The sequence below is a fragment of the Trachurus trachurus genome (genome assembly GCF_905171665.1).
Source record: "Trachurus trachurus genome assembly, chromosome: 5".
Taxonomy (NCBI): domain Eukaryota; kingdom Metazoa; phylum Chordata; class Actinopteri; order Carangiformes; family Carangidae; genus Trachurus; species Trachurus trachurus.
This window is the reverse complement of record NC_139896.1, coordinates 16,464,822-16,580,987: the sequence shown is the minus strand read 5'-3', so window position 1 is coordinate 16,580,987 and position 116,166 is coordinate 16,464,822. Positions and strand designations below refer to the sequence as shown.

The window sequence follows — 116,166 nt, the reverse complement described above, 5'->3', positions numbered from 1 at the left end:
TGACGATGGAGGCAGATTGGAGTGGAGTAGGTGTGAGTGAGGGTCGTGTGCTCCTTCAGTGAGCAGTGGGAGTGTGGAGCTGGCGGCTGATGGATTACTCTGACATCTGCTTCATTCACTCCTCAGCAACGTTGCTACAACAACCACACTGTGCCCCCCAAAAATGCTCCTCGTCTCATCGAGAGGCCAGACTGCCCATTAAGAAAATGGTAACCATGCAAAGCCCAGATAAAATTTGGATGCTATTTATTTTGTGGTAATAGCAAATGAGAAAAAAGCGGGGTGGGTGGGTGGGTGGGTGGGTGTTGGGCGGGCGGGCGGGGCTTTACAATTGCAAGGGGATGATGTCAAGAAGGATTTCAATCCGAGCAATAGAAAAGGTCTTAACTCCTAGAATAATCAGCACAAAACATTCCTCAGCTAAACTTTGCCTCAATGGAGTGACGCTTTGAAAAGGCAGCTGGCCAAACAGCCTTCGTTAGAGTTACACCGAGACTGTCACTAAGAACTCAACAACATTATCTACACGGTGTCTCTGGGAGCTCTGCCCTGCTTTCTTTTTCGCATCTCAAATAATTCTGTCAACAACACAAAACACAGATGGAGAACTGACATACTGTCTATCTCGTATCCATGATCCATCCCTCCTTTTCACTTTCACCTCTATAATTCGTCCTGCATAATGATGTCAACCAAAGTCAACCATCATTACTCCATTTCATAGTCTTCTGAAGATACAATACCATGAAATAACTAAAATAACATTATGTGTTCAGTATTACTTTGAAAACTGGGCTCCCCTGGTTAGCCTGCGATGTTCAATAATATTACCTTTCCAAACTGTCATAACAACCCCATCCCCCATGTGTCACAGTATCTGTCCTGCCGTGGCCCCTCTGGTACCCCAGCACACAGAAATGATTTGGTATCTACAGGCACTTGCTGAAGCCCCATATTACCTATCAGCACTTCAACATGGAACCAGCATCAGTACTGTGGGTACTTGCCGGTGTTGCATGGTACCACCATGGTGCCACTATGCAAGGCAGAATTTCCCGTGTGTCTGTCTTCATCATTTATGCTTTGTGAAATGTAATCTTATGTTATCTAACTGTCTACATGGATGTCCATGCAAAAGAGACTCAAACTATTTTAACTGGCCCAACCTAACCTGAAAGTTGAATTAATTGATTAATTTTACGTGGTTGTTTTGACATTCCACACTGGATCGGTCACATTTCGTTTGGAAAGTAGCGGCAGAGCCTCTATCAACATTCGATTTCTACATTACTGGAAGAAGCCTTTTATTTCAAGCTGCAGAATCCTTTTGTGATGTGTTATTTAAAAGTCAAAAACCCAAATAGGCAGCAGACTGAGCCAAATACAACATCCAATGAGACATATTTAAATTGATTCTTCAATGGACAACAGTATATCAATAGGGCTACATATCACAACTTTTCATGTTTGGGTTCGATTTTTATTTTATAGTCAACATTATGTGTAATACATTTCCTCTCCTTTTTTTTTGAAGAAAACTATCATCAGCAGATGGCATTGATTTCTTGTCCAGGCGGGAAAACCTAAGTTTCATTCACATTTTGGCATTACTCTCCCTCTGACTGTGTCTCAGACTGACTCACACAGACACTGAGACAAAACAGAATTTAAAGTCAAAGAACATCTGACTCATCCCTCGCAGGCCTCTGTCAAAGAACAAGCCCCAAAACTACTAATGAACAACATGGTGTTTTTCCTATAAACATAAGTGTATCACTGCAAAGGTCCTCTGTGTTTAATGCCTCTGCTTGTTGGAGGGGGTTTGGAGCTGCCTGTGTTTGTGTGTGTGTGTGTAACTGTGTGTATGTGCGTGTGTGTGCAGTGCACCTGTGAACACCTGCACTGAAGTGGTGTTCTAGGATTTATGACTGCCATACCGCTCACTGCATGAGTCCACTGTTATTGCTGTGACAGCCCGTGAACTCTGCATCTGTTCCTGAGGCTCTGCTCATAAGTGTTGCCTCCAAACGGTAACCAACAGCAGATATTTCATTCTTTCATATAGAGCTTTTTCTGCTCTAATATCAGCATGAGAGAAAACTATTGGTGCTGCATTGGCAAACCTGCACGGGAAGTTGTCATGCTTGGCTTATGCTGTCTTTGTCAGAATGTTGATTGTTTAAGACAGGGACTGCTTAATAACTACAATTAAGGCAGCACCTTGAAAGCGAGGGCCAATCCAAAGTGTGCCAACTATGACATTGCAGCCCAGGAATGAGTCCGAAAAAAAAAAGGTACACCTACTCTGGAAAACCAAGGGGTGTTATGAGAAATTTAATTGAGGGACGCATAAATCAAACATTTTGTATCAGGTACTTTAAACGCTGAATCTACAATAAATCAGAGTTTGGCTCAGAAGTGATTGAATAAATGATGTGTTACTTGTTGTTCAAAATAGGCCACGGTTGAAGCATGTCAGATAATGATAAACCTATAGCCCAGAGCTAAACTTCTGCTGGCTGGTTGTGAAATGTTTGTGTTGAAACGACTGTACCAGTAAAGCAGATGTAAGATGTTTTTCGAGGTTTTACCAGCATTTTAAATTCATGCCATTCATAGAAAGCCCTTTCAATGATTTGTTGTAATTTGGTGAGGTATGCCTTTAAAGGAGCAGTAGGGGTGAAATTCAATTGGGCACATCACACTGGCGTTTACTTGTTGAGCTGTGGCAAAGCTATTTGAGTTTCTCAATCACTGCATTTATGTATGTTCATGTGGGAACGTCTATGTCTGAATCCCTTAGAACAACTGATGGAATTTATCTGCTCATTGTGATATAATGGAGACAGACAGAGGATCTGGAGGGAAACAAACCTGCAGTGTCTGCAAGTACTGAACTCAGTCCAAGTCTAAAATAACACACACACACACACACACACACACACACACACACACACACACACACACACACACACACACACACACACACACACACACACACACACACACACACACACACATACACACACAACCTACATACTTACTTCCCACACACAGAGTAGGCTATGTTGTTTAGAGAGCTAACATATTTAGCCTACTGAGCTAACATCTGTACTTTTAGCCACAATGGCTTTCTGCATGACAAGAAAGCTACTAAACTAAACTAAACCAAACCAAACCAGTGACCAGTCGATTCATTTTAACATTTGGGTTCCTTTACAATGTTTACCCTATTGACTATCTGAGTTTAACATTTAACATTTGACATGTGCTTTCCATGTTTCCTATTGATTATCACTAAATTGTGTACATTGAATAGAGACTAGCACAACTGTGTTCAGTTATAAACTGAAGAATATTATTTTAGTCTTTTGATGGCACTATGATAACCATGATAAGAGTGACAGGATCATAATCAAAGTACAATCCATGTCCAGCTCATGGTGGCAGTGGATGAAAGTTGGAGGATCACCTGCATCAGTGGCGTTCATCTTCTGGGTACCATGAGACACTTAACACCATAATATCATGCAAATCTATCCAGAGATTGTTGAGGTCTTCAAATGTGGACCAACTGATCGACAAACTAAATTATGGAACAACACTGAGCCCTGGTGCCACACCAGTTAGAAAGACTGGGACTGTACGACAGGCTAGCTTTTTGATCTGGTTAACTAAGACAACTGAGTCCTCATATTAGTTTTGGCTGCACCGTGGCATGCATTTCACACAGTGGATTTTGTCCATCTTCCACAGTGGAGTAGAGCTTGGGTGTTATTATTTTACAGCCAGTATGGACAGGAGGAAGGTCAGGGACTTTAACTCTTTCACTGTGCACGTGGAATGTGAATAATGTATGAGGACACATTTGAAAAAGCCCAACCCTATCTTCTGAGCTGCATCCACTTTCCACTGGCTATAATCTCCCCGCTAATCCGACCTAAGTGAAGGTGTCACGGCGTGGGCACAGTGTTCTCATGATGTTCGTGACAAAAACAAATTTTGTAAATAGTGCAGGGAACTCTGTATTTAAAGGATTAAATGGGGTTCTAATATTGCAGTCATGCCAACTACCTGCTTTTACCACCTCAGACCAAACAGAGATCAATGTGTGGAGCAGGTATAGAGATCAGCACTGAGGCGTCATGTAGTTGTACTGCGGTTACACACAAAGACATGAAGCCATGCTGGAGGTCCCAGTCCCCCTTTGTTTCCTCCAGTGATTGACAGGTGGCTTAATCCCAGAGAAGCCAAAGGAAATAACATCAAGATGCACTTAAATACACTTTTTTTTCCTCCTGCAGGCCTTTCTACCACATGTGTGGCATGTATCTGAAATTACACTCCACGTATGAAAAGGATTAGAAATGATTCTCGTGCTTGTGTTAGCTTGCAGCTCATACCAATTTGTGGAGTATATGGAAGAGTATCACGCTGTTATTAAAGCTTACAGTGTAGGGCGAACTAAATTATGAGTTGTTGCTACAAAGGTTTACATCAGACAGTAGACCCTCTGCTCCTTTGACTGTAAAAATGTGTGAAGAATGCGGTAATGACACATGCCGTGCACCGTATGAACCGCTTTACTGACAGGACATGGGAGGTATGTCCCTGTAGCCATGCTGACATGAAAACCAAATAAGCAAGCATCAGCTACACAAACCACTTCCTGCTTTACGCCCAGCAAGCTATAATTTCTCCCCAAATAAAAGGATGTTAAAAAAAAAGTTCTTGCAACATATTGAGCCATTAAATGATGAGAAAACTCTGCAGTCTGAGGCCTGAAGCTGAGTGTGGGTGGAAAGGTTGAATCAACAGCTAATACAAGCCCTATATCCTGTTTCAGTTCACTGCACGACCAGCTCTGATTCTTTACAAGGGGACAGCAGGTAGACTTAAGTGATGCATAAATTCCTGTGCAGAATTTGCTCATTCTTGATGGTTTCATCACCTCACACCTTTCAACAGTTGATTTAAGCTGAGGAATGCAGTGGATCATCCCGCAGCAGAGAGGGCAGCTGGAGGAACCTGAAAACAGTTGTGACAGTCATGCTAAAATAAGTTTGAGTAATGAACAGCTTGATGACAGACTAACACTACATCAATCTATCCAGAACTACTGTGCCCTCTTCAGATGCTTTGAATGATGAACAAACTTGTGTTCGCAGTCATCACACACAATCGTTGAGCTTGCATTAAAGCAATGGCCGATGATATCTTTTGTCAGTCCATGTCCATTATCCTGTTTGCTGTTTCTCATACTGATTAAACAGTTTGGTGTCTGCAAGAATATGTAGGAGGTGGTAAGCATTCTTAATGTAAATCAAATATACTGTATATAGGTAAGCCCAGGGATCGGACAATGGCTGTCGTGAATGAAACAAAAGGAGCTGCCTCTTTCTGAACACCTCCAGGACCAAGGAGTTCGTCACTGACTTTCAGAGCTCTAGGTCTACTCTTCTGCCAGTCATCTGACAGTAAACTGAGCATCAGCTTTGTTCCTCTGGAGGTTCAGGTCCTTTGACATCTGAAGTGAACTGCTACACATGTTGTATCAGTCAGTGGTGGCCAGTGCCACTGTCCTTTTCTATGCTGCAGTCTCCTGGGGCAGCAGTTTGTCTGACCTGAACACTGGACAAGACTGGACAAGCAGGTTGAAAAAGGTGGGACTGGGATGGACTGGCCGGGGTTTGGACTCACTAGGGGTGCCCCCCGAATAGTTGACGATTTGTTAATTCTTATTCTCTCTCTCTCTCTCTCTCTCTCTCTCTCTAGAGCAGGTTGTCCACCAACACAAAGGTTGGAGGTTCGATTCCCGGCTTCCCACACTTGTCCTCTGATGTATTATCGGTAAAGCGCTTTGAGTGGTCCAAGTAACTAGAAAAGCGCTTTATAAGTGCAAGTCCATTTACATACCATTTACTTCATGCTGTTTTCCTTAAATGGAGGGAAAATCGACTTTGGGCCAAAAGTTTTATTTACAGTACAAGATTAAAGTGAGTGATGCACGTATACCAACTACACACAAAAAACAGCTCTGTCCATGGTGCTGTGACATTTGACCCCCGAAGCAGCTATACAAGCACTGATGCACATATGATGCTCACTCAAATTTTTATTCGCCATACACACTCACTTCACAGCATGAAATCGCTACACCTTCCTCAAAAGAGAGACAGTGATACATGTTGTGCATGCAGGCCTAATGAGTGAGATAGGAAAAGGATGGATGGAGAATGTCCTATTATTGTTATCTTATGCCAACTGTTTATTTGGGTGTTTAAGCTCTTTTGTCTGTGGCAGAAAATACACAACATGATTTGGCAATTAAGGCAAAATCTGACGAGTTAGATTCGACTATAAAAAGTCTTGGTCAGGAACACCTCAACTTGGGATTGTTGTTGATAGACTATTAGACAGTACAACACCACAACCAAAGGAAAGTGACTCATGACCTGGACTATTGCCTGGACTGATCTATTATTAATTGTTCTTATTGTGGTCGTTATTACTAATGAGCTGTTGGATACATGATTCTCCCCCAGGCAATAAATAAATCATCTATCTGTCTGCTATTAATTATTAATTATTAGACATCAAACTTTACTCTGACAAGTTAAAACTGTTTGCATTTTAAAAACTGACTGCATCGCTGTTGTGCTTTTTTTTTTCCAACTCTGTAGCCCCAGTCAGATCTGTGAAAGGGTTTAGTGTCTTTTAGCTTGTTGTATTGGTCCTATCATCTTAATCATTGTGGGTCACTCTTATTGCTCTCACCAGTGCTGTTTCCAGCAGCAGTAGTCAATAGTTTTCAATGAAAATGCTCTAATAAAGCCACTGTGCACTGTGGCTGCCTGAGTCTCTACAGCCTCTGCACTCTCGGATTTGGGCGATTGATCCCTTTCTTGCTGGCAGATCTGCTCAGGTTTGGTCAGACTGGATGTGTCTATGAACTGAACCGCCATCCTCAGGTCTCTTCACGGGTGCTCTATGGGTTTTAAGTCTGGGCTTTGGCTGGGTCAAGAAGGACAGTCAGAGACTTGTCCAGAAGCCAATCCAGTGTCGCCTTGGCTGTCATTCAAAGGTGAACTGTCGTCTTCTTCAAGGACTTCTCTGTATTTGGCTGCATTTACCCCTCTTTCAATTCTAACCCATCTCCCTGTCCCTGCAGCTGGGGGAGCAGCTCCACTGAATGATGCTGCCACCACCATGCCTCACCATAGGGATGGTATTAGCAACCCTATCTCTTAGTGATGAGCAGTGCCTGCTGTGCAGATATAGCATTTGGAGTTCGGCCCAGACTTCAATTTTTGTCTCATCAGACCAGAGAATCTTTTTCCTCATGCTCTCAGGCTCCTTTAAATGTCATTTGGCAAACTCTGAGCGAGCTGTCATATGCCTTTCACTCAGCTTTCGTCTGGCTGCTCTGCCATAAAGACCTGATTGATGGAGCACTGCTGAGATGGTCGCGCTTCCAGCAGGTCCCTCCACCTCTGCAGAAGACTTCTGAAGCTCTGTTAGAGTGATCACATCTTGGTCGCCCCCCTGACCAAGCTTCTTGCCCAGTTATTCAGTTTCGCTGGTCAGCCAACTTCAGTGACTCCAGGTGGTTTCAAATTACGCCATTATTGATGCCGCTGAGCTCATGGGAACACTCAAAAGGTCTAGAAACTGTTTATACCTTTGTCCCGAACTATCTGAGTCTCAGAATAAACTACCTGTATACTTTTGTAAATAAGGATCTTTCACTTTTTGACTGTTGATAATTAGCCCTTTGCAAAAATGGTGAATAAATCCATTTAATTTAAATGCAACACGTTAAAATATACACTGACAGCTCAGACGTTTTAAAGCTTTGAGGCCATAATGGAGTCTTCTCTCTACCTCCCCCTCCTGAGAACCAGGAGCAGACAGGATGTCTGAACTTTGTTTTCCGCTCTGAGTTGAGAGTGTGCTTATACACTACCTGTGCAGGACCTCTCAACATGTTATCTTTACGTCCAGTCACCGGTCTGCATTGCTTTAGTTAGGAAACTATTCTGCTCACATTCATCCAGCACATATCTTTATGAGCTTCATGAGGAATTACTGAGATAAGACACGCTCATATTGTAAATGTGCATGACTCTGGAGTTTGCACCAAAACATGCTTCAACAGCCCCAGTGATAGAGCTCCCTTATCACTGCTGAGGGAAGTCATCTTTTCTGCCCAGATGTTGAATGCAGACACAAACTTTCTCTGCATTAAAAAACTGTCTCTTGATTTGTTAGTTTTGAGGTTCACAGTAAGGTCACTGCCATGGCACAGCCTTATAAACTGTGGAAACTAGGAGATTAGTATAATAATGATGAATGTCATTTGTGCTGGCAACATTAGCCTGGGCTTGGATCTGTGAGCTCTCTGCTGTTTTAAAACAACAAGTTTCAACAAGTGACAAGACATGGATTCTCCAGGGGAAAAAAAGATCTCAGCTTACTTTTGTGCCAAACGTCATGCCTTGGAAGCCGTATCCGCTGGTTGTCTGGTTACATTATGCAGATCCTCTGTTGGTTTATGTGACAAATTAAAAGTCAGATTGCATGTCAGCTGTTGGGGTAACGATACTGCAGAGAAAACAATAGCGACAACAACGGCACTGTTCCTGTGGTGACCTTTCATCTCGCTGCAGCCTCTGAAGTTCAGACAGAGTCTGGCAGAGCTAAAAAGAGAGACAGAGATCAAAACCCTCTGAAGATCTATAATGCAATTATACTCTGAACCTTTTTTTCCCCCCAAGTTGAAAGATTCCCTTGTAGTTTGTATGGGCCTCTGTACTTGAAACCTGCAGCTATGGTGGTACATATCCCCTGCTTGTTATTGTTTAAATAGCACTTAGAGAAAACTGTTAGGAAGTGCAGGACCAGAGTCACTCTCACTGCTCAACCCTCAACCCGCCAACTGGATCACGCAGCTCAGTGTCCCTAATAATTATGTCAATATTGAACAAGTCTGGACCTCCATTGTTCAGTTGCAGATGTAGCACGTTCTTCATGTAGCGCGGCGCAAGTCTGTTTATCCGCTGTGTCTGACTTTTGTGCAGGCGACCAAAGTTTTGTGTCCGGTCACAGAACTTTGACGCCAAAAAGACAAATGTGAACTTTTTGTCACCGCAGTGCATTGTGTGTCCATGCGCAGGTGTGCCTATCGCCCAGTCTTTTACAAAAGGGTTGCTGTTGTGGCATTTTAAATTCATCCATTTACTTTCATGCATGGAGGAAAAAATGGAGAAAAAGCTCCATGGCACTGCTACTGATCTGAAAACCCAGAGGGCACCTTCAAGTTTTGCTGAGTCACCTGATATCAATGTTACGTGCCTGGCAATACAATTAGGATTTATAGAAGGGAACAAGATATGTAATTAATAATTGAAACCAATAAATAAATGTTCTCACTTGTATTCAAAAGTGTTCATAAGGGATGCCACCATTAGCTAATTACTGAGACTCTCATAAGCCAGGTGTTGATTCACCTGCTGCATTGGCAGAATCACTCCTAAAAATGACTTTTGAGAATCTTCAAATGGAGAAAAACTGTTTCTTCCTAACCTCAACATCTGTCAACATCACATGGTGTCTACATTTGAATATAAGCTATGGTGGTGTGTAAATAGAGTGAAGCAGAGGGGCTCTGCACCTGGTGGCTGAAGACTTGAACAAACACATGTGGGATCTAAGTTCATATTTATCAGAATAGGAAAAATAAAGGCTATTTCTTCCTTTTGCTCCCTGAGATGTGCATTCTGCTTTCCCATGGCTGCCTCATGTTGCTTGTTGCTGTCCCCCCCTCCTTCATTGTTTTGACAGCTTGAGGCCTCCTCAAGAAGGGAAAGTTGATATTTATGTTTGAGACTGACCATAAGCAGAAGGGTTACATGCTGCCATTCCGACATGCTACCACTCCGACATATCGCCATTCCGACATTTTACTATTCAGACATGTCACCACTCAGACATACCACCATTCCGACATGCAAACGTCCTGCCATTCCGACAGTTTCGTCCCGCCATTCCGACAAGGCTTTAATTTCCATAAGGAAATGTGCCTTACTCCGTGCGGCGGTTAGGTGTATGTGTGTATGTTATTTTTTTTTTTTCATGTTTTAAGACATGTGTACAGATGTGATACAGTCAGTGGAAGCTTAATAAATAAACAAACACAAAGTCTCGCAATGTACAATCACACACTCCGATGTCAGTTTGTAACAATTTCCCTTACAATAAGGATATAAGAGGAACTGGCCCAACGCAGTCCTGCTGCAGGCGGATCTAGGCTCGCGCTACTGGTGCGTCCAGGGAAGCAATAATCAAAGTCGCTACTTAGTCTGAGTCTCTGTATTTCACTGAACTCAAAACACGCCCATCACAGGCGGCATATAATAAACAATTACACACAGATCAACAGAACCCGAAAGCCCTCCCCCCTCCCGCTGTCCATTACTGTAAGTCCGAGTGGGAATGAGTGTGTGTGAGGGTGCGCGAGCGCACTGTCACTGTCCGTGCCGGCGTGTATGTGTGTGTGCGGGGGTGCGCGAGCTCACAGTCAGTGTGTGTGTGTGTGTGTGTGTGTGTGTGTGTGTGTGTGTGTGTGTGTGTGTGTGTGTGTGTGTGTGTGTGTGCGCGCGCGCGCGTGTGTGTGCGTGTGTTGGTGCGTGGTGAGGGTGAGTGAGAGAGAGTTTGTTTGTCCTACTGTCCACACGGGAGAGACGCCGCGGCTCCGCCGAGGTGACCACCAGTCCTCTCCCTCGTCCCACTTGGCTGAAAACGGGCTGTGAGGTGTCCAAACGGGCCTTTATGATCCACAGGGTAATCCACCGGGGAAAATAATCCACTATGCCGCCTCTCCTCCCCTCTCACCACGTCGCTTCTCCATTTAAACCCTCGGTCCCACTAATGCACTTTTACGCATTACGCACACAACTTACAGCAAAAAAGAAACATTCATTCATTCATTCATTAAAGGTCCGCACGTCCAAGTGCGCAAACCACAAGGATAATTGATCATTTCCCTGGCCTAATACACAATGAAAAAAACCTGGGGAGCAAACCTGCAAATCAACTACCCCAGCTGGCCAGGCAAAACCCAGTGGATCACTACAAGTTGTTGCAACTTTTGGGAATTTACAGGGCGGCTCCATAATACGCACAAAAATACAAAGGAAACGAAAGGTAACTTTAAAAAAAAATAGCAACAGCACGAAGTAGTCAAAATATGTGTTTTACGCATGCCTCTGTGCGTCTGCAGATCAAATTGTCTATAATTAAACTTGGAGCCAGACCCGGCCAGGCTACAGGAGAGATCAAAAATATGCAGGGGTCCAGGACCCCCATGAGAACCACTGATCCTGTTGAACGTACTGTAACCACTGTGATACAATAAAAAACAACATCACTGATCTGATTCACCGGCGTAGCGGTCCCTCTCTCCATTAACTCTCTAGCTCTCTCGACCACAGCTGCAAACTAAGTAGCACAGCGCCAATAATAATAATAATAATAATAATAATAATAATAATGCATTTTATAATCGAGATGTGACAAGGGCGTTGACCAGAGTCAAAGTGCTGTTAGAGGAGAGAGATGGGCAGGCAGGGAGGCGGTGATCATTATTAACCTACACATTTAATAACCTTATGTCGGAATGGCGGGACGTTTCCAAAAAAGGAAAGTACCGCCATTCCGACAATGGAAACAAAAATTGTCGGAGTGGTGGGACGTTTTCAATTAATGGAAGTGCCGCCATTACGACAATTAGACGTCAATGTCGGAGTGGCGGTATGTCGGAATGACCCGCGGATACCAAGCAGAAGGAGCTTCAGCCAGGACCCAGGCAGCTTGCCACTGATACAAACTGTTCCTCATAGCTCTTTGGGAATAAGCAGACGGCCTTAGACTGTGGCCTTCACATGTAACAGGTGAAGCTTCCTCTGTGTCTTTTGTCTCCCATGAGCACCGGCGGGCTGCGTCACCGAACCCTCCACTAACACATATTTTCCATGCAGCTCCTCTGGATGCTCCTCTTTTTTTCCAATTGATCTGGAGAGATGTTCCATCTCCATTTAGCCCGTGAGTGTGTTCCGGCGATAGCTAACTGCAGGAGAGGACCTCTGCTGCCGCCTGATTGGCTGAGAGTCTAGTTCAGCATGAGGTCAGAGGTGTCCACTGGTGTCATCCTCTGCTCAGAAAAACACAGCTGGCCATAGCAGTGATGTCAGACTGTGGATGATAATTAAATAACTGATGCCGGCTCGGCTGATTGACATGGAGCTAATTTGATGTAAGGACACAGATAGTGAGCACGAAAAGAAGGTTCAGTAACTCTTCTGCAAAACGCTGTTAGCTCTGGCAGACTAACGCATTATTGATTATGTAAATGTGAATGTGGTCAACCTTTGGCCCGTTAAAGGCAACTTATGTCTTATTTTTTGTAGTTTTGGCTGAACAACGGATAAAACTACAAAGATCACTTACTTGTGATGATACCTGGGGTCGTCAGACTGCAAACAAACAAATTTACTTAAAAAAAAAAGTAACCATCTTATGTGGAAATCAAAAAAGAGGAACAACCAAAATTATTAATTACTGCCTGGTTTTTTTTCACCCCTGGACTTTTTTTTTTTTTTTTAACAATGTTGCTGTTTTCACATAACAATATAATGTTGAAGAGATGAGGGTCAGCAATACAAAATGTAAAATTTGTCTGATTTAGCCATTTTGACCTTCTTCTGGCTCCTTGAAAAATGCAAATGCTCTCTCAGCCTTAGCTGTCTTTAAAGATGTATATGATGTATATTATAACTCTGCCATCTAAACAGAGTTCGTAGTAATAATAATTTGGTCTGTAAACACGCTCCCATGGAATGAGGACTGTGGGAGATTTAAATTGCAGTGTGCAGATTTATAAAAGCAAACTGTTTTTGCTGTAAGAATGTACTCCCATTGGGTACCTTGGTTGAAAGAGAAAATCTGATCAAATCCAGCTATTTACAAACTCATCCTTAATTTCTAGGCCACATGATAGGCCGACCTAACAGCAGCACAATGGCCGTCGCTCCCCATGGAATACTGTAGCGCTCCTGAGGAATGCTTAGTAGGTTCCTGGAGGCCTTTCCCCATTCAGCAAACAATCACTGCCAGGTAATAAAAGAAGCGTTTGTGTGTTATGTCAGCAGTGTGTGCGAGGCTTAAAAGCAGAGAGATGATGTGGCAAGATTGCATTCACTTTTCCTCCCAGAGGGGAAAGCTATACTATTATTACCAGTAGCCACTGACACAGCTACAGTATTTCTCTGAAATAAAATGTGCCAAAGGCGCCGTCAGACGATACTTGTGCGATCACATCCACCATAAATTGCTGCTCCTGAGGTCCAACCATTCTCTGGTTACAGGTGCAGGTACGAGACTTGTCCCCCAGTCAAGATCCCTCAGGAAGAATGGAAAAAATATAGGCCTATGACAGAAGTCAGCAAGTTTGTCTGTTTCCATTGACCGGTAAGGGTGAATATAAGACTGCATCCTACACAGACTTTTGCTCTTGGGCTAGGCATTCGTTGCAAATGTGTTTCTCCATTGCTCTCTCTCCATAAATCACCTGTTAATCAGACTTTGCTGACATTTGTGTTGGGTTTTCTGTTGATATATTGAGTTTTTGTAGTTGCTGCCTGTTTACTAGCCCCGCTGACTATCAGTGTTTATGCTAATAAAAATGCGTCTCAAAAGATTTCGTCTGGAGAGGTGGCTGCTCTGATTTATTACTAAAGAAAACTGTAAAACTGACTGTAAAACTCTGACAACAATCTTTTAACTTCATCAGGTTGTGTGAAATCTTTTCGAAGCGCACCGACTTTAGATCCATCGGCAGTTTAAGGAGACCCAGCAGCCTGAGGGCCATAAAGCTAGTCTGTACATGTGTGTTTTCTACATGCTCTTTAAGACACATAGAAACACACATTTGTTTTGTCTCATCTGCCTGTGGTGTAACCGTGAGCTACAGACTTATTAAACCCATTCATCATTTCACCCATTGCCGACTGTCACAGCAGTGTGGTATCTGGAGGACGGCACCAACAAAGCTGTGGTTTGGAACAATCAACATCTGTTGATGTTTCCTTTTATTCGCTCTTGATTTGGTTGAACGCCTTTTATGTCATCATACTGACTTCTCTCTGTAAGCTGCTCTCATACTTGACCTTTTCCACACAGTCCACATTATCTTACTGTTGGGATGTATATTTTAATGTGTTACAATTTACAAGATAATAAAACACTTCAGCTACAGTAAAGATCCTTTGGTTTCAAGCTTTCTGATCAGGAAAATATAATATATAGTTTATATACATAGCTGTATTTAGAATTCCCACTCCTACATCTGGACCTTAAATAACTCCCAGTTAACTTATGACCTCATCATCCAGTCGGTACTATTATGCCCTTGGCAAATCAATGGGCATATGGTCACTGTCTGAATAACAAACTCATGCTTTTCTTTATAATTAAGTCAGACAAAGCTGGTGTCAGGCTCATACATTGATGTCAGCGGAACAACCATGCATTGGAGGTATAAATTATGAGCTGCAACCTATATAACGCACAGATGTTGAAATGTGCAGCAAATTAAGCATTTTATATCTAACATTGGTTAAAAAGTTTCAACCAAAGAGTTCATTAGTTGATTTTTGTTTGTTTGTTTTTCTCATGCAGTGATTTATGGTTAGAGGGTTCTATATGAATGAATGTGTGTGCCTGACCGCTGGATTGTTTAAGTTAATCCTCCTCCTTAGCTCCGACGCAACGTTAACCACCGACAATGAGGGTCCATAATGTGGCAATCAGGAGCAGTCTCATGGCTGTGGAGACGCTAAACAGCCTGGTGTGTTGGGTTAGGCCCCCGACAAGAAGAATAAGGCAATATTTTTCAAATTGTCTGGCTGTTGAGCAGTGATAGAGCTGCCTGTCACATTTTTCTCCTTGACTACAGGGATACCCTTTCAGAGGAGCTCACAGGCCCTCCGATGTGACACACAAGCACCCTTCCGGCCTTGTTTGCATTCAAATGTGATAAAACTAAGAGGTGACTTTCCCCCCACAGCTGGGCAGAAAACGGATTAGGTCAAAGTGACAGGCTTCCTGGAGATCCTGCCTCATCAGCTAGTCACACCGAGGAAGAAAAGAGGCCTCACTAAGCTTAGCTTTGGAAACCAATTGAGGGGCTTTGCTATCCCTTTCACACTCCCAGTGTTCCCAATGGCAGCTAGCCAGCATGGTGAGCAGCTCACAGACAAGGTTAGTCATTCAGCACAATCTCCTCCCAATGCCAGGGTGCAAACCCTCCCCATCTCTGAGATCTGACGGCAAGTGAGGTTTGACTTTTAGAAAATATATTACCACGGCGATTATTTGTTTCTTTGTTTGACCATGACTGTGTATTAAAGGGGTAAAGAATTTTGCACATGCTGATCTTGATTTTGTTGCTGTTTCAAATATTTTCAGCTATATGCAAAGAAAGGAACAGATGAGTTCATCTATAAAGCGCTTTATGTGTTGGCTCGGAACTCTTGAACTGCAAAGACGAAAACTTAAATTCCTTTACCTCGGGCTCCTGGTTCGAGACAGACTTTCTCCTATAAATGTCATCAACTCTTCACAAACTTTGGAACATAATATATTTGGATCACCGTGTACATTTTTGTTGGTTTTTATTCCACACTATTGTTCTCACATCATCACATGCCAGGATTGTTTAATGCCAACCCAGAAGGTGAAAAAAAAATCATTATTGAGATTACAAATTTCACAACATTTTCAAACTACTTTTTTTTTCTTTTTTTAATGCTACAGTTGTCTGGTTATTAATGACACATGCTTCAGTCAGATGTATGCCATGCTGCAGTCAAGTTATTTGTTTCCTAATAGACCCCTCCTCGGTGGTTGTTGGCCTCAGATTACAACCAGTTGACTGTCCCTAAAGCACAGTTTGTTTAAAGCTTAGGTCCCTGTTGACATTGGCTTAATCCACTGCAAGACACAGGATGCTTCTATTTGAAAACAAGCAAACACAGTTCCACTTACATGCTATGGGACAGAAGTTCACATCGCCACGTGATCGTTATCACTCTTTTTCTTTACCAAGTAAAATGTGATAAAACATTTATCTGAAGCAATTAACAAAAGTCGGAGTGTGAGTGTGGAAAGTACTTATGATGACAGTTTGTGCCAATGTAATCTTAGATGTTTAGATGGTGGCTATACATTGCCCATGTATGTTGATGTATACAACCACAACACTTGGGTTTACTAACAGGGAGCTCAGGAGCTGCAGTGCCATCTTCAGGCTCAAGTTGTCTGAAGGATAAATTCCATTATTCATGAAGCTCACTCATCAACACTTACATGCACTGATACATTACAATAAAACTTGTATCAGTAAAAGGTAGAAAGCAAAAAGAGTAATAAGTAAAATAAATGGTGCAAATGTTTATTTAGTGGCCTGATTCCATTTTGTGTAAGTTAATTTTAAAGGTTTAGTGTGAAATAATTAGCAAGAATTATTGGCAAAATCTGAATATACTACCCATGAATACAATGAATTAATTAATTTATATTTATTTACGTGTCGTGCACCAATTAAGGCGCCCAGCCTATAAGGGCTTACAAGACACATTATCATCATATTTAGACACCAAACAAAATAATCAGAGCACATACAAAACCAAACAAAAACAGAAACCACATGGAATTCACTTTTTCTTTTTGACCAGGCACTTTTTATGAAAGTAGCTATAGTAAAGACTTCTCTTCTGAAGAACCATTCCAACTTTACCTCATCATCAACCCAAAACAACTCTGGTTTCACATTTTGCATTTTCTGAAACAAAAACTGCCTGGCTTCGTCATATAACGGACAATGAAACACAAAATGCAGTTAATCCTCAATTACATTTAAATTACATAATGTGCATCTTTCATCCTCAGGTACTGAGTTAAACCTACCAACTTCTATTGCCAGAGGGAGAATCCCAGCCCTCAACTAGGCACATAAAGATCTCTTGGATCTATCCAATGGCAAAGTCACATAGGGTTCTGAACAATATACATTTTTCAATCGGCAATAGGTTCTGAGCTTTGGTTTAAACCAGATATCATTAGCCCATTTTTCTTTATACTCAAGAAATAACTTATGTTTCACAAAATTAACATTACAACGCAAACCATTAGTGAAAATATGTTGTTGATCAGCCTCGCTAAAAATAGCTTTCATGTCACAATACCAAGGAAAGTTAATACATTATATAAAATCAAATTTGTTTGGTTTTCGTAGCCTTATAATTGTTCTTTTATATATACATACAGCAAGGGTCTTGCTTTAGAGAATGTTGCTATCTTGCGCATGTTTGTACGGCAGCCCAAACGGAAAATCCAACCAGCCAGAGAGCACGTTTCGCAAGTTTTGCGTGCATAAATAAACCAACGAAGAAGAAGGCGGAAGGAAAGAAGAAAGAGTAGGAAACAGCAGACATATTGTAATATGGTTTAGATCTTCACCTCATCGCTCCATGCTCCAGAAATACTCCCTGTCATCCCAGTCGTGGAAGACAAGCTTTTTTGTCCTCGTGTATAGGTCTTCAGTGTTATTCAGTGTTTTTGTTCATCTTTGCTTCACAGTTGAAATTCTCTTTTTGAAGCTCACCTGTAGATCTCAGGATTTATGCACTACACTTCTGCCACATGATTGACTGATTGGAAAACGGTATCTAAGCAGGCTTATAGGTTTTCTTCATCATTTGTATTGTAGACACCAAATGATGTGCTTTTCTTACTTTAATTGTGTCTTGGTGTGCCACAATGCTAATCAATTTCAAATTAAAACTAACGTTATATCATGGTAAGTTGGTATGTTAATAGAGATGTCCATATTATGTTAAGATGACTCCTGTGTGGTTGGGTTTTGAGAGACACTTTTACAGTTGAATTTTTTGCAGAATGAAAACAAGACCAACTTTCCCTCACCTGCCATACACTGAGGATAGAAAGACCTCCCACATGTCATTTGCAATAAAACAAATTTTATGCCCCATCAGTTAAGACCTTCTTACATTCATGAGTAATGAAGCCAGTTTGAGTGGCCCTCCCTAATTGGCCTGCTGTTCTTCCTCTAGGCTCGTGTTGGTGATGACATCAGGGAAGTGACCGTAAAGTCACAAAGCCTGGGAAATACCCAAAGAATTTAAACCTCAGGGACAGTGTGTGGTCAACCTTTAGCTGCTCGGAATGGAGAACAAAACAGAGGACAAAAGCCATCTCTGCACAACAGAAAGAGACACACTCTGCTAAAGACATTTAATCTGTTTAATCTGTCCAAACAAACTGATTGTGCAAAGGACTATACAACTGAGATACTTGTAATACACGCATAGTATACATTATCTGAGGTTATGAGCTTCAATAAATACTGAAATGTGATAAACAAACAGAGATTAAAAAAGAAAAAAAGAAAAAAAAAGTGTTTGGTCAAATACAATATAATTGCATTGATGATTGCCATGGTGTTTCATTCATGCAGTGACAAAAGGAAAAGAGTTGTAAACACCACCAGAGATTTATACGTTTATTACCAATTATACACCTGCTAAAAGTGCAATCCATATTAAATTAATAGATTTATTAATTAACATAGATATAATCATATAGAAAAAGGACTGCAGTCTTCAAGTCATATCAATCACTCAAATTGCTTTACCCTACAAACTTTATCCACATATATGCAGTTCTTTTCTATCGCACACACTCACACATCAACAATACAGTACACCAGGGCCAATTTAAGATTCAGTATCTTACCCAAGGACACTATAACATGCAAACCGCAGAAGCCAGGAATTGAGCCACCAACCTCCCAATTAGTGGATGACCTGCTGTACCTCCTGAGTCACAACTGCCCAGTTTACTAGAAAATCCATGGAGGTACAGTAGTGTGAGGGTGGGCTGAAATAGAGGAGTCAGTCTCTGGCCAAGTGTTTGATCTCTCAGTTTTGGTGACTTCTGTGTCACAGCCACAGGCAGCTCAGAAGCAGCTCTTTTGAAAGAAAATGAGTGTGCGATGAATGTGAATGTTCAGCGCAGGGCTGGGTGTCACTTTACAACCCCAGAATACAAACAGCACAAATAACATCTCTGACTCAAGTCGACTTGGCAGTTGTTGAAGTTGGTAGAGGAATGTTATTAGAGATCAAGGTCACAGTTCACATCTGCACCTGGTGGCCCTTAATGACATAAATGATCTGAATTACAGGGCGACTGTTTTATCTGTTCTATCATCACCTGCATATAGCTGCACTTTGGGACTAAATTGTTGTCTTTATTATTGCATGTGCTGAGAGAAGGAACCTTGAAAGTGAACACACTTAAAAAGGAGTGATGCACCAAATAAAGTCGAATCGTATAATCTACAACAATGAGGTGTGCCTCCGCAGCTGTTGTTCAAAGAGAAGCTAAAAAAAAAAAAAAAAGTGACGTGTTTGTGGTAGACTAAAACCAAAGTTTGCCCTCCGTCTGAAACCAATTAAGTTAATTATGTCTTTGTGTATTCTGATGACTCAGACAGCAGGAAAAATCACCGAACTGTCCACATCAGTCAAAAGGCCCGTGTGGGGAAGAACGCTACATCATGGCAACCACAGGCGCTCCTCCTGTTTCCTACCGGGGGGAGGGCTGATGAAAGAACTGTCACTTTCCTGAAGCCTCTGGTAGCGCAGTGGCTGAGAGATAAGTGATAACAAAAGACAGCGAGATAGAGCCTGATGGTACCCACTTATCACATCAGAGCTCCTTTACAGCTCATGCCGACAGCAGGGCAGATAAAAAACCAGGAGCTGATCTCAATCATCAGGTATTTGGAGGCAGGTGCATGTGCTCTGTGAAAACAGAATTACTTTTGAGGAGGCGGAGAGGAGTGATTTTTAATAAGAGTGGAAAACAGCACCTGGAGTCACATCGGGCTGTGGTTACACACAAATTATATCAAAACAGGTACAGGTGGGTCTGTGCTGTATGGGAACTGACTGTTAGTGTTCATGTCTAGAGCCAGTGCCTATAATAAAAAGTTGACTATAGCTCATGCTATGTCATGAGATGGATTCAAGACTGGTCTAATGTGAGACTTAAGGCTAAACTTAACATTTATTCTGTATTAATAAAAGTGCAATGCTACCTAGCATGAGCTGTTACTGTAGTGTCCTTTAGAATTGAATAGCTGTGACTTTGTGAAAAGCAACATTTGTAGGCACAACACGTCGCGACTGGTCGGCGGTGCCAAGATGTTCTCACTCTCTTTTTAGCTCCAGTCTGACATTCATGTAACCTTTTTCCAATGAGATCACAAAACCTTCCTATTTATCAACGCAACTGGGCGTTCAAGCTCCAAATGGCTTGAATCTGCAAGTTGCCATCAGCTGGGATATTTCATACTGGGATTCTCTAAGTTCTTGCTTGCAATACTGATTGCTCTGTGTGCGCGTCATTGTGTTTTTGTCAAAGTGAAAGTTATGGGGTTTAATGGAAAATTCTGCAGTGGGTTGAAAACTAAACTTTCTTTTGACACTACAGTTTTTAGCAATTCTATAATTCAGCAGTGGGAAAAAAATACATTTCACATACAGTAGGGTAGGGTATACTGTATATGTGCCAATATGTGATCCCTAACATGTGATTTAACAAAAACCATTCAGTAAAACTGAAGTTGCTCTAGTACCTAAACCGGCTGTAAATACTGCACAGAAAGGAGCTTGCAAACCATGGACTCAAAGTCTGGTGAGAGCTTCTGGTGCATTTCTGCCACCCTCTGGATCAGTGTAGGGCCATCACCGATTTGGATGTAACACGGGGGGGGGGGGGGGGGGGGTGCAAGACAGACTGCTTGTGATCTGGGCAAAAGAGACATATTTCAATTGTAGCTCTGTCTTTGGCTGGACAGGGTGAGCCTGCAAAAGGTATTTATGGGTAATAAGAAGGAGGGTGATGATTTCACAAGCAGGCTGGATATCTGTATTCAGGAAGTTCAACACCTGGTCTATGCTGTTCCCTGTTAAACTGAGGTCCGTGCGGGCCATCTCCCTAAATTATGTCTTCATAGATGTCACCTGACTGATCCTGCAAACCTTCACATTAAGTCGTCAAGATCTCAACCTCTGCCATTCAGGTTATTAATAGACCTCATTTGGACTTAATTGCAGGTTTATCATGACCAGTAATGATAGGAAGCACTGCAGCTTATCTTTGAAGTGACATCCCAATTTTCTGGGAGATGGATAAGCACCAGTCGTCCAGATCAAGCTGATACCTTCATGTCAACAGCAAGAGAAATGTTGTTAATTTGTAAAACATGCTGCTGCGTTCAGTTCCTAAGATCACATAAGGAAACAAGTCAGAGGTCTGCCGTGCTGCAGGGGGAGAAACAAATATATTGCACTTTTATGTGTGCGAGTATTTGAGGAGTCGTTAGCTGAGGAATTCAAAGCCTGTAGCATGTATAGAGCTGTAGGTGTACACACCCTGTTTGAAGATTATCTATGATTCACATTTTGATTTTTTAGATATTGCAGAGATGAGTAATGTACATGCAGTGAGGGGATTTCAGGTAAGCTCAACTTCTACTGTCACCAGTTCATTTATAAACACAGATATACAATATGAGTGGCTGATTTGAAGGTGGCCTATTTTGAACAATGTTCCCTTTATGTGTCGCCTCCTGTGATCATCTGTCAGGCCCCCACCCCCCCCACCCTGCCGTTTGGGTTTCCCAGCAGTCAGACAGCTCCAGGTCAGTCTGTCAGGTGAGTTTTACCTGCAGCTGAACTCTGCACCACCTCCTGCTGTAGCCAGCAGCACCGGCAGTGCTCTCTTATCGACTAAACAAACGGTGAATTCCAGGTTCATGTCCCGAGGCTGTGAGACTTCCACCACACATAGACCTAATATGTTTTTACATGAAGCCTCTAATAGTGAAAAGGGAGGATTTGCTCCTGTGCTGCAGCTCATAGCCAGGAAATAAGGATCATGTTGGTGTTAGTCAGAGCATGACATTTTGCACCCAGAATGATGAAATAAAGTATTCCTCTGCAAAGTGAAGCACTTAAAATCTGGTAAAAGAATTTATCTATGTCTTTTATAATGTGGCAATGAGGTTTATGTTTCAGTTTCAAGGCCCTGGACATTTAATGACAAAATGTTCCGGTAACCGTTTCCATCTGATTGACAAAACAATCAACAATCAGATTTACCTGTCTCTGACTCATAGATTGCTAAATAATCCTGGTAATCCTGATCCTGATGTCCTGACACATGTTGTTTTAGTTTGTTGCTGGAGGTGGTTTGGACTAAAAGATGGTGTTAACTAGATGCACAGGCTGCATGTCAGATATAAATGATGTAGAAAACAGGTATTTCCTGACATGTTTTCAGCGTCTAAGGATGATATATTGCATGCTGGCTGTACGCATTGTTAATCCCTCAGGGCAACTTTTTGTGATTTTTGTGTGTTTAACATAAAGATTGAGATTAATGATTAATACAAAGATAAAGATTATTACACAAGGAGAAAGACACACAAGAAGTTTCCCGGTGGTTTTGAGATATTGATTAAGACATTCTCATTTGTTGTTCAATAGGCACAAGAGATTCAAGACTCTTCTTTCACTTGGAATTATAATGTTGATTTTCATTATTTTTCTGAGAGCTGAGTTGGCATTCGCTGAACTGAGGAGACGCTTCACCATAGCTCCCATCTTATATAATCAATCCCTTCCCACTAGTTCACTGTGGAGGTTGAGACACTAGGATGGTGTTGTCTTTTTTGTATGTTCCACATTTAAGATTCTTGAACCTGTGGCTGTTTGGCTGTTTTCTCTTGAATGTCTTATCTCTTTCTCTCTATAACTTTCTGATGTATAGAGCAGACGTTATGGGATGTGGCAAAAGCTGCATGTCACACTTTTAAAACAGCACACATACATACACCTACTTTAAGATAGTGTAGAAGTAATGATATTGTATATTTTAATATCAAGGTCATAGTTATTAATAAATATCAGCTTTAGCAAATTCTCTATCTTTTCCTCCTTAGCATTAAAGGGTGACAGAATCGAGCAAAGAGCTCCATTCAGGAAACACTCAGTACAAAGGTCGTGTGTGGAGAGGGTGAGACTGAGAGTGAAGAGAGGCTGGCGATCGGAGCACAAGGTCAGAGGTCAGCAGTAGATCTGTGATGTAGCAGCCAAATGTATGCAACAACTGCTAAGGACTCAAGTTCCCATGTCTCCGCTGTTCTTCCCAACTACAGCACTGAAGATGAGCCAGGAAAGGTTAACAACCCTGAGGCTGGAGATGCAGGATTCTGCATTACACTGGAGTGATTCATAAGTTCATCAGTTCATAATAAATATCATGATGTGTAGGATAGAAGAGGGTTTTAGATACTTTTTCCCTCTATAGTGCTCATTTGATACGTTTGATATCAGTTCAAAGGATTTATGCTAATAATTCTTTAGACAGGAAGGAGTGCAGAGAGGTGAAGGTGTAGAGCAGAGAGCAGAGAGGCTCTCAGGCAGCACAATGTCATGAGACAATAAAGGTCTACTACTGCTGCTGCTGGTGAATTTACTGCACTCTGCTTTCACGGAGAAATCTGGGTCTTAACACCAGTCAGTACAATATCATCAAGCTATTACACATTATTGCTATAACTGCTATTATCACAACATACTGTATGTTTGTGTCCATTCATATTGTTTGTGTTGGCTCAGGACTGCCCAGAGAGAATGGCAGATATTTCTAAGTTATTTCTCTATTTTTCAGCATTTAAGAGATGAATTAAAACCAAGACACATTGTACAGTAGGTTCTTCATAACAGCAGACGATCAACAGGCATTGGACAGTGAGTTCTGGTACACACACATAGACTCAAAACCCGACACCTGGATCCATTGTTGCACATACGCTGTATAGGTTTTAATTGTTCAGAAATAGCTGAGGGGGTTGGAGCTCTAACACAATTACCTTACACGTCACACACAATGACAGGATTTATTATACTTTCTCAGACAGGGTGGCATGAGACTGAAAGGGGATAATTAAGTTTTTCACCCTCGTGTTTTTCTAGCAATCCTCACAAATGATCAAACAAGTAACTTTCCAGCTATCACTATCTCCTGTGAGAGGGTTTATACGTAATAACTTGGAAACTATTTGAAGAGTTTTTTCCACAAACGCTGACATTTCAGAGCAATATTTCATAATCATTCTGTTGAATCATCAACACTGAATCATTCAAATGCATCTGTGAAGCCTCCACTTTTCCATAAACAACTCCAGCAGTTAGCATGTTGCTTTTTATCCTGGTTCAGAGGATAACACCAAGTTCATGTGACGGATGGAGAAAAAGAGCTCCTATACCACAGACAATTAAACACATGGCTGCTGGAGCAGAGGACACAAGCAGGTTTTACTAGTGAGGACAGGACTGCACTGGAATTCCTGAGGTGTGCACTAAGTAGGCAGTAAAAACACTCCACGTATCTCTCCCACACACAGTCAGCCTAGTGTAAAGTGGTCATGCATCCCGACTGATCTGTCACCAGATGCTTAGTGTGTCCCACAGTCGCTGACGGCCCTGGCCCAGCTCTTTGTCTGTCTGACGGCTGCACAACAGAGCACATTCACATTCCCCACATCCTCACGCAGCACTTTGTGGGGGGAATATTTTATGACGACCTGACACACATTTTGTCTCCTTAATTTGTCATCTAGAGAAAGGATGTTCAATGGCTGTGGATGGGAGCTATTTTCAATGTGAAAAGCAGAAGCACGGTGCAGCTGGACTTTGTGGGTCAACTGCAGCCAGAAACCTTATCGCCCATCGCCCTGTTCATTCGGAAGGTTTATCTGCAGCTCTGTCGCTGGGAACGGGTGACTTTTAAATGACAGAAGAGCTCCCTGGTACTCCACTCTATAGGGAAATGCCTTTCGTAATTACAAATTCAGTTCTCCAAAAACAATGTTGCTCTCCAGGCAAGGCCCAACTCTTCATCATCATGAAGGTCTGTCCATTACTTGGCTGTGGGAAATTTATTGGCCCTAAATCTATTTGCAAACGACAACATACATTCCTGAGCTGATTTGTTACTCAAGGCAACAGCTCTCTATAAAGCATAGAAGAGTGCCCAGCTGAGAGGAGGAAGAGGAATAACTTTAAACTTATCTTTGGCTGTGTATCTGTGTTGTACATAATATCTGATTGCAGAAATCTAGGAATGTGGTGATATTATATATATATATATATATATATATATATATATATATATATATATATATATATATATATATATATATATATATATATATATAAAAAGATCAGACAAGAAACAATGAAATGATTCGCAAAGTTTTAACAAAAAAATTCAAACCAGAAAACTACACATTTAAATTGATGTTTCTTCAGTTAGTAGGAGAGGTTTTGCAGTTGATGTATAAACTACTATGTTTTTATTCTGTCTTATGCTTCTTTTTTAAAAATGTTTTGTCTTTATGTAAAGCACATTGAGTTGCCTTGGTATGAAATGCGCTATATAAATAAAGATGCCTTGCCTTGCCTTGCCTTGCCTATAACAGCTGTGCAAGACATCAACAGTTTTGGCTTTTGTGAAGGCATCGTAACCAAAGAACAGTTTTGAACCTCTACTTGTGCTGCTCAACTGTTGCCATCTTGGCAGTTCCTGACTCCACCTTACACCCAGATCATCCAAAAACGGGCAAAGAGGTGGGCTGTTAGTGGAGCTGAGACTTCAGTGAGCATTGCACATCCATATGTCACTCACGAGGTCACACCCTCAGTTAACTTTAAGCCTTAATAAAAAGGTAAACAAGTGAGTTTTTTTTTTTTAAGGAGGAGGAAATCAGCTGTAGACACCAAACTTCTTCTTCTTCTTCTTCTTCTTTTTACTGGGCTGTAAACATTATTTCTGTTGTAAACCTGAACATTGAAATAGACAGACAATAGGTTTATGGGGACTTAATCACTATCGGAGCCAGACTCTAGTGGCCAATTAAGATACTGCAGTGTTTGGCACTTCCGTGACTTCATTTTTTAGCCCTGGAGCTCGGTGCTTGTCCAAATCTGCAAACTATGACTCTCTGGGTGTCTATTCTTTTAAAGGTCAGCTCTGTCAGGATGGTTTGCTTCAGGTCGTGGGTACATATTCAAAAGTTCACCAAGGTTGAAGTGGACTCAAAGGATTTGTGTAGATTCACTTGTCATGGGAGTGACATCCAACCACCATTACAATAGATGGAAAATACTAATTAAGCTGTTTTAAATGTTTGGCACAATTTTACAAATTAAATGTTTTAGATATTCATATTTCTTGTTTAAACACCAGCAGGAGGCTCAGCTGGCAGATGATGTTTGTCCACTTTGTTGTTCCACTGCAGATCCTTTGGTGAGTACTGTTACAATGGCAGTGATTGCAAAAGTAAGAAAACGCCAAGATTCAAGTTCAAAACTTAAAGTAATTTGAATTGTCCTTCAAGACAAATGGGATCTGTCTGCAGCCAAAACAAAGAAAGTCCTGTCTCTGGTTCAAGAGGTTAGCATGAATTTGAATGTTTTATTCAAACGCAATCCAGTCAAGATTCTGTCCAAACATTTGTGAAAACATATTCAAAGCAATATGATTTTATATTTTTACAGTGCCCTCTGCTGGACCTCATGACTGACTAATTATACTAAATATTTTATTTATTCATTTTCATTATTTATTTACATCAACTATCTTCCCACTTCTCTGTCTTCTTTGAATGGAAAATTCCTAAATTGATCAAAAAGGAAGAGATGAATGTGTCTGACCAAATATTTTTTATCATAAATGTTTTGCTTTTTTCCAAGAGGCACTGACAAAATGAAAGAGAAGTCACAATAAATTGACACTTGTTTTAAATATGGAGTGAATATCTTCTACATGAACACATTTTATTTTACCCTTATGGAGAAGCCTGTGTACCTGGCCTGAAAACTTTGACAAATCACTTTGAATTATCTGTATTATGATTCAAAGACACAGAAATGCATTCTACGACTATGAGTAACCCTGCTTGCCATTGCTTGCTGGTTTTTCTTGTGCATGTATGTACTTGGGTAAAACCCTGTGAGCGTGATTCACTTGTATCCAGTGAAGTCTGGTGGAAGTCTTTTCACTGCGTAAATAAATCACCTTGAAACTGAGCTGATCTTGGCAGAGCCCAACAAGTAGCTCTGATTGAAGCCTAGAGTAATGTCGCAGTCTGTGTGTGTGTGTGTGTGTGTGTGTCTGTGTGTGTGTCTGTGTGTGTGCGTCTGTCTATGTGTGTGTGTGTGTGTGTGGTGTCACAGCAGCAGCACAGAAGCAGACTGCATGCCACACAGTGAGACAGCGCTGGGATCCGTCATCAGAACCATTATTCTTTGTTGTAGCCAGACCAACCTTCGTCAGGTGATGAAAGTTCAGGTTAAAGTGCACTGGGGTGAGAAAAGCTCCCTGCTCTCTGCTTTTTTCAAATCTCCAACTTCATTTGGCTTGATAGGAAGGATATGTTTGCATCCATGACAAAATCGTGTGACTCACTGTGTTTTAAACATGCCTCATTACACCAGACCTCAAGTTAATTTCGTCTCGCTGCATTCACTTCATAGATCGTCTGACATTAGTGACTACAAGAATTTGAATGAAAAGGCATCATCAGTCAAAACATCTGATCCTTCTGATATCAGTTAGAATGAAAAACAACCCCATTAAACGCCTTTTGGTGTTGATACATTGAGCTATGAGTGTGGGGATCAATATCTGCCCCCCTGTATGTAGATTTCAAGCTAAAAACATAAAAGTAGAAGTCTGGTGCTCTTGGTGAAGCATCCAGTGGAGATGGTCCAAACATTTTGCATAATGATGTAATGTTTACAGCTCATATTTTAGTTTTGCAACTGAGAAAAAAAGATTGGTACTTATTCCTCATGCTTAAAAATGATAAGAAATGAATTCAAGAATGAAGCCCCGTGAAAGGTAACTGTGTGAGAGGAGAGCTCAGCTGTTGGATTTCATGTAGGCTGTACATTTTATACACTAAAACTGCCTGAATATATGAAAATAAAGTGTAGTTGAAATCATAAAGTCTAATGCCATATTCCCTCAGGTAAGACAGGACACACTTTTCAAACTTTTCTCAGGCTCTGTGAGCAGCTCTAGTCAAGGCTGTGCAGTTCACAATCTTGAGTGGGAAAGTGGGAAACATCTTGTCCAGTCAGAGTCCCTGGGGATTAGGCAGACGTAAACAACAGCCATGACCGAGGCCTGTCCACCTGAACCATCTGTAGCCATGTCTCTGTGAAACTAAGCACTACACTCATGGAAGTATCTCTGGTTAAAGCTCATCTGTCTTATTTTCCAGTGATCTCACATTACCCATGATGATAGAGGGGCGATACACTCTTCTCCAGTGATCTCTGTTGTCTGGACCTATAGTTCTCTCTACTCAAGCTGCACAATGAAGCTCTGCACTTTTTGACTTCAGGTGCCATAATGTGGAAACTAAAACATTCACCTGCCGAGACAAAACCTGGTAGAGAACCTATATTTAGAAATCTTCCTTGAAAATACAATCTATATCAACTTTCTCTGTGGTGTTACGGCGTGTTACTGTGTCATTCCCTGCGTATTAACTCCACATTTCCACAGACTAAGACGAGGTGTGGGATTATTGATGGAGTGTGCAAGAGAGATGAAAACAGGGTCTAGATCCACACAAGGCTACAGTTAATTCCCTCCACACCTCATGGCAAACCGCAAAAACAAGAGAGGCCACCCACAAAAATGTTTCTCATAACAGCTCCAATCTCCACTGATAAGCCCAAAGCCAAGATAAATAAGAACACACTCCTCTGCCAGCCTTCTAGTTTACACTGTAAATACTGCAGGAGTGCGCAAGGCAGTTGGTCAACATTTCCTCTTTTAAATCTGCCACACCCCAGCTAACATTACAGGTCGTCAGCTGTGGGCTCGTCAAAGCCAGAGGTGAAAATCCTCTTCTCCGAGCTTTGCAGAAATCCGGTCCAAGGATCAGTTCAGACAGCTCCTGTGAATGACCCCGTTTTTAGACTGATGCGTTATGTGATCATAAGCTTAAAAGATACTGACAGGTCTATTCAGTACTTTAAAGGATAAACTGTGATCAATTAATGGCCGGTTTTCTCTTTTCAACTTGAAAAACACCTGTACATGACATTTTCTAAACCGCCCTCCTTCTCAGTTGTCTAAGTGTTTGAACTGTCAGCGCTCCTGCTCACCTCTTAAATTCATTATCACCTCTGATTTGTAGATGTTGAATGGATGAAACAGATCCTTGAACTCTTTTTGTTTATCAAACACAAAACTTGGTAAAATATCTGCCACATCAGAGGCACAAAACGTCTGGCTGGTCTGGGAGAGGAATTAACAGGAAACACAAAGTCTTGTGTCGAAAGACAACTGATGGAACGGAAGCAGAGTTGTGCTTTGTTGGCCGGTCAGGTGTCGTTTCTCCTCTGACCCCGGTGTGTAAGCTTTCAGTCAGACGGCACACACACCTGTCGTGACCAACAACTATGGTAATACGTAGGTCTTTGGAGTATACAAAGTAGAATTTATAAACTTTTGTGTTTGGTAGATTACTTCTTTGTTGTAACAATGCTTCTTGGCAATAAATCTTATACCGTTGGAGAGACTGTTTATTCCCCCTTAAATAGGGCCACATCTGTAAGGAGAATGCATCTTTGAGCAGCAGAGCTCAATATGTCATGAAAAATTGTCCAATCTTCTCTGCCAATGCCAAACAGCTTATTTCTCTGTTGCTATTGACTCTTGTTACTTGTATCCCTAGGTGCTTCCAATCAGGCTGACTTGCAACAAATACTGGTTGAGGAATGGGATGCCATCTAGTATGTGACCAGGTTGGTGAACAGCATGAGGAGGAGGAGCCAGGCTGTTGTGGCTGTGTATGGTTTTTCAACACGCTACTGAGGCTCCTGTATGAAGAAATTGTAAATTTGCCAATATATCTTGTTTCTTCAGACTCATCCAATCCACCAAACAAGAGTCAATGGCAGAATTAGCTGTTGGGCATTGGTGGAGAAGATCTGGCAAATTTTCGATCCACCAACACCGACAGGTCAAAATGTACAGTCACAGTTTAGCTCCTAAAAACTGAATGCTTATTTTCTTCAGCTATGCTTACAAAGCATGCTAACGTGCTAATATAAAGGTCTAACCAGCCCGGTTCTATATAGTGAAAGATCTTATAATATAACATTTTAGCACGTTTGTGGATGCTTCAATCTTGACTTGTTTTGAAGATGACTATAACTTAGTGGTGATTGAAAATAAGGTTTCGGTTTTCGGTTTACTATAAAGTCAATATAATGACTGCAAATATGTCTCAGCTTAGCCAGTCTTCGGCCAGGCCGTCACTTTTTTTGTTGCCATGTAAACACTGCTGTTGTGTTGTGAGGTTTTGCAGCGAGTTTGTGTTTTTGCAGGTGTTTTCTTAAGTTGCAGCGTGTAAAGGCTTTAGGTACAATAAATCCAGATTGGCTGAGATAACACTCAAGTTAATTAGAAACTATATTGCCAAGTTTCACCACAACAAGCAGCTCTGAGTTGATATTTGCATACAAACACGAGCAAGCACAAGCAGGAGCATAGGCTCACATTCATCATCCTTTTATCTTTTCTGTATTCAGAGATAGTGATCTACTGTGTGCTCTGCATTAACGCAATCATGAGTCTCGGGAATGCCCAAAATCCTCAATGCAGCTCCTCTAAGTATAAGAATCAATATGAAGCAAAGTTTCTCCACGGTCTGCAGCTCAATGCCTGTTTATCCACCATCACACAGCCCACTTCTTTTCATGATGGGACCCCTACCTTTGTGTCACCTAGCAACTGGAGTAGGCTACACACCTCATTTGTACAGTATTTCACAGCCACTTAGGAATGAAGAATGATAACAAATCAGACAGCTGGGCAGAGCCACCGAATTTAGATTTAACTTAAAGGGGAATTGCCATTTTTTACAATCTGGACCTTATTTCTAGCATAAAATATAATTTACAAGTCCTTCCGATGAAATTAGATCCAACCGAGAGCCGCTGTTCTGTCGATTTCTGCTGTTTGTCGAGAACTGCTATTTTGTGGTTTTGCGCATGCGCAGAGCCGATTTTCCAAGTGTAATTTCCACGCCCATATCTTTTGAAACCCTGTGTTGCGGCCATGCACCTCATCCGCTCTATATACTGCCATTCATCCTACAGTGGCAGTGAGGTGATCAGTAGTCTTACATGAATGCATAGAGTAGCGGGAACATTATTTGACGGGATGTTATGTTATTGGAACATCAAAATATGCTACCCCTTTACATGAATGCATAGAGTAGCAGGAGCATTATAGGATGTTATTGGACTATCAAAATATGCTACCCCTGAAATAAATTTCATTACACATTAGACACATGAGAGAAGAAAACACTTCATTTATGCCTTTATTTGATATACAGAGGTAGAAAACCATAAAGTAGCATTTTTTGATAGGTTAGCTTGAATCGATAGACCTATCAGTTTATGTGGCGGTAGCAACTTTCGATAAAGCAGCAAAAATCGACAGAACACTGCGTATATCCATATAATGCGAGTATACGGGGCAACAGAATGCAGCCTCTAAATAACACATTATCTCCCGCGAAACTCAGGAGATATGGCTCATTCTGATAATGACTCCACTTCGGCTTTCGGGTCCATTTTTAGCGCAACTAGCCAGAGCTTTAGTAAGTCCAGGTTGCGGAGAGGAAGCCTGTGGAAGCTAAACTTCATCCAGCTGGTCATTTTGTTCTGACAAATTGGAACACGCAGTAGCGAACCATAGTATTAGCAGTAGCAACTTTCAGGAAAACAAGCCGCACCACGCAGCGCTCAGTGGTGAGGGGGGCACATGTCCTTGGAGTTGAGTAAATCTGGGTTGGGGCCGAACATTTCTGTGGAGTTTTTTTCACTGATTATGCACGGGAAGTAGGATTTCCTCAGAAGAAAGAAAGAATCCAAAAAATAAATTACTCAAGTGACTGCAATACGCTTCCATAAGAGTCTATGCTTTACTGTAAAAAGGGACTTTGTAAAAAGGGGGGTTGGGTTCCAACATGTTGACTTTATTTATTATTTATGAAGCCAGTCTTTTGCCCATGTGGTATACTGTAGGTCCTACATACATTTACACTTGCCACTTATGAGGGGCTGGCTAAATATCTTTCATTTTAACAGTATAATTATTAAACATTATTTAGGAAATAGTTTTCAAATATTCCTGTTATGTCACCAGCAATGGCAGCTATCAGCAACCTTTAAGGTGGTATGCACTCTTTCATGTTACTCCATGTGCTTGTGTGTTTGTCATAGCTGTCAATCATGTTCAAACCTCTGTTTATAGTGTCAAATAACGAACTAAAACCAAACTTACCAGAAAAATTGTGGACTTGCTAAAGACAAACATTTATTTTACATATAGCTACTTTTTTAAAGTTTGACCCATGTCTGAACCTCTGGCCTGGTCGTCACTGTAGATGGTGTTCGTTGTAAAATAGTCTTATTATCATGATTATTATTATCATTATTTTGGCTTCATTACATAAAACACCAGAGAGTGACATAAAAATTCAACACTCACCTCCCCTTCTTCTTTCTGAGATGTATCATAGACTTGATTATCTGAGTAATCAATACAACAACTGGCCATAGCCTCTCTATAGTGAAATTAGAGGTGACAGGCATACAGAAAATTGTTACTATCTACTGAAGAGCATGAAAGAGGTCTACTATTTTCAAGTGGTCATGAATCTTGAGCACAAACCACATATTTGATTGACAATGATTGATATTTACACTTGATAAGGGCACAGACTTAATGAGTTTTGTAAGTGGGGAAAACGTGCAAGATCATTCGTCATGGCAAAAACTGGGTCATATGATGTGACATGTGTCACATGCATGCTATGTTTTGAAATCAGCAATAGCATTACATTTATTATATGATTCGGAAGAATCAACCAGCAGAGACTAATACAGTGGCATTGGCAACATTTTCCACAGATCTGCGACAGCTCTTACAAAACTAATTGAATAGGTGAAATGATAAATCCCGGACAGACTGGAGGTGTTCAGAGAAATAAAATCCAAGGTGTAGTCATCACTATAACTCATCATTTGTCCGTCCTGTAAACTAAGAGCCTTTGGAAGAAGAGCAGAGGGAATTACCACAGCGCCCCAGGGGCTGAGACAGAGCTGATAATAGCTGAACTGCACTCATCATGGCATGCAGTGAGTAATTAAAAAGCTACCTGTAGTTTCTTGCTGCCTTTTAAAAAATATGAACTGCTCTGAAGGTCAGTGTGAAGGACTGTTTCATGCACTTCCTTGATAAAAGATAAATTTATGAACATTTTTATGGATATGAACTCGGATAATAGGTGTGTTAATAGTTGCAATAATCAACACTTTCTTGTTCAAATAGAAACAGATCTCAAGTTAGTTCACACAAGCTAATGACCTGTTGTAGTTTAACAGATCCAGAAGCTTGCATAGCTTTTTTTGCCCCCTCACTGCTAATGCCAACGTATTACAGCAATCAGCAATCAAAAAGTGTGTATATTGTGTTCATTCATTTTGAAGCTGTATGTTCAATCAATAAAATTAAAGTTTTATCTCTTTAAATTTAAAGCTAGTCAATGATTGTGACCAGATATTTAAGAAGAGAAATGGCAGACAATGTGGATATGTAATAATACAATATGTAATAATACAATATGTAATAATATGTAATAATATAATATAATATAATATAATATAATATAATATAATATAATATAATATATACAATGCACAACAAATTTATGTTGGATTTCATCGGTCTGGTCAGGACATAAAAAACTATGGACAACTTCAGTTCAGTCAAATTACAACAAAAGTCCTCCACATTGGTACAACAATAGTGAGGAAAGTCATTACATTGTAATTTTTCATCCGAAGAGTGTTTCATTGGTCCTTGCTCTCCTCTGTTTTTCAGCCAACACGGCTGATAAACAAAGTTTTTTTTTTTTTTTAGCCTCTTTCAGTTAACTGTTTTTGTTGTAGAAATTAACCATCTGAGTTAATTGTCTCTTTTCAGAAGAAAGAAGAACACTCTGATAAATTCATAGTATACACAACAACAAACAATAGACATGAGCAATTAGCTGGTGAACGTGGGAGCATGTTTGATCTGTGGGCATAAAAACACACAAGAGTGAACATCAGACTTTTCTGTCTTCAAGTGGCCAACAAAAAAGTAACGTTTGAAGCTTCTGTGTGAAGGGTTTGATAATGTCTGACTCCTTCTGGTGACTTTTCTAGACTTAAAACCCTTCAGTCCCATTCTCTTTTGAATGTGTGTGTCTTAAGAGTGGCAATGCAAATCAAATGCTTTTAATGCAATTCTGTAATATATGTCTATAATAATAATAGATAAAACAGCCCCTGTTGTTGTTGTTTTTTTTTACTTCAAAATTAATCCCAAAAGACAATTCCCTTGTAGATTTGAAATGTATCTTCCTGAGTGCAGCTTTGAGCTCCATAATCACAGCTCTGGAGCGACCTGTGGCTGATTCAGCTGACCCAAGGATCAAAGCAACTCGGTGTACCTGTGCGAGCATCACTTGTTGAGTACAAAGGCCTGTGCTGTCAGCCCGGCCCTCGGTGTGGCTGACCTGCGGCATCCGAGCCGACTCAGACGTGAACCCACCCAGCCTCAACAAACACACTGCTGGGCAACTTCAAACACAGCACTCAGTTCTGAACTTCATTACCTCACATGAAAGACAAAGATTCCTCTTCCCTTTGAGCCAGACATTTCGTTTGATGCAATGCACTGACCTATATGGTCACAGTGCAGGTTTGGTTCTTGATGTAATGTCTGTCACATTACATCATGTAACACGCACATACAGTACACATCAATATGATCAATATAGACAAGATAGATAAACAGCTCACATTTCCCCCCCAATAAGATTTCCTCGGCTCCTACAAGGATGCAGCTCTTATAAAGACATCAGACAAAGGTAATATCCTCATTACACACTGTAAATGAGGAGAAGTCGCCTCTAATGTTTCAGTTACAGCAGCTCTTACAAAGCAGTTACTCTCCAGTGAACCTGGGAAGCAAAACATTTCAGAGTGGGGGGGAAAGGTAATTTTTCTCACTTAGCCATGGGAGCAGTGCAGGGCTGTGTGAAACAGAATGGGGGTTTGAAATTGACCTGTCAAGTCACTGAAATCCAAAATAACAGGGTTTTTTCTTTTCTGAAGTCAGTGGAATGCACCATTTAGCTACAACATGGTCCTTACAGACACTTTAAAATGTCTGCATTTTGATAAACAAGAGAAGATGTATTTGTTTGTCTATTTACAGGTTACATGTTGGGTAAGCCTCTCACTAAAATAAAGTTAACTGTCCTGAGTAAAAGTCATAAAGCAGCTATAATTATTATTTTTTACCTGAGGCTTTGTAGAGGAACAAGATGCAAACACTCACTAACATTAATGTGGTTTAACGAGCAACATTAACATTCATGTTTCTGCCCATCTGGTAAATTTAAGTTAAAGCTGTACAGAAAAGAAAATTGAATTTGAGCCCACTGTGGGTCCTAACATAACTCATCTATCAGACGATGTAGCCCAAACTTTGTGCAAAATTCTATTTTTGAGTAAATACGGGATGAAAGTGTGGTTTTTTTTTTTCACATTGGATAATGCAGGCGCACGGATTATACGTCAGCCTGCTCACGATTCATCAGCCACTGATATTGGATCCATCATCCGTCAATCAAACGTCTGAGACACACACACACACACCGAGCTCGGTCTCGCCCCAAGCATTGAATATCCCGCCCACTTGATCACGACCAATCAAATTTGTTTTCCTTACTCGGGTAAACTTGTGCTGCAACTCGTGGACACTCGGCGCGACTAGAGCCCTGGAAAAGAGAGTAACGACACGCATTGGTTCAATGGAAGCGCCTCCTGATGGCGGAATATGGGTATTGCAAAAGCGCCCAAGAACTGACATCTCTGCATTGTTGGTGAATGAGCAAGTGTGGTATTTTCAATAATCTAAGGACATTTATAGATCACCCACGTTAATAGCATCATTGAGGACCCTTTACAGATAAACATTAACACATACAGTAGGCGAGTAAAAAACAAAAAAAACAGTTGTCTACATTAATGTTTCAATCTACATTTTGTAATAAACAAATAAGTATAATTTAATATGACCAAGACACCTAAAAACAAAAACACAGCCGTTTTCATCAATTTACAAGCAAGTGGGCAACACACATACATTGGCGTGAATGAGTTTTCTGGGCGCTTTTGCAATACCCATATCCTGCCACTCGGGGCGCAAAACCCTTACCACGGGAGTCAATGGTGGTGTCGTTACTCTCTTTCCCAGTGCTCTAGGCGTGACAAACAGGACAAACGGCCATTTCCGTACACCTTTAAATATCCATTCAGCTGCTTCTCTACAAACTCTGAGAAAGCAAAATATCTTAGCATCAATACACCAGTCACTTGCTGCTGAATGTTCTCCAGCTAGTGACTGATGTTGTCTGTCTGTCGCCGCTGGAAACAGGTTTTTGAAAGGAGCTGAAACACTGAATCAAAGCAAGTAGTTTCAGGGCATAGAAATTAAAACAACAGAGCTGGTGATAATCTTGACCTTCATGCTAACCCTAACTCCGTTCATGTTGAACAATGTGATTGAATTGAATTAAATAAAAAAATATATATAATAAAATAACATTCAAGCTATTAACGTGCAATTTGTTCTCTGAATCAATAGATGTCAATCCCTAAATGAAAAAACTCTCATAATCAGAAGTGAGATGTGCATTTTTCAGTTACATGTCCATTGTCATGTCATTTTGAACACTGTATGGAAAGTTTTTTTTTTGGCAGACAGTTCATTTGAGCCCTCCTGTTCATGGAAAAAACTGAAACTGAAGTTAACAATGATAAGTTACATGTCAGCCATGTTCCCTGAAGGCCGGAAACAGGTATGTTAAGGAATGATGAAGAGAGCTTTCAAGTTTTCTGCCCTCTTTTTACTGTCAGTGCCGCAGGGAGAGTTAGTGCTTGGTATGTCAGGGAAAGTCTCTCCCTTCCACTGGTCATATATCCATGTACATAATGTATTGGCATTCATTCCCCATGGTTACCAAAACAGATAACAGACAGAGATTTACACGTTGGACTCTTTCAACACGAAACGCCCTCTCAATGTTCCAAAGTTAAAGGTGCGAGCAGTAATATTTTATTAATGATCATAATTTGTCAGCAAGATTTTCCAAGTGTTGCTGATTGATATCCATCCTTAGGCATAAGTGTGTGTTTTTACTGGAAATTGCTCTCATGCCCACTGTTCACCATGCAATTATGTTAAATACTATAAGGTAAATACGATCTATAACCTAAAACAACATTAATGTGACGATCAACATTAGTACATGTGGTGTTTTTCCATATTACAGTAACATAGTACAGCCCACTTTAAAAACCTCAGCAGCTTAGTAGCTATATGGTTGATGCAGGAGATTGCAGACCTGAAAACTATTGTGGAACTGCTGCGATCAATGGAAAACAGGTCAAGATTGCTCTAAAAATCACAAATCATTGCCAGACACTAATACATCCATTCAGCATATTTTCATTCGGTTTCAGCAGCACAACCAGTCCCATCCAAGCCATTTCCAAGCTGCTGCTCCGCACTACAGAAGAAAACTGATTTCGAAATCTTGAGGTCGTTTGACAAAATCACTACACATGTCAGTTAAATCTATGATTTCTCAGGTAGAGAGCTATGTGACATAACAGAGGGAGATAAATCTCTCCCTTTCTCGGTGACGCTTTTCTCCAGAAAGTATCAAATGTTTGTCAAAACAAAAGTCACCTGATTAGCTGCAAATTTGAAGAAAAGAAAAGAAAAGAAAAAGCCATGTTGGGATTCTTACTTCATCTTCTATACTACAAACCATAAAGATCAAATATACACAACCCGCCCAAGAAACCATAGCAGCTTTTGAGTAATTACCAGAGATGGACAGAATACTCGACCCCAGTACTTGAGTAAGAGTACAAATACTACTCGTCAAAATTTACTCTGTTACAAGTAAAAGTAGCTCAGTCGACATGTTACTCGAGTAAGAGTAAAAAAGTACTTGCTTTTAAAGGTACTTAAGTATCCAAAAGTACATGCTTTTAAATTGACTTTAAGTAAAAGTAAGAGTAAGAGTAAATTTCTTATTTTTCACATCAATGAATTACTATTTCTAAATGAATTTAAAGACCTTTTAACTATTGTTTCTGAGAATTAACTCTTTGAAACCACCTGCACTGATGTGCTGCTTTTAGGTGTTAGGGTTTCCTTCTTTGACAAACACAGCTTGTGTCCAATAGTATTTTAGAAAAAAAAGTACTTTTCAGCCTTCCTAGAAATTAACTCGAGTAAAAGTAAAACTATTTGTCTTGGAAATGTATTCAAGTAAGAGTAATAAGTACCAAAGAAATCTAATACTCAAGTAAAGTACAAATCCTCTGGATATGTACTTAAGTACAGTACTCAAGTAAATTTACTCTGTTACTGTCCACCATTACCAGTCTGGTAATTACAAGAGAGAGAGAGAGAGAGAGAGAGAGAGAGAGAGAGAGAGAGAGAGAGAGAGAGAGAGAGAGAGAGAGAGAGAGAGAGAGAGAGAGAGAGAGAGAGAGAGAGACTGCACAATAGGTCACACAATGTAGGAACAAACCAGAAAACCTTTTTTTCTGTTGTGTATTCTGAGTGTCTCTGTGTCCAGCTTTCTCATTAAATCCATGAGTTGGACTGATAAAGCAATAAATGATGTTGCTGTGGTGATGGTGTAGTTAGCCTCCAAGAAGAAAATTACAAGTTACACTGTTGTTGTGAAGAACAAAGGCAGAAGTGGCAAGAACATACCTACCCAGGGCCACACGAGCACCTTCAGTTTTCTGTGTGTCTGTACAGTACGATGCATTCAAGCTCAGTAAGGAGTGTAGGTCCTCCACAGTTTGGCATATCTCAAGCTCGTAAAACTGAAGTTTTATGAGCGTGTGTGAGTGTGAGCGGAGTGTGAACCACTATGTATCATGTGTAGACAACTGGACCTATTAAAATAAGTGTGTTTAGATGCACATTTTTTGAATCTGTGTACCGAAGAACACAGGGAAGCACTCGACTCGAGACTCACATTTTCTGGCTCTACCCAGGAAAAATACTGTTGGAATTGCATTTTGTCATGATTGCAATTATGATAAAGAAGAATTCACCAAAAGGAGGTGCTGCTTGTTGCGTCAAGGAATTTTCCTTCACACATTAAACCTGGGAAGAGTCAGATGAGTATGACTAATTCTGAGTGTGCTGACACTTACAAGGTATTCAGTGTGGTAAATAAAATAAGGGGCTTGCACAAACAGAAGCTGTTTGATTTGTCGATTGTATGAAGGTCAACATATAATACTGTAGGCCTCACACACTTTTGTATCCGTGATGGGCCCGAGCAGAGGGTGAATAGTCTCTAATCAACCAATCAGAGGCAACATTTAACTGGAGTCATAGACAAGACACAGAGTCGATGTCACAGAGGGACTTCTGTGCTTTGGAAGAACCATATCACATCTATCCATGGAAAAGCTGACTCATTAATTCACACACGGTCTGTATGATAACCATCCACTAATAGTTTGCACTGACACACAACAATGGGAATGTGATTAAACGCAGCGGCTAGGTGGAATCATTGGTGTGGTTGTGCAGTGAGGAAGCCCCCGTGAGAAGAATGGGAATGTGTTTGTGATCACGTGCTGGAAAATGTAGGCATGTATTTGAAGTGCTGACATCCAGACAGGTTACGCAAGTGCAGTGAGCAAGTGAACATTCTTTCTGCAGCATAGTGTGACGGTCGGATTGGTGCAGTCTGCTGCCCCCTACTGTCAACCTGCAGCTCACTGAGGTTACCAGAGCAACCATCAGGGTGCCTGAGGGCCAAACCTTTCCAAAATCAGGAGCCAGACAGTTTATTAGAAGAAGAAGGTGGATGTACAGTATTGGTATATTCAGTGCAATGAACAAATGAAAAAAAGCAGCTACCTAATAATATCAATATCCATCCATATCTGCTCAAACTCCACCTCGCCTGGATTGGATGGAGAGACCCCCAGACTTTCATCTCTTTATACTTGTTTTACATCTCATTTTGCATACTAGCAGCCATTTTCCTCATCTTTATAGTCTTTTTGCCTTAATTTTGCAGTTTTTTGTGGTTGTTTTGAGCTTCTTAGAGAGAAGTGAGGTTTATGTTTACAGCTTTAATTCAGATGAGATCATACAGTGTTTCATTTGATCAAGCTTGAATAAATAGCTTGAATAAATATTTTCTCTAACAGGTCAACAGACACCTGTACTTAATGTCTTTCAGTTTACATTTTGAGGTTACTTTGCTGAGAATTGATTTCACATGCAAAAAAACATCAGGAAATAATAGTAGTAGTAAGTAAGTAGTTGTTTCTTGTGGGGAGACACTGCTTTCAAATCATCGACCAACAACAGAGAAGGTGACAGAACCAGTAAAAGCACCAGACAGCATCTTCCATTTAACCCATAGCTACCCACCACACAACCTGCCCCTTCCAGCAGGTGTTGGTTGGCACGCAGTCTTGACGCTGTGAAGTGTGGAGATTTTAATTCAGTTGGTGAGCGGTCTCTCAGCCCCAAGCTCTTTGAAGTAAAACTGAGCCACCACACCATCTTCCACTGAGAACTGACTTCACATCTCCATTTAAGACCAAAGCCGACTGGCCGCCGAGGTCACTGATCGTTTTGCTTTCATTTCATTGCCTAAGCTCTGATGTGATTTTATCAGAGTTCTGCTGATGTGCCTTTTGAAGGTGTCTTGATAGTTTTATAATGGGGCTGCAAGGAATCTGACTTTGAATGGGCCAGCAAATCCTCTCAATCAACATTTGCATTTTACATACATTTGTGAAACCCCCCAATGAAATCAGACTAATTAAATTCTGGCAGCTCTGTGAATAGGGGTGTTGAATCTTATGAGGAAACTCTGGAATAAGTCTACATTACTGTACATATTCAAATAAAAATGATATCAGTGTGACACTAACAACACAGGTTGATACAGCAACGATAATATCTTAAATAAATATAAATGCAACACTTGTTTTTATGTTCACAGATTACAAGCACTTTGAGTGGGTGATAACAGCAGTGAAGTGCAGCCCATATAGTAGCTCAGCAGCCTATTACCTCTGACAGCCTGTCTTTTAATAAGCTTTAAACAAATACTGAGTCACTGCTCCCAGTCACTAGTGCAGAGCTCCACTGCAGCGTAGATCGTTCATTTTAAAGGTTTGTTGTTGCTGAAGAGTTAGACTACTAACGCCATGCAATCCCAGCATGCAACAGACAAAATCGAAACAACGCCATACTAGCAGGACATCGCACTTTTCAAATGACTGCCTAGCATACAACTGCTAACAGCAAACTTGTACAAAGTGAAGTGAACATGATGGACAGCTGTTGTGCTCCAGGATGCCACAACAGTCGGGGACAAGCAATTGCAAAGAGGAGAGTATTTAGCCTATTGACTCCCGGAAGATCCAGAAAGAGGGAAGACATAGATAACTGCCATACATACACACACATGGTTGGCAAATCATAGACACGGACATACAAGTCAGCACAGAAATAACTTACATTGCACTGCCAGTAGCTTGTGCTATCGTAATGCTACATTATACCGATGTAGACTCAACGCCACATTGTGTCCAGTTGTTCCCCTCCAGGTTCCTGTAGGCTTTCAAAAACTCACTGGAATAGGACAAGGGAAAGTTATATGTTGAAAACTAGCACTGTCTGGAAATATAGTCCACTCCTACCATGTTTCAATGTTTGTGAAAGGCATCTGCATTATACAAGGGCAATTTGTGAAATTTAGCCATTTATCACTTAGCCTAATTTCTGTTGCCCTGCTAAAAACCAGAGTCCCCGATATGGGAGACTTGAAGACATGCAGAACAATCACAGAGGCACCACTGCACTAATTATAGTCATATTATATGTCAAATTAAACAGCAGAAGCTGGCCCACAGCCTGTAAAAAACATGTTTATATGACCCAAACACAGCCCAAACACTACTCAAATAAACAACTAAACATCAAACTTCATGAAGCACCTCTGTGTGGACCCAGTCGCCACATTTCTGGTTCGTATACTACTGTACATTATGCACAACACACCAGCTACCGCTTATCTGAAAGAGCCAAGATTGGAACGGTAGAGAAGCACGGCAGAGAGAGAAGCCAAAAACGAGCAATGTCGAGCAAACACAGACACTGCTTGGGAAAACATGGTTGTAAATTCCCTCTTACCTTTGCTGTTTTGCCGTGAAAAGTTTGTTTTATGGGTAAAGAAGTTCTATGGTAAATCCACAATATTTCCAGTTGAACTTTGACCGGTGTTACACCTAAATCGGTCCGGCCGCGGCTTTAGGAGCGGGAACCTTTACGAGCGCGCACACAACGTCACGCATTTCAGGATTCTGCTGATTCTGATTGGCTCATGAGAAGAATTCTGATTCTGATTGGCTGCCAGTACTGTCAATCACATCAACGTGGGTATAGCCTCATTCTATTGGCTCTAAGTCCCGGTTGAGTCTTTTTCAGTGAGTTTATGCAAATTGTGTGAAAATAAAGATTAAACAATGGTTTATAGTGGCAGGTGGTTCCATGCTGTGCCAAAAATGTACATTTTGGAAAGCTCGCCTGAATATTTTGTAGTAAAATCTCAATAATTTTGTACTGCTTCACTTTATCAGAATCAACCACTGCAGAGATAATGTTCATACATTGTACAATTATCATTTTTTAGGTGAACATTACATGTATTTAATTTTTGCTGTGTCATCTTCATTTGCTCTTCACCAGTAACACATATACTGTACTGAAATTTACACATCTCAGCGATTTCTAATTTCTTTCCCTTTACTATATTCAAATAGACCTTTTGGTTGCAGAGATATACTCATTTTATTATGGATATGCAATTTTCGAGAAAAGGCCTAAAAAGTAGGCTTGGTTTACTACACAGTGAGTGAACACTGACGGCTTGAAATCAGCACTAAAAAATAGGATTAGGGGGAGTTTATGAGGGGAGAAACAACTTCTCTGTCCTGCCAGGTTTCTCTCTTTCTTCTGCCTCTTGTCTGCCTTTCTCTCTGACTGAAAGGCAGTCGGACTCTGCCTGCTCCTGATTTTTTTTTTTTTTTAATTAAAGGTGTCATTGGACTTTTTGATTTACATCATGCATTGGAATCTAATGTTTTATCCTGCAGTTAATCTATTGAAGTGAAGCCATTAGCACTGAAGGCATTTGCAGAATCACACTGCTGAAGTTCTGCTTGTTCTCATGTTCAGTAGCAAGGTGGGACCTCATCACATATATTTAGTTGTCTTGATAACGCTTTTGAAGCCGAGACACATAATCAGAGATCACACCCCTGCATGTGTGGGACAACACCTCAATAGCCGGATGTGTTCAACAGAGAGGGAAGAGGCCACCCAGATCAGATCAGTGTCACCACTGGACTGACTGAGCAGCTTCCTGAACAAACCGTGTCCCATCACGTCACATGTAGGACACATGGACTACAGAATAAATAACCCTCACAGGGCTGAACTGGTACGGGAATGAATTAAGGCTGAAAGTCCTGGAAACTGACAGATCTTTCTCTGATTTACAGGAAGTGATGCATTCAACAGTTGTGTGTTGTTATAAAACAGATAATCCCCTGCATCACCAATCAAAACACTGGACTGGACTGGACTCCCTACTCATAGTAATAATACAAAACCATAGGTAAAATTTATACAGATCCCAGTCAACACTGTGAGAACTTGACTCCAAGTAAAAGCACATCACCATCTTTATACTGTTTTGGTTCTAGATTTCAGACTATGCTCTTCTCTGCCTCGATTCCAGCAACCGGTGGAGGATTTCAGCGGAAAAAACGCTTGTGTGGTCACTTTACACTACTGCTAACAACTGGCAGCAGGCACACAGTGTAAAAAAAAAAACAGCTGGTGAACACAGTGGAGCATTTAGCAGCAAATCAACTTGAATCAAGGAGAACACTGGAAGACCAAGGCAAATGTCCCTCTGCTATTTTCAAAATTTTGGAGATGATGACATTTAAAATGTTTTGAATCAAAAAAAAAAAAAATCTTACTGTAATAGTTTGTTTATTTTCATTTGTTTGAGTCAAAAAGGTGGGAAATCTAATATTAAAAAAATAGTCTAAGAACTTGATAACTAAGTGCTTTTTAATCCATTAACAGGTACAATAATGTTACAAACTTCACAGTCATCAAAGCCTATACCTGAACACTCAAGAGATTTGGGAGACCAACATTGAAAAAAAAAGAAGGTTTTAAATCTTTGAATCTGTCCTGGAGGTTTGTGATGGAGCAGCTCTTAATTTACATACTTCAAGCTGGTTAAAAAGCCATTAATTTATCAGCCAGTATCCTCAGCCCCAAAAACACGAGTATGATAGTATCTTGTAAAACCTTGTATCAGTCAGACAGTGGTGTTTATTTACATGGTGACCTGGGAATGATTCACCCTGCCGACTTTCCATTTGAAAGGCTATCTGTTGTATTAATAGGCTGAGGCGGGCAAAGCACACTCTCACATGCACACACACAAACACACACACACACTTTCCGGGTGGGACCACTGGAGGGTGTAACTCACAGTGAATGTTCCTTGTGGAGCAGCGGAACAGGTGATAAAAGCAGGATAAAAACAGTTAAGATAAGAAGTAGCTACTGAGAGTCATTGTGAAGTAGTTAATTTTCAAAATAACATCTGTATTAAAATGTTGCCATACTGAGATAAAAATGATAAAAGTATTGATTGGATTTAGTGGTCTGCTGATACTCAACCAGTAGATGGGGATGTTGGCTCACTGTTTACTCTGAGTAGATGTGAAAACAGACCACCAGTGTGCAGCACCGATGAGGACAAACTGACTCTGACACTCGAGCTAGAATTTAATCTTAACTTTTATTGAGTGAATGACAACAGCTGGATCATCGTTTATTGGTTGGTTTATAGATATAAATGTCATGTGACAGCTGAAGCTGCACATGCTGTGTGAGGCCGGTCTGGAGTTATATCGGCAGACTAGTTTATTCCTGAACACTACACAGGAATTTGTCTGGTGTACACAACACTGCATGATTTAGACCCTGAGATAATTACAACACAGTAACATAACAAGATATGTCCAGTAATAGAGTAAAGAATATAACACAAAACAATAACATGATCATCAGTAACATTACATTATTATTTTCACGGCTGAAATTTACCATACATGAATGTTTTCTATGTGATGTGCACTGGATCTTTAACATATTTAATCAGGTAACATCTGTAAAAAATAATATACACCAAACACTGAACCAAATGTACTATTTGAAGGAACTCCTACACTTTCAATAAAAATGGGTGTTGACTGCTGAGGATATAAAAAGTGAAAATAAAAAAGGTAGAATGAAATACATTAATAACTAACACTGTTTAAAGACACATGAAGATTTTTCCTTTAATCTCTGATCAATTGGTAAAATAATTAGAAACTCATTAATGCATTAAATAGCTACAACACTTGTCCTTATACGGTTAGAGGAAAGGGTTGGAGCCAATCAGCTGACAGTGGACGAGGGCAGGGTACATCCTGGATAGGTCACCAGTCTTCTTATCTTATTTTGTGCTTGTGATTAGTACACACACCCACACATACACACAAACACTGCCACAGTGAAGCCACTATGTCATAAGAAAACAGATACAGAAGTTCGATAGATTTGTGCCAAGACCAAAAAAAGAAATTAAAATAAAAATAATAATTAGAATACCGGTAAAAGAAAAGAAATGGAAAAAAGAAAAACTTTTGGGTAGATAGAAAAAAAATGAGAGCAAATAATGAGATTTTATCATTTCTCTTTGATTTAAATTTTTCCTGTCAATTGAATTGTTGGTAAAGGAAAAAATTAAACTACTTACTTTACTTAAACTAATTAATTCAGAGATTAAAAGAAAAATCCCAAACTTTCCAATTATTTTACCAACAACATAATTTTTCAAAGCGATTCAGTTTGATTTCTGACTCATCTGATAAACTCTCAGTACATTCTGTCAGTTTCGAGCCGACACAGTGACAAGTGCCTTTAACGTCTAGTGCTGCAACGGTTTAACTGTATCTTCAGACTTCAATGAGTAATTCTCATGACAGTTCACAGGGAGGGGAAAGGGCTTTGAAGAGAGTAGAACAGAGCGCAAACCACCAACCCAGACTTGTCAAACAAACTGACTGTGCAGAGCTTCACAACAGTGGTGCATATGAGCTAAATTATGTGAGCAAAAGTGAGGCTGAAAAAATCATCTGGTACATACAAATACAAGGTTTTTCAGGTGATATGATTGTCATTTTGAGTCTGCAGAGAAACAGGCAGGAAACCTGTTTGACACCATTTTAGAGGAAGCTTGAATATGTTTGAATATGTTGAACATAAAGATTTTGCACATACATATATATATATATATATATATATATATATATATATATATATATATATATATATATATATATATATATATATCATTTAGCACCGTTCGAAATAGTCTCTTTCTCGATCTGCTTGGGTTTACACAGTGCTGCTTGTGATGAAGACATAGATCCTTGCGAGGAACGAGGTGAACGTGCCCTGCCTCAGCAGCTTCATCTCCACATCTATTAGGAAGTCTTTGGGCTCGCGGACTTGTCTCTGCAGGAAGACAGCACCCGTGTAGCTGTTTAGCTTCCTCGTGCTGAAGTAGCCCTCCTCGTTACCCCGGATGACGCTGATGACGATGTGGTCGCCGGAGTAGGCCGGAGACGGTCCGATTCGAAAGATCTGGGCTGGGATGATGATGTTGGTCTGGAAGCTGAGCTGGTAGTAGGTGATCCGCAGAGGAGAGTTCTGACAGTCTACAGAGTTAGTGGGACAGCTGGTCCGCTCACAGCGTCTGAAAACCAAAGACAGAGAGTGAGCAAGGCAATACTGAGAGGCTACGCACGTCTGGTGGCATTATACTGGAAACTTAAGAGAAAACATTTATTCAGGATCTCCCTACTGTCAGGCTCCTCCTTAGTCATGAATAACAATCTGAATCAGAATGAGAATATATGATATTGTCACTGTAGGACTAAAAACCTAAAATAAACCATACACTTACGTATAACACTAAAACACATTTGACATATTGCACAGATTCAGCACCAGACAACAAGTAACACTGATAACATTGCACAACACTGTGGCCTCATGTAACATTATTCAAACGTAGTTAATCACTACTGTGTGTGGCTCTAAAGTCAAGTTCACACTGTCAATATAAAGGTTTTGATTTACTTGTATCCATAGCATCTATAATATCCATTACTATGACCATGTAACAAACTCACTCATTACTTCGATGTGTCATTGTATTACAACATTTGTGCAGCTGTGGCTCAGGAGGGACAACGTGTCATCCACTAATCGGAGGTGGTTCAATTACCAGCTTCTCTAGTTGGCATGTCGTACATATTTGGGCAAGATACTGAACCAGAAATTGCCTCAGATGTATCCTTAGTGTGTGTGTGTGTGTGTGTGTGTGTGTGTGTGTGTGTGTGTGTGTGTGTGTGTGTGTGTGTGTGTGTGTGTGTGTGTGTGTGTGTGTGTGTGGTTGTAAAACCACTGAAGGACTATGTGTGAGTGGGACAATGTGGCTTGTGGTCTAAAACATTTTGAGTGGTCAATAAGACAAGAAGTGGTATTGTGGTGTGGTCTCTCCTTACCCTGACTACATGAATACAAAAACTGATTATTATTATTATTATTATTGTAAATTGTATTATTGCAAAGTGAATAGAAATATAGAAACAGCACACACCTGAAAACATCTGTATGACATTACTGTATGATTTTGTGCTTACAGTATTATAGGGAAAAACTATTAGCACAAGCATCACCAATGAAACGAGCTGGTGTACCACAGAGAGCAGGCCTCCTCTTGTGTCTGCAGGGCGTTTCCAGACTTTAGTCTAATGCTCGGTGCCAGTTTATCCATCACACGTCAGAATTTACAGCCTCTTCATGTAATGCACCATAAAATTTGCACGACTCATGCCAAAATAACAGTCTCTTGGAGGCTGCTGCAGTGAATCACAGGGTGGCACCGAGAGCAGAGCAGGAGCCATTTGACTGTCAGCCTGCGCCGTCTGTCTCCGTGCTCCCCAAAGCCTGCTCATAAATGAAAGATGTCTCTCCATCCTGAGCCAGGCCACATCACACTGAGGTTAATAAGGTGTCTCTTGATAACACTGATAAAACACTGCTGGAGGACTGACTGGAGGCTGTGTGTGTGTGTGTGTGTGTGTGTGCCGTTTCTGTCCACTGGAATGCAGCGGAGCAGAGAGCTGCAGACACTGCCCCAGGAAGCACCAGGCTGATCAAAGCCATCTGACTTCATCGCAGCACTCGATGGGCGTCGTGTTCATTCAGCAGTCGGCCTCTGCAGCTGCCACAGGTTCACAGCTAACAAGGCCCTTCTGTACAGTATGATGCACAGCTAGGACATGGATGTACAGTGATCCTCATTAGAGGGACATAGGGCTGAGAGGAACAGATACAGATACAGATTGATGCTTAAAGAGGCAGGATGTCTGGGTTTTCAACGGCCAGGATAACATATAGTACAGAAACTTTTTCCCTCTAAAAGAAATGAAAAACTTAACCTGATCTTGCTCTAAAGAGAACGGACATGCTGCTGCAGTGAGAAGCAAAGTCAGACATGAAACAGGCATAACATGTAAGATCTCAGGGATAAATGGGACTCACGTGTCCGACACTTTCTTGTAGTTTGGAGGACAGTCAAAGGAGAGACATCTGAAGCCCCCCTGCAGGTTGAAGCAGGTCTGTGTATATGAACAGTTGTGGCTGCCAATTGTGCACTCGTCAACATCTAGGAAGAATAAAAATGGATGAATAAAAGGGGTCATTACACTTTCTCTAAATAATGAACACTCATCCCATTGGTGGAAACGCAGTTGGAGAAAAACACCAACACCAATTGTTATTCTTTTCTGAGTGTGAGTCTGAGCTAAATGCATGTTACGAAAATGAGGTCTGTCTATTAACCAGCAGCAGGTTATTAGCTTAGCATAAAAACTATTCACAATTTGTTATAGTAGTAAACACTGAGATACCACATTTAGCAGATTCAAGGTTTGTGGTAATTTTACTTTGAGAGAATAAGGACATAGAACCTATTTGCTTAAATATATCCAGCAACACGTTGCTGATGGGCTAAAAGCTGTAATTTCAAGTTTAAAATGCTTTGCTAAACCTAATCAAACCTGAAGATGAGTGGAGAACAATTTTCTAAAATTAAAGTTTTACAAAAAAAAAAGTTATTACTTATGCTTCATCATTTTCAGTTTGCCTGCACGCTAAAAGCTGTGAATATTATGTGACTGCAGGTTTAAGGGATATGTGGGGTTGTTTCTTTAATTAGTCCCCTTTGTTCTTTTTAACAGGCTTTAATCTCATTGTTTCATTATTTTTACACACACGAGAAACATAAAAGGGGCTGAAGACCGTCAGAGTCTCTCTGGCAGGAACAATAAGAGCAGCCAGTTTCTGCATTTTTAACGAACTTTCTTTTTCATTTGGTTTCTATTCCCTTTAGAAAAAGTTAGAAATAGAAGACATAAAATAAAGAGTAATGGCATATTGCAGAGTAATTGATATCATAAATGAATGCACCAATGAATTCAACTGTGCACTATACACATCACACGTCAAGTCTACACTTCATTTTTAATTTGGTTAGGACCAATTAAAAGTTATTTTTCTGTCTGCTAGCAGTTTCTAATTTGTGAAAAAGTACATTACATGATGGGAATTAAAAGTAAACTTGAAAGTAAAAGTAGATTTTCCCTTGATATACAGTCATTCATTTGTAGTCAACATAATTTAGACTGTAGGATCACTGAGGCTTCACCTCTGCAGGTGCGTCCGTTGGCTGACATGGTGTATCCCTGTGGAGGACAGGCACACTGGTAGCTGCCAGCAACATTAACACACTGGAAGGAGCAGAGGTTCCCCATGCTCTGAGAGCACTCATCTATATCTGTGGAAAACAAGCACACACACATCTCATCAGACTCCAGCGCTCTCCAGAGACCAGCGCTGTGTGCAATCAAAGACATGTTCAAATGAATTAGCAGCACTTCATCAGTGTGTGTGTGTGTGAGTGTGTGTGAGTGTGTGCATGTGTCCATAGAGCCATGTCACCCCAGACCAAACTTTTAAAATAGATATATCGTTAATTAGATCATATTCTTAATATTGGGGCTTTTTCAGTAATGTAGAAGCTGGTTACAGTGAGTCAGACCGATAATTTCCTAATTAATCTAGAAGTCCTACTCCATCCATGCCTTTGACTTCATACTGCTGAAGAAGTTGTTGGATGCTGAAGACAGAGAGCACAGCCTGTACCCTGCTTAGCTCTGGTACGCTGCATGTGTATAGATAAAGTTTATATCAACACTTTATACAGTACCATCTATCCTGCTTTCTCCAGTCTTGAATTGTAGACAGTTTTTCATTTGACCAGACTGTCTGCTGCATTATACAGTTTTCTGCTTTACCTCTATCTTTCAAACGGTGGTGGACTCATTGCCTTATTTATAACTCTTACATTAGTATTGACTTTTCGTTCAATACTTATGAGTACCCAGTGAAATGGTTCTCGAGTTAGATGATGGGTAGAGTGTTGCCTCGTGTGCATGTAAAGGAGTGGGCTTGCATGCTCTCACCTCTCATGCATGTATGTAATTGCCCCCCAATGCCTAGTGGCAGATGGGATGTTTGTGCGAACATGGTGTCAGTTGTTTTAAATGTTGTAAACCTTACAATGATAACTAATAGTGAAGACTGATATGAACTTGCTTTGTGTAGATATTTCATAGGTTTACAGCATCTTTTTTTTAATAAGAAATAACTGACTGGAGTGGATCTGTGGAGTGTAGGATGACGAGGCTTACACAATACAATTTTAAACTTATGTTTTGAAAGTTGCACTCTTCTCTATTTTTGTTTTGGCAGAATAACAACTTTACAGCGGTAAAAACTACAAAACACTCATTGTCCACCTTCTTCAATATGCATCTATAGAGTCAGTCACCTTTTCATCCATCCATCCATCCATCCATCCATTTGATTTCTAATACTCCGTCATGATTGGTAATGAAACTATATACTATAATGGACCTCAATAACAAATTATGCACATCAACCTGTTTCTAAGGTGTCGATAAAAACTGAGCATTGTTATTTTTATTATGGTAGAATTAAGCGAAAGAAGATGGAGAGATGGATGGATAGATGGATGGATGGGCATGTGACTAGTAAAGTAGCCACTGAGTGTAACTAATCTAAAATTGCCATTTATACATCAGATACAACATATCACACATATAATGTGCAACTGGTTAATGTAAGAAAATTAAATTATCACTCTCTTATATTTATTTTGGTCTCCATCAAGTTGTCCAGTCTACCTGATGACCTTGATAGTAAATACCTTCACAAGTGTGTCCGTCCTCCTTCAGGTAGTAGCCTTGGCGACAGTAGCATTGATACGAGCCATAGATGTTGGCGCACTCCTGGCTACAGGGATTTTTCTCACATTCATTAATATCTGAAAAGAAAGAAAAGACATGATTCAATTTCTCCCAAGATACATGGTTGTATGGTTTTGGTTGGAATTTTTTGACAATTATTCTTTGATGCAATAAAAACAGACAAAAAGGAATGAGCAGAGGCTCCAGAAACATCAAACGAGTTGCAATGTGGAAACTGAAAAATGAAGACTGAGCTGGAAGTAAAAATAAATTCTCACACATTCCGCAACATGTCAGGCATGTTGATGATACAAAAGTTGCTCCTGAACCATTTGTTAGTACACTGCTTCCTCAAGAAAGACGTGCTACAAGTGTGTGGAACGAATTAATTTGAAAAGCACTAATCAAAACCTAATCATGTTGCTCAGACAAGCTGTTATAATAAGCCTTGATAAATGCAAAGCTTCACCTTTGGATCGTGAACAGAAACATTCACAACATGATTGAGTTGCCCCAGTAACAGCTGTGACAGGCTGGATATAATGTGACTGACGCTCATAGTCAACGACGCTCTTTGAGGCCTGAGCACGTCTTCAACACATTGATTACCGATCACACCTCAACCTGAAAAACCATTATGTGCTGTAGAGTATGCACCATGAGACGCCTCTGGATTCTGCAGATCCAGACAGAATTAAATTCTACCAGAGAACTGTTCTTACTGATAACAGTGGCTTATGAATCATTATATTTATGTAATCATCAAAGTCTGTGTGAAGCCTATTTGGCTTTTGATGCAACACTCTCCCAAGCCTTTATGCATAAATCGAAGGAAAACAGGACAGTGCACCTGAACAAGGTGACATTTAAATTCTTAGTATGTTGGGAACATAAAAAAGAAAAAGGTTAAAAAAAAAAAAAAAAACTTACCTTCACAGTTCTTGCCATCAAATGCGAGGGAGAAGCCAGCTGTGCATGAGCAGTGGTAGGAGCCTGGGGTGTTTTCACAGGTCTGGGCACACAGCCTGCCAGGATAGCGCCAGCACTCATTTACATCTGTCAGTACAAGAGTAAGAGCTATTAGACAGCACGCAAATACCTGCAGGCCACCAAGGACTCAAAGCCAGTTCTCATTTAGACACACAAAATGATGTAGTAGTGTGTGACTTCTTCACCTTGTTAGCCAATTTTCCATACTCCTCCAAACAGCACAGAGCTTGTATTAGGAACTTGAGTACATCTGCTTATTCATGCAATTATCCAATCAGCCAATCATGTGGCGGCAGTGTAGTGAATAAAATCCTGCGGGAGCTTAACGTTCACATCCAACATCAGAATGAGGTAATATGTGACCTCGCTGACTGAGCCATGAAAGAGTTTTTTGTGCATTTTAAGGATGAAACTTCAAAACAAACAGACTATCTAAATATATACAACATGAAGCCCAATAGTGAAAAGCACAAATCTTATTTTTGAGATTTTATGAGTCATATGATCAGACCGCTGATCATTTCATTTGACCAGAGGCCAGCGATACTGATGTTTAGACTGTGATTAGGAAATTGCTCAATTCCTCAAAGGTCTCACTGACCTCTGCTGAGGCTAGAAATTCAAATAAAAGCTTGTGTGGTACAATATATTCAACAGTTACAAGCTTAATGCTAAAACATATTTTGTGTAAAAGGAGATTTCTCTTACTCAAGTGTGCTCATGTTTTCCTAAACCTCACTAACACTCCAGGTCATAATAATTTTCATACTGCTAGACACTGTTCAGCTGTCATGTGACAGACGTTCTGTATTGAAGTCATACAATGAGCAGTTTCATCACCAATGTGGACGGCAGGGACATGATCAAAAACCAGTAAGTGCACCTTAAGATCCAGTCCCAGATCTAATCACAGACTTTCGTTTTCAAGTTCAAGTCACCACTCTCAAATTACTGATTCTGATCATGCAATATTAAAAGGTGCCAAAGAATGAGAGAGGAATTAAGAAAGTAGCACTTGTATTACCTGAAGAGCATGGGATTTGAAAAGCTTACACAGTATTGCTACAAGTAGTCAGGTCTGACATCTCTCTGACTTGATATAGTTGTGTTTAACTGAGGCAGTGAGATGGCATCTGCCTCCAGAGCACCGCTGGCTTCAAACCGTTTGGACGACAAAACCTCCAATCTGCTTGTCATCATCTCACAGACCTGACACTGCGATACGTACCATTGCAGGCTTTGCGGAGGGCATCATACTGGTAGCCCGTCTGACAATCACAGCGGTAGCTGCCAGGGAGGTTGTGACAGATCTGGCCCACTCCACAGCGGTGCGTCCCCATCTGACACTCGTCAATGTCTAGACAGGCAGAGAGAAAGATAAAGCACTTCAGTGATGACCCACACTGCACCCGTCTGGGCCTCTCCGACACACAGCCAAACCCCACTCACACTATGAGACACAGTGCAGTCCAGACTCACAAAAATCATTTGGCCTTAAATTATTCCATTGAGCTTTTGAACTCTGGAGGACTGTGATCAATACATGTTTCAAATAAACAAGTCGAAATCACAGTCATGAGTCAGATAATCAACAACAACAACAAAAATTAATTACTGTTTTGTTTTGATCATCATCAATCATTGGTGTCATTTGAGCATAAAAATTTCAAACAAATCCTTGTTGTTTCTTCAATATGAGGATTTCTCTGTGCTTAAACCTGAGGAAAATCAACTAGAATGGGTTATATGAATGTTTTAACTCCTGAATATCATTGGCCCTTAATGTCCCATATTGGTCTGGCCCTAATCCTACTTGGCTGATTTATGGGCACTTGTGTCATAGCCAACACCAGGATGATATCACTGCATTCACATCACTTGCCAGCCTTGTGCATCCATGCTGTCGTGTTAAAGAGGCAAATCTCACCGATACACTTGGCTCCATTGGGGCTGGCATGGTATCCGTGGCTACACTTTATGATCTTCTGCTGGCACGTGTAGGAGCCCACAGTGTTGATACAGTTGAAGCCAGAGCTGCATGGCTCACTAAGGCTGTTGCACTCATTTATGTCTGCAGTGGAAAGGAGAGAGAGCTGAAAAAATGTAGTCCCACAGGAGAGTGATAGTTATAGGTTTAATCTTGATTGACAGGTCTAACTACTGTATATCCATTTCCTCAGTAATTTCAACAGAACAATTATAGACCCATGTTACTTATGTCAAGGTGTGTGTCAATGTAGTCATGTAGATGCTGGACAAAGTGACAAGTGACTTTGTCATAAAAAAGTAAGAATCACAGAAAAAAAATCAATCTGCAATTTGTGGAGCCTGTTGGCTCTTAAGCAACACTCATAATCACTATGTGAAATGATTACGTACTTTAAGGCAACAAAATCTAAGAAATGTCAAATGGTGCTTAAACAGCAGGTGAATAAGTCACTGGATTTGCATAATTGCGGTTCACAGTTAATCTTTAAAAAAATCGTGAAAATCATTTTAAAACAAAGAAGATGCAGGAAATTTAAAAGACACACACACACACACATTTAGATCTGTGGAGAGCCAAAGGAAGATTTAAAACCCCTCAGTGACAGTTCAGTAATGTATGTGCAATCATCTGCTGGGGCTTCGTCAAGATTGATGATTACTGATGATGCTCTGTGTGGCTGTATATCAGACAAGCGATATGACATCAGACACCTACAGACTGGTGAAGAAATTACGAGTCATTTAAAGAAAAAGTTGAGACTTATGTACCAAAATGTTTATCATCAGACAGAAACAAGAACGACTGTACCCGGGCATAGTCACCATGAAGTTTCTTGGAAACTACTGGTGAATCTCTAAGAAGATGAGAAATAACCGTCATATAATCCCCAATAAAACCAGATAGAATAGATATCTAATCTTCACTATCTTCACTAATTTCACAAAATGATATTAAACTGTCAAAAGCATGTGACAGTGAAATAAAAAACCACAAGAGCCTGTGTCAGTTGACGACTGCCAAAAATAACTGTTTCATACAAGAGAAAATGTGCATTGACTGAAACAATAAGGGTGTTGATCTGTATGAAAGACATCCCTGAGTCTTTTATTACACTACATTACAATAGGTAAATGGAATCATGTTTATGTTAATATGAATATATAACCATTAGATGGACAGAGGCACCACAAATCAACGTATCAACTTGTTTTGTGGTTGAATTTCTCACCCTGCTGCAGTTCTGTACAGTGTTGGGGAGGTTAGTAACATGTGTCCTGCAACTCATTTAGCCCTGGAGCTGTTCTCACAGGTTGATCCTACCATGGAGAGACAGCAGAAGCAACGGACACTGAATCTAATCAAAAGATAAAAATCTTAGCCCGCTCTCTCAGCTTTCCCTCAAAGGGAAGGACGGGTCATGCCCTACTCTGAATTTCAGTAGTTTGATTCCTAGCTTGGCCTTGTCTGCATTTCATTTGTTTGTTTTTTTAACCACTCAACCATAATCTAACCACTCAACCACCCAGCATGTCCGCATGGTCCAGTGTAATGATATGGATGCTAAACAGGAGATTGCTGTAACACCAATGTGTAAGTGTAGTAGAAAAACTCTGTATGTGTAGGAAAAAGGAACTGTTTGACTGACTATCTGAAAGGGAGAATAATATTTGTAGTGTAAAGCCCTTGGAGCGGTTAATTAGACTGTATAAATTCAGTCAATTGACTGTATATTAGATGTGTAATGGTCAAGTGTTATGCATTTCCATTAGCCAGCAGAGAGCAGTCCTGACAGTCTCTTACCAATGCAGTTGCCATGAGAGTCCTGTGTGAAGCCGCTGATGCATTTATGTTTGGGATTACACAGGAAAGAGCCCATCGTGTTCTCACAAACAAAGCCCACTCCACAGTTATGGGTTCGCAGTGCACATTCATCAACATCTAAAGACAGAACAGATAAACATAAATGCAATGAGTCATCTTGAACAACCAAAATAATCCACTCCATTCAGTAGTGAGAGTTTGTGTCTGCTGTGGACTCCCTCAGGCTCCCAACAGGACAGTAGATGGCACTGTGGCTCAAGCATAAAACACAACATCCCGGCGATTCAAACTTTCACTCTGTCAGTGTTTAACTCCAGGAAAAATTCCCTCTCTCATAAAAAATATCTCTTGTTCCAACTCTGCAATTAACAGAAGTGGGACCAAACTTCTTAAATGACAGTTATTGAATCTCATGAGCGATGGATGGCGTTTAAATGGAGGATTTCTGCCTTTGTGCCGCGGGCCCATTTCTCCAGAGTTCACATTATATTTGGTCCTGGGAGTTTCGTAGCGAGGTACACAGGCGGAAGGTCTTAATTTGGGTTCTTCTCTACCAATCATCATCAGAGGGATGATATCCCCACATCACAGAGCAGAGATCTCGCCTTTCTTTCACACAGCTAATTATTTTTCCCCCCTTTCGGATGGTTGACTAAATATTACCTTCATTATCCAGCTACATTGATTAGTCCTCCCTAGTGCCAAGTGCCTATGACACAAGTCAGAGACGGAGCTTCAGTGTACTTGACTGCCGTGCAATGCAGCCTCTCTGGGTGATTATCCTGTCAGATACTGAACCTGGGCGTCTGCTGCTGAGGCACAAACACCACCACTGGGGCCAAAAAAACATTAGCATACATCTTAATGAAGCTTCACTAACTGAGCTGGCCTGCTAACTGAGTTTATGTCACACTGTAACTGCGGACGACTGACACAGTAATCTCAGAGTGATCTCAGAAGGGTTGGAAATAAATCTGTGAAATGGTTCACCTTCATTCATTTCTACACATTGCTTTAGGGGTTGGGAGGATTTTTTAGTTCCTGAAATGGATTGTATTCCTCTAAACACGGACTAAATGAGCTGTTCAAATCCTGTTTCTGTTAAAGAGCCTCTACGAGAAACAACACTGCCTCCTATCAATAATGCCAAGAGCCATTCATGATGTACGACACTGCAGTCTTGTATTCAGGGATGATTTGTGAGTCATAAAGGGCCCTTTAAAGACAAATTATTTTTTGTTTGCAGTGATGCAATATAGGGAGCGACAGAGGGGATGCGATGACAAACTGTATGTGTACTCTGAGTGTGTGTATCTATTACACAGAGCTTGAGATGGAGCCAGAGGTGTCGCTTGTGTGCAGTTGGTTGCTAGAGCCTCCATAAGGTGCTGGTAAACTGAGTATCACACTCCAAAACAAACACAAGCTTCAGCCAAAATAAGAGCCAAGTTCTGTGGCAAAGTGGAAATGAATTGAGGCTTATACTGTATACAGAATTTCACAGATTTAAGGCTACACCCATGTACAGTATGAGTGAATATTATGCATTTCAGATGCAGTTACTGCTGCCCAGTTTCAACAGCAATTACAGAAATATTGAACAAATCCACAGTTCAAGACTGAACTTCAGTTCCAAGCTTCAGTGCCAATAAAGTAAGTAGTATGCCCATTATGTAGCAAAGGGTAAAGTAAGTAAGGCCAGACTGCCATGTTGTGAGTTTGTGTCCCTTTCAACAACTGAATTTAATATTTGCATTTTAGAATATAATATAATAGACTTTATTGTCAAAACGTAACAGTTTAGTAACTTCAGCATGGCAGCACAGTAGAGTAAAATTAAACATAAATACCATATATATAAAAACACAGACAATAGATAAATAAATATTCACTCTCAATGAGTGATTGTTATGGTCACTCTTATGACTGTAACAATAATTTCTTAACATTTATCAAGTTTTAATTCAAATCATTATAATCCTGAAACTGATTTGATTGATTTTGTTGTTGTTTCTCTTCTAGTTTCTATTTGTGACAGTCCCATACTGACTACAAGTGGTTTTACAACACAAGAGGGATATTCATGTAATTCAGTATGACTCTTTGAAATGTCATCTCATACACATAAGCCTCACCATTTACAATCACATTTCCACACCTGTGTCACAGCTGCATTGAGTGCTGCTAACCCAACATATCCTGCTGCTCTTGCTACATAAAACTATCCAACTGACAAAACACATGGTGGGGGTTTTTTTGTGAAGGATTCACAGGAAACACACTGTTGGCTAAGGCTCACAAAGTTATATTAGTGCTGACCGAGAAGTTCATCAAAAAAATATCAAAAAATTACATTTTAAAATATTTATTAAAAAATAATATGGACTTCTTAATCAATTTGTTTATACTTGCCATGAGTATCAAACTCAGAAAGCAAGAATTTAAAAAACAACCTAATTTAAAAAGGTTTTAAATGTTAATGTGTGGTAATATGGTTGTGTACTGGTGAATGTGGTTTTATACCGTACAGCAGCTTTAAACAAAGACAATGTCACTATCTCGACTCACTCCTTCAGTGGCTCTGGAGAGGACTGCTGGGTAAATTGTCTTAATGAAATACATCAGGAACAATGAGCTCACCTTCGCAGACACTGTTCCTCAGCTGGTAGCCTGCAGGACAAGTGACCTGCAGCTCGCATACAAATGAACCCACGGTGTTCACACAGCGCTCACTGGGCCCACAGCTGTGGGTGCTGGTCACGCACTCATCCACATCTGTAGGAGAAGAAGAAAAACCAGTGAGCGTGTGGGAAATGACAGGGTAGAGAAGCAGACGGACAGAGGTTGCATGATTATGAGGTGCACGTGAGGCAGGTTTTTGATGGACGGCGGCCTTTGAGCCTCCCCGCTCCCAACTGGTCCTCACCCGCATTAAGATGGGCGTCAGCAATAAATACTTCAGAAACTAACTGGCTAAGAAATCTTTTTTCTTACATCTATTTGTGTGAGTCATACCAGGAAATGGTTTTCCTTTCCCTCAATGAAATGTTCCTCTTCAGCGGAAAACGCAGTTAAAAATCTTGTGGTTTCCAAATTAACACTTCATATTCTATGATACTAAAGGGAACCAAAAAATATTTTTGGAAATCATGTGTGAGTGAATGGGCCTGAGAGGCACAAATATGATGTGTAATGGTAACCAAGTGTTTATAAGAGGGTATTTTATATTTGGTTATAATAAAGCTGCACATTAGTATTTAGTATTTAAACATTGATCATATGACAGTGTATTCTTGTCCAAATCAGCCACCGCCATACTGTGGTGCAAAAACTGCAAATACAGACTGCATACAGTATATGAAAAGGCCAGCTTGATAAACCCACAGAGAATTCTTTTCCAAAGCTGCTGTTGTTGTTTTTTTGTTTTGTTCTTCACTAGCTGGTGAACAAAGCAGAGTATTTATAAGCCAAAAGACCAGTTTTGGAAAAAGCGAAAACCAAATCCAAAACCAAATGAAGAGAAGAAGTCAATACTGAACTCATTAGGCATCATGTGACTAAAAACAAAGGGCCACGAATCAAAGAAATGCCAATGTTGCTGAGTGGCTGCTGTACTATAGTTATATAATAGCTTTCCAACACGTTAGCCAGAAGGACTTGTAAGTCCAGAGATATATGTCAATAGTGTGTTCACAGGCTGTTGTGCTGCTGCCAAATGAATCAATAGTGAGAAAGAGGACATTTAGCACCTGCACTGACCGATACTGACGTTTTCAGGCACATGTTGAAGATGTTCAATACTCCACAGCTGACTAGCTCATTAGCAGCTAATCTAGTCTGCATTGATGATGATGATGATGATGATGATGATGATGATGATGATGATGATGATGATGATGATGATGATGATGATGATGATGATGCTGATGATGATGATGGCAATTCATGCTGGTAGCTCATTCAATGAGGTCTCCAAGCTCATACATGACCTGTGGCTAATATGGACTGAGGTTCTTTTTGTAATGTTGTAAAAATGCTAAACAGAAATACACAATAAATTAAACATGAAGTGATCTGATCTGCCTTACGTAAAGAGTTTATTCATTTGGATTTGGTTTTGGCTCCAAAGAACACAGTACATGACTGTAAAGGGCCGGTGCAGAAACAAACACCAATTTCATTTCGGCGTGACTAAATGAAGATTTGTTCTGAGTCACAGTGATGCTGCACACATTAACCTCAGAGAGTTTGTCCTGCTGTTTATTATGCCTGTGTATCAACTTGCACATTTAAACTATGTGGTGTTTTGCTTGGTATGCTTGTCCGGTTGCAAACCTTCACACTGTTATCAATCAAACAGAACTGTAGCTGGTAAACAGTTGCTGTTGATTTATGACAGTGGTGGGCTCGTGCTGAGACAGAGGATCCTCACTCTGTTGTGGCTTATCTTTATCAAACCGCTGCATTCCCTTATCATTCGGGGCATTGCCGATTAGCTGGATGGACTGATAGGGCTGGACTGGGATTACTGTGTGTTTCTGCACATCGGTGTGCAATGTGTGAGTGTGGCAGATATCCAGATGTGAAGATCACCACAGAGAAACAGAGGAAAAGGTCTTGTTCAAATCTGTGTGAAGCAGCTGAGGCTTAAAATCTTTAAAAAAGCCAGAACAAGAGGGAAACATACTCTCCTGTGTTACCTGTGTATCTGCTGGAACTAGTCCCTTGCTGAAATTTCTCCCTGAACTTACACAAGCTTTTGCCACAGGGAATTTGAATGAACTCTGCATCTTGCAACATTTTCACATGAGGAGCAGGAGGAAGAAAAACACTGATCTGAGGTTTGCAGCATGTACCTGGGGTGTGCGTAACATCCTGCAGCTCTTTTCCCACAAGGTTATTCATGTGAGAAAACTACACAAGCATCACCCCTCGCCGAACAGAACCGAGCCCACCATCTTATATTAACCCTTTGTGCAGCTGCAGCAAGAATAAACATGTCATTTTCTACATATACGGAGTCGACAGGTGCCGTAGAAGCAATGCAGCAGTGACATACAGGGGTCTGCAAAGTCCCTTAAGAGACATTTGTTGTCTTTGTTGTCGGGGCGGTATTTCCATAGGCAAATTACCCTGTCATCTGGGCGCTGCTCTCCATCGAGCCTACGAATGGATCAGACTGTTTGCATATTGCTAGTGGTGCAGAAAGTCGCCTTCTCCCTCCACCGCAGGGCTCTGGTGTCCAGCATTATTTCCAGTGCGTCATTCAAACAGAGGGGGAAAAAAATAAAAATAAAAGGAAAAAGTGCCTATTGCATTAAAGTCCCTACCTTCTGTGACTGTGTCCCACGGGGGAGAGCCACATCACACGGCTGTGAGGATGAGAGACGTGATCCAATACAAAACAAAGAAACAAAAAGTCTGTTTTTGAGGGATGCAAATGCGTAGTTGAATGGAGAAGAGTGATTTAGTTTTAGAAGAGTTCTGTCATGAGACAGGATGAGGTTGTGCACTGGGAGATGTAAAAGAGAGGCAGCACCAAACACACACCCAGTTGTTCTTAACACGCTGGAGCCAGCAGACAGATGAGACTCTTTGAAAAGTTCAGGCTGAGGTACATGAAGTCAGACTTGGCTCATTTGCAGATTAAGTTTGAGACGGGAGGGTTTGGGGTTACGGAGATGCAGACTGGTGTAACTGGAGTGTGAGCTGTGTGCAGGATTTCCTGAGTCATCCGTGTCAAGGGGGTGAATTCAGAGGGGTGTATCATCTAGGGGTCCAGAAGAAATTTCTTCCCAGGTTATCAGGCTTTTTAGCAACTTGAAAAAAAAAGATGTAGCTCTCCATTTTAAACCCAGACACCAGGACGGAGTATGAGGTCATGTGCACATGAGGACAGCTGAGGGATGGGAGGATGTCCACCTGCACATTTTTTTCTTCATAGACATGCAGAATGCACTGAGGTGAAATATAAACCAGAAGGTGCGGTGATTAATTGTTATCTTCCCTCTGTCCACTAACATTAACCATTTCATACCTTTTAAACAGCTGTAAAAAATAAAGGGCACTATTCTATTCTGCCGTAGATTTAACTACTCAGGAAGTGCTGGTGTTGGTAATGACACAGTTCGAAGGGTTATACTTAAGACTGTTCAAACAAGCAAAGGTTTTTATGAGTCATTTTCAAGCTGTCTGTCCAAACATCTGTCCAAGTCTTGCGGACACGTCTCTCAATAACAGCTTGAAAAAACTTCTTCAGATTTGACACAATCACTTACTTCAAGGACAAAGTGATTAGACTTTGGAGGTCAAAGGTTAAAGGTTGAGGGCATGTGATTTCAGAAAACACTCTTTAAGCCATTACTCAAATTATTAATATTATGAAATTGGACAGAAAACCAAAAAGTGATAACTCTACCTTTATTGCAGAGATAGAATTGCATTCATTTAGATGTGGTTTACATTGGTGAATAAAGTGTTTGCTCAAGCTCTTGATATGAGTCCATTAGTCCTTATACTAGCATTAACTCAATTTCCATTATCAGGTAGCGACAGTATGGAAATAACTTGCATTACTCATTCTTCTGAAATTCAAGAAAACCTTTTCCAATCAGTGCTGAGGCAAAGAAAAAAAGTACCCCCCCCCCTTCTGCTGACCAGATTTGTTGAAAAGAGACCTATTCTCATTGATACAACGACCATGAGCCATCTCATCTGCATCACATCTCTCGGTGCTGGTCCGGCCAAGAACCCTGAGCACCTTGACTGATTTGATCCTCCATTTGGGAGCAGACACTATTCAAACGCTTGATACAGAGATGTTTTCACTGATGACGATCTGTTTAACTGAGCGGGTCCATGAGACTGAGAACTATGTGGTCGTTCAGTATTAATATCTTCCCAGAGCTTTGCTGGAGTAGAAAAATGTCTCTCTCCAACAATCTCAACAATGTAAATCTAAAGATTATGTCAGCAATGTGACCACAGAGAGGATGATGCACTGGCCTCTGATTGCTATTCAGCGTCTCAGTTATCATCCATGCAATAACTCTGGAAGCTGATCTCCAGGCACCATTTTGAGGAATGCAAAACAAACCCAACCCTGCCTGAGATGGTTTGTTTTATCTTAAACGGCTGAAGGTGGCAAACGCATGAATTAAAGCTGAAATTACTGCTGTCTGAATTACCAGTGTGTGTATGTCTGGGGAAACTATCCATCCTACAGCCGAGTGAGGAGCAGAAAACGTCAGAGCGCTGATTTACTGTCTCACCCACACATTTCCTATTCAGGCTGCGCATAAAGCCTGCCTCACACAACACACTCCTGTTTATTCACACTCACGCACACACTACGTTAACATTAATTCAAATTCATATGCATTTGACTACATCACTGAGGGAGAAGCGGCTTTATTTACCCTGAAACCCTGTGAATTCAAATTTCACACAGCGGTGATACTGGATTAATCACATCAGTCTTTCTGATAAAAGTATACACTAACACATTTCAGATTTGACTTCCACAGTGTTTTTAAAGGCCTGCGTGATGTAGCACTCCTCAGTTTACTTCACGGTCTACTTACATCTCCGTGAAACTCTTGACCAAAACCAAACCCCCCGCTCGCCCTTACATCTTGTAGTGCTATTTGCTTTGTTTCACTCCAGTCTAAACCAAATGTTGCCCACCCACGTGTTCACATGTGGGAACACTTTAAGTGAGAAAGTGCTCGCTGTGTGTTCAACTGAATGAAGCGATAGGAGGGGAAACACTAACAGTTATGTAATGCTTTTGCATCTCGAGGCATTATCCTGTCTTCTGACTGACATTAAATAAACTCCGCCAGGACTTCGCTTACAGTCACCGGCGTATATACTATACATGTGGTTGTGGGCAGCACCGTTTGTTCAAGCAACGCTGATCGAGCTGGTGTTTATTGAATTCCAGAGGTGGGACCATATATCACTTGGTTCGCAAAGCACAAACTGCTGCCAAGGTTTTCACCCTATTGCAAATTCATGGATCAATTTACTAACTACTGCAGCAAATGTATTACTGTAAGCCCAGTCGTTTGGCCTGGTAACAATTACATTCCCTTCTAGGGAGAGGTTTATCTGTGTCATTACTTTGCCTAAAGTACGACAATTTAACAAGAACATCTAGCGCACCTTTATTTTGATGATTGATCTTTAATTAGAACATTTTTGTAATGGTTTTTACAAGCAATATTTCCTCCTTGGAAGCATTTGGCTAAATACTAATATCACTTCTGTAGTGAGCAACAAAATTGATCAAATGTGACCATAAAGTTAATTTACAATACTTATCTCCAACCAAGAGTGCTTCTGTACAGTACAAGAGCCCTGGGAATACTAAACTGACAGCAGTCACCTGGCAATGATTTCCTTTTGTTTTATAATGAGCAGGCATCATGACAATAACATTTTCACAAAGTGTTTCTCAGGACTGTGATTTAGAGGCACCAGGCGGCACTCGCTTTTACACGGAGCCGTGAATGCTCACCTGTCAGAGGTGCCGCTGTTGTGCCTGGATTTGAAGAAAGGTGGGCGAGCGGCGCACAGATGCTGTGTGTCGTGTTTTGAAGCTGTTGCTGCCACGGAGTAATTGGCTATGCTTGACTCATGCTCTCGGCAGCGTTCTCCACCACAAGGAAGTGGAAGCCCAATCAGTCGATGCATTGTTTAGTGTCACAAGACCTGCATTTTCCTCCTTCATGAGCGACTGCATCCAATTAAAAAGTGTCCCAATCTCTGGACAAACTGCTCCATTGCACTTTTGTTGTGTTGTCATGGCTGTATGTGTTTGTTGTTGTTCATTTATGCGGTATTGTTGATGGTGTTAGGTTGTTTGTTACCCTCCCAGCTTGAGGTAGCAGCTTAAGGGACACACACAAGCTTTGTAAATTGCTCCAATTACTGCCAATGGTAAGAGGACGAGAGGGAGTGGCAGCCCTTACCTTCACACATGTGTCCGTCTGACATCAGAGAGAAGCCTGGGAAGCAGGAGCAGCGAGCCTGGCCTGCCACCACCGTGCACTGCTGACTGCAGGGACTGTTTTCTACAAGAGACAAAAAATATGAACAGTTTGACCACAATCAGTTCAGGAATGCACACAGCTTCGTCTCCAGGAGAGCCATTCATGCATAATGCCTGAAATGTCTCATCCTAGTGCTGTTTCTCTGCTGTTCCAGTAATTGAACGGCCTGTCGTTTTGCTCCCTGAAGCTTCCTATGGATCCTGTCTTCCCTCCCTCGCACTGATTATCATTCCTTGCAGAGTCTCTCATGAGCTATCGCATTCAACATACCAGAATCAATTCTTCCTATTTAACAGCTCCATAGTCCTGTCACAAAGAGCTAAGTTCCAGGAACTGTTCCCCCCACAATTTGTCACACATCACTCTCAAAAGCTCTGCAGTGTTTAAGTGTCAGAAGGCTGCTCCATCCATTGATCAGGATGTTCATATAAATAAGAGGCACTTTGAAGGAGCAGGGCTTTGAATGGGCCTGGAGTACAGACTCCAGCAGCTCAAGGGTTTGCAATCCTGACCTCCCCCTGACTTTAACAAGATTCATCTCATGAAGCTGCAGCTGCATAAAAGCAGCAGATCAACTGTAGCTGAACAGTTAATCAGGTGAAGTGCATGCAGCGAAGCAGCTGTCCCTGCTTTTACTTGTGTTCATAAGGTAGTGTTCGCCTCGGGGCGGCTGGGCAGCACTCGGACACATGGGGCTTTATTTTTGTGGACCAGGCACGGCTGCGCTCCACCTTGTAGACCAGTACACCTTGGAGCTGGCGAGCTTTCGGCGCAGCCTTTTGGCATGAAAATTGTCACTGTGCCCAGCTGAATCTATCGACACACTGCGTTGCCACACCCATCTCAGCGCACCTCGGTCTACCAAATTGGCCACGTGCGGAGTTGCACCGGACGAAATTAGCACTGCGCGTGCGCCACCATGCACCGCGCCTGCGCCTGGTGTAGAGCCCATCATGTCACCCACATCATGTCTCGATAAAAGCAGCTGATGTGTTAAGCAGATGTACTGTATCTGGTGTAGTAGACATGGAGTTAGAAGCTGAGGCATCAGTGACTGTCCAGAATCACTGTAATGCCCTGCTATGGCGCCTTGGGTAACTTTATACAATGAGTAAATCTGTTCTGGCGAAGTTGACAGTCCAGCTGGACTGGATGGACAGTTACTCACTGAGGCTACAAACACTTAAGCCAACCCATGTAAACCCACCTTGCATTGTTCACCAAATATCTAAATTCCCAGCTCCTGCTATACAAGGCTTCGATGCACTTTGAAAATTAAGCAGCAAAGATCGCTTCATTTTTGCTACTTCATTCATTTTACTGAGGATGACAGTTCATGTAATTTATTGAAAGGATCTACAGCTGAATGTGCACTTTCCCACCATATTTTAAGTACATTTGCCAAACACTGTGAGGCTCACTAAGTGCTACATGTCAGGATAATAATCTATGTGATTATCTTGGTTCATGCTAACATGTGTATAAATTAATACTGGCTGTGGCTGTTCTCTCTTTCTCTCACACACACGCAAACCATAGTGTAGAACTGCACAAGCAGAATAAGTAAAAAACAGAGTTAAGCTTCCTTTCATTTTTTAAATATCACACAGATTTAAAGGATATAAGAACTGCCATTTGAGTTTCTATATAAGGAAGGGCCATTGTTTTGGTTAAAAAAATAAAACATTTTCTAACAATTTGACATGATTATTAAATCTTGAGATCAGTCTTTTAATATATGTCTTTTCTTGTGGATATGTGAGGCTGTAACTCCACCATTCGTGTGTGACATGTGAGACAAAAACATGGCAGATACAACTTTTCAAAACTATGAAGACAGTGAGGAGCATGGAGACAAGCAAAACTACAGGCAAGAAGAAGAAATTGACTGAAGACACAGTGGTTTATACTTGTCCATACACAGTGTAGCCAGTACAATGGAGTACATCAGCAACACACAAACCTATTATTTCTTCAGATGCACATCTAGCTCTAGGTCATGTTCAATAGAGAGTGCATTCATAATGAAAACAGTAATATTTTTTATAATGCACCTGGTTAGAAGAGCAGTTTACAGCATTAGTTCTCTGAGAATCTCATTCATATTAAAATAAAATTGGTATTTTACCTGAAATATCTCTGAATAAGTCCCTGACCTAGTAGAAGTTTATATTGTAGTAGAAGTTGAGTAAGGCAGATTTCTCATGAACTTCTACAATGAACTAAACACAGTCTGGTGAGTTTTATTTCATAGGACATGGTCTGTATCATCTTCGAACCATTTCCCCTTGACCAGAGAGAGAAAAACACCATGAAAGTATATGATGCACACAAAGACACAGACTGTATATGAGCCAAAAGTCAAACAGGGAGAACTGAAAACTGGGAAATGTAAGGTATGATCTTATCTTAAAAATATGCTCTATATAAAATGCCATCTACATATGCAAGAATCCCAAAATCAAGCTGTACTGAAAGGATACACCTTTTGCCTTTTTATATCTGTTATTTGAAATAAATTGAATATGTTGGTTCCTATGCATTATATTATAACATTGGCTTTACCTGCACAAGGATTGAGGCGGGCGAGGCTGCTGGTGGTGGTGGTGGTGGTGGTGGAAGTGGTTTGTGATGGGACCACAGCAGGAGTGTCCTCTCTGACTCTGTTGTCCTCATCAGGACTCACTGCAGTTAGAAACACATTAACAGAGACTATGAGAAACATGTACATGTATGAAGAAATGTTAACCAAGGGGTTAAACCTCAAATAGAAAATGACTTCAGACTACTTAATGTTTCTGATACATGAAACCAATTTCTAAAAGAGTAATATACCACATATTATTGTCTCCTTCTTAGTAGCAAGACATTATTTGACCCGTGCTGGGTACTTCTGTCATTATGCTCTAATAAAGCCGAGAGAGGTCTGTGAATAAATCATCTTTAATTTGAGGTTGCAGGGAATTTTGATGAGCCCATTTAAATGACTCATGTTCAAGCACCTTAAGTATGATGATGAAATCTGTTGTTGATTTAACCACATCATAATCACAGTGAAATGACCATAAATGTGTACACAATAAAATTCTGATTCTTGTGAGGCTTTTAATACTTCAAATGTATTATTCGGCAGCTCCTTCATCTCTGTAGACGAAGTCCAATCACACATATGTCTCTAAACTCAGGGAACACAAGGTCAAATATACTGTAGGACAGCATGAACAGCATTTGAAATGATGTTAAAATCTTAAAATAATCCATAAATATTTTTCTTCTTTTTTTTCTGCTAGATCTGAATTTTTTATTATTATTTATTTATTTCCTACAGGTTTGTGTTTGGTCCAGTCTTTCTCACTAATTTTCTCACTTATACATTATAAATAAAACTTTAAAACATCTAACAGGGTAAAAATGAGATGAATATGAATTTATCAAAAACACACAGACATATCTATCAATGGGGCTTCTACGAGAATGGGTTGGGATTACAGTCATGTGGCTTTAGGCTCAGGTTGACATCCAGTAGAGGAAATGGGTACCACTATGTTTAAGTCATAAGATGGAGTGGTGCACCAAAGGGTGGTACACAAAAACTCTTAAAGACGGTATCTGTAAACCACTGATTAATAAGTTTTATGCTCAGATTTCTAAATGCTCAGGTCTGTTACTTAGGTAAAAATTTCCCCCGGCTCTGTTAAGAACGTCTGGAGGCCACAGAGCTCTCTGTTGCTGTAGTTCAATGACAACAAAAGTCAATGTCAGTGAGTGCGTTTCCACCCATCAGTGTTTATTTTCAATGTCTGCATAAAAAAAAATCAGTGGAAAAACCCGAAATCCCCCAAAAAGTTGCAGAAAGGTTTTAGGCTTGCTCGGTTGGTGTATTGATACAGAGCAATGGAAACAGACTGTGAATAAATTACCACATTCATGAAACATGTGAGTTAATCATGCAAGCTTCCACTGAAGAGACGAAAACAGATCTGTGTGGAGCATGGAGAAGACCGTTACCTCCCCCAGATTAACACACCAATCAGAACTGTCATATTTCCATCAACTTTTCTACATTGCTTGTTTTTGTTTGACTTTGATTGATGCTTTATGACATCATCTTGTTGTTCCTTCTTCTTCTGTAGTGGTTTAACAGCATCCAACCAGAGAATGAGCTCCAGCACCTATTTATCTTGATGAACCAACTCCTACAGTCACAGAACAGTAGTAATTAATGCAGTGGAAACGTACATGCATTCATTTAGACTGTTTTTCTTTTCTTTTGCCGACTTTCTGGAAATTCAATTAAAATTTGCGTTGGATGGAAACTTGGAGAACGGGAGACTTCCAGATTTTTTTTGTAGGAAAGCTAAGCTACAAATGAAGAGTTTAAAGTTTGAAACATTGGTGTTAAGATTAGTTTAATGAAAGACGCTGTCAAGTTTCATTATGGGATTCAACGTTCTTGGAGGCTGAGCCATAATAAGGGCACTGAAATTCCAGCCGCTGCCACTTCTATTTTATTATTGTATTTATTTTCATTGATCTGTTCTGGGACTTTACTAAATTAAGCACTTTAACTGTCCATTAGGAAAATGTTGAAAAACATGTGGACTGTAATTCAGCATACTCTATAATCCCAGTAAAAATAGAAAAGACAAATACTTTGCACGCGCAGCAAAAACCAGAATCTGGGCAAGCACCGAGTTCACTGAAACCTGTTGAGTATTGGAGTGAGTCGAGCTCATTCACTGCTTTTTAAACTCAACGTGTGAGCTTACTTGTCTTTTTCTAAAACCTGGTGATTTCAGAGTCCTAATTCACGTGTGAATCAGTCTTTAAAGTTGAGTTATGGTACCTGGTGCACATGAGTGTCTGTCTTGCTGCAGGACGTAGCCCTGGTGGCATTCGCAGCGGTAGGAGCCCCAGATGTTGATGCATTTGTGCTGGCACAGCTGGCCCGCATACAGCTGACACTCATCCACGTCCTCGTGCTCCGGCACCACGTTGGCAGCTTCGTCTGTGGCACCGATAGAGAGGGCTTCCTTGGGGTACTTGCCTTCTGAAACTGGAAGGAGTGAGACAGAGAAGGGAGGAGGGGTGGGCTCACATTAGAGAGAGCACCAAATTGCCTGTATAATTTATCGTGCATACTTTCTTCATGAAAACAACATCTGCTCCTCCTTTACATTTACACGTTTTAAGTGGTGCTTTTATCCTGAGCTCTAATAAAGCTCTTAAATCGGTCCAAGGAATCACCTGTAACAAGTGCAATAGTCTTTGTGACACCAATGTGTGACGTATTGGGAAAAAGAAGAACATTAAACGCTAAATATTTTAGAAGCTATAAGACAAGGTGAGTAGATACTGAAAAATCTGTTTCGACTTTACCGAGAACACAACCGAGAACATGTTTTGACGTGAACTGGCCAGGGTCTTAAGTGAACACATTATGAGACTTGCACATTACTTCCTTTATTGATGCTCACACTGAACTGTTTGATCACCTGGCAGTGACTGACGCTGAATCTGCAGATTTGCCCTTTTATGCTTTTGCCAACTGACAGATCACAAAGTTTCCTCCCCCTGGTTCCTTCTTTGTTCAGCTGAGTCTCCTTTAAACCCCTCAACACAACAGCAACAGTCGTGCGCTCTTAATGTGCAATTGAATAGTTGAAGAACTCAATACTTGGCACATTTGGCCCTGGAGAAGTTGTTGTTGTTTGAGGTTGTGTCTTTTTGTCACCTTTCTAAATCCACATGGAGAAACTTGTAAAGAAACAGTATATCTGACTGCTCCAAAATTAGCTGTAAGAGCTACTTAGCTAACTAGCTAAAGACCTTTGGTGGTAACCGCCTTCAAAGGCAAGAGTTGTGTCATTAGCAAACTATAAAGTACGATTATAGATTATGTTAGAATAATAACGCATCATTAGTCATTTGGGAGCTGAGGTCCTCGTCTCAGATTTTAGAATAACAATAGCAGCTCTGTTCTGCTGTTCATTTGATTGGGGGAAATTTACAAACTTACATGTTGTGTTGCTTTGACCAATCTGATTCTTATTGCTATTATTGCTTACAGCTGCTATTTTTTCAACATAAAAACATCATATGGGGGCGGTGTTTACTGTAGCTCAGTTGGTAGAGCACCCGCCCCATATGTTTTTTGTTTTGTTTTGTTTTTTTTATTATTGGTGAAGTGATAGACAAGGTGACGTGAGGGACAAAAACGTTATAAGCACATATAACCACATAGACAAACATACAAACAATTGACATAAGTACAGACAACAACAGGAAAAGACATGCCACGTTGATACATGAATGTAGTGTTAGGTGTATGTGTGTGTGTGTGCGTGTGCGTGGATGAGAGGTAAGTGGAGTGCTATTACTTATATACAATATGGTATATAATACGGTAATAGTGACAGTAATAATAATAAAGAAAATAAAATAAACAAATAATGATAATATTAGGGATAATGAATAGATAATAAGAGAAAGGAGCAATACATGTATATAATAATGAAATAAGACTTTGAAAATAAAGGGACAAAAAAAGAAAAAATATATATAATTTGTAAAAAAAGATGCATGTAATCATTTTCCTTTGTGTAGAATAATTTTCATGATAGTGATAAGTTGCAATGAGAGGTGAGGTCAGGTCGTGCCGCCGGAAGGAGGGCAAGCAGGGGCCCGCCCCATATGTTGAGGCTATAGTCCTCACTGCAGGCGGCCCCGGTTCGAATCCCGCGTCGGACGGCCCTATCCTGCGTGGCATTCCCCCCTCTCTGCCTCCTGTTTCCTGTCACACTCTCAACTGTCCTATCTAATAAAGGCATGAAAAGCCAAAAAATATATACTTAAAAAAAAAACATCATGTGCACTAGATGAATCTATAATCAGCGTGTTGCTTTTCAACAGTAAACATAAACATCCTGTTAAGTTACAATAAGGATATTTTTTTATCCTTTTTCTATAACTAATACACCTGTACCACAAAATTAGGACTTTTGAGCTCTACACTGCAGTAACCAAAAGATGCTGCTGTTTTATTTTCATGTCCCTCTGTGGGTGAAAAAATCAGATTAAAGAATCAGTGAGACAGCTGAGTTAAATTACTGATGTGCCAGAAATCCATCTAATCATCCAAGAGACAGATCTTAGACTGTTTATGTCAATAACCAGATGTAGATCCGGCCCTCAAACTGGGCATCAAAACACAGCCGGTCCAGAGGGAATGAGCCAGGTGAGGCCAACTCTGTGTAAAAATTTAGTTCTGCACTTCAATGAAGGCAGAGTCAAAGTAAAATGGTCAAAATGAATAAGGCTGAAATACCATGATTTGTATTTTCTAGCGGTTAAAGCACAAACAACACTGCATCCTACATTTCTGATAATGCTAACAAAGTCCATCTTTCATTGCCTGAAAGTCGTGCCCACAGCTTTCATGCTTGACCTCCTATTGCTTCTCTTATACATTTGCAGTGTTCAAACCCAAGAGTCAAGTAATGTTACTCCTGTCATTTCCTCAGACTACACCATACAATTGTGTAGTGAGGTGGTAACCATGGCTACTAAAGTGACCTTCTATGTTGGAAAAAAAAATGTTGGATTACCACTTTTAACTACATATATAGTGTCCAGCATAAATAAGAATTAATTACCCCAGGTTTTGGTGCCCAGTCTATACTGAGCCAAAAACAACAAGATGCAAGACCTGAAAATATACACCAATAATAATGGGCCCAGTTATGGGTTTTCAGTAAATATTTCTCACAGTCATTACCTGGAATTTAAATTCAGAGGAGCAAAGCGATTAAATGTTTCGGGTTTTAATTAAAAGGCAGTGAGTCATAAGACTGAAAACATATCCCCCACGGAAATAATTACAGTGCATCTCATCCATTTTTTTCAACCAGAAAACACTCAGAAAGTGAAGGCATCCTTCATGCACGGAGTCGAGTATAGGCACCGACTGAGAGCTTGAACAGTTCTTGCAGCACCTAACCCTTTCACAGCTTTCAGCATGTTAATTGATTCCCACTTCAAAATGACATCATTCAAATTTCCCCTTTAAAGCTGAAGGAAATGAGCTGCAAGTCGATGGTTAGAGCAGAGTCTATTAAAGGGTGGGATTAGGAGGAATTCCTCTGATGTTGTGAATGAAATAACAGACTACGGCAGCGTGGAGGCTGACCTTACCTCACCATCATACTTGGATAAAACTATTCCCATTAAAGTGCAACCACCAAGGCTGCTCCCAAGACACATTGACACAGCTGAACGGTGAACAAAGCCCTACCACATTGCAATTAAATGATCTCGGGACGATTTGTGTGCTTTTCTAAGGGGGATTTGACGCTCTAATTTCACAGAGGACAACAAATAAAATCACATACTAACGAATGATGTCATTCCGTAATCGAATTTCACCCACAAGTCGGATATCATTGATGAAAAACATGCAAAGATGCTCTCACTGAGCTTACAGCTGCAAACAAGATATATAGGTCATATTCACAGGCTGCTGTGCCTAACAGAAGAGCTATTGTAACCATTTTTCTGCAGATATAAAGATATACAAATAAGTATTGGAATGCATTTGCATGAGGCATGTTTATCCCCAACCTCAGTTGCTTGAAAATGCATCAATGCAAATGTCAGTGGCATTATGTACTTGATGGATCAGAGACAGAGGAAAACTTTTCTGGCACAAGTAGAGAGACAACAGCCTGGGCTGCCATCTGTTCCTGATTCATCACAGCTTGCATACATCTTTCCCCATTACTTTGAATGGTAACGTGACTCCTGACCAATCAACCAGGAGCATCTGTCTTTTGGATGATCAAACTCAGCCCAAACTCCACCTCTGACATAAACTGCAATGAGGACAAAATAGCGATGGCTCAACCCAGGACTTAATCCAGACATCAGTGCAGTGCAAAGTTTGCTGAAGCTAGCACACCTCTCTCCAAAAATATATATGTTTTGAAGCCTGGATGATGAGGAAGCAGAATTGTGAAGTTCAAGTTAACAAACTGCAAATGTGAACAAGAAGTGCAGAGTACAAAATTAAGATGAACATGCTGCAGAAGATAAATTATTTAGCTTACTCCACCAATTTCACTCATCAAAATGTACGTAAATGTAAATACTGAGCAGAAAAAAAAAATTGAAGATGGATGTGAAGTAAAATTGTATCTCTTATCCCGGCAGGGCAGACACACAACAACTTAGGAAAACGCACAAATGCCCTGTAAATTCAGAAAACAACTTCATTCCTCATTCTAATTTGTGCAACAAACACTCAAACCACCTTGCACTGACCCGGTAAAGACTATGGTTAAGCTAACAGTAACCTACATATTTGCTGAGCTGTCCTCAGAACTTCTCAAGTTAAGATTCATTGAACAAAAATGTGCCCACAGTCGACACTTCTCTGTGACCCCCGGATACACTTCCACTGTGGTGTAAGGTTTTGCAGCATGTGTATTTGCAGGTGTGCCTGAATACAGTTGGATCAAACCTGTTGTATCTTTACAAGAAGCTGTGTAGAAATTGATGAACTGGCTCATTGCACATTAGAGCTTCAGACAAGTTTTCAGATTAAACTAATCTCTGCTACCAGGGTAGACTATGCACCATAACACACCCAGATCTCCAAGTGAACATCTAGAGATAGAGCTGCATTGTGGGTTTTGCACTGTAGGAAACTGGTTTTGACAAAGAATAAAAGATGATAACTCTGGTTCTGCTTCAATGATCTATAATGATTTTGATCCTTCTTCAATCGTCTGTTGTGAATCTGAGGTTGAATCTCAGTAAAATGTTTTTTTTTTTTTTTTTTTTTTACAGCATGACTCCTTTCAAGACATGAAATGTTGTGTCCCAGTTCCAAACTAATTCAATTCTAAGGGAGGTTTTGGTTTGTAATGCGTTTATATTGAGTATCTGACTAAATTCTTTGCACAAAATATCTATTATCCCTTTATGCAATGCAATGCATAAAGGAAATGGTGCTGCATTCACAGCTGCAATACATTAAACAAATTGTTACCAATTGTGGTAAATCAGCTTGAGAGTGACCTTGAAAAACAATGTACAGTATTATATCTTTTAGTCTGTCTTATTCTTAAGACTTTTTGCTGCTTTCACTCTATGTATGATGCAGACAGTACTGTAAGTATCCAAACTTGGACATCACTTTGGCATCAGCAGCATTTGGCCAGGCCTGTTTCAGCACTGATAACATCACAAGATAAAGATATCCATCAATTGCAAGACCACAGTGCATGATGGGAAATGTCTGGATTTCCCTGTACTTTATTCCTTGCTCTGGTCCACAGACTACATAAAAAGTACTCCCCACTCCCTGTTCCCTAATACCTCTACAAAATGCTACCATTAGCAACATCCTGCAACGTTGCCAACACAGTCATCATTTCCTCTCTGCGCTGCAGTGACGTAAACTACCCTGATACCCATTACTGCAGTTGTGAAGATTTCACACAACCAAAATGAATAAATTAAATATGTTGTTGCATCCCTGTGTAATGAAACTACTGTGCAAATGACAGCTGACAAAGCCATCTCAAAGCTGTAGACAAATTAACAACATTCACAGGGAAATGAAGTTTGCCATAGATCTGTGAGTGTTTAAGTTTATTTAATGTGTTTTTTTTTTGCACTTTGAAAACCTCTCAACCACATGTTTTAAGAGTGTTAAAAGATCATACGATGTGATATAAAGTTCCAGGGCACTTTAACCAGACCTTTAGTTGTCTACGATACAATTTTGTTGTTAGGAATTGTGTTTGTTAGTGCCCTCTTGCCTTTTCCTTTTCCTTTTCCTTTTCTGGCTCTGAGAAGCTTAACTAAAAATCCTAACATTACCAATGTGTGTGATGAATGTGTTTTTCCATGTTGAAAGCTCCAGTGATGTGAAAAATTGCTGGCAGAGGATGACGGATACCTTTTCTCGGTAAAGCAGTTGGTCTGGGTTTCTGCTTCCTCCTCAACGCGATCTGGCTCGGACCTTCCCCTTCATCACAGCAGGTGAGAAAGACGTAAGCGCACGGGCCGCTCAGGTACTGGTGGGCACCGCAGCCCATTCCTTCACTGCGCATCCGTAAGCCGAGGAAACAGCAGCTGCAGCACACCTGGCCATCCAGACACAACAGGAGAGCCTATTAGGAGTGTGTCACCGGGGTGCTTCACATCTCTAATCACCACCTCTCTTTATGGCCCTCCAGTTTTAGCCCAGTTTAGTAAACAGCAAATGAGGGAGGGGGGGGGGATAACAGCAACACAGGCAGGCGAGCCAGCTCATCCCTGTGAACACACTGCAAAAGATTTCAGCTGCAGCCTCAAGCTGAACCACATGTCATGCAAAGAAAACCAGACTTTCACCTTTTTTCATTTTCCTCTAACAATGACCTGGCACAATGGTTTGGCTCGTCTGCCTCAACACATGAACATTTGGCTGGAGGGCTAAACCACTGGGTTTCCTCTTGAAGAAACAGTGAATGCTATTTGACCTGACTCCGAGCAAAGGCATGAGTCCAATTTCCACATGGAAGTATTCATAGGTCTGAAGGATGCAAACAGAAATGGGTGATTTTGGCAGTTATTTTCTGATATATTTCAACCTGTTTGCCAATAAATACAAATAAACTGTATGACCTTTAATAAAGCCTCTCCACTGGCACAGGTATCTGAAATTGAAATCTCACTCTGGAAAAAACAATCATTCATTCCAGGAGATGTTCAATCTGTTTAAAGTCTAAATTACACGGGCAAAGTCAGCACTCACCATGTTATTATGGCAGCTAAAGAATTCAGAGAAGTGGACCACCGCGGATGGGAGGAACTGTCCATTTCCACTGTCTTGAACCGTTTGAAACAGTGAGTCACACCAAACCTGACTTGAAAACAATTCATTCTCTATTCTAAGGGTAACAACCTTTAATCAGTTCAGTGTTTGTTTTACTTGGTGGGTAGGAAATGTGGGTATCATCCAACCATGATGTAATGTGTTTCAGTCGCGACTCAACCATCTTTCTCTTATTTCTTCCCTGCCACTCTCCTCTGCGTGATGTCTAATAAAGCAAATCTATGGCAGATGCCTCAACTTTTGAAAAACAACACTGCTTGAAGAGTTCCCATGATGGCGAGACGGTGATGATGTACCTGGTAGGAGTCGTCTGTGCACTGATCCTCCTGATCCACTTCACAGGCATCTCCTCTTCTGGCTGAGGTCATACCTGACTCACACTGGCTCTCCTTCAGTGAGCTGAGGCAGCAGTGCCTCTGCACAGAACTGATGCAAACACACACACACACACACACACACACACACACACACACACACACACACACACACACACACACACAGACACAATCACAGAACAGAATGTCTAACACCAATTTGGCTAATAGTTGAGGCATGGATTGATTTAAACTCAAAACAACACAGGTTAAAACCTGGTTTACATCTGAACTATGTAGGAAATTGAGGATGTGGTTGAAAACAGTTGTGGAACTGCTGTAAACAGCTCCTCGAAAAGTTGATAATTTATAATATTTGCATTCAGCCTACTGTCAGCAGGGTCCACATCTTTATCCCCTTGTCCCTCAAATCTGTGCTGACATATATGGTATATTCATAGGCGGCGCTATCAATAGGCTAGGGGAAGCTTAGCTTCCCCTAGATTGTCACAGAAAATAAAATAAAAATCATCACAAATAATAAAATGGAAAATTTAGATTTAGATTTAGAATTTTCGGTCGTATTTGACTGGTTACCTGCGTCATTACGTAGGTTTAAATGTGTCAGCATGTGTCAGGCAGCGGCCGTAGAAACCACTCGCCGTCTCGTTGTATTTCAGAGGAGAGGCAGCGAGTGTGGTGCTTTGCCTCTGTACGCCGAGGGAGGCTGAGGCTACGCTGCCTCACTGCCTCACTCTACTGAGTGTGAGCGGCACGTACGTTCACGTTGCTTTCGTGAATTGTAAACAAACAGTCGCCCCCTCGGTTTTAGCTTCCAGCAGTCTAGCGGCTAATTCAACAGCAGTGATGGATAACTGTACCGGAGAGGCTGAATAACTGCATGAGCTTCATTTGAGGAATAAACAGCAGCTTTTACCTGACGGACCGACGCCTGAGCTACGGTAGCTAACAGCTAGCAGGTTACGTACTTTCTCTTCCCTCCCTCTCTTTCTTTATACACGCACACACAGCCTGTCATATCTGTTGTAAACCTTGTAATAACAGCTTGTTGAGTACAGTTAACATTATTGTTGCTTCGGTTTGAGTGTGGATTAATTGTTAACGGTTTGTTGTGTAATGTGAGCGGTGGTCATCCCGTCCTGATGAGTTGGGTTAATAACCGCTGATGGCGTGGATTGTGATGAGAAGGTGTTGCACATATTTTAAGACTGATCTGTGCAAACCATTGTGCAAAACCTGTTTGTTGTGACTTTTTGCGTGATAAGATGATTTGCCGAATTCTTCTTCCATTCCTGCAGCCTTTTGTCTCAATGTTAACGATGGCAAAACGTCGAGATATTTTATTAGGCTACTTTATGAAAATAAATGTCTGTGAGTTAAAAAGAAGTGGGCTACGCATTTCTGACTTGATTTGGCTTTTCGTGCATTTGGTTAAACACATATAAGTAACAGGAGAGAGAGAGAGAGACGAGGAGAGAGAGAGAGGTCCACTGGGTGAGCTAGATTAACTTTTAACGGGAGAGAGAGCGGCGCACCGCGCTGTCAAAGCTCGTCTCAGCAGAAATTATGTGTGCTTTCAATATAGACACGAACGAGTCATTCAGGAATAATTTCCAACTCTATGTATGTTAGTGTTATTTTTTCCTAAGTAGTGGCCCATCCAAAATTACTGTGGTCCGTCCAAAATTGAAATCCTGTCACCTGACACCTGTGTGAGCGCACATTCTCAGCGATGCAGCGGGTGCGCAACTGGATGAGGACAACTATGGCACAGCAGATACTGTCAACTGTGTCGCTTCTGTACATCGAGAGCAATAACTACGGTAAAAGGATTTAACCCTGAAGAAATAGTTGAGAAATATGACACAAACGCCCCGTGGCGTATGCTAAGAACATTGATTAATTGATTATGGGCTACTACACCAGCAAAAAACAAAAACAAAAAAAACAAGTAGAGAATGAAAGGAATCATTCTACTGCATCTCATTTTGATGAATATAATCAAAATGTATATATCTGCCTATGGGTAAAAACTTTCTCTTTTTTTTTGTCCCGTAGCTTCCCCATTCCTACTGTCCTAGCGCCGCCTATGGGTATATTAATATAGTTGAATTCACAGTGAAACTATTCTCATTTATATGTTTTTTCTATTCTGTTTCCAGACAATGGAACAGATTTGTAAAAGTGCCTGAAAAGCAGCCCATTAAGGTACATGTAAACCTGCAGTCACTTCCAGGCGGCTGCTGTGCAATGAGAGACCTCGACTGTGTGCTTGTAGGCCGGTAATAGCGATGATTCTCTTTTATGTCACTAGATTTGTGATAAGGCCGTTTTAATGCAAGTCACTTTAGGGTTCCAAAAAGCCAATAAATCTGAGGACAAAGGCACCAAGTTGGCAAGATCTGACTGTAAATGCTTCCCCTGATGATTTAATAGAAAGTGTTCACTGCACTTCATTTTGAGAGAGCAATGATCCATGGGGAAACTCCAACACTCTTTGTTTCACTTGACTCCAATGCAGCTTAAAATTGGATTTTTAAAAAAGTCAATTTTTACAGCTTCTGGCAGACAACCATGACACCACTGACAGGCGACAAGGCCACAACACTTACCTGCATATGGAGTGCCTATCATTGTGCTGCGGAGGCATGCGGTTGCAGTGGTGGTTACCAGCGGCCCATCTCTGGCCAGCAGCGCAGCAGCTCGGCAGCAGGTCTTCAGCAGAGACACCTGGACCTGTAGCCCGGCCCAGACACACAGAGGTATGCATACATCAGCACACACAAGACTGATGGAATAAAAAGAGTTGTGCAGTAAATCCTGCACGTCTGCACAGCTGCCCTATATGGAACAGCCAGAGGTCCAGGCAGTGCAGTGACTGCAGTCAGCAGTCAGACAGACACATATGGTAGACTGCAACGGGCCCCAAAGGCGCCTTTGAGATTTCTACAGCTGACGAAAGAGGCACAGTTCTGCTACCAGAATACAGTAGCCCATTTTATGATTGGAAACTTTTTGCTCAGGTCTATGGAAAGCTACAGTTTATTCTATGAATAGCTTTCACAAGTAGAGTGGCAGTCCTCTGGTAAGGTTGTGTGCATGACATTACATTTACATTTGACTTTACCCCAAAGCGACTTACAATGGAAAGACAACACTAAAGCTTTAAAACAGTAGGGGAGCTTGGAGTAAATCTATTTTATAAAGCAAAGTGCAATAGATCAGATAAAGAACTATACCGCAAATGAAGTTAGGCATACAGGTGATTTGAGGGAAACTGCACCATCGATGAAGCAAAAAGTCTGGACTGACACCGTCTAATGTGCAGGGATGACATCACCAGACGACATTCCTCAGAAGAACGCGTTGACCAAGAAGGAGCTGAAGGCTGTGTGCCTGAACTCCAGTAGATGGTGAATAGAAGTCACTCTGATTCAATGGCCATGAGTAGTCACTAGTCAGTGTAGGTAAAACCAGCGGAGCTGCTGCATGCTGGACCATCTAGGGGTTTCACTGCATGAAGAAAGGTCTGCCAGAGAGGCATTTCAATGGTACAGCTAACCATGATGTGGACAAAGAGCTGGGCACGATACACAGTCAGGTAAGGTCTGATTTTTCTTATGTTGTAAAGTCCAAAGTGGCATGACGGGAGATGGTTGCAACATGTTCAGAAAAGAAACCAGAAATGTGACAGTTTGACAAAGACTCTAAACTATGCAAGTGATGTTAAGAAAGTCACAGTCTTTGTCTACAGTTTAACTCACAAGCACTTTTTTGGTCATGTTTATACAGTATATGGAAATTTTAACCATGATGGATAAATGAAAATTATTATCAATTATGACAAACTGCAGGGTAATTCATCTGATAGTTGTCAAGAGTTGAGGCATGAAATGAGGCTAGATGAAAGGTCATGGGATCAATTCGAGTCTGTACTTAACTTAGTTGTAATTCAAACTTGTCGAGACATTTCAATCTGAGCATAACTGAATTTATTAACTTAACAGCCGCTCAATGACATGGCTAAAAGACAAAGATAGAAAGGTAGAAATAATAAAGGTGTGTTTTTTTTCTTGACATTTGACTTTTTCCCTTTTTCTTTTTCTATTTTTTCTTTTGAATGTATTTTATTAAAATCTTTTTTTTAATAGTTTTTTTTTTCACAGAAGTAATTGCTAATACCATGGTGGAGTCACTCCATGAGCCCTCTTTGGGTTTCTGACCTCACCTGCACATTCCCTTCTACTCTACATGAACTGCTTACTGTTTTGTTAAAATTAATAAAACCTTGTCAAATGTGTAGCACTATTTTATCTAATTATATATTATACAGTACATACAATGTCATTCAATCCAGTACAAGAGCGCAGACATGACTTGTATATTTTTAACATAATTTGATTATTCTATTATGACAGGAGAGTAAAAGGTATTGTTGTGGTGTAATATACTGGAAATATAAAACTGTTGCAAACTACAAAACTTGTCAGAAACAAAACTGACAAACTAAAATTAAGGGCCATAACATGATATTTTTATAAGGAAAATACTATATAATGCAGAGCCATTATCCATTCACACAAGCTGCATCTCTATGAATCTAATACTGAATGGTTAATGAAGCTGACATAAGATAGCTGTATGAATGGCTCTGTGAATTAAATCAGTTGTCATCATTAAATGGCCATTAGAGTCATTCAGTGAAAGAATACCAAAATAAATTCCAGTAATGGCTCCTCTTCAAAACCATCTCTATTCTGCCATCCATTCCAGGGAAAATGGCATCGTTTCAATGTCATCAACTGGGAGGAAAGAGCATAAAACATGTGTTGAGCCAAGGACCCATTAAATCCCTATAACTGAATGAATGCATTTCATTTTTCAAAATCTCACATTTCTGCTGATGCTTGAAAGAAAAAGATCAGAAGGAAGAAAAAAAATCTTCCTTTCTTCCAATTAGGCAATTGGAAGCAAACCTTGCCTACGTCAAGAGCAGCCGTCACAGCAATCACTGGCATTCTTCGCCACTCTGCAGGTCCCACAGAGCCTGAAATGGCCCCCCACTGCTGAGTGAGTACAAGCGAAGCCTGGCTGCTTTGCATGGAGCTCAGCTGGTGGAAGAACGCACTGAGAGGCAAGCTGCTGCTGCTGCTGCTGCTGCTGCTGCTGCTGCTGCTGCTGCTGCTGTTGCTGCTGCTGCTTGGCACTACAGAGCACCAAGACCTCGTCAGCTTCCCCATTGCCTCCATGTCAGACTCTAAGCCGTCTCACTCGGCTGCTTTTATCCACATACTAGCATGAACGCTCAAGCACACACTCACACACATACACACACCAAAATTCACTTTGTGCCCTTTGAAGAAAAGTCACTGACAAAGAGCTTTTGTTTTTGAACTCAATAAACCTTCACTGGCTTATATACAGTACAGAACATTTGCATATTCTTCATATTCCCTCTGCTGTGAAATGAGGCTTTGTTTTTCATACTCTGAAGACATGGGCCTAATATATGTCTACATGAAAAACAAAAACAAATTTCAATAAATCAAATCACAGTGTTCTGACGCATTAGAGCACCCAGTGTTGAATACACTTGTATCATAGACTGAGTTCATTACACTTCACTGTGTGACTTCCTGTTGAAATATGAAGCTCATTACTTGTAATTAAAAACAGCTACATCAGAGAATTTGCTCCACATGGTGTCAAATAAAGCACTGTGATTAGATTTCAGCAATTCCTACATGCATTATTTCCTTCATGCAATATCCATTGTATTCTCCTCAAAGTGTATAGTGCATCTACAGTAACTTTGCTGATCCCATACAACAACATTGTACATTTAAATTGCAAAAAGAACAGTTGAGCCAAGCATACTTTGGATCGCTCTACTTTGAGTTTCACTTTGAACATTTTTTTTTTTTTTTTTTCAGTGGGTTGCTTTCAGTTACGGCCCAAACTCCCTTAAAGCTGAGTAAACAATCATTTAAAGAAAAGGCTGTCTGCTACTTACTGTACATAATTTATAAGCACAGGCTTCAGAAAATAGTGTCACACTGAGAGAAGAAGTATTTTACCCCACAACATAGAGTTTCAGAGTTTCACCCTGCAAAACATCAGTATAGGGGAATTATTATCCTTGTCGAGGATATACTTTAAAAAGACTAAAATTTAGGGTAATGCATTTAGCTTTTAAGCCCAGTGAGGTTTATGGTATGTTTTTATTCATTGTAATATCAATGTTGAAGACAGATGGACAAATACAACGGGAGGAAATGACTGCTCACAAAATTGCTGGCTAACATCTCACAAAAGATCTGAATGATTTAATGAGAAAACATCCCTGTCGTGATTATAAAGAAACTATTTGAAGTCACATCTGCGCAGGTTTTTCATACTAAATGAGAAAGTTTGGAAGTAGTGCAATTTCTAGCTGTTATGTGAAGTATGTTCCAGGAGTGCTTGCCAAATGGCCCAAACATCAGGTTCAACCGGCAGGTCAAATTCAGCCTAACGCTCAGGAGCAGTCTACCAATTACTTGAGAAACAATGCAAGCAAGGAGGTGTATTTATATCTCAGAAACCACACTTTTGTCAATAGCTATTGTTCGAAGAGTCAACACTGCTGCTGAGATGGCAGCGCTGCCTCCAAACTGGGATGTTATGTAGCAGATAGACTAAAAATACAGGAACTCCTGTGGGGTTTGTCTGGACTGATTAGGCCGGCCTCACACTGCTTCCCCATCATTACTCTGTCTGGCCAAACACAGACCTGTCTCACACCACACTGAGACACGTCAGACATATCTGAGCCGCCTGGGAATGTATGACAACATCCAGACACCATCTGCACCAGGTGACGTAATTAATGCAGTTTGCAGTCAGTGATGCCTCAGTTGTGTGGATCCTCTACGTGCCAATAAGGTATAGTTACAATAGTTACAATACTGACATACGTCCAGATATATCAGCAAAATTAGTGTTGACCACAATGCGATATGATGGCTATTATTCATGAAGTGAACTTAAAGAATTTAAATTAAAAACTACAGTGACATGACAAATATATTTTCAGTGTTTGTTTCTATGAATCATTTATTTAATGACAGTGTCATATATCATAAATGCAGTGTTCCTGCCATTCAATAGATGGATTGAACTGTTTGTAGTACTGTACTGTTTCTATATGACATTTTAGGGCCTTTATCCTGCTCTGGATGTCCAGCACATGAAGTTTGTTCTCATTTTCAACAGCAGGAGGTTCATGTTTCCAGAATAAAACGCTTAAACCAACTGTAATTGGAGTAAACACGGCAACAAATGGGTCACAACTCCACATCAGTGTGAACGTTACTCACCATCTGCAGAGCATGTAAATACTAAATTGTTTGCTAAAACTGGGCTTGACTAAAGTCAGATGTATTTTCACATTGATACCAACTACTTAAGCATTTACGTTTTAGCCTTTTACTGGAAGCAGAATGAGCTTTAAACAGTAACATATTATCACCTTGTAAAGTCCGTCTGTCATAGGATGCAGTGTGGTTTTCCTAAAACGGCCGCCTGCTGTGGCCAGACAGGTGGTCGATGAGAACAGCAAGACTGAACCATAACAGACCGTTTGAAATATCCAAGTTCAGTTGTCCCCAATTGAACTCACAGCTAAGAGCTTTAACATCAACACCATGACTAGAGAGTCACTGCTGAGTTGTACATAGGTATTTATTTCCTCCTTGATGAATAAATATTGATTAGTGTTGCTTTAAAGAGACGCAAATCCGATTTCAAAAAAATCATATCTATGTTATTTTCGCTCCACAGTTTCACTGCTATTTAAAAAATCCAGTAAAATGTATTAAGCATAACATTCTGGGGGAAATGGAAAACTTAAAAAAAAAAAGTGGCACAAACAATTTGCAACTTCAATCCAAATCTAAAAATGCACAATATTTCCATTTACCACTCAAACCAATTCTGGTTCAAGTGCATGGAGTGCACTTAAAATAAGATATAGGCTACCTACAGTGAGGCTCAGTTGCAAAAGATACCAGCTTGACCCAGACCGAACAACACTGTCTCAAACATGGTTTTCTGAGAAGACAGGCTCTGTACCTTCCTGTTGAACTCTCACAGACGTGAACATGATGGATTCTATCTTTCCTGCCTGACTGCTTTCTGTCTCGATGTGCTTATTTGTGCAGCCAGTATGAATGGACTGATGAGGCACTCAGGCCATTCAGGGAGTGGCATTTTTACGATATAATAACATGAGCAGACCAGAGCGGGTAATGGTTTAGAACAATACAAGGATGCTAACTGCCTCAGCTCCCACTGTTCTGGCACAGTCGCAAGCTTTTGTCACCCTGAAACAGACTAACAGTCATTCATCAATATGTCTCCAAAACAAATAAACCAGACAGTACAGAACTGACTTATTCCCTCCCCAGATCAATATGAGCTGACAAATTATACACTCCATGTAATACAGATATCATTTGACATACAGAGGCATATTAAAGGACCAATGTGAAGGATTAACGGCAATCTACACGTAATCAATCGGTTGCAATAGGCAACTTCACCATTAGACGGCACTACATCCTCTGTACTGGTCACTTAAAGGTTCTAATAAAGGATAAAGAACAGCATACAGTATTTCAATACTTCATCACGCTGACGTGGTCAATTCAGCATGTAAATATAAGGAGTTCTGATGTCAGGAATACCATCAATTCTTGTGAAAACTGTGAAAAATATATATTGTGAATGAAAGTTTATTTTTATTGTATCAGCGCATATTGTGCTTCTGTCCTCTCTAGGCCATTGTCATGTAACGTTTGTATACATGTTCTGTTATGTCTATCACTTGCTTTGTTTTGTCTCGGTTCACCAACATATGCGGCACCAGGATCACTGGCTTAAGCCCAAATCCAGGTTTTCATGCAATGAGATGTGTTTTAAATGAAGTGGTCAGAGCGAAGTGCTGATGGAATGGAAAACGCAGCCCCCTCCCATCCCCTGTGTGATCTTTTTTTGTTTTTTTTCCCCCAGTCCATTACAGATATTGGGAGCACCAGCAGTGTTGCCAGACTGGATGATTTTCCGGCCAATTGAGCTACGTTTTATTTATTTTTGCACCAGTTGGGTGGTTTCCATCAATGAAAAGTTAGACTATCCTCCAATGAACCAGCCCCTCTGATCCCCCCCATCTATGATTTCCTATTCCAATTAACATTTTGTCACAGCTTTGTGGACTTGTCAAAGTAAAAATAAAATAAAAGTTTGGCTATTCTTATGACCCTTATTCAATCTTGAAGATCAGCCATTGATGCTCAGACACTGATGCTTTTTGTCAATATCAAAATTAGGTGAGTAAAGTAACTGAACTAACTTGGAATGTTTCTAAAAGCCTTAAGATTAGCAAATGCTTTAATACTGTAAGTGTGTGTTGCCTTGGTAGATTTGCAACTTAAACCAGAGTTGTATTGCACATTGCATGGGCAGTATATTTTGATTGTCCCTTTATAAATTAACCAGGTTGATCATCAAGTTTCTGTTTCAAACACAGCACAATTGTTTCCTATTCATATTATTTCTCTCATTTATTTTTGCCTTATTTACTGACTGCAACTTGAAATCAGACTAATTTAACTTTGGGGCTAGTGAAAAATATGAAAACCAAATACAGAAAAAACAAGTGGATGAAAACTGTTGTGAAACTGCTGATTCACAAATCACAATAAAGCTGTCCCCATTCACAGGATTTTCTATTCCTGTTGTCAGACACCATAACCAGTTTGAAACAGTGACTGAAACACACTCCATAACTTACTGTACGAGCTTCAATATAGTTCCATGAGTAATTTCTTTATTTGTCTTTTTTGCTTCTCACTCATTTGACATGAACAGGATTCAGCCTAACGCTTGAACATACGTCCAATAGCACTTGGTTGTTGTTGATGTTTTTTCTAACTTAAATGCAAACTGTTGCTTATTTGGCCATGAATATTAATGATATAATGAAAAACTTCTCTCCCTGACTTTACCAGATGTTCATGTGCACCATGTGTTGCAAGATAATATGCAATTCCCAGTGGGAGGGGAGGCGGAGACAGCACAGCCAATGTGTGACATTAGGCTGGCGTTCTGACAACTGGTAATGGCTAAAACACAGCAAAATAGTTGAGGTCTCAATTTGAAGTCTGCATCAGTGGGATCAAAGCTGCACTACTCTGTGTGTTAGTTTTTTTTTTTTTTACATTGGATAAAATCACCACCTCTGCAGTGACCCTCACCTGTAAGGAACTTTTTTGCAAAATGTGCAAAAGGAGGAGCACATATAGTGCACATATCCAACCAGTATGTACTGTAAACTGGGCACATCTTCATAATAAAGGCTACGAGAATAGAGGAAAACCTACAAAGTTCAGCTGTCTTTCTTCACACACAACCGCATAGTTTTGATCTACATTTACCGTATAATCTTTTGTTTTTTGTTTTTGTTTTTTTGCAGACAGTCCTCTTTTGGATTTCAGCTGGAAGGACAGATGTATTTTTACATAAAAGGTCACTTTTACTGTTGCTATAAAAATAGTTGCTAGTTTATAAATAATTGCAGCATATTGTGGTCTCAGGTGAGTTTTCTGTTCCTCTACAATGTCATCTGGTGAAAAACAATGTCCAAAAGTCTAGTCTTCACACAAGGATCAGCCCAAGGATTGTTGAATTTCCCGAATGGCTTTAACATGACCACATCAATATGTGAGCATCATCTCCATTTCTTTTCTGCCATCCTCCTCACTCAGTCCCCCCAGGGTCTCATCTGTAAAGCAGATGGGAATATAATGGGCTGGAGGCTTGAAAGGACTGTCCTTACACTGAGTCAGGGTTGTGTCTGAAAAATGTGGTATCACCAAAATAGAAAAAGAAAGGCTTGCACAGTTACAGGGCTTCATCTTTGTCTGTCCCTACCTTCCTCGAGGCAAAGTCAGAAATACTGTACTCTTTGCCTCTTGTTTCTGACACAAAAGAGCCACGGGGTATGTGGTTGCTCTTACCAATTACACCTCACTTCTTTGGCCTCCCAACAGCAGTCTGCCCTTTTTATACCTGGCGATCTCTCAGCCCCAGACACCCATCAACAGCAGCCTCGCCACAGCATGTCCTGCCCTGACTGCCCTGTCTGTCTGCTGCTGTTTTCCTCCAATGTGAAACAGTTCGGACAAAATCTTGTCCATGTTCCAAATTCTGCCTCGAACATTTTGACAAGCGTGTAAGATTAATTATGTCTACATCCGATGAAGCTGCACCAGTCGAAATGTCATAAAATGCTACAATTCCTGCAGAGTCTAGATGTGTTTGCAGAGTTCGCTTCAAAACTTACTCTCACCAAAAGTGAAGAATGAGTAATTTCCTCTGTATATTTTGGGACATCCTCTCTCTGTCATACTCCATTATGTTTAATGCTGGCAGCAACAGGCAAGATCATTCTGGTAGAAATCTACCACCACCACCATCACCACCACCTGCAGCCTGGACTGGAGCTGTGGACCAGACATGAGTTTAAAAAAAGCAGCACTCCTGGCAACACTCCTTCAAATCCACAGCTCACATCTGCCATAGCAACCCCACTGTGGAGAGCTTTGGTCCCAGATTTGAAAATGTGAAATAAACCCATTTTGAATGGCTTTCCATCAGAAAAAAAGGCTTTTCAGCAGCAGACATATGTCTCAACATATGAGGGGGAAAATAGAGACTTTGAGCTCCTAATATTACACTCTGAAAGGTAATAGCGCCTATTGAGAAAGAGAGAAGATGGGATGGACTGGGAGAGATTTCTTGAAGTGGGGGGGGTCTGGATTATCACTTGAGCAGAGATGTGAAACTAATATCTGTGCGTTCAGTACAGAGCGTGTGTGGTTAGCTTATCATAGCATGAATACTGGAAAGACTGGGAACAATTCTTCTGTAGGACTGTGCAAAATATGTAAATACAGTATGTACTGTATGCAAAAACTATCATTATCATTTTTATTTTTAAATGGTATTGATGTGATTTGTGTTATTTGTTAAGTATCCTGTCCTTGTCTTGTTATCATTTGTGCCACTAATTATTATTATTATAATAATTATTAACAAAGCTGAAGGCTGACACTCACAGCTTCTACAGTACTAAACCTGAATAGTTTGATTCAATTACAGCTCACACATAAGTTTGAACAATATCCATGAAAAACACTTTCCACGGCTACTTTCATGTGACTTGTGCTATGATTCACAATCCATGGTGAATTCTGTTGCGCCTTTGATGCCCAATTCCTCACTGCCAAACTTCACTGCCTGTTCTTACAATGTCTGTAAGATGCCCCCCGGGCAACTGAACAGTTATTTTAAGTCTGCATGATGAGTAGGGTGTATTTTTCTCACATATTTATTTAAACACTGAGAAGCCTGTCTCACTTTAGACAGCACTTTCCCACTGTATTTCAGGTACAGTGAAGTACAACTACTGTCTGCTCTCAAGCATGAACGTTTGTTTCACCAAAATGATGCCAAAACTTGTTTTCTCAAGTTAGAGATTGAATATTTTCAGGGTGGATATGGCAGTTGTTTAGTATTACTATTTAAATTTTAATCATGACTATTAGTGTGATCGCTCACCAAGGTTAATTACTGCAGTTAATTTAACCCAAGTTTGGTTGTGTGAAGCATCAGCCAACACTCAACTAAACACTTGTGTGGCAACAAAGTGAATTAATTCATCAGAAAAATAAAGCAGAAGGCAGAAGAGGTCCTCCAGAGGGTTTTCAGCCTTATAACAACAATTTTACAGCAAAAGTAATTGGAATAAGCAGTTATTTTTTAAATATAAATAAACCCATTAACAAAATTCAAGTGAGTCCTTTTATCGTCTCGTGTCTGGTAATATCACTTCTATGCAGATACTGTAGTTTTGGTTCCGTTTACCCAAAACTGTGACATTTCTACCACCAGCTCAATGTACATACAATGTTTTATCTCATTCTGAAGAAACCGTCCCTATGAAAGCAGTTCACATCTTTTCTCTATTCTCCAGAGTAATGAGAACACAGTTTCTGGGGAGAGATGTTGTTTTCAAATGTTGTTTCATTGATGTTATGTAGACTGAGAGACATTTCAAACCATACACATAAAACTATGTGCATTACTAGATATAAAATGAGAAAGGACCTCTTTGTGTCTTCATTTCAGACTGACTCCTTTGGCAGCAGAGCACCACGCTCCGAGTCTTCAGTTTCACATGCTCTCCTCACAGAACTATGTTATTACAAAAAGGCTTGTTGCCTTGATTAGATGCAAAAATAACATTCTTTGGTTTCCCTAATTACCTCCACTCTTCCTCAAGAAGAAACAAAGGTTTTTTTGTACTCAACAGCCGACCCAAGTGTTTGTTGACTCTGCTGCTCGTTGTCTAACGCTGATGTCCTACAAACATAGAAACAACTGTAGGTTTTGCATGATTAACTGCGTGTTGCTCCACTTTATTGCTGGCAAGCGGCACTGGAAGCAGCGTGACTGGGGTCATAACAAAAGCAGGCAGCCCGCACTCATGACCCAGCTATCTCTCTTCACATTCAGCGATAAGCAGAACGAGCCCGGTGAGAAATGAGGGACCCACTCAACATCGTCATCCGCTTTTATTTAGAGGATTTGCTCCCTGCCAACAAACCCCTGCGAGCAAAATGCCTCTGACATGGGCTGAGAACAAAGCAGATAGATAGCGCACTGCGCGGAAAAAAAGCTTTCACAGATCCACTTAAGATATGTAAAAGAAAGCCATCATGCGGCGTTATATGCAAGTATAACAGAAGATGAGAATCAATATCATCCATTATTCACAATATCTATGCCAGCAGCTTTTAATGCAGGCATCTTAAGAGACACTTTCTCCATTGTTGGAAATAACAATAACAGTAAAAAAAAAAAAAAAAAAAAATGTCTTTTTCCGACCAGACACTTGGTGAAGAGCTGAGTTTTATTCTACTAAGAGCCAAGGAAAAACACCCAAGGCAGAGGAAATGAAGGACGTATGGTGTTTTCTGTGTCAAACACTGTTCAGACAGAACAATGTAATGATTCAAATGGAATCAGTCCCAAGTTAGGATACGTGATTTCTTCTGGGCTACTATGTAAACACTGGCACTGTGCACTACATCGCCAGCATGTGAAATCTTTGAGGCCCAGATAGTTTGGGGTAGTTGTCTGTGCAGCCTGCGTGCTTCGCTGCAGAGAATGCAGCATTGTTTTGGTGATTGGGGTCAAACAGTCGGTCAGGCTGACACCGGCACGGAGGTGTGCAGCCGAGCGGACCCTCATAACAGCGGTATTATCCAGGGACAGCAGGTTGCAAGGACTGCTGAGCCTCGAGGGGCTCGTACCGACTCCGCTCTGGGTCTAAAGCAATAACACAACTCTCCCATTTATCACATGAAATGCTGCTTTCACACCCAGACTTCAAATAGGAGAAAAAAAACCTCAGGACACTGTAAGAGCTCATGCTAAATCATGGGACTGGAGACACAAGACACCTGAGGGTCATCCATCTCGGAGCTGATAATCAGATGGAGTTTCCTCTGACATTGTAAATAACTGGGATTGCGTCTCTTTCCTCTGTTTGCCTGCGAGTTACTGACGCCCTGCCTCGGTCAAGTCGCTACCGCTGGCAGCACTACCAGACGACCTGATGATGTGTTCTTGTTCCTGAGCCTGGTTGATTTCATTTAAAAAGGTTTTTCTCTTGCCCTTGTAACCTCAGTAGCTTGATCTTGGCAAAGGTACCAGATGTCCAAAAGACACTATAGTGTGCTGTAAGAAGAGGCTACTTGAAATGCAATGCAAAAACAACTGCACCTTCCAGGTGTCGTTGAAGTAAGAAAAACCATCTAAAATACACAAACTGTGCAGTAATGTAAAATGACTAAAACTAAACCTGCAGCCTTCTGTCTATACTGGAATGGTGAGATTCAATAACAGTAATACAAATGCACAATATTTGTGTTATTTTAATGTTAATTGTTTCCTAAAAGCCCAAGACCACTCCAGTTTAAAGGACACACACTTGGCAGGCTCCCATGAGGAGTCCTGAAAATGTAGAATCAACAGGTCTGAGGTTGAAAAGATCAAATTTGATGGTCACACCAGGATTTCCAGGAACATAGTACAAAGCTGATATTTTGCAAAGAAGGCAACTCTGGCTCATTCTGAGAGGAACAAAGCCGCCTGCCTGAGAGAAAAATGTCCATGTATTGATTCTGACTGTGAAAAACAAAGACGATGACTCTTGGATGAGTGTAACGTTCATTGAACTTTTGCTGAAATTTTGCACCGTCACTATTTGAATAATGCACTGTGGGGGGAAACCGAATACTGCTTTGTGTTTCTTGCTTGGTACTGTTGTGTGTGTGTGTGTGTGTGGGTGTACACGGGTAATTTAATAGATTCGTTCCTGTGTAGAGTGCTGTTATATTGACTCTGACTGGCATCCCGACTCCACCACTGCAGTAGTTTAGCACATTTTTGGTCCGGCAGGAAAACCCCAAGTCTTTCTGTGTAGAGGCTGAATGTTCTCCTTGTGTTTGCATGGTTTCTATCCAAGTCCAAAGACACGTTTGTTTGGTTAAGTGCTGAATCGCAAATGCCCATTGGTGTGAGCATGCATTGTCTCTACTGTATATGTTGGCTGTGCGTGTAATCTGTAGTATTTAGTTCCGCAGCTGTCATGAGCCAAGTCCTACAAAGGGATGGGTACCTTTCACATTCAAACAGATACAGTACCAATACCCGGTACCTGTACCTTTTTTGTGTGTATGTGTGGAAATTGAAGTTATTTTGTTTATTAAAAAAAAAGTTTGTCAAAACTTCTAAATTTTGAATATTTATTATTATGGTTCAGTGCAAACAGGCAAAGCCGGCATAATGAGGGGTCTTTTTTAATGGCAACAGATCTCTGTTTAAAACAGGCTGGGAGAGGAGGGGCTCTTCACAGACAGAGTTCTCAACGGGCCTGAAAATTAAAACCCGACCTACGGGTGTTGAAGCCTGGACCCGACACAGTCCGACTCACTAGCAGTAATTCTCTGCCCAAACCCGGCAAAATAAAGAGGAAGCCCGAGGCCTAACCAGAACAAGTCATTTGTATATATTTTCAGCCTGAACCAGTCCAGCGCATCCGGTCAGGTTTGTCGAGCCGGCCTGGCCCGTTGACACAGCTCCATAGTCCTTAGACAGAGAGTGGGGCAAGGAGGGGCAATGTGCTGTGTGCAGCTCTACAAGGAAATAGGATTTTACACATTTTGTGTTCCTGTCAGCCGGACACTCCTCCACTATCTCACAAACACAAGGGTGCATTCAGGTACCGAAATGTACTGTTTGATTTCACATTAATCGATACTCGGGATTACTTTGGGAATTCAGTCAGTACCAATAAAAGTACCAAATTCAGTCATTCCTAGTCCTACAGTACGGTTTTCATAGTTCAACACTGACAGAAACTGAGACGGTTACAATCACCAGACATCAGCCTACACTTCTTCCTTGTTTCTTGTCAGAAAAAGTACATCCACGTCTCTTTTTCACCTTATGTAGAATCTCTGAAAAACCTGCTATTTCAAAATGGTTTATCAAGGTTAGTTTTTAAGTGGCATGATGGAAAAATCTTAGCACACAATCACATAATCATGGTCTGTTTGGCTAATAGTGTACAAAACTGGTCTGAGACTAACAGGCATTAGATCGACACAAGACAATAATCCTCAGGAACATGTTTAACTTTTTAGACAGGCCATTGAGGCCAATGAAAAAACTCTAATAAAGAACTTCAGCTCTCACTTAACTCAATTTGATTCTTTGGCCAACAGTGGAGCTGAATGGAACGTAACTTGAAGTCAAGTTGACTGATTGTGAAGATGAGGCTGAGGGAGGAAACCCGCTTTGCTTGATGGGGAAGAAAGGCTGCAATAGCTTGAAAAAAATTAAATAATTTCAGATAATGAGAGATGATTACACAAACATCTGTGAGAAAAATATGTGTGTTTGTTTTTGATGTGTTTGCCACAGTGAACGTTTGGCTGGGTTTATTTCAAGTCATTGCAATAAGCAAGTATTCCTGGAATTTCTCACTGCAACAAGCAGACACCAAATTCCTATGTTGGCTCACCCAACAACCCACAGTTTCTATTACTACATTAGACTAAATTCAATTCCCTACCCCCCAATCCCAGCGAATGAAAGGAGTCAGTTTAAGGTAAAATTTTTGAATACTTGGAATTTTTGGGCATTTAAATGATCAAATCATCTCTGTCCTCAGAGTTTAAAATTGTCACCCACAATCCCATATCAGTCACACCCGACTCATTACGACCTTAGGCTACAGCGACAAGCAGTTAAACCTTAGATAAGGAGAAAGTGAAGAGCAGCCAAAACAGCTTCATCTTTGTAAAAAAAATTCTTTAATTTTGGAATTCTTGAAGATCTGTTCACTTGATCAAAACACATTTCAGTCACACAACACTGAGATTAGCTAAAACTGCTTGCTAATACTGTCCTCTACACATTACAGTCTGATTATCTTGTGTGTCCAAGTTATACGGCTCACCTGGTAGAGTGAGTATCGCTTCAGCTCAGTCTTTAACTCAGCAGCTGCAGCGATACTGTAAATCCAGTCTGTTCCCTTTGATGCATGTCATCCCCTCTCTTACTCTCTCCCCCAATTTTCCTGCCCGTTCTAACTGTCAAAATAAAGGCAAAAAACTGTCCAAAATATTGTAACCCTGCTTGAGGTAATGGCCGAATCAGACTAGCACAATGACAAACTGGACAGAAAGACTGGCCAAAAGGGCTGAAAAAACTAGATTTTCATTTTAAAACCAAAATCGCCGCCATCCAGAGACCTATGTTTCCAGGTGTGAAAGTATGGATGGAAACCATGACCATTTTACATAGACTGCGTGTGAACTGTGAACATGCCTGTGTAAATAAGAGGGAGACTGTTTACTCTGTAGCTCAGTAGCTGTAAAATACTATGAACAAGGAACATCGAGGGCGGTTGTAGTGTTACACTGCAGAACAGCTGCTAGCACAGAGAATGCAGTCAGCAACACCTGAAAATTGTGATCAAAAGTTGACAGAAAATAGAAAACAAAAACCTCAGTAGTAGAAAAAAGTTGCTCTCTACTGCTTTAATTGCTTCTGAATGAAGACCATTTGTGCCTGTCCCAAAATTACCCTTCTTCCTCACAACCTCCAGCACTAATTAAATTGCCCTTCTGAGGTAGTCATTATAAACAAGGCAAATGCTCCTAATCAACAATGGTGTTGGAGGAAGCAATTGGGTGATACAACCAGAGTTGGCCTAAATTGCAAAAAGGTGACCTCTCATCATTTAAATTTTATATGATTTAAAAACTGGGAACATTTGACATAGAGAGTCAAGGCACTAGGACTGTGCTAAGATTAATAGTGTAGAGCTGAGCTGAAAACTATCATTGTTTCTCTGAGACTGACTGCACTGATTAACTGTGTGATTTGCATCACAAAGGAATCTGTTACCTTGACTGGCCTGTGAGTAAACCGATATGAAACACTCATTAGCAGCCATGCTGAAACATAGTAAAACATTGAGTGAAGTCATGTGAATGGTAAGTTTGTACAGTCCTGTTACCTCTCAGTTTACCACCAAAATGAAGGGGTATAGCTAAAGTTGTGACTAACTTGTCCTGCTCCACTCGACCTATTTTGGTGAGTACACATTTATCATCACATGTTAAAATGATGGTTAAAGCTATGTAATATAATATAAGCTGCAATAGACTGTAGTCACGATCCACACTAATCCTAATATCACTTCATTGTGCTACACCAGTTTAATTAGTTTGATTATGCAACAAGCTTTGTGAAAAACTGAAGCAAAAAGCTTTTCCTGCTGACTGAACAGTCATATTCATTGTATTCTGTCTCAGACAATTACAAGAAAAATGTTATATTAAAGAGGATCTATGTAGGATTTTTAGCTTAACTATGCTACATTTTTACCTTAATTAAACAGCTTTGGAGTAATTGTGATAATGTGATAATAAATGCCATGGGGAGAATGGAGGCTCTCTGCCTTCCATGAAGCATCTCTTGGCTAAAAACCAACTTTGCAAGATCAGCGCTGCCGACCTGGTGTCCCAGCTCTCGTCTCTGCACACCATGAAACAAACGCGTCCCGTAATCTGTTGTTAATGACGGATAAGACTACACAAATATACACATCGTAACATCGTATATATAACGTCATGTATCTCTCTATTGATTGCTTTCTCGCTGGCTCCATTGTAAACAAATGCACATGGCCGAGAGGTAGGTTAGCAAAACAGCGGAAAAGCGACTGGACTTGCATAGTTCCACTTTAACAAAAAAACCTGTTGTTTTCTGCTCTGAAAACTTACAAACAATAGACATTTGATGTAGGAAGTAGTGAAATCCCCAAAACAGTTACAAGCTCAGAAATCCCACCAGCATGGGACTTTTTGTTAACAGGAGGGCAACAACAAGGCCATTCCTGCTGATTTGCTGATGAAATGACACTATCAATCGGCCTGCAAAGTTTTCCTATTGGTTGTTGCACTTTCAAAATGCTTTGGTGTTAATAGGCTCCGTGGGTTGGACGGGCGCCCCATGTGCAGGGGCTGCAGTGAGAATTTAGCCATAGAAAATATTGTATGTGAGCACAGACAGAGAGAGGCAAAACAGATAAAGCCCTGACTGACCTCACTGACACTAAACTGATAGGGCCGAGATATACTTGCTGTAAACTACGCGTACGCGAGCTGCCGCGGCCGCGCGTATCCTGCGTCGCGTCACCTCGCGTCGATATGTGCGTTCGGTCGCAGGCGACGCATCAAACGGACGCAGGATACGCGCGGCAGCTCGCGTACGCGTACTTTACAGCAAGTATATCGAGGCCCATACTAGGCAGGATGCAAACAGCCTAAGACCAGGCATGTATTTAGTTTTGACCAAGTCTTTTTGCCCCAAAACACATCTTAATGTGGAGATCATGTGATGACAAAGGCCTCTGTGACCCAGGCTCAATGAACACAGCAAAAAGCAGTGCAGAGATATTTCCCTCAAAAAAGAAAACAAAACAAAAAACTCTATAAAACGTTAGTTTTATTGTGATAACCACACTCACATAGTAACAGAAAAGTCAGAGAGAGAGAGAAAGAGGGGATGGGAAGTAAAAGCAAAAGGACCTCAGGCCAGATTCAAACTGCTTAGGACTAAACCCTAAGAAGCTCAAACTCTGGGGCCGGAGCTCATGGGTGTCAGCTGTCGATCAATACATGACCACACTTCTGGTCTCACCACTCCTCTCTCACTGAGGCTTCGAGCCAGTATTAGCTGCTTGACTGACAGAGCAGCACACTCCTGAATCTGAATCCTGCATTAGCTGATAAAGCAAACATGACAAGGATGTAACAGGGCGTGGACAGAAATGGGCGGGAGGAGGGGGAGTCCCATGCTGGAGCGAGATTGATTTACAGATGTTGCATATTTTAACCCAAGTGTGTCCCAGTGAGCTGTGAAAAGTCTCCACACACTGTCTTAACAGGTGCTGCTGGCAATAACAGGACAGCCACGCTAATAGGCACTTGATTTCTTTGCCAATATTGTCAGCTTCAGTATATTGGGACGGTGTGTATCAACAAGGTGGCAATGGCACGAGGTGTAAGTAAATCCACTCTGGGGTTTATATGCGGTCTGAATCCTTTAATGTATGAGACAAGTGCTTCAGCTATAAGTGATGTGAAGTAAAGCGAGAAAATCCAGTCTCAGTCACTTCACCCAACATCAAATGTGGCACAGCATTTCATCTTTGTATACACAGCAGCTCAGTTTGAATTGTTCCTATGATAATTCCTTTCCTCTCCCTGACACTAATCCAGATATGCAGACACATTCTTTTAAAGCATTATGTACACAGTTCCCTGTTTGGGTAACTTCCAAATTTCAAAATTAAAGTCATATTTTTTCTTAAGCACACATAGCTCAGTTATGTGCTAGTGTATATCCCACAGGAAGCAGTGATTACAGATGAACAGATGGAAACTCTTGTCCTGCTTTCACTGAACACATGCGGACTACTTCAACAAAGGTCTGAGAGAGAGAGACCACTTCATTCGCTCTTTCCACACAACTGAGGGGATAGTTTGGAGTTGATGATGTGAAAAGAGAAAAAGCCATTAGCTAGCAATCCAGATTTTGTGAAACATATTCTGTGAACATCCTATCTGTCCGGTCCTGGGAGTGTGAGTGGCATTTCGATTGCAGTTTTGTTGAAGGACCATTCGGGACTTTGACTCTGGATCAAATATGGTGGAGTCACACATAATCCACCAAGGGTCTTATGGAAAAAATATAACATGTTCTTTGTTGTGAAAGATAATAGTCTGTTATGTTCATAGTTTTCAATATGTATTTTTAAGAGTTTTACAGCTCTGCAGCAGATGACCCTAATAAATCTGACTAATACCAGTGACTCAACAGTTACTTCACTGGGACCTGGGATTTCAGCTGTCCAGGCTCGACTGTGTATTGGAACAAATACTCCCCAGCTATCAGAACAACAAGATGCTCCACGCAGCTACCAATAATGCAAAACATCTCTGAAAAGAAGGCTGGGAGCCGCCTCTCAAGCCACAACAGCAAATGATTTTTCAGTACAGTTATTCCCCTTTTTATTATGGAGATATACTTAAATGTATGGTTTTATGAAATCATAGCTGTGCTTGTCTAGTGACCTTTAACCTGGCACAATAGGCCTATCAATAGCAGTATATAGTTTATAAAGGGAGGGTGTTTTTTGTTTTGTTGTTGTTTTTTCATTTCATTTCATTTATTAAGGACTGCACAACAAGTCGGCAGAATTTGCTTTCGGCAGCATTTTTTGTCATGTTACAAAAAATGCAAATTTGGGGTTTACACACTTGATGCTAGTACGTGAGACTTTGGTTGTGTTAGCAACGGCGTCCTGTTGGATGTGTTGTTGCATGCACTAAAAGCAACATTAGTTTTGTGCTACTGTGGTAGGTTTGTCTGAAGAGGGTTCAACTTCAAATATCAAGTTAAATCAATACATAAATGCAGCTCACTCCAAAGGATTGACTTTTGGCTGTTTCTCTCCAATGTAAAGTTTACTCGCAAGTCCACATTTATCATTTAATGTGTCATAGTTTTTCCTGCCACATTTATTGTATAAGCTGAACATCTATAACACTATAAATTAATGCAATATGAATGATAACCTTTTAATTCACCCCCTCCCCTCCGCCAAATGCCATAAATATACCAAATCTTAAGCTATTAGCATAAAATATATGTTATCATATTCTAACTGAGTTCAGATGGATCACAAATGTCTATCAAAATGTTCACAGTAGGAGAGGTAACAGATGGAAATCAGAGGCACATGCATGCCTGAGGCAGCTGTTGTCATCATGCATGATTTATCATGTCAGTAGCCTTTCAAAAGCCACTTCAGGACTAACTCACCTGAGTCCAGGGACAGGAAGATTGAAGCTGCTACCTGATAAATAACTCATCCTCCTCTGATTGACCCTGACAGACTGTTAAGGATTTCTGACAGACTGAGCATTTACATAACTCACTGTCCTCGGGGGACGAGACACTTCAAAAAAAAAAAGAAGAAGAAGAAGAAAAAGCTCTTCCACAAACAAGTCAAATTGTGTAATCGAGAGAAAATTGATTCACGAACCAGGATCACATCATTTCTCAACTAAATCTGCAAGAATCTAGTCTGTTTGTACACTAAAGACTATAATATCGCAACAGTTGATCATACGTTTGATAGGTGTTTTGAGTGTGATGTCAGCACCATCTGCTTTGTCATAACAGGCTATTTAACTCAATAAACTCTCAATTCTATTTAGTTTTTATCTACTTAGAGTAAAACAAGTGGTGCCATCTCCAGGGATGTTAATGTTGTCCTGGGTGTAAAGAGATGTGTTGTAGCCTGTCACCAGAAATATACTCACACCGTAATTGAAAGAGTTTTCGTTTTCCTCTGACTAACAATGGACTCTCTACCTTCGAACCATTTTTGCCATTATGTGACTGTTTATCTTCATCACACTTTGTAACTTGTACTTTGTAAATCATTCCTTCTATATTACAGTGACACTCCAACTGCACTAAAACTTACTTACATTTTAAACACAACCGATGCAACATCCTACTGCAGTCAATTAACATTCATCATCCTAAAATAAGATGAACTCTCTTGAATGTTCCTTTTTTGTACTGTTTTTATTACACTGAATAGCCCCATCGATTCTCTCACTCAGGAAAGGAATCATCCAAATCTGCAGACTTTCTCAATCAAATCAATTCATTGCTTGATTGAAGATGAAAAAACTAAAACATACAGTTCCTCAAAATGTAAATAACGATAATTATGATTCATGATAAATAGAAGTGTGGGATAAAGCGCAATACACATTTAGTGAAAGACTCCCAAATGCCAAAATGCAAGCAGATGAAACTCTGACAGATAACTTGTGGGACAAAACTTGCCAATCAACCTCAAAAAGATCAGCCCAAAGCCAGCTTCATGGAAAAAAAACAGGGCCAGTTGTGCCAGATGTTAAAGAGTTGCCAAATGCTGCATGCATTGCCAATGCTATATTCCAAGATGATATGCCATTAGCACCGATAAACTTCATTATCAGCTGCCTGGAGAGAGGCCCAGCCTGGCCTCTTCCCACTCTATCTCTACTGTAAGATTGTGAGCAGCCACCTGTCTGTAGTCTGCAGCATTTCTATCTGGAGAAAGCAGTTTATCTGGCATAAGAGCACCCTGTCGCCCTGACAGATAACTCCTCCTAAGCTTATCCTGCAGCGTATGCTACACAGGACAAAGCGATGTGTCATTTTGGGGAAATAAGCTTCGGGATCAGTTCTTGATTCATAAGTCACTGCACACAAGTTTCTGCTTATTAACATGAATCAATTTGCAAATGACTTTGGAATAAATCTGAAGTGACACACAGTGATTATGTAATTACATTATCTCATCAAATGATTAATTGATTAAGACCAGCCTGAATGGAATCATTTTATCACTCACATGCTCTATTTAAAAAAGTGCTTCAATTATATGCGTTGAAGAGCAACACCTGTACTGTACAATCAAGTGTGATTCAGCATAACAGCCCTGCATTTAATTCTTGATTTTACACTTGCACAGAGACACACAATCACCATACACTATTGGCTATGTCGCCATGGAAATGCTAGCCAATCAAACTCCTATCCTTTGATCAGCACACTGGACAGCAGCCAATCTATCAATCTATCAATCCCACTTAAACAGCCTACACTGACTCAACCCACATAGCAACCATCAACATCTGAAATAGCGTTCAGCACTAGCAAATCCACAGGAGTCAGTAAGCAGAGAACAAATAGTCATTGAGAAAAGCTCAACAGCTCATTACAGGTCAACCACTTCATTCACAACCACATTATCACAGTGGATACAATAGCTCTGCATTTTCCAACAGGTCACAATGACGTTGAAACCGAGTTCATCTGCAGAGTCTCACGCTCAGCTGAAGTCAATATCCTGGCTAGCTCATCCAGCCAACGTTAGTGAATGTTAGCCCCAGCCTGCATGTCGACACTGTTACAAATTGAAGAACTTGAAGTAAAAAAAAAAACTCAGTAATATAGCAGCTTAATATAGTTGAATTTAAAAAAATAATATATAATAACAATAAATTAATACATTATTAATTATCTCTAATTATCAAGGGAAAACCTACATGTAATGCAACTTTTATATTTAAAAAAAACACAAGAAAAGATGTTGGCATTGTTACATAATTAAGTAAACAGATTTTCTAACTTGGTTTCTAACTGTTTAATTATTTTCATTCTGTAAACACCTTATAACACATAATATACTGCCCCCATGGTCCACAAGTAGCAGGATTATTGTTTTTATACTGCACATGTGAGGTTGTAAATGTGCCCCAGCTCTGTATTAGTCTCCAGTAGTGTGCAGAGAAAGCGTGTAAATCCAAAACCTCCAGGGCACCAACATCTGGATCTGCCACTGCCTCCTGCTGCACACATATTTTTAAAAAGTAATTTCATATCTAGCAGCAATAGATCAGATAACTCGGCTCTCCCATTTAAAGAGCAATGACCCTTCTTTCTTCTTGAACCAAATGTTAGAATACGAGTCCATACGTTTTCAGTTAGGCCTAAATACTGTGAATGTTCAGTATCGCTTCACTACCGTCACTTTAAAGAACACACTCCAAGACAGGTTTTACATTTGCTGATTTAAAGAATCCATTTCTGATATGTCTTTGATGAATGCATATACAGAAACAGAAGCATTATGCTGTTCCACTTTCTTTCAAATGATTAGAGATGACATGAGCAGCGATCAGCCCCATAAGAAAAAGTTGCCACCTGTAGAGCCCACAAGAAGCAGACGTCATGGGGCCGGAGAGAATTTATGACCAAATCTAAACTCTCTGCTGCCTGTCTGTTTCCGGTGGGAGAGCCGAGGCAAACGTGCAGTAAAACAGTGGCTCGGCCTTGTTCGCTGGGTGAGCGATGGAGGTGAATGTTATGGAACGGCAGCGCGAGGATGTTCACCATGGGAGGAGTGTTTGACTCCCTGCTCCAGACAGACCCTGGGCTCACTATTTATGTTCCTGCTCGGATACCTAGGGACGGCCGACGGTCTCCACTCCTCACATACACTCATGACATATGGCCTGGCTGGGTATTTAGAAGAGAGTAGAGAAGGGGAACATTGTTGGACTGTGAGGACAATGAATGTTGTAATAAATACTCGACCGCATCAGAGAAATAATTTGTCCAGCTAAAACAATAGAATGAAGATTTATGATATGCCACAGCAGGAGTACACACAAGTGCATGTTAATGAGATTTAAATATATCAAATCAGGTTCAATGTTGAAAAAGCAACGCTCAACAAAGCACTATATGCTGCTTATAGGACACACAGGCAAAGTTATCAAGTTGCTAGTGAAACCAGTGGATTTGTTATTTGTGGCTTGTTATTTTATTTTCATTTGTGTAGCATGGGAAACTATTTACTGTTTTTTCCAATTCACTATTCGAGATAAAAACTCATTTTGGTCAGCCAATTTCCTCCTCCATGACAGCTATACAGACTTGGACTTAAATTCATGTATAAATGAGGGTGTAGTCTCTTTAAGTGACAAGTGCCACAACCCCAGTTCCACCTCTTTGCCTATTTTGTGATCAGCTTGTAGTTAGGTGGAGTCAGACATTGCTAGGATGGTGATAGCAGAGCAGTTCACCCTGAACCTTCAGAAATCTGTGGGTGACGTCCCAGAGGCTGCGTCCATCCATAGATAGAGTCTGTTTGTTTACCCTCTTATGGACAAAATCTAATGCATTATCTTTGACAGCATTTGCTCGGTTTTTGCTGAAATGTCCATAATCTGACTTCAGTGGAAAAGGATCCTAGAGAACATGTCAACTTGATAAGACCCTTGAATATATTTATGTAATATATTTGAGTTTTTTATTGGTCAATTTTCAACAAGTGGCCCACACCTTTAAACTGTTTTTAAATCTCAACACCACAGGAGTTGCTTATGTTTCAAAGCAAATAACTAAAAACAACAAAAATAAAAAATAGTGACAAAAATAAGGAGTAGAGCTCAACTAACTACAAATTTGGGGCTTCAGCCTTCTTAGCCCCCTGTGTATGTCTATGAATAAATAAATTAATGAATAAATTGCCCACTAGTATTTCTTAAAACCTATACTACACAACCTCCACCATACAATGTGGCAGAGACACCATACGAATTTCTTTGGTATTTCTGTATCTGCTTTTTCTTGTTACTTATCAGCAGATACCAATAAGCAAAATATCAGCTGATACATTGGCCACCCACCAATAAAGATTTGCAGTTGTGCACTCTGTGACACTTCTGCTCTTGCCAGTCATTCTTTTAGCATTTTGGTGGCGGCCTGTGGGAGCACAACTTGAATTCTTCCACAGTTGAAGAGACAGAAGCGAGTACAGCAATGTCGACATAAGGATGAAAAATCTGTTTCAATCAGCCTTCATTGCTTTTTTTCCCTTTTTTTTGATCCAACTCAGCTGAGTATAAACATTACTCTGTGAAACTTCTGGCAAAGTAATTTCAGCTTCTTTTATAGAGTTCATGTAACTGATGGATTAGTTTCTAAAATAGAAATCACTGTCATCTACTTAAAAGAAAACAATAAAAGGACATTTTCATCAGAGCATGATGGGTCTGTGCTGTTAAATCATCTGAGCATCTTTTTACTCACCTTCATCAGGTTTGATGAGTAAAACAGGCCGATCTCTCTCCTCCTCCTCTTCATCAGTCACCCTTTCTTTCACCTCCTCTCTGTCCTCACTGTGAGGCTTAACCGGCCTCTGAGCCGTCGTTCTGCTGGGCTGACTCTCATCCAGCTTGACCCTGACCGGCATCTGGGTGGTGGCGGTGGTGGTGGTGGTGGTGATAGAACGGACCATGGGGGTCGTGTGGACGTCGGGCCCTATGGGGGAGCTGGTGGGCTGAGGTGTGGTCCTTTTGTAGCTGCTGGTTGAGTCGCTTCTCTCAGGCTCCTTGTGGTCTCTCTCCTGTTGTGCTGACTCCATCTTGTAGGACACATCCTCTTCTTCAGGCTTAATAATGCTTGGAAAAGTTACCATTTCTTCCTCCTCCTCCTCCTCTTCCTCCTCCTCCTCCATCTCTTCTGAATCCAACCCTTCCTCGCCACCTAGTGTGACTGTCTCCTGTAATTTGATTTGACCAGCTGATGTTGCCTGTGGATTGATCGTGCTTTCTGGACTTCTCTGCGTATACGTCGGAATATTCACTGTATCTGATGGCCTCTGCTGATCAGTTTGACTCTCTGTACCTCCGACTGGATGACTATCATCAATCTGACTGCCCGAACCTCTGGATGTGACACTATCTGATGCATTTTGCTGATTAATCTTCGTCTCAGAGCTTCCCTGATGATGATCTACACTATCTGAACCCATCTGTGGAAACTCTGGGTGTGTTTCACCCAGTAAACTTGGGTTTAATGAAAATATGTCAGGACCCAAACTTCTGTGAGCATGCAGCGGAGTCTCTGAGTCTGTCTGTCGACTCGGATCACTGAATGAGACACTCTGTGCACTTGTCAGACCCTGTGAGACCTGCCAAGAAGTAGTGGTGTCCTTGCTCGTGTGTGGCCTGACGGTACTCTGCTCTTCTCCCAGGGGATTTTCTGTCACCTCCTCTTTGTTTGTAGGATGACCATGAACTCCATAGTGCTCTCTCAGCTCCAGCTTTCCCTGTCTGTCAAAACTTAGAAATGCAGAGGTTCTGTCAAACCTGTCAGATCCTCCTGACAAATGTATGACCTTGTTGGGTGAACTGGGCTGGGTGGGGAGGACCAGAGATTGAGGGTAGGTCTCTGGAAAGTCTGTGGGGCCATAATCATAGTCCCCTGGCTCCCTGTCCATTGGTGATTTGAAAAGCGGAAGATTCCCATTAGGAAGAGGCTGGTATGGTGCTGAGAATTGATCTGTACTGCCAAACCTGTTGGGGAAACCACCGAGTGCCCTGGCGGTGTCGTCCTCTGTCGCTGCGGCCAACATGGGCTTATGGTCTTTCTCTGGATCACAGTCAGGCACAGGGTAGCACATCAGCTTCCCCCCTACCTCAGGGCAGTGGCAGACCTGACAGGGCTCAATATTAAAGACATGTCCGGCATCGTATTTCTGCCCGCCTTGGACACACCCGACGCGTTCACACTGCATGCAGCCATCAGCAGGCTCTGAGACTTCGATGCAGTTCGGAGGGATGTCAGGACAGCTGATGAACTGGCAGAAGATCCGGCCTCCTCCCACAGGGCAAGAGCACTCTGTGCTGCCGTAGTCCACGAAATAAGCATTTCCCTCAGGCACTTTGCCGTTCTTGAATCCAGCATTGAGGCAGTCATAGTACTGGTAACCCTCGCATGTGCATCCTTTTTGCAAGCATGAAGCGCAACAGGCACCGCTCTCCAGCACTTCCTCGATACAGTTGTCCAGCTGGGGACAGTCCACGCCGGTGCAGTCACGCTGGCACGAGCAGACGCTCAGGTAGAGAAAAAGCAACACACACCTCAGCAGCGCGACTTCAGCGTTCACGAGACAGGCCATGGCATCGGGTGCACGTTTAACAATCAAAGGAAATCAGGTATCATCCAAGCTTTCAAGTTTATCCTCAAGGCTTCTGGCACATTCTGTCCATTTGAATCACCTCAACTCTGGAGAAAATAAGAGACAGAGAGAGACAGACAGGCAGACAGAGGCTTATTTCTCAAAATGAAAGCAGACCAACATCTGGCTTCATAGCTGAGCTCACAAGAGTCCAATTTTTTTCAGCCACATGTTTGTCCTAACATTAGGACTACATCCTCGTCATTAAAATCAGCTGCAGCGCACTGTTGCAACATTATTGAGACTGCCATGATGAAACCTGAAACATACCCAAGTTCTGCATTTCTACCCCATTCAAGTTGGCTACATTAAAAAAAAGGCTGTAGTATGAGCAATCAGCCCTCAAAAGTCTGACTCCTGAGCATAGATGCTTCATAATGCAATTGTAATTGATTTCACTTCATGAGTATAAAGTGTAGTCTAATACGACTACTGTTGTGAATAATGTGGTTAATAAGACCAATGGGATTCACACAGCTTCACTCTGATTCATTCTCATTTCATTAGTTATTTTCAACAAAGTTAATTCATAAATGAAATGATAAAAATCTAAATCAATCAAAACCCTCAAATTGACACAAATCCCTTGCTACTTCACGCTGCTCTGTTCTGATCCTGTTCTAACATTCACCAAATTACTAACCTTGCAAACATGCTTTTGGGCAGATCTAATGTAATATCAATGAGGTCAAGCATATTTTCCCATGGCCTGGGCTGCAAGTAAATACACACCCACGCATCAAAATCTGTTCTTGGGCTGATGTTCATGGTGTATTCATGAAGTGTTGTATTTCACACCAGTGTGTTATGAATATTTCTGTCAGAAGTCAATAAATCTGCACAGTTATTCTCATCATCTGCTTATCACATCATCACATATAGGGATCTATCAAATGGCCTTAAGAGATCGGGAAACTTTGCGCATTTTACTCATAAGTATATCCAAAGTATTTTTATTACATTCAACTATGACTTGTGCAAAACAAAAGCATCAAAACACATGAAAACTTTCACACCTTGCCCTTTGCAGCTCTAAACCTCAGAGTTGGACCTCATGTAACATCGGACCTCAGGGAATAACTCCTCGCAGCCTGCCCTGAAGGCCTCCTGACACTACACAGAGATTATTCCTGGGGCTGAGAAATGACTGCAGCAAAGTCACAAGCATCAATACTGAGCTGCACATAGTAAAAGCTGGCAAGGCCCGGCTGCCAAAGAATGCACACGGAGAAGACTGAGCAGCCTGGTGTTTCCCATAGCACTGAGTGATGGGGGATTCCTCTTTTTCCTTTCTCTGCCTGCTTCTCTCTCTCTCTCTCTCTCTCTCTCTCTCTCGCTCTCTCTCTCTTTCACACACACACTCACACACACACACAGCTGATTCCTAAACAGTCCCTGATGTCATAAGGCTCTGCCAACATGGTCAAAAAGAAAGGAGAGGTTTCGTCTAATAGAAACTTCTCTGCTACAGTAACCAACTTTTGAATAATATGCAGAGAGGCTCATTTATACAGGGCGGCACCAGAGAAAGTGAGAACACTGTAAATGCTATAGAGTCTGTTAATTACAAAAACATCTCATTACAAAGTCTTCTCAGTCTTTCTGGTTGTTGAGCTGCTGTCACACCTGTATGCATTTGCAACACTACAAATCCTCCCTCTTGTGCACAAACACTGCAACCTGTCGTCACCTGATAAATGGGGGGGGGGGGGACTCCAACCTCACAACTGCTGGAAAGAGTGCTGCACAAACCTGATTTCAACAAAACAACTTGACGTTTAACAAAGTGACACAAAGTCTCACTCATAAAGTTCTTACCACAGCATCCGTGGATTAATGTTTTGAGCAGGAAAACAAAATATCGATTAAAAAAGTGAAAGTAAAGAGAGAAGCTGCGCTGACTGTGGAAGGTTTAACGGGTAAAGCTGCGTGAAGCCACCGGTTTGTTTTTACCTTACTTGTGTGCGGATTAATGGGCTGGAGAGCCGCCTGCTGCCGGTCCTATGAGCGCCGCAAATGGGACCCTTTTGACCGCGGCAGCGCTGCTGGGACCAACACAACATGCAGGCGGAGGGGGAGGTACGAAGAACTTCCCCTGCTGGAGACTCCTGAGGAGATCCAATCATTATCCATAATGAACAACAGGCTCCTCTGGCAGGGCCGGCCCACTTTACATGGGAAGGATTACTTGACTTGTTACTACTACATTGAAACTTTGAGGGGGAAAAAGTTATGAATAGATAAAAATTAGTAAGGAAAAAGAATTTACCTGATGTGAGATAATGCAGCAAAGTTAGTCGAGCAAACACCAACATTCCAACACATGCTGTGATCACCCAGTGTCCATGAAAGTATATCAGGAATTTAGAGATATTAAGAAAAGAGCTTTACAGTGTCAACAAACAATAATATTTATGCAGAAATATATTGCAGATTAAAAAAATACAAATAAAATACATATAATACATAAAATACATAGCATATATTTCTCCATTTGATTGTAAATGTAGTTTACCACCTTAATGTCTGTGTGTATGGAGCTGGTGACAGTTTTGCACAATATGTGGAAGCATCACCTCATTATCCTCTAATTAATGAACTGGTACAGCTCATTAATTAGCCTGATGTGTTTCATCTCAATTGTGTCCCTTGACAAACATACAGTATATATGACACATTTTAAATAAATACTGGTTCCGATGAGTCATCGTTTTTTTTCCCTCAAACACCAAATGGCAGCGGGAGTCTGCTGGCTGCTTGAAACATTTTGGCAACTGATCACCAAGACCTTGTCTCAGCATGTAACCACCCTCTAATTCAGTGACTTTCTTTCTTTCTTTCTTTCTTTCTTTCTTTCTTTCTTTCTTTCTTTCTTTTTTTTTCTTGTATTTGCACAATATTCACAACCATTTATGAAAAACTGCTTTTGATTCTTTTGATGAGTGGCGTGGAGCCTTATTGACCAAAGGAGTCACTTTATGAATTGGCCCAACAGTTACCATGGTAAAAATACATGAAAACTTCATTTTAGGTAATAGATTAAAAAAAAAAAAATTCAACTATATTTTTGAGCTTTTTCGCCTTTAAGTGATAGTATAGTCAAGAGAGAAACGGGAAATAGGAGGCAGAGAGAGGGGGAACGACATGCACCAAATGCTGAGTATTCGATACAGGGCCGACTGCAGTGAGGATTAGCCTCTATATGGAGCGCCTGCAACTGAGCTAAACAACACCCAAAAAAACATTTCATATTTTAATGATATATTTTCTATTGAACTGGAATGTCCCTAGTTTCCTTCCAGATAACTGGCCCACCTATACCTTTAAAACATTTTTATATTTCTAGATAGGCCTATGTAAGAATTAAGCTGAAGCTGTTAAAAGTGAATTTTAGATGTCTGGCTGTCACCCACCTCAAACTCTGGACCTTACACGTAGAGACGAGTGCACCATCTTATATTTCCTTTAGAACCATGTTGTGAACCCCTGGGTAAACTTTCCCTGCTGTTGACTGCTGTGTTTTTAAGGATCTTGCATGTACCTCTTAAATGGTAGGCCGTAACCTTGGCTAAACAAGAGCCTTGTGCTCACATCATTACTCATGCTGCTGTCTGTCTCTGCTGGTTGCAGCCCATGCATGACACAAGGCCATAGGCTATTTCAACTGCACACAAAAGACCAAATGTCCTTCAAACACAGGCCTGCTTTTAATTACCTGTGTGATCCCACATCCCTGGAGGGATAAAGATGCATGTCATTCAAGTGAGCACGTCCACGTCCACACTCATTTTAATATATTTCCATCTCTTGGAGGGAGCGCGACCCTGTAACAGCAAATGGCAGCAACTTTACGACTTCAGACTAACACCCTTTATTTGAAGTGCCCCCCTTTGGAGAGCATCATAAATTTGTCCCAACACAGCACCTTCAGTGGAAGTTCAAAGAGCATAAGAAGTGTAAGTGTTGCATGGACTAAAACGCAGTGTGCTATTGGTTTGAATGCACTCACTCATCATGTTTTAGTGAGATCTGATCACTAGTCTGGACCCCACCCAGCAGTGATTACAAAGGCTCTGATGAGAAGCTGTCAGGGCCTCGGGTGAAGTGGTGGTCGGTTGCTGTGATAAACATATCGACTGATCGCAGATAAGAGCGCTGCCAGAGGAGTGGGCCGGCTTTCAACCACTGATGAGAGATGAGGTAAAACAATAGAAAGGACTCACTTCAGAGCGTTCAGGGCTGGTCGGTGGAAGGAAATGTCAAAACTTGCTTGTAGGGATACTTTTGTTGTTGTTGTTGTTGTTTAATCTACTACACTGCGGGCCAGCTGCCTTATTTTACCCCCAAATGAAAATAGTCTCATCTGTGACAGCATGGCTCCCTGGAGTTAACTGCAGTTTTGTCTTAAGTTACACAGATGACACAGCGTAGGATAATAAGATCAGAGAGGGGTTGCCATGGTGTAGTGAACTAACATGGGTTTTGCATGTGTATAACAGGATCAGACTTAGCCCCACTGTAAAACAGTGTGTGAGACTCGACAACGCATGGGTGAGATTTGTGGAATCCCAGTGTGATCTCCGGGGGAAAGCTGTCAGACCCAGACAAGGCTTTGAAATAGCCAAGAAGGCCTCAGGGAGCCGGGCTTCATGTGTGGGGGTCGCCAGGGAGCATCTGGCTCAGGACTCATTGGTGTCCCTCATGCATGGGTCTTTAAAGAGAAATTTAGCTGAGGCTTAAAAACGGTTTAGGAACCCCGTCTGTGGCCATTTTTAAGTTCCACTTTTTAAAAAATGTCTGCAAACAGGGTATCAATACTGTAAAACACGCAAGCTTCACATATCTGTGTAGAGATCGCTCAGGGTGGGTGTGACTTCGGTACATTTGGAAGAAAATTAAAGTCTTTTGTTCCCAGCTTTGGCTTGAATTTTAGCCTGATATCACTGTCTCCTCTACAAACCAGCTGGAGTGAGAGGAAATATATGTTCAAGATCTACTTGAAGATAATCACTCCACGCCATTTAAACAGCTGGAATGAATGATATCTCCCAAATAAAAGGTTCTGAGAGTACACAAGCTGTATCATGGCTTCTTCTGACTATAATTACAGAAAACATCATATTAAAACTGACCAGATGCTGGGTCTACAAAAGCATCGGTTTTATTTCATTTGGCTGTCTTCATGTTGACAGAGGAATTTGGGGAGAAAAGCATTTGAGGAGGGTACTTGCCAGGTGGTCAAATCAATCAAACCCGATACTGATCACTTTTCAATGTACTGTGTCCACCAGAAAAAGATTGTTCTGCTTTCATCAGTAACTCATTGTGATTGATTGTTTGGGTACCTTCTTTCTTTTTATCTATTTAATGTATTTACATATTTTTTTCACATCCATCAAATGACAAAGAGCATCATTATCTTTCATTTGCAGTCATCCATATGTCCATCTGATCAATATAAGTGTCAGATTGACACTCATTTAGCTGCTTTTGGTCTTACCAAAGAAAAATATTGTGATATTCAACTGCTAAATGCTCCACTGTGTTCACCAGCTGGTCACTGACTGAGTCTGACTGCTGTCTGCTGCCGAGCAGGTGATGTGCAGTGGGGTTTTCAGAGTTGTTTCTCTGAAAACAGCTGCCTGCTGAAGCCACCAGATGCCAGCCCAAAACACTGAGAGTGAACCAGAAAAGCAAAGTTGTGGGGCTGAATAGCTAAACGCAGAGCTGATACTCCCTCTACAGAGCTCCATAAAGCTGAGGTGCAGGTTCAAGCACAATGTCTCATATTTCAACTAATACTGTGTATGTATGTAGTGTAGTATGTGTTTGATTTAGAGAGTATACAAGGGTACTTGTTTAAAAAAAAAAAGAAGAAGAGAGTATACAAGGGTACTTGTTTAAAAAAAAAAAGAAGAAAGAAAGACATCAGTGAATCTGAACAAAAAGCTTAAACAGGTTATTTCTGGCTTGGACACACAACAAACATACCAGTAGTATATAGCTGACTTCAGTTGTCTGTGGATTTTAAGTGTTAAGAAATAAATTTACCTCTCTTCTTAGAAATACAAAGGCTGAGTTTTACTTGTCCACGACTACTGAAAGTCTGAAAAATCCAAAGACATTTTGGAAAGCAATTAAATCTCTGTCGTCTACCTCTAAATCAGTTAATCTTCCTTCCAGTATGCTGGTTGATGGCAGCAGAGTAACTGACAGAACAGACATATTAAATTGTTTTAACAAACATTTTATTTCCTCTGGTTTCTTGTTTAACTCCAAAAACCTCTCTAAACAACCCACACCTAGTGAAAAGGTCTCTAATGACCCTCCACTGGTTGTTAGGACCCCTGGTAATGTTAAGGCTTTTAATTTCCTACCCTTTTCTACAGCAGAGGTTGCTAAAGCTCTTAAAGACCTTGATCCTAAAAAATCACCAGGACCAGATAATTTGGAGCCTTTGTTTTTAAAACTGGCATCTGAAATTGTAGCTGCTCCATTGTGTCACATTTTTAATCTTAGTTTGTTGACCAATGTAATTCCAAAAGCCTGGAAATCTGCATTTGTTATCCCCCTCTTGAAAGGAGGAGATCCAAATATTTTAAACAATTATAGGCCTATTTCTAAACTGTCTGTTCTGGCTAAGGTACTTGAATTCCTTGTCAGTGAACAAGTAAAAGCATACCTAGCCACTAATTCTATCTTGTCGATTTCCCAGTCAGGATTTCGCAAAAAACACAGTACTACCACTGCAGCCTTGAAGGTTATAAATGACATAACTGAAGCCTTAGATAATAAACAGTGTTGTCTCTCTCTTTTCATAGACTTTTCTAAGGCCTTCGATATCGTGGATCATAACATTTTGACTGAACGTCTTACAGCAGCTGGGTTTTCTGTACAGGCAGTTGGATGGTTTGCTAACTATCTTAAAGACAGAAGCCAGGCTGTTCAGTTAGATGGTGTCTCATCTGAGGTTCAGTTTGTCCACAAGGGAGTGCCTCAAGGGTCAGTGCTAGGCCCTTTGTTATTTACTTTGTATATAAATAATATTGAAATTAATATTCCAAATGCAGCCTTTCATTTCTATGCTGATGACACAGTCATATATTGCTTTGCACCCACACCTGCAGAAGTGTTTGCATATATGCAGAATGCATTCAATAGAGTGCAAGAACAACTCTGTCATTTGCAACTTGTTCTAAATGCAGATAAAACAAAACTTATGTTTTTCACTAATTCTAAATCAGCAAGATCAAGTCAGTCTGTCATTGTCACCAGTAATGGTCAAGAAATTGAACTTGTATCTACTTTTAAATATCTGGGGTTTTTGATTGATGACCACTTGTCTTTTAAGGCACATATTCAGTATACTGTAAAGAAGCTGAAGCTTTACTTGGATTTTATTTTAGAAATAAGTCTTGCTTTTCTTTTAGGGTGAAACAGAAACTGGTGGAGTCGACCTTTCTTCCGATTATTGATTACGGTGATGTGTTATATATGAATGCCTCCGTTCAATGCCTCCACATGTTGGATAGTGTGTATCATGGTGCTCTTAGGTTTATTACAAACTGTGGAGCTCTAACTCATCATTGTGTCTTGTACAGTAAAGTAAATTGGCCATCTTTATATGTGCGCAGGCTCGGCCATTGGTATGTGCTGATTTACAAGGCCATTCTTGAGATGATTCCATCTTATTTATCATCCCTTCTAATCTTGGCTAACAGGGCCTACAGTCTCCGCTCTCAGGACTTTTGTCATTTTACTGTTCCTAAGGTGAGAACAGAAATGGGGAAGAAAGCTTTTAGATTCTCTGCTCCGAGTACATGGAACAGTTTGCAGTCAGAGCTCAAACTCCAAAGTCTGGTCTCTCTGAATGTATTCAAGTCCATGATAAATTCCATCACATCCAGGCTTCAGGAGTGCAAATGTTTTAATTGAGTGCAAATGTTTGACTAATCTTGTAAATTATTTTAACTAATTTTAAAAATTCAATTTAGTTTTTTGTTTTGTTTGTTCGTTTGTTTTATGTTTTTAATTAATGTGACTATGTGTTGAAACTAGGCTATGTGCTGTCATTCTTGGCCAGGTCTCTCTTGCAAAAGAGATCTTGGATCTCAATGGTTAAATAAAGGCACATTAGCCGCCCAATGATGATGGCCCTGTCATGGTTTTGGTTTGATTTGGATTTTGTGTTGGCCTGTGTTTGTGTTTCTCTTTTTTTTCTTCCCTCCGTTTAGGTGTGTGGTGACAGGGGGCGGAGCTGACCCACTTCCAGGTTGCACACCTGCATCCAATTCCACCTTCATCAAGCTCCTCAAAAACACCTTCACCAGTGCACCCAGCTGCCAGATTATTCCGTCCCATGCGGTAGTCACCACGGCCACTCATTCAGTAAGTCTTGCCTGTCCTGCCAGCACCTTTTTAGTAATTCCTCCGTTTTGTTTCCCTGTTTTCAGACAGCCAACGTTTGGAGTCCACCGTGCCTTGGGTCAGCTCGTCCCCTGCCGCCACCACCTTTTCAGTTCACGCCCCTCAGTTGGTGGTTGTTTTTCGTTTGTACTTTGGACCTACCATTTTTGTTAAACTCTTTTCATTACTTGCACCCCCGAGTCCGGCTCCAAACTCTAGTCCAAAACCCTCCCACCTGACAGGCCCATTATTACACAGGGCAAGTCACATACAACATATCACCTCCATCTGCTGAGAAGTCCACACACGGGTCACTAATATCCTGTCTGGCTGCAGGTGAAATAATTATCATGCAAA

The 116,166-nt window shown here is 40.8% G+C and overlaps 1 protein-coding gene across 3 annotated transcripts; it reads right to left on the bottom strand.

Moving 5' to 3' along the window:
• Positions 1-46,915: 46,915 nt before the first annotated feature.
• On the bottom strand, positions 46,916-109,428 carry fbln2 (fibulin 2). Of its 3 annotated transcripts, none has more exons than XM_083972340.1 (17): positions 109,357-109,428; positions 105,471-107,450; positions 80,669-80,792; positions 78,018-78,147; positions 76,801-76,987; positions 70,684-70,893; positions 68,403-68,522; positions 65,757-65,858; positions 59,422-59,556; positions 56,761-56,898; positions 54,898-55,041; positions 54,199-54,327; positions 52,911-53,036; positions 51,941-52,057; positions 50,357-50,485; positions 49,192-49,315; positions 46,916-47,335 (listed from the first exon to the last, which is right to left on the bottom strand). In XM_083972340.1, exons 2-17 carry the CDS (start codon positions 107,341-107,343, stop codon positions 46,975-46,977), a joined length of 4,149 nt encoding a protein of 1,382 aa, XP_083828466.1. In that variant the 5' UTR covers positions 107,344-107,450; positions 109,357-109,428; the 3' UTR covers positions 46,916-46,974. The 3 variants fall into 3 exon arrangements, with proteins under 3 accessions (XP_083828466.1, XP_083828467.1, XP_083828468.1); XM_083972341.1 differs by having other exon boundaries at positions 109,362-109,422; XM_083972342.1 differs by having other exon boundaries at positions 109,222-109,406.
• Positions 109,429-116,166: the final 6,738 nt, after the last annotated feature.

What these genes read in the sequence shown, in the direction of transcription:
- fbln2 (XM_083972340.1), bottom strand. Translation starts at nt 107,343, where the DNA reads ATGGCCTGTCTCGTGAACGCTGAAGTCGCGCTGCTGAGGTGTGTGTTG. An exon ending in AACTGCTTTACCGAGAAAAG is followed by an intron (nt 70,894 to 76,800) that starts GTATCCGTCATC and finishes CACTCCTTCCAG; the next exon opens with TTTCAGAAGGCAAGTACCCC. An exon ending in CTCTCATGGCAACTGCATTG is followed by an intron (nt 55,042 to 56,760) that starts GTAAGAGACTGT and finishes TTTCCACTGCAG; the next exon opens with ACATAAATGAGTGCAACAGC.